Consider the following 144,179-nt stretch of genomic DNA (forward strand, 5'->3'; position numbering starts at 1 on the left):
GAAGTGTCACTAGAGTATTCTAGGTGAGTTTGGAAAATGAATGCTGTATGAATCCTAAATCCCATGTTTGAAGTTTAGTAGAGCTGGCAAAAGCACTATTATTATTAATTATTAACAGTATTTATATACCACTTTTCAGCTAAAAGTTCACAAAGCGGCTTACAGAGAAAATTCAAATAACTAATGGCTCCCTGTCCCAAAAGGGCTCACAATCTAAAAAGATGCAAAAAGAACACCTGCAAACAGCCATTAGAAAAGACACTGCTGGGGTGAGGTGGGCCAGTTACTCTCCCCCTGCTAAAAAGAGGAGCACCCACTTGAAAAAAGTGCCTCTTACCCAATTAGCAGGGGTAAAGTCCCTACAAAGTCCCCAGTTCAACCTCCCATTCCTATGAACTCACTGGGTAGTGTCAAGCAACCCTCCACTACAGGTCCCATTCTCATAATTCTGGCCTGATTTTCAGGTTGTCGTACAGATTACTTGGGCTGGAACGACACATACAACAAAATGACAGGCACCAAATGTGTACACCTCTTGGCCAGGCAAAAATGGGTTAAGTGCTATTAGCAATGCATAGTGCTAGAGCTATGGACTCAAGGAATGGAATTACTACAGTTTAGATCTGTAATAACTCCTTCTGTTCAGATGCATGTCTCTCTCAAAGCACTAGAAATGTGATACTTCCCTGCATGGTAATGGCCTTGCTTTACCATTAGGAATCCCTGCACAAGTGTTAATAAAAATGGGAAAATAGAATGCAAATAGAGATGCATTCAGCTACCTGGACAAATCTGGCATGATGTGTACAGGTTGAGCCTCATTATTCACGCTGTAAAGGTAGCGTTCTCTGAAGTGCTACCTGTTCCATGCATAGGGCCAGCTAGGCAGGTGGAGATCAGGGGTCTCAATGCATGGATGAGACGGTGGTGTAGGGAGGAGGGGTTTAGATTCATTAGGCACTGGGGAACATTCTGGGACAAGCGGGGCCTGTACAAGAGGGAGGGGCTTCACTTGAATCAGAATGTAACCAGACTACAGGTGCATTACATTAAAAAGGTGGCAGAGCAGCTTTTATACTGATCCCTGGGGGAAAGCCGACAGGAGCCGAGGGGCATCTGGTTCAGGACTCCTCATCCCTATGGGATGAGGATGGGGAGGTTAGAGAACAACAAGACAAAGGCAGAGTAGGAGAAGAAATTGGGAATGGTAGTGTGATGGGATGTGATAGATGGTTTGGCACATTGAGAGGATGCCGGGACAAAGGAGCTAATAAAGCAGCCCATCCTGGAGCATTCCATGTACAAATGCTTTCATGCAAATGCCTGAAGTCTCTGAGCAAAGATGGGAGAACTGGAATGTCTGGTGACTAGGGAAAACATTGACATAGTGGGCATAATGGAAACCTGGTGGAATGCAGAGAATCAGTGGGATACCACAATCCCGGGCTATAAAGTCTACAGGAGGGACAGGGAGGGGCGTGTTGGAGGTGGGGCGTGGCTGTTTATGTTAAGGAAGGGATAGAATCCAGCAAAGTAGAGATTGAAGGCAGGTCCGACTCCACCATAGAATCTCTGTGGGTTAAATTACCAGGTCTGAGGAGCGATGTAATACTGGGGGCGTACTATCGTTCTCCAGACCAGAAACCAGAAGGGGACCTTGAAATGAGGAAACAGATCAGGGAGGTGACAAGGAGGGACAGGGCTGTAATCACGGGGGACTTCAATTATTCTCACATCGACTGGGTCAATTTGTGTTCTGGTCACGAAATGGAGACCAGATTCCTTGACATGCTAAATGACTGTGCCTTAGAGCAGGGCTGCCTAAACCCCGGCCCCCGGGCCACTTGTGGCCCATGGAGGGCCCCAATCTGGCCCCACAGGGAGCCCCCCATCTCCAAAGGGCACTTGGCCCACTAGAGACCCGCTGGAGCCCTCGCTGCCCTGATGCGACTGCTCTTCACAGCGACAGGGAGGAAAAGGCTAAGCACTCACAGGAGAGCAGGAGCCCTGCTCATCCGCAACCCTCCCATTAGGTTGGGGAGGCTTCAGCTGAGTGGAGGCGTCAGATGGGGGTGAGAAGTCCTGGGTCTGATTGTCCTGCTTGAGTTTGGATTGGGGGGGCAGGCACTGAGGAGGAAGGGAAAACTGTGAGTCTATTTGTGCTGCTTGTGTGTGCTGGGGGGGCAGGCGCTGCAAGGGAGAAATCACGGGATGTTTGAATTCAGTTGGAGAGCATGTCTACTCAGCAGTAAATCCCATCAGACTCAGTGATTAGACTGTGAGTATATTTGTAATGTAATCCTATCTGATTAGACTGTGAGTGTATTTGGGGTCAGGGGCTGGCACTGCAGGGGAGAAGTCTAGGGGATGTTTGAATGCAGCTGGAGAGCATGTCTACTCGGCAGTAAGTCCCATAGAGTCAGTGGGACTTACGCCCAGGACAGTGTGGATCCGATTGGGCTGTGAGTGCTTGTTGTTGGAGATGGACGCTGCAGGGAAGAACTCATGGGATGTTTGAATGGGGAGGAAACCTACTGCTTTTGCTTGTTGGGGTTGCTGACATTTGAGAAATGGGCTATGTCAGAAGGCCAGATGCAAGGGAGGGCACCAGGATGAGGTCTCTTGTTATCTGGTATGCTCCCTGGGGCATTTGGTGGGCCGCTGTGAGATACAGGAAGCTGGACTAGATGGGCCTATGGCCTGATCCAGTGGGGCTGTTCTTATGGGTTCTGTTCCAAGCACTCATGTGGATGGCAAAAAACAGACTATAGCAAATCAATTAAAAAAACAAAGTTTCTTTGATTTAAAAATAGCCTTGCTGATCTTTGTGATGTAAGATAAGAGTCATTAAGACAATCCAACAATCAGTCATCCTGCAAGCACTTACAAAGGCACTTCACTCAGTCCCTCCCTTCACCAAAGCAAAGTGATCACTTTTCTTTCACATGTTCAGGAGAAGGGAGGGGTCACCTGTAGAGAGAAGGACTGATGGATTGTCAGCCAGCTGCCCCCCCCCTCTCTCATTAAGGAGGCTGTTGTTAAAAGACTGTTCAGTTTTTTAAACTGATTTTAAAGGGATGCACTTTCCCCCTTCTCCAGGGATTAGCACAGTCCTTCTCGCATGCAGTGGCCATTTGTGTTGAGTCAAATCCGTGTATAATAAGGCTGAACCTGTACATGCCTGTTCAATACTATGACAGGCAGACAATGCATGCAGTGTTTGAATAAACTATTGTGCTGCCACTCTCCCTCCTACCTCCACTTGGTACCAGTGGAGTCTGAAGTTGCAGACTGAGCTGTCAATTTTCCATTGAACAGTGCTTATGAATCCAATACCACTTTCATTTTTAAACTCAAAACACACTTGATAGCACTTCCCCATTTTTCTCCACAGGTCATATTTGTTGTAAAAAAAATACTGTACATATTTTTTGCAATGCTGAACAATGCTTGTACAACTCTTGCTCCCTTTTCATATATTTTGAAATCAGTCCACCCTTGTTTGGTCATAGGTTTAATACTGGCGTACATTTTGGTATGTAAAACTAGAACTTTATTTGTCCTTAGGTACACAAGTTGTGATTGTACCTTATACAAGAAATGGTCGGGACATGATGGTAGATTTTGCTGTATCCCCACCATCTTGCTCTGATAGTGCTCGAAAACCAATGGCTCCAGTTTTCCCTTTATAGCAGTGCATGAAACCAGAGGCCTTTCAACAAGTAGGTCTCAACCCAATCAGGTGGATTGCTGCAGTGTTTGAACAATAGCCAGTCCTAGAGCTCTTAAATAGGTAAATCCCACCAAACACTTAAGCAGGGTTGCTTTGGGCAAGCAGTGCCAGTCTTCAGCAGGCCCTCTTGGCCTCCCAGCTACCTGCCTACTCTCCCCTCACTTGAGTTTCTCTACCTCTCCTTACATCTTCGAAAGCTGAGTGCATGCTGTCACCATGCCACTCCTTAACCCTCCTCTACTTCCACTTAAAGGAAATAATGGTTAGACTGACACAGTAACAGAACATGATGATTGGGCACCACCAGGCAGGACAAATGGAAGAAGCCTCATATCGTGCATGATTGGACTGCTTGGTGGCTGGGAACAAGTATAGTATATACATGGAATAGTGGTAGATTTTAGACTTTAAGACTCCGCCACTTTGCCAATGAGTACATGGGCTCTCCAAGGTAGTCCTCATGTTGCGGTTTGGAGTTTGTGGTGGGTCTCACCTCTCAACAAGCTGAAGACCACTGCAGGTTCATCATGTGTGGTACACCAATTCCTTTTTTCTCAGCCTACCTAGTGGCTTGCTCTCTCCCTCCCTGCCACCCTCATGTGTTTTTATGGTCCTTCTGGGAGAAAAGTGTGGGGACCTATGTTTCCTCTTGACATGCATCACTGAATAAAATAAAGCCATATTCAAGGGACAAGTTAGCCCGTTGGTCTAAGGCAGGTAGACCAACTTGCGGCCCTCGGGAGCTCCCAACCTGGCCCTCTGGGAGCCCCCAGTCTCCAGTGAGCCTCTGGCCCTCCAGAGACTTGCTGGAGCCTGTGCTGGCCCAACTCAACTGCTCTCAGCATGAGGACAACTGTTCGACCTCTCACCTGAGCTGTGGGATGAGGGCTCCCTCCAGTACTTGCTGTTTCATGTGTGTGATGCAGCAGTGGCAGCTAACAAAAGGCTGGTCTTGCTTTGTGCAAGGCCTTTTATAAGCCTTGAGCTACTGGAAGACCTTCATTCATTCATATAAGTTCCATCTCTAATAAATTCATTTATGTAAATTTATTCAAATTTTAAATGTAAATTACTTCTTTTTTTCCTTCCCCCAACAGTGTCAGAGAGATGATGTGGCTCTCCTGCCAAAATGTTTGGACACCCCTGGTCTAAGGCATCCACTATGAAATGCACTTTGGAAGGAACGAAGAAGCCCTGAGATGATCAGCAATTTTTTTTTAAGTTGATGCATTATGGTATTTACTTACTCTAGCCAACCAAAAATAATTTTTAAAAAATCAAGAGACACTATTTTCTTTCTCAACCATATTTTAATTTAATAAAACATGGCTTTGTTTCTATTTTACAGCAAAAATAAAAAAGTCACACGAACCAAACTTTTTTGGTCATTGTCACAAACAAATAAGCTCTTGTGACAGGTGGGTATTAACAAAATGTTTTAGTTTTCCTTGAAATAACAGAGATCAACAAATACATCTTATGAAAATTTGGAGACTTGTGTCTCTTAAATAGTTTGCATGTTGTGAGTATATTAAAAAAACTTCTGAGGGAGAAAAAAAAAATCCCATTACTGAAGTTTTTTAAAAAATCATGACAGTAGATAATTCATCCATTTTCTGAATTTTCCTAAGCAACTAATGGGGGATGAAGTGCAAAGAGGGAACACCAAGGCTGGAAATTGGTTAAAATAATATTACTTTCTCCTGTTGACTCACCTTACATCAAGAAGGCACAACTTGAGCAGTGGTAAAGTCAGTAAACAAAAAATTTTACTGAAATAATTCAATAACACAGATACGGGATTCTGTTAAGTGTAAAGCTAATGTCATACACAAGAAGGAAGGACAGATCCTCCCTCACCCAAGACTAATATGGATACAATAAATATGGAGTTTACATACTCAGTCTGTACACACAAACTTTGCCCCACAGCCATAAAAATTTACATTTAACAGTGCAACATATAATTTAATCATTTATTTCATCCAACATAAGATTTTTTTGTTTTACTTACGAAACACAACTACTTGGATTTAATATACATATAATATATATAATTTTGACAATCTGTACAGTTTTCTAAACATAAAACTCCAAAAAAAGGCACAATTGTCTATACAACATGTACAAAAAATGGCCGGAGCTGACAAGAAACAACAATTGTTGGTCAAGAGTTCATGATTGCACAAAGATTAGTAATGAGTTTGTGTCAGAAAAAATGTGCTTTAAGTAAAAGGGAGGTTTGCAAAGAAACCTAGTAAGTGTTACTTTAAAAAAAACAACCAAAAACACACACGTACGGGCACACACATACAATCAAACATAAAACCAGAAACTCCTAGGTTGCTATTACAAGTCTGTCCTCATCATCACTGCTGCCATCACTAAACTCCACAGTATTTTGCCTCTCAGGCAACCCTTTTCGTCTATGTACTTGTCTATCAGGAGAGACAGTCTGATGGCTGGGGGAACGGGATAAAAGAGAATTCACCTTCATGGGAGGCTCTGATGCAGAAGCCTGTTCAACCTGAACAGAATTGATATTGCACTTTGGTTTCATACGACTCTCTGAGTCAGGCTTTTCAGTGTCCAGTTTATCTGGGCTATCACGTTGTTGGGACTCGCTTGAAGGAGCCAGGTCAGACAGATTTTCAACTTTGTACCGCTGGTTGGCAGGTGCCACCTGAGGAGATAGAGCACTGGTGTTCCGACCAGGATCCTCGGCAAAACTCGCAGGACCCTGTTCTTGATGAGTTTCGCTGGCCTTGTTACTGGAAGCTGGTGTTTCTGGACAGCCCTGACAATCCGCAGTCACAGGGCTGACTGAGGGAATCAAAGTCGGCAGTGCAATGTTCAATATTTGCAGACCTGGAATGTGTGTCTGAGGGCTGCCACTGCTTTGAGGAGAAGGGTTTGCAGTCAAAACCTGCAGCCCTACAGCGTTTAGAGTCAACCCTGAAGGGTGTATTTGTGGAGCAATGTTGGTGTTGGTCAGGCCTAAGATGTTGACAGTCTCCATACTGAGGGATGGAAGAGGCTGCAGGGTTGGTGCACTAAGACTCTGGATGCCTGGCACATTAATCTGGCCTATTGGGATACAGGGCACAACACTGTTCACTTCAGCAACACCAAGATGATTGGCAGTGCCAGAGACTGCACAGGCTGGATCGCCAAGAGCACTTGTAGTTCGGTGGATCACACTCACAGCAGGAAAAGTGAGTTGTACTGGACCAGCCTGAATGGGTACAAATGCCGAGTATGTGGCTAAGCCAGCAGGTACCACATGGATCCCCCCCACTGGAATCATCCCATAAGGGGTCTTGGCTTGCTTCTGTGAGTGCAAAGGGAGGTGACTGAACAGGTGGGTCTGGGGAGGTGCTGATTTCATGGTCTGATCTAGATGCTTCTGCTCTTGGATCTCTGGGTAAGGTGAGGCCACTGAAGGAGCAACCATTGTGGTTTGTGTACTCTGGTCCATGGGTGGAGAGGAAAGTCTTGCAGAAGTTGTATTCTAGCATGAAACAGAAACACACAAAAGCAGTAAGATGATGGGTTCAAAATTTTCTAATTTTCTAAAAATGTCAGCAAAGCATACCAAAGGAGAGCTGGGCATCTGCTAAGCAAACAACATGACAGGAATAACTCAGGTTTGTAAGCCAAATTTGTTTGACTAATTGTGGTGGGAAAATTCCATGTTTTAATGGAACTTCTGCTTTGAACGTTGCAAAATTATTTGGAAGGAAAGGGGGGGATAGAATTCATTTAAATAACTAGATAAATAAAATGTTCAATGATACTGTAAGCCCAGACTACTCTCTTTGAATGAGAAGTGAACGCACAAAGTTAACTGCTGATCCTTTGTTTTATTTTAGTTAAATTTGAGAAGACCAAAATATTCTCTCCTTTTCTCCATGCCAACACTATTTTCTTCTCTAAAGAAGATAGTTGGTTAACATTCCATCTTCTTACTTAAAAAAACAAAACTACAAATCATCCAGGATGTGCTTTTTCAGCACAACTGATCTTGAAACTACCTTATGGATTATGTGGATGGATGTACAGTAGTGCTTATAATATTTTCACATGGTATAGTGCCCTACTCATAGACTGTTATGGTCTAGTTGTGGCAAATATCAGAAATTCTTTTCTGTTTTGCTGCTGACAATATTGAAGTCTGGCTTGTATGCATGTGGCAACTGGGTTGTATTGTGGCTTTTTTGTGTATTTACATAACAAATACATACTATGCATCTACTTCTACAAAGCTGCATGCCAGTCAAACTTACAGGTTGAGCCTACTCATCTGCATATTTTCTATCCTCAAATTTGACTCAACCTGAACCCTCTCTGAAGGCAACCACAGCTCTGCTCGGGGGGCCTTTCTGAAGTCCACAGAGGCCATGAGCATCTGCCCACGGCCTCTGTGAGCTTCGGAATGTCTCCTAGAAGCAAATAAAGTGACTTCTGGTTCTCAAATGAAAACCAAAAGTGACTTTTCTTTTCTTTACTTTTTTCCCCTCTAGAAGGCATTCTGAAGCCTGCAGAGGCCACAGGTGGATGCACATGGCCACTGCAAGCTTCAGAAAGCCCTCCAGAGTGACTGGAGCAGAGTGGTTTGGACTATTTAAAGGGGCTGAAACCGTGGATTTAGTTATCCATGATTTTTGATGGGACCCACCAATCTATGGGGGTCCAAGAACAGAACCATCACAGATAATGAAGCCACACCTATATTTGAAAAGTAAAATTAATTTCTTCGTGCTGATGGCTTGTGTCTAATGCAAAAATAACATAAAATCTAATAATTAAATTTTAACTCATTTTCAAGTATTGGAAGTTACACTGAAATCTTTCCAACAACTGCTTAACAAATGTAGCCAAGGATACCTATGCAACAAAAAATTCTGTCTGCTTACCTTGGAAGCTGCAGTAGTAACAGCAGGAGCAGAACTTCCTAATGTTTCTTCTGCATCTGGGTAGTCCACATACATCTGATGGCATGGAGACTTAGGAAGAGTCTCAAAGGGCACCACAGACTCTGTGCTGGTTGCTCTGTTCTGCATGCTTCCTTCATTTGCTTCTCTGGGGACAGCAGCTACTAGTGGCCCTGAGCTTCTGCAGTCTGACTGCACTGTACTAAGTACTGTCATCTTTGTGAGAAGTGCTTTTGGCAGGCCATCCATTGAATCTGTGTGAACCCCAGCAAAACAATCTGCAATTCTGATTTCTTCATCAGCGCTTGAGACCTCCTGAGAAATGTTTCTAGATGGATGATGCTGTGGACTGGCTGAAACTGAGGGGGCGGCAGATAAAACTGACTCAGCTTGGCTGTCATCGTCATCATCTTCATTGTCATTGTCATCATCATCTGGACCATCTGAATCTTCTGCATCAAATCCAGACCGATCATAACCCAGTCGCTGCTTTTCACCTACAAGGGAACACGCTAAATTAAAATATGCATAAAAGAGCATCCTGGGTCAGAGTATTCTATGCCAGTGGTACTCAAACTTTTCCGGCCAGTGGCTCCCTTGACTCCCGTGTCTGTTGGCCATGACTCCCCATAATGTTCCTGAGGGCTGGAAGTCACATCATTAAACAGGAAGTGGCCAGAAATATTAACTATATTAAATATATTAAATATAATATTATAATATTATATTTACTGTAATATAATATTAAATATATTAACTATATTAATATTAATTATATTAATCATATCATTAATTAAATGCAGATCTTAAAAACATATTATTAATACACAGCAATATAAATGCTTTATAAATAAATGATCAGCTGCTGATCACTGTTGGAGACAGGATGCTGGAGTAGGTAGATTTTGTGTGGTCCAGGAGGACTCATTTTTTTAAACTTTGTAAGCATACCAATAGAATTGTTTTATCAAATGAACTTTGTGAACAACCAGTCTGATCAACATTACACACACACACACCCCTGCGGACCCCAATCCAACTAGTCATTTCTTCCATTCTCCTTGGATAGGATTGAACCCTTTATTATTTTAATGAAATTAAATTTTTCCAGCACCTGGTGGGGAAAACAAAAATAGACCATGAAAATATATCAGAGCTGATAAGGGTTTGGTTAGGAAGCTGATTTATCTCCTATACTAAGAGATGCACAGCTCAAGCCTATGCATGTCTACTCAGAAGTAAGTCCAATTAGAGGCAATGGGGTTTACTCCCAGGAAAGTGTGGATAGGATTGGGCTGGCAATCACTTCATCAATGGCTGATGAGTATTCCCTTCAAATAGCAAGATTCATCACTTTAAAAATGCAGCCTTTCCTCTTCAGTCAAACAACAAGATAATAAATCACTTTAAAAACAGTACCCCTTTTCTGCTCCTGGCCAAGTAAAGTGTGTGCTTGTCTCTCCCCTCCCCCTCCGCCAACTGCATGGAAGCAACAAAGAGTCCTGATGACTTGTAGAATAGGAAGCGTTTTATTTGGAGAGGGGGAGGAAAGTGGGAAGGCTTAGAGATCGAAAGGGGGGACTGGAAGAGGGAGGGGGTTGAAAAGAGAGATTTCACTTTGATAGAAGCCATCCCAGGCTGGGAACTAGGAACCAACCAGACAAGGATCAGGGAGGATCTTAAGGATCAGGGAGGGTTAAGGACTGCAAGCTAAGCATGTTCGGTACTTGCCAGATGGGGGTTGGAGTGGAAGAGCTTTGCAAACAACATGCAGCGAACACAGAAGGCGGCAGCCTCAGAGTGGAGGGAGAAGAGGGCGGGGCGGCAGCAGCCACTCTTGAAGCTGAGCAACTCCCGTTTCTTCTGCTTTAAAAAAAAGCGCAGACAACGGGCAGAAGACGGGCTCGTATTCTGCCCAGGGGTGTGACTGTATTGCTGCGAGAGGACATCCCGTGCCTCCCCTTTGAGTTCCTGGCACCTCCCTAAAGAGCTGCACCTCACAGTTTGAATAACACTGTTCTATGCAATTATGCTGTTATTATAAAAAAAAAAAATAAAGCAATATTATGTTGCTTTGTAGAGAAAGACAGGATACAAATTTTATTATAAATGAATAAAAAAAAAATATTCCCCTCAAATACTTCACACCAGTACTTTCTAGGGGGAATGCATGTTCAAATGCTTCGTCACATGGGAAGAACAAGCATTTCAGGGAAAAGAGCCAATGCAGTAGTTGTCTACTAGTACTAATTGTCAGGGATGGAAGGTCCAGTGTGGCTTGACTTGAGTCAAGTCTAGAGTCACCACTTCCCTAAGACTCGACTTGAAAAAAGAGTCCTAATGGGGGCACTTTCTGATCACTGAGTCGCCCCTTCACAACTCTAAATGACTCGAGTCAAGTCACCCCCCCTTTAAAAACCCAGCCATGGAAAAACAGGGTGCTGCCTAGGGGTGTGTGTTGGATCTCTCTTTGAACACTCCCCTGATGTCCCTTCCCATCTGTAAACAGGGTGGAAGGGACTCCCAGAAAGCTGGGTGAGAAGCGGCAAGAGGGAGGAGGGTCACACACAGAAGCTGCAAGGCTTACCAGGACGACCCAATCCGTGGCACCTCTACTCAGAAGTAGCCCCACCTCAGTCGGTCATTCCCCTCCCCCAGGTAACAATTGAGCCATGTCATACAGTGGAAAGCATGATCACTATGAACTGCCTTCCCTGCCTCCTTCCCCTCACTGGCCATTTGTAATGCAAGAACCCTCTTGGCCGTCTTTCTGCCCTCTCAGTCAAAGAAAAACCTAACCTCCCATCCTGCATCCAATGATCATGGTTTCCTCCCTTCCTATCAGAGATGAGCAAAAGAGCTGTCTCTCACCTCCCTGCTCCTGCTTGGATACATTAACCCTTCCTTGCCTCATGGCTGGAACCTCCCTGCTGCTTGCCCAGTCTGAATGATGGCCCCACAAAGTTTTCCATGCTGCAAAAACAGTAAACAAGCACACCCAGACATAGACAGACTTGAGTCTGCACACATGGGGACGAGTGCCAAATCAGGTGGCCTTTGACTCAAGTATTTTTCCTGAGACTTCCACACACGTGACTAATAGCACACCATGCTGCTGGCACTAATTAATATCATCAATAGTAGCAATATCAGAAGATGCATCTTCTGATTAGGTATACCTACGTTAGGTATACATTTGACCAGCAGGTAAGCAGAAGTCAGATTAATAGCCCAACCCTATTCCGGACTGGGCTGTTGGGGGCATGGCAGTACAACTGCGGAAGAGCATTCCCCATTTCAAATTGGCTGCTGACAAAGCACATAGCGTTCTGTTGATGGCCACAAGAGCTGCAAGAGGTGGCAGCACTTCTTGACTATTGCTGGACCTGCCGAAGAAGGTAAGGCAATGACAGGGTGGGGGAGAAACAGTGCAGGAAGGTTGCAGCAGAGGGTGGATCTGGCAGCAATGGGACATGCCGAATCTTGTCTCCTCTTTTCAGAGCCTCCATGCCCTTTTCTTCTCAGACTTGCACTAGCTGTAGAGCAGGAGCAGGTCCAAGACCAATTGCGGAGTGGTAGGCTTATAGAGGAATAAGGGGGAAATAACTCCCCTTCCCTGAAGCCTCCCAATCTGCCTGCCCCTGCTGGACACAGTGCAGTCCTTTTCGGCATAGTGGGGCGGGGGAGGATATGATTGGGCGCTACAGTTCATTCCAATAATAATTCTTTCTTTGAACATTAGAATATACCACTACCCATTTGTTTTATGTGTGATTGTCAGTAGCGCACAATAAGATCCAAAACTGTATAATAATGTTTATTGTACAAGCCTACCTAAACAATAGAAGACAACAATAGTAAAGGCCAAAAGCTAGTCTAGTCACAGTTATCTTCTAGTTGACACTTAAACCAACAACTGAGAGCTGGCAATGAAAATCCAGTGGATTTTAAGAAATGTTAACTTTTTAGAAAGAAGTTGCATGCTCCTCCACTTGTGAATGTAATTTTATGAATTTTCTACAGCTCTTTGCCTGGTGGAGGGAGGGGCTCCCACTACGCCTTCACCTCACAATTTCAGCACCTCCCCAGTTTTATGTATGAAAGCTACTAAGACATATGACTGAGCTGATTTTTTTTTTTTTACATTCACCTTTATGTGAATGTTCAATATTCTTCCTGAACATTTTCTAGAATTCAGGCAAGTGAAAAAGTTCAGGAAGAGCAGAAGAGAAAATTCTCTTCTCTTTGCCTGTTGTAGCCTGTCTGATCTAGATCCAGGGCAGTAAGAAAACTGAGGTGGCTCCTGAGTAGGAAAAGGAGAAGGAGTGTGCGAGAAGGAAAGCATATGCACATACTCATGGGAGGGGTACACATTTCCCAAAAGCAGTGGGCAGCAACAACACACAAAATAAAAGTTTTTAAACCTTAACACACTACTACCCAAACACAGGCAAGGAGGTATGGGATAGGTTGTGTATACTGTTTATAAACTGACTTTTTAAAAGCCTTGCGAGTTACAAGATGAAAATACTATTCTGTTTTATTCTAAGACTGCTTGTAATCCCCAACATGATAAGCTATATTCAGTAGGTGATGAATATACAAGCACTGCAACAATCCATACAACTTTCACCATAACAATCAGTATGCTAATTTGGGAACAATTAGGAAAGATGTTTAGAAAGTAAGGGGTAATTCTCTAAAAATGCATTACCAAGGGGCAGCAATATGAGAAGCTCTCTTCTTGATGCAGGTGTTTCCACTAATGTCTATAATAAGCTGCTAATAATGGTGTTAGAGGAATTATAAGACTTCCCTTCTCTGCCAAAATATGTCTTAAACAGAGTGCTTTTTAGCTCAGCTGTAACACCATCAACAAAACATTAACCACTTTGGTTAGACTTGGTAGGAAAGTGACAAATGCAGTCGTGTTCTGGAAATATTAAGCAAGAGCTTAAAGTAAGTAGTATTTCAGTATATATTTGCAGGTTTTCATGGCCAGCAGTAATCCAACAATTTAATATACATTTATTCAGGTGAGAAGATCATGGCTGTGTCAAAGAATTAACAACATGGATTCTAATTCATTGACACAATGAATTATCTTTCAAACATTAAGTTTGTTACATGGCTCCTTTATAAAACACTTGGTTAACCCAAGAAATTGTGCCTTACTTCTATTTTAAACACTACTAAAGGAGAAATAAAACTGTTAAAATGCAGCTAACTACCTTCTGTAAGGGTAAGTCTTGTCTTACAAACCGTTTAGAATTCATCAGGCATGTGGATGTGGGAGAACCTGTGGATATTATATATCTGGACTTTCAGAAGGTGTTTGATACGGTCCCTCACCAAAGGCTGCTGAGGAAACTCCAGTAAGGGAATTAGAGGGTAGGTTCCCTCATGGATTAAAAACTGGTAGAAGTCCAGGAAGCAGAGAGTGGGTGTCAATGGACAATTTTCACAACGGAGAAAGGTGAAAAGCGGTGTGCCCCCAAGGATCTGTCCTGGGACTGGTGCTTTTCAACCTGTTCATAAATGACCTGGAGACAGGGTTGAGCAGCAAGGTGGCCAAGTTTGTGGAGGACATCAAACTTTTCTGAGTAGTAAGAACCAGAAGAGATTGTGAAGAGCTCCAGCAAAATCTCTCCAAACTGGGAGAATGGGCAGCAAAATGGCAGATGCATTTCAATGTAAGTAAATGTAAAGTCATGCACTGTTGTAATTAGTGCACAGGCGCTGGGCTTAGCTTTAGTATTTGGTAACAATGACAGCGGGCACGCCTGCGTCAGCGCGCAGAGGACACTCTGCCAGCCTTGAAATATGCTGAGTCTGAGCCCAGTTCTGTGAATTAACAGGATGTTGAGTGGTCATTATCTAGGAATGTATTTTGGGGTTAGCTAGAGCCCCAGCTAGTTGTAACTAGTAGCTTATCAGTATTGCTTCATGTGTTTTGAGAGTCTATAAAAGCTTGAGAAAGCTGGCCGGAGAGGGACTCTCTCTCGATCTCACTCTGTTCCTCTTCCGGCTTCTCCCCCGGCATCTACATTTGAAACCAGTCTGTCCTCTGATTCATTTGCTCTGACTTCTTGCTACTTCAGTTCCTTCTCCCAAAGTCCCTTCAGTGCTTCTGCTTTCTACACTCCCTCAAGCAACAAGGCCTAAGCCTTGGGTGCTTCCCAAAGCAGCATTGCACTGCTACAATGCACACTGGGGCAAAGAATCAAAACTACATATGGGCTAATGGATTCTGAGCTTTCTGTGACAGATCAGGAGAGAGATCTTGGGGAGCTGGTGGACAGCTCAATGAAGGTGATGACTCAATGTGCAGCAGCGAAGAACGCCAATTCCATGCTTGGGATTATTAGAAGAGGTATTGAAAATAAGATGGCTAATGTTATAATGCCGTCGTACAAATCGGTGGAAAGGCCACACCTGGGGTATTGCGTCCTGTTCTGGTCGCCACATCTCAAAAAGGACATAGTGGAAATGGAAAAGGTGCAAAAGAGAGCAACTAAAATGATTACTGGGCTGGGGCACCTATAATGAGGAAAGGCTACAGCGTTTGGGCCTCTTCAGTCTAAGTAAGAGGCACAAGAGGGGGGACATGATTGAGACATACAAAATTTTACACGGGAATAATAGAGCGAATAGAGAGGTGCTCTTTTCCCTCTCACACAACACCAGAACCAGAGGACACCCACTAAAATTGAGTGTTGGGTGAGTTAGGACAGACAAAAGAAAATATTTCTTTACTCAGCATGTAGTTACTCTGTGGAACTCCTTGCCTACACTACAGGATGTAGTGATGGCATCTTGCCTAGATTGGACAAATTTCTGCAGGAAAAGGTCATCACAAGTTACAAGCCATGATGCGTATTTGCAACTTCCTGATTTTCGAGGTGAACCTCAGAATGCCAGATGCAGGGGAGGGCACCAGGACGCAGGTTGTATCTTGCTGTCTTGTGTGCTCCCTGAAGCATTTGGTGGGCTGCTGTGAGATACAGGAAGCTGGACTAGATGGGCCTATGGTCTGATCCAGCAGGGCCCTTCTTATGTTCCAATGTACAGTTATTACAACCCCAAACGGGTCATGAAATACTGAATACAGCAGACAGTGTATGCATCAAAATTTAGCTGGATGTAAAAAAATGCTATTTTCATAATATAGTATTGACTTCATAACCAGAAGTATGTACTCAAAGACAGGAAGAGTTGTTCTTACAACCACAGCTAAATATGCTTGCCTACTTAAGATTGCTGTTACAAAAAGCTATTAATCAAATTTACTTTTCACATATTTCCACAATGCCTCTGTGCTTTAATGCCTCAGAGACTAACAGTAACATCTCTTGGAAGAGCCTGAAAGCCATAGAAATGAAAAAAGTTTTGATGTTTGCCCTGAAATAATAGGAAGCAAAGGACTGGCTAACAATCAAACTCCTTTTCATAAAAAGGAGTTGCTGAAATAACTTGCAAACACAGCAGCCAGCTGGGAGTGAAGACCCTCCTTCCCCTCAGCTACTGATTGGGAAAACAAGCTGGAAGGAATGCAAGGGGACCTCCCCACATGGGACTACTCTGCAAGGAACTACAGTGCATCTCACATCACTTGGTAATGCTTCTGGAGTTGCAATTGTTCAGGATGTACTTCACTAAGGCTCAAGTATATATTTTTGTAAAAACTATTACCTTGATAAAGGAGTTGAGCATTCATATGAATGTTTCAGAAGCAGGTCTAGCTTATTTGAATTCAATTTCATCAAAAGACTGTTTAGGAATTTTCAGAACTAAACAAACATTTACCAAAATTCTTTTACCAAAATCAATCACAACTATTGCCTCCATTAGCCTGTCCCCTCTCCCAGCCCAAGAACCCCTGACAGCTCTCATAATATGACCTTGCTTTTCATCTGCGGCTGCTTGTCTCCAGATCCTCTTGCATGCCAAGAGCGCTGCCCCACTATTCTACTACCCAATAAGTCTGCATCACTGAAGTCTCCATGTTTATTTGTCACAGTTCTATCCCCCCATTCCTTGTCATGTCTACTTGAAATTGTCTCCTTGACAATTTCCCCACTCTTCCTCATCTAAACTGTTGGTTTCAAAGGGGCAGGAGAAGCTGATGTTGCCACCAGTTCTTGGGAAAATCGGGTCCTTTACACTCCTAAGGGGATTGCTTCAAAGGCTTGAAAAAGGTTCAGTAATTTGTGTGGAGTAAAGATTCCATTAGAGATCCCCAAAAGGCCTTTCTTCTTGAAAGGCTTGCCCTAAACATATTTACTAGGAAACAAGTTTCACTGGTGTGACCTTAGGCTGTGATCTTAAACACTTAAGCGTTTCATTGAAATCAGCATGACTTTCTTCCAAATAAAAGTAGGACCAGGGCATTAATTACCTAATTAGGAGGAATGCACAATGAAAACTTGGGCTAACACAGAGAAAAACGATATCCTCAAGTTGCAGTACATCACACTGAATGGTTCACCTGGTCTGACAGCTTAGTTTAGAAGCCAGCATTCCAGACATAGTAGCCCTGTACTTTAGGTGGAAAGGGCATTCTCTGGATAAGGAGATGAAAGATGCAAGGGTGATTTGGAACACAAAAGGTGAAACTAAATGATATTCACTAACACCCCAAAGGTAATAATTCCAACAAAGAAGACTGTCTCACCACCAAGTTCTGCTGCTGTAAACTTTCTAAGCCACATTCTGAGCTAGAATACTCCCTATATTCTAGCCATATTCCCTACATGGGGAATGTGCAGCTGCTCTGTTAGAAGCATCACACAGTCTTAACAGATCAAAAATAACTCTTCCCATGAATGCAGTCATACTCTCTGCTTGCTCCCCCACCTAAAACTCAAACATTGTGCAATCTACAAGCTTAGGACTAAATTATTATCTTGCCTTCAGGTATATGAAAATAAAAACATTTTCATTCTGACTTTATTGGCAAGGAATCTATACAGCTGTTTTAATTTCATTCTGGCATTAACTGAAGACATCGTAAGCTTGATAATGGGCTAGGATTAGGGAAAGGAGCTCCTCAAGAATTTCATGAATTGGTGGATTTTAATATGGAGTACACAAATGCATTATTTGTGCCAGTGAAGGACTGCAGGAGGTCTAAAAGCATGCAGGGTATTTTAAGCCACAGTAAAAAGGTATGGCTGTAATCCAGATAATTGCCTATGCAGCTGGATTGGACTGCTGCCTGTGAACAACAAAAACCCACAAGCACAAAAAAAACCATTCTAGAGCTTACAATGGGAAAGGCTCTAGCAGTAATTGAGATCCTCTCTTGCCAGTGTACAATCCTTGTCTTCAGCAAAGCTACACCTAGCAATCTTGTTAGACTAAATTAAACAGAAAGCTCACTCGCTCACACAGCCAATCCATCTGAAGGGCTTCTGAAATTCACCTGGGCCAAGAAATTAAGTTAGAATAAAAAAATCCTGAACATATTGTATGCTGAATGCCCTTCAAAATTTGATAGTAAAACCAGGATGGAAGCTTACCCTTTTTTCTTTAAATCCTAATAAGCAAGAATGTCCCCTGATTGGTTGTTTTGACTACTAGAAGGAACCATGGTGTCCAATCCAAATGAAAGCAAAGTTCAGCATTCCCCCCCCACACTCCCCTTTTTTCTCAGTTACCTTATTTGTGTGGGACATCATAAATGAAAGGTCCATAAAATAAGAATGCTGTTGTTCAATAACAAAGATTACAGTTACCCCTTTCCTTCTATCAATAGGAAAATTAAATATGCACTGTAAAAAGAGCTTAGGGTGTTATGGAGTCATACCAACTGAGATAACCACGTCACCTTTTTCACATCTCTTAAGAACTGAATTCAGGTTGATTCATTTACTCTGCTATTGACTGCCAAGTATGAGACAGTACATTAATCTTTCACCCTTTCTGCCTCTTTCAGTAAAATTCACCACTTTGTCTTTCCAATCCCACCACAATCCAATAAACTATTTAACACATCAGAAACACACACTCTGAAGGAATGAACAATGTCCCTCTAGGGCACTGGACAACAAAACACCACACCGATTATGTCTTAAAACAATATTGGGTGAAAATGCAAGTCTAATTTTAATTCATATCATATTTTGTTTAATTCAGCTGTCCTGTAATTGTGCTTCAAACACATTTATGTTCAGTATCACTTTTTGAGATGCTTGAGTCAATTAGAAATGTAGGACTAGGCACCTTCTACTCATGTTTCTTGTATCCAATATTCACATAAAACATGGATCTATGTGAATTTTTTAGGCCCAGTAATTCAGTACTCAGCACCAGATAAAAACACCGATAAAGAATTGATACCCTGATTCTACAGTAGCTAGCCAGATCAGTTTTCTTTGTAGCAAGATTTGTTAAATGATCACTAACTCTTATTCTTCCGATAGGTGTTCCTTTCAATTCAAATGACTGAGTTAAAACTGAAAATGTTCTACAACTCTTCTTCTATAGGTGAAAGTCTTGACAATGCAGATTCCACATATGGCAACTAAGCAGTTTATTTAGGTTCCAAAATAAAACTGTGCAACACAAAAAAGTTCAGCCATGTGTGTACCGTACTCATCTTGTGGCACTTCACCTTTTCCAGTCTGATGGCTATACTCCAGGGTATATTTCAGTATGACTGAAATTCACAGAAATCAAGAGTGCCTGTATCACCTCATGACCTCATTCTGCAAGCCTGATTCTCTGCTGGATTGTGGACAACAGGTAAGAGTTTTAACATTTGAATAATTCATTCCTTTAACTCAGTGGTTCTCGAACTTTTCCGGCTCACAGCTCCTGATCCTTGTGGCCATTGGCCCCCATTACAACACTTCACCTCAGTTACCCCCCAAATGGGGATGAAGGTGTTATAATTATACACTAGAAACAAAAAAACAGCTGCCAGCACTCTGAGGCTGCAATCCTAACCACACTTACCTGAGAGTAAGCCTCATTGAACAAAATAGGACTTACTTCTGAGTAGACCTGGTTAGGCTTGTGCCCTCAGTTAGCTAGCAGCACACCTGGAGGGTTTTGGAAAGGGAGGAGGGAAGTGATGAATTTGCTGGGGGAGGGGAAGACTTTGTTTTGTGTATATCTGCTAATTGCAAACTGATGCAAACTGAGACCTAAAGACTGTTTGGCTGCAATCCTAACCTCACTTTCCTGGGAGTAAGTCCCATTGAACACAACAGGACTTACTTCTGAGTAGACCTAGCTAGGATTGTTTGGCTATGTTCAGTATCACTTTTATGATTGATAATCACTTTTATGATTGCAGCCAAAGACTGTTTGGCTGCAATCCTAACCTCACTTTCCAGGGAGCAAGTCCCATTGAACACAATAGGACTTACTTCTGAGTAGACCTAGCTAGGATTGTGCCTTTTGTCTTACAATAGCAGCCAACATGGGAAGTACCCCCCGCCCCCGGAGGCAGGAAGAAAAAGGGGGATGACTGAAAAGGAATGGGTATTTTTATTTTTTAATCAATTTTCGGAGACAAAGCCATCAAGAGTGGCTTTTTTTCTTTTTTGAAGGGGGAGAAAAAGAGAAAGGTGAAGATCCTTGGTTAAGATGACAAGGACCCCAAGCCTATGTAGGTCTACTCAGAAGTAAGTCCCATTTGAGTCAATGGGGCTTACTCCCAGGAAAGTGTGGATTGTATTGCAGCCACACCAAGTAAGATTACAACTCACCCCCAAAGTAGATGGGAGCATGCTCACATCTACTTTGGGGGTGAGTTGTAATCTTACTCGGTATGCTCACACACATACACACCAGCATGCAGATGCCACCCCTATTCCCCCCAGGCAAGACGGAGGAATGCAGGCTGGGGCACCTCCCCCCCCCACACTAAGAGTAGGCTGGGCTCCTTTCTTCCCAAGCAGAGGAAAGCGCTGCACACCTCCCAGACTCTCCCAGTCAGCCTTCTCTCCTCACCTCCCAGTCAGCCTTCTCTGCTCTGCGCACCTCCCAGCCAGCCTTCTCTCTGTTTGGTGGGGAGGCTCCCCCAGCTCCCCCCACCATCTTTCACAGCCCTCCCCACCTCACACTGCCCCATCCACCTTGTTCACAGTCGAAGAAAAGCAGCAAGTAGGGAGGCAGCACGTGGTGCAGCTGAGCTGAGCAATTATGGTCACCTCTCTCCCTGAGATGCCTCACGATGCCCCTGGACGCTAGCCATGCCTCCCCAGAGAGGCCCAACGCACAGACTGAATACCTCAGCTTTAAGAATGTAAATCAGGCCTACTGCCTTTAAGGGCCAAGAACCAACAAAGCAAGCACTTGAGATCCAAAGTGTATCACATATATGTGCAATGGCCAAACCTGGATCTGTTCTAATGACTATAATGGAAAGACATTTGGTATTTTCATATGATAATCCCCTCTCCCTCCCGCACTGTATTCCTGCAGTGAGGACAGGTGTTGGTCTTGGGTTCATGTGTGCTCTCCCATCCCTCTGGGTGGGAAACAGAACACCTGAATTAAGAGACTGAACATGGAACCTCCATTGTCCTGTTATTCAGAGAGATCTCACTTTCAAACATATGTGGCATCTTCCTGGATCAGACACTACATTCAAATGCCCAGCAGTCAAGGGGTGCAAGTTATTCAGATTCATTTCCAATCCAGTGTACGCCCTCCCACCCCATGAAAGTAGTTTAAGAGAAAGGTTCGCATAGGGAAAAGTAAATGTGTATGAGAGAAAACAAACACAAAAAGCACTAAAAAGAAAGCATTTTTAAAACTTTTACCGTATTCTTCTACATCTTGATCATCTATTAATCCCACTGAGACTCCCAGATCCATACACTTCTTGCTATGCGCCTTGGACTTCATATGTTTTGTCAGGTTTCCTTAAGAAAACAAACAATGTGTTGCATTATGATTAGACATACTACAGGTATAACCTAATTATTCACGGATTTTTCACCAAAGTTTTATCTCAACGCGATGAGAAGGGTCCTTTAAATTAAAGGAAAAAAGTCATTTAACAATAGCCTTGTTAATGCATGAGAAGGCAGCCAGCTGCCGATCCATCAATCATTCTCCAGGCACTTAGAACAGCTTCACTCCAAGGCAAGCGACCCCTCCCTTACCCCTGAGCATCACTTTGCATTCTTTCCCAGCACTGCACTCTGGGTGAAGGGAGGGGTTTGTGCCTCAGAGTGAAGCCTTTCTAAGCACCTGGAGAGAGCCTGATTGATGAACTGTTTGTCTAATGACTCTGTCTTACATCACAAAGGTCAGCAAAGCTGGCCTTTAATCTGCCTAGCAAAGGGACATTATTTTTTAAATGGAATTGCTTTAATGCGATTTTTGCATTCCGTGTTAGTTCTGGTAAGGGAACCCTTGTGAATAATGAGACTTAATCTGTACCTTGGGTATTTGGTGGGCCACTGTGAGATACAGGAAGCTGGACTAGATGTGCCCTTGGCCTGATCCAGCGGGCCCTTCTTATGCAGCTACACTGAGAAAATAAGGTGTTCAGCATTTCAAACTCTGTAGACAACTACACATGGAACTTCATTTGGTGCTTGACTGTTAAGAGGCCCATTCTCTCCAACATACCGTTTTCTAATGGACACATACTAGAATGGTTGGAGAAAGATGTGCAAAGAACTGATACACTAGAGAAATGAGAGTTCTCATTTCTCTTGTGAATACAAATAGTTGCTGTAAAAGATTTTATATAGTTGATACCTTGCCTGGTAGCGTAACAATGTTATTACAATATGGTCCACCTAGTCAGTAAATATCTTCTGTTCCCTAGGAATCCAACATTAATTTTATTAGTGTACAGAAATAAGCAAAGCAAGGTTGGGCTTGGCCAAAATTCAGAATTAGTAACAAATGATAGTCAAGGCTACCTTCTGAGTATTTTCCTACTTTATACAAACCATTTTTGCAGCATTGTCTCTTCACAGAACATATTTTCATTACAGCACTCTGTGAACTACAACAGAGCACCTTAATTATAAGAACAAATACTACAGTAATTTACATGTTTACCCACAGCCATGTAAATATGCAGTTTATTATATTTACATTTGTCTATTGAAAGAAGCAAATAAAAATGAATGTTTCTGTTGAAGTGAGAAGTGTAATTAAGTTAAAACTTGGTATAATGACATCTCATCAAATTACTGCACAAAGTTAATATTCATTTTTTAAGTATTTAAATGGTAGAATTTACACGAGCATGCTTCAGTCCTTGTTCACATGCTGAACTCACAAAGAGTTCCCAACCAGAGAATGTTTTAATATAGTTCTTCCAGTGTGCAAAGCATTACACACTCATTTCATTTTCCTTAGAGTCATCTTAATAATATAGGTTTAAAACATCGTAGGTTTTGTTTTAGTCTAATTATACTATGTAGTGACTCATCTGCCAAAATGAAAACATAACAAATCTGGGATCTGAAATCAGGGCCAGCGGATATGAGGCAAAAGTAGAATAAACTCATTTTAAAGGTAAATCTGTGTGGCAGCTGCCTGCACTCCCAACAGAGAATAATATGCTTTTTTGAAAAAGGCAAGCACCTTTTCTCTAGAGACACTGCTCCCAATAATGATAAACTGGCACAGTCTCTGCTGGCCTCACTGTTTGGGTGTTATGCCAGAAATGTCCATGGGATCCTATGATGCAATGAGGTCAGTGAATTCACCAAGTAGGGAGCTCAAAGAGGTAACTAAAACACACTCCAGAGACCTCTCTTCTTTTCACAGGCAGGTCAAGACCCTTCTTTTAAAACTGCTTTTGTCTGTTGCTGATTATGTACTTTGCATTTTATTTGTTTTATATACATTTTATAAATTATTTCATTGTACATTGCTTTGAATTTTTGAAAACCAGAATAAAAATTTTTAATTTAAAAAACCTACCCTAGGATATATAAAATTGAATGCTAATGCACATATTTGACATTTCACTTTGTAAGTATTTTAAAAATCTGGATGGCAGGTATTTATTATATTTTTATTGTACCTTTCTGCCTGGTACAACCCAAGATAGCTTGGTTGGCAACCTTCAGTCTCGAAAGACTATGGTATAAGCCTACAGCACCTGGTATTCTCAGGCGGTCTCCCATCCAAATACTAACCAGGCCTAACCCTGCTTAGCTTCTAAGATCAGACAGCAACAAGAAGAGCCCAAAATTTAGATTGATTAAAAAGGCAACAACAGTATAGCAAAATCCACAAAACAATACCACCCACCCACCCACCACCACTCATAGCCAGACATCATTCCCACCAACAGAGGAACTAGATTATCATGTGTTTCCTAAAGGAGTGCAAGTTAGGTGCCACCTGAACCTCTTTAGGGAGGCTTAGTGCCCCAATCCTATTCTTTCGGATGCGTGCTATGCCTCAGAAAGTAAAACACCAAGGACATAGCCTCAGTTGATGATTAACATACATAAGAAGGCACATATGAGACAAGATGATCCTTAAGGTGTCCAGGCCCCAAGAGCAGCCTTCCCAAACTCTCCCTGAGAGTTTACTGTCTACAGCAGTTTGGAGGTGCAGAGAGACCTGCAGAGAGGGTCATGGCCTTCCCGGACCCTCCAAAGAGCCATAACAACCCTCTGTAAGTAAAAAAAAACCTTTTGTCCCCAGGGGTGGTGCAATGGTGGCAATCACACCAGAGTCACCCTGCCCCTTTAAGGGGGCAGCAACAGAGGGTCCCTGGCTGGGGAGGTGCAATGCCTCAGTTTGGAAACCTTTGATTTACGGCCTTGAAGTTTAACAAGCAACTTGAATCCAGGAATAAACTGTTAGTCAATGAAAGTCACAAAAAATCTACAGTTATGTGATTCCACCTAGCACACCTGGTTAAAAGCTGGCTGCCACATTTTTCACCAATTGGAGTTTCCAAACACTTTTCATGGGCATCCCCATGAACAACGCACTATAGTAGAAGTTCAAAATGAAGGTGAGAGAGCATGACTGACTGTAAGTAGATTGGACCTCTGCAAGAAAGGCTGCAGCTGGCAAATCCGCTGAAATGGATAAAGGATTCTCATCACTGACACCAACTAGGCACTTAGGGAAAGCACTGAATCAACAACAACAACAACAACAACAACAGTATTTATATACTGCTTTTCAACAAAAAGTTCACAAAGCGGTTTACAGAGAAAATCAAATATCTAATGGCTCCCTGTCCCAAAAGGGCTCACAATCTAAAAAGATGCAACACCAGCAGACAGCCACTAGAAAAGACACTGCTGGGGTGAGGTGGGCCAGTTACTCTCCCCCTGCTAAATAAAAGAGGAGCACCCACTTGAAAAAGTGCCTCTTAACCAGTTAGCAGGGGAAATCAGCAGAATCAAAGAGCACCTCCTGCCCATGAACCTGCTCTTTAAGGGGGAATGCTATCCCATCAAACATAGGTGTAACACCATCTCCAAGATTGGTCCAGCATGCAGCTAGCAGCACTTCAGTCTTATCTGGACTGAGTTGCAGCTTGCTCTTCCCATCCAGTCCCACACAGCTGCCAGACATCAGTTCAAAGTCTCTATTGTCTCCTTCAGGGTCAGATGAAAAGAGGGAGACAGAAATGGGTATCATTAATGTAATGAGGATTCTGTAATCTAAAACTCCAGAAGACTTCACTCACAGTTGCGTGTAGACATTAAATAGCAAGGGGCAGTGCCATCGCGGGTGGTGCGGGCTGCACCAGTTAACGTGCACAGGGGGGTGACACACTAAAATCGCGGTGGTTAGGAGTTCATGTTATATACCGTTGGATGTGGAATTTCCAGTAGAATGCAATGCAAAAAGCCAGAGTGAAATATCTCATTTCTATCAAATGTTATGGTCAAAAACCAGGGAACAAAAAATGCATGGAGCCCTAAGGAAAGTGAAACCAAGCTGTATCGTGTGCTTACTCGTGAGTAGGTGACCCTGCCTTAGTCCATCGGAAAGGGCAGGCTGAGAGGAATCCAACGACATCTAAATGGTCCTGATCCAATGAATGTAGCCCCCAAGAACACCTGAGAAGGAAGTCCCTCTCCCCAAGCAGACCAATGTATTGAGCCCTATGGAAAGCGAAACTAAGCCTCACGGTCGCGTTTACTTGCAAGTAAGCAAAGGTGCCTTGACTGGTGGTCAGGTCAGGCAAAGGGGAATTGAAGCCACCAGAATGGTCCTGATCTGATGGAACTGGAGCTCAACAAATGCTCCAGAAGGCAGCCCCCCCCCCCCCACTAAAAGGGATCAAAACAGAGGCTTCAGTTAATAAGATGAACTTTTTGGAGACTTGCAAAGCCAGGTGGATCCTGACAGTGATCTGGTTTAAACAGAAGTTCTTAAATTGAACTGGACACTGGGTAGGACTGAAAACTTTACTGATTTTGGAGGGGGGTTTTATTGCAGGCAGGTTACAGAGGAAATTCACTTGCTGGACCAAGGTTGCCTTCTGCTTATTTAATTATTTGTTTTACTTTTAATTATTTAAACTTATTTTAATTTGCTTGATGATGTCACTTCCACCACGACATCACTTCTAGTGGGTCTTGGACAGATTGTCATTCTAAAAAGTGGGTCCCAGTGCTAAAAGTTTGAGAACTGCTGCAATAAGGCGTTAGTAAGTTGACACCACTAGTGACCAAAATCACTAAAATCACAGTTTGGAAGAATAATACCATCATGTTATATATCAATCAATGCGTAATTCATGCAGAATGTGTTCTATCTTTGTTCTATCAAAAGGTACAGCCAAAAAACCAGTGGGGGTGGAGTGATGGTACATCACCACACCCACCACCTGGGAGATTGTCCCGCCCACTGCATGGGGGTGACGTGCTGGCATCCTGCACCGGGTGACGCGAACCCTAGTGACGCCACTGGCAAGGGGAACAAGCAGCAGACATCCTATAGCGCTACCAAGAATCACAACCTGGTCATTGAGAAATGATTCTATTCTTTATTCTATTCTATCCACACCTGATAAGAATTGGCATGCAAACAATTCATTTACTTTGCCTTGCATCTTTGCCTTTCCTATTTATGCTTATCAAAAAAGCAGTTAACAAGTTGGAAAAAAGAACCCAAGAGGTTAGTCTTGACAAGCTCTCTTACCTTTAGTCTTGAAGGAGAAATTGCAATAGTTGCAATGATAAGGACGGACATCTGTATGCGTGCGAATATGCTTCTTCAACATGCTGGGCTTCTTACAGCGTATTCCACATTCTTCACATATGTATTTTCCTCTTCCCCTTCCACGAACATAGACATATTCTTCATTTGACTTGTACCTAATTAAAAACATGGTATAGCAACAACTTCTGTTGTAAATGATGTAGTTCTTGGTAATGTCTTTTGCTAGTTGTTAGAATCCTCATTAGTACTTTAGTTCTGTTTTGTCTATATAATATGATAAATTAACAAACAGGCACATCTAATAAGATCCATACTTTAAATCAGTTTAATTTACTTCCCAGGGATTGTGCTAAGAATCAGATACTTTACAGCTGCTGCATACAGCTAATTTGGTGTCAGGGATTAAGGGAGTAGGATTGTGTACTCCTGTCCCTAAGATTCCTCACTTTGCAGATGACTTTGCAGATGTCATACCAATCTTTAAAAAGGGAAAGAGGGGGGACCCGGAAAACTATAGGCCGGTCAGCCTAACATCTATACCGGGTAAGATGGTGGAATGCCTCATCAAAGATAGAATCTCAAAGCACATAGACGAACAAGCCTTGCTGAGGGAGAATCAGCATGGCTTCTGTAAGGGTAAGTCTTGCCTCAAAAACCTTATAGAATTCTTTGAAAAGGTCAACAGGCATGTGGATGCGGGAGAACCCGTGGACATTATATATCTGGACTTTCAGAAGGCGTTTGACACGGTCCCTCACCAAAGGCTACTGAAAAAACTCCACAGTCAGGGAATTAGAGGGCAGGTCCTCTCATAGATTGAGACCTGGTTGAAGACCAGGAAACAGAGTGGGTGTCAATGGGCAATTTTCACAATGGAGAGAGGTGAAAAGCGGTGTGCCCCAAGGATCTGTCCTGAAACCGGTGCTTTTCAACCTCTTCATAAATGACCTGGAGACAGGGGTGAGCAGTGAGGTAGCTAAGTTTGCAGACGACACCAAACTTTTCCGAGTGGTGAAGACCAGAAGTGATTGACCAGTGGTGAAGACCAGAGGAGCTCCAGAAGGATCATTCCAAACTGGCAGAATGGGCAGCAAAATCGCAGATGCGTTCCAATGTAAGTAAGAGTAAAGTCATGCACGCTGGGGCAAAAAAATCAACACATACAGGCTAATGCAGTGGTTCTCACCCCTTTTAGCCCGGGACCCACTTCTGAGAATGACAATCTGTCTGGGGCCCACCAGAAGTGATGTCAGCAACCTGGAAGTGATGTCATAGCCAGAAATGACATCGTCAAACAGGAAGTTACATCACTGTAGTGTGAGAGCCGGAAGTGATGTCATCAAGCAGGAAGTTCTTGCCTAGAAACTCAAACTGTAAATGACATGAGACAGTATTCCAGCTCAGAAGTTTCTTCCAGTTCTCCCTGCCCTCGCTACCATTGCTATCAAGCAAAAAATAAAACTACATCTGGAACAAAATATTTGTGTATTTATTTACTACTGCTTTTATTTACAACATCTCAAGCTACTTCTTGTATTGCGCTTGAAACTAACAAACATTTATGTGGTTATTGATGTTGCTATTGATGTGGCTATGCTCAGCACTAGCCAGAAACAAATGCACCCTACTCATGCACCTCAATACAAGAAATAGCTGGAGCTTTTGTAAATAAAGGAAATAAAAACAGTAGTGTCCCCCTCAGAAGGAAGATAAGCAGGGACGCTTCCCCTCATCTCCCCCAAGCCTAAGCATGTCTACTCAGAATTGACTCCCATTATTGGCAATGGGGCTTACTCCCAGGAAATAGTAGACAGAATTGCAGCCTAAGAGAGAAGTAAGAAGAGGAGAAGGGTGCACATCTGAGAAGCGACTGGGGGAGCAGCACTCTCCTTGGGTGCTTCCCCCCCCCCCACATGCCAGGCTTGCCCTCCCTCCTCCTCCTCCTCCTGGGTGCTCTCTTGGCAGCCAGGGATCCCCCCTCACCCCAGCAAAGATATAAAGAGAGACCATACTAGCCAGGGCAGGAAAGGATCGTGGCTTCCAGGCGATTTCAGAGAGGGAGAGAGGTTGTGATGCAGAGGACGAGAACGGCAGTGGGGTGGTGGCGGTGGCGATGCTGCTTTCAAGGCAGGCTCACAAGAGGGGAGATCACGCGGGTCTGCCTCTACTCACCCAAGCCCTGTGTTCAGGTATCCGCCTACACTCTCCAGCCCAGTCCAGCTGCGGGGGGGGGGGGAGCTGCTCTGTTTTGCAACCCCGAGGCAGCCCATCCCATCAAGGCAGCCAAGTTGACAAAGGTTGGTGGGGAGAAACCTGGCTGGCTTGTCCACGTCTCTCCCAGTCCTTCTTTGCCTGCAATCCAAGCCTGCACTCCGTGATTGGCCCCCTAAGGGAAGCCTGCAAGTGCCGAGGGAGGTCCAGCTGGAAGGCAGCAGCACGCTTTCTGGGGAAAATCGGCACGCTGCTTTCTTTGCACATGTGCAAGTCGCTCTTAGTTGTGTCTCAATGCCAGGAAGCTTAAAATGGCAACACCCAGGCTTTGCCCACTTCCAAAATGGCGCCACCTAGGTCTTTTGCCATCTTCTTACAACCCAACCAGAAATTGGATCGCGACCCACCAAGTGGGTCCCGACCCACAGTTTGAGAACCACTGGGCTAATGGGTTCTGAGCTGTATGTGACAAATCAGGAGAGAGATCTTGGGGTGGTGGTGGACAGCTCGATGAAAGTGTCGACCCAATGTGCGGCGGCAGTAAAGAAGGCCAATTCTGTTCTTGGGATCATGAGAAAAGGTATTGAGAACAAAACGGCTAATATTAAATCGATGGTAAGGCCACACCTGGAGTATTGTGTTCAGTTCTGATAGCCGCATCTCAAAAAGGACATAGTGGAAATGGAAAAGGTGCAAAAGAGAACGACTAAGATGATTACTGGGTTGGGGCACCTTCCTTGCGAGGAAAAGCTATGGCGTTTGGACCTCTTCAGCCTAGAAAAGAGACGCCTGAGGGGGGACACGATTGAGACATACAAAATTATGCATGGGAAGGATAAAGTGGATAGAGAGATGCTCTTTACACTCTCACATAATACCAGAACCAGGGGACATCCACTAAAATTGAGTGTTGGGAGGGTTAGGACAGACAAAAGAAAATATTTCTTTACTCAGCATGTGGGCGGTCTGTGGAACTCCTTGCTGCAGGATGTGGTGATGGCATTTGGCCTGGATGCCTTTGAAAGGGGATTGGACAAGTTTCTGGAGGAAAAATCCATTATGGGTTACAAGCCATGATGTGTATGTGCAACCTCCTGATTTTAGAAATGGGTTATGTCAAAATGCCAGATCCAAGGGAGGGCACCAGGATGAGGTCTCTAGTTATCTGGTGTGCTCCCTGGGGCATTTGGTGGGCCGCTGTGAGATACAGGAAGCTGGACTAGATGGGCCTATGGCCCTATCCAGTGGGGCTGTTCTTATGTTCTTATCCCTTCTTTTTAAGTGCTGCAAATCCAGCTTTGGGTACCAGAGGATGACAAGATAGTATTATAGCTCTACTGATTCTCTGAATAAATTTGCACTCACACCAGGTGAACCAATTAAGTTTTGTTTTTAATGGAAAAATCACACTTTATTTCCTACAAGAAGCTGAAGTTGTAAGGCAGATTTCACATTTCTAATGCTTCCCTGGAGTTCCTTACAAACCTATACTGACCACTTGACCTTGTACATTGGAAACAACCCCAGAGTTTGGTCTTGGGTTTGTGAACAAGAATTAGTGCCAGTGTGTTATTCAGTCCTAGTCAGAGTGTGATCATGAATGGAAACAACCATTCACTTCATACGTGGTTGCCATTTCAAGATGTCCCAACATGGCAATTTTTATACCATGAGGAACTGGCCATAATGTGATCTGAGCTGAGCTTTACAATCCTTTCATAATTGCTCAAAGATCAGGGAAGTGAAAAAATGGTAGTACTCAGGATACTGCGTGGTTTAGCTAACGCTCAGAACAGATACTTGTGTCACATGAGCACCCAATGGCACCATTTTAAGTTCCTTCCGTGAAATAAATTATCATTGTCTTATTTTCATATGTAGAAATATATGTAGGAAAGATGATTGTTTGGAATCAAAACTTATGGAACTTTGGTTCCATTTTGAACTTGAAAAAATAAGCAATAAAATACTGTTACAGAAAACAGCTGAGATATTAAGAGATTTGAGTTCACAAATTATTTTGCCTACTTGAGTTAAAAAGACTATTAGCATATAATTTTGAGCAACAGGTGATCTGGATCTACAGAATGATTTTGGCTAGTGTTGGGAACTCACAGCCCAATCCTCAGCTACCTGGTATGCGGGGCTGCAGTAGTGCTGAAAATGGCTGCCACTGCATCCTGCATGCTCCAGGCAGCTTTTGCCTCCTCCTTGGGAGAAGGGGACTTTTGTTCCCTTCCCCCGGGTAAAGTGAGTACCCCTGCGATGGGGCTACTCGATTCTATGTGATCCAAAGGTCGGCACAGAAACAAGAGCCTCCATGTCAGGCAGCCAGCCCTCCCTCCCGCCCTGCTCCCTTCCCCCCAAAACGCCTCCTCCCCCTATGCACCCACCTACCTCTCCACTGCTTGGCAGTCCACATGACCGCTGAGCGGTGGAGCTCCGGTGCTAGCCCAGCACCGGCCATTGCCGGGCTAGCACTGGCAGAGCACTGGTGCTAGGGCCCACAAATGTGCCTTATGGCACGTTTGCAACAGTGCGTGCTGGTGGTAAGCCAGCGTGAACTTCTGAGGATTGGGCCCTCGGTCTAACCACATTTCTCAGAGTTCACACAAAGTTATTTTTCCCCTTGACAGTTACAAATCCATTGGTTAAAAAAAAAGAAAGAAGAAGCAACTTCTTTATACTGTGCAACATAAATTATAACACTATGGGAAAATATATACTTACCCTCCATCAAATATTTTAACTCGCCTTGGCTCACTTTTGGTTAAGGAGTTCTCACTCTCTTGATCAGTGCTTATTTCAGAGTTTTCTTTATTGCTGAATTCCCTTGCTGGCTTTTGTTTAACTAATGCCCTCTGAAAGAAACATAAAATTCTGTGATATATTATATACTGGATTACTATTGCTAGTGAATATCCAACAAAATTAGTCCAAGGTTTCTATTTATACATAATTTTTTCTAGTGTAGGGCAGAACAACAAACAACAAGTTTCATTTTTGCAGCAATTGTTGCATCCAATTCAGAACGTTTGTGTGCTGATACTTGATATTATCAGACGGCAACCCCCTTTTCTTCATAAATACATTAAAGTTACTGGTGGGTTCAATCATTTACAGATATTAGGTCACCTTCACATGGACAACACTAATCTTTTTGTCTAATTCAAAAACCAACCACTTTCAATAAAACAAACACTTATAGAATATGGGATATAAGAATTTTGAGAGGACCAAGGATGGGTATAAAAATTTATTTGCTCCTTCCCAACTGGAAAAGTCAGAATAAAATCATGCTAAATATAAAGTTGCATAATTTGTACCTATAGCAGAATCTTGATATACAGAAATGCAGAGTATCCACAGATATGGATGCTATTAAGACCGTATAAAAGTTCTATGCTATAAAGGTTTCTTGAAGCATCTCACATAAGGATAAAGAATCTCTTTTGAGCCACATAAAGCTGTTCCACAGACTATCCACATCTTCCTATGGTTTATACAGGATATAAAATGGCTTAATGTAAGTAAGTGAAGTAGGGCACCCCATGTATGTTGGCGAGTACGACAAGTTTTTTTCCCCCCTTGTCCCCTAACAAGACCATCATTTGGAATCTGAAGCAAAATCTTTCCATTTAGTCTCTCCAAAAAAGCACTGTCTTGTTCCTCAAATAACAGTCACTTGGCCAACACCACCCAGATGCAGCTGTGGGAATCCTTGGTACTGTCAGATCCGAGATTTTGGATGGGGAATGGGAAGAGTTGCAACTTCAAAAGGGCCCAGTAGAGGTGTCCGTTTAATACAAAATTGTCCTCCATATTCAGCCTTAAATTTGTCTTCTCCTGTGAGAGACAAACTAAAGTAGCATATTGATAAGCATTCCATGGGTAAGACTTTTTTTAAAATCTACCCAGGCCTTTTAAACTATGGCTGAGAACTCTGATTTTATCTCACAAGCATAAGTACTGTATACATTTTGTAATGCAGCATTTTTAACCATTTTGTATGTTTTTTAAATTTTATTGTTAATATTTTTAAATTGCTTATTTACTGCCGTGGGAGCAGCAATACTGAAATGACGACTGTATTTAGCTGTAATAAATATATGTTGGCCCATCCTGAAATGCTTTGCTTTGGATTATAAATGATGTCTCAAAAGACTCTACATAATGTATGTAATTTCCTTTCAATATATCAAAAAGCAGTTGAGCAGAGTAGACAGGGAACACAGAAAGAAGGTTGTTAAAAGATGCCTATTTGGTTATGTGTTGAAAGAACATACTAGATTTACATTTTTGCACAGAAGTAGATGCATGTGCTTGATTTAGTAGCTGTAGAAAATAGAGCCATAAAGCAGATTTTCAGTTTCTATTTACTGTCTGAGAAAATTAGCACACAGTTGTCTGAAAGGGCAAACTCTGTTTTCACATTCCCTTTATTATTATTTTTTTATTATTTCCCTTTGTGTAGGCTGAACTCTACATTTACCAACATTTATCAATTGAAAGCTAATCTTGTAATCCTTCCAAGACTATAAAATGGCCAAAAAAACTGTTCCAAATTAATAGATGGCTATCATAGCCATATGCATAAAATTGTTCACAAGCATCTGGCAAATAAGTAAAAACTCTCGGGGGGGGGGGGAATGGCATAAAGAACACTAAGCTTTTATTATTGCAAGGCCCTGCTCACTACAGCACTGAACAAAAAATCATAGTATCTGCATGAAACTATTATGGTTGAAAAAGGTATAAACACAATTAGGAAAGTCTCTTAGACAAGTCCACTGAAAGAAATGGAAGTAGCACAACTACATGGAACAACCCCTTGAGTGACTCCCATTCCTGCCAATAGGAATGGAAGACTACTTTTCATATGCAAACACCGATTCTGTACTTTGTATGGGAATTTGTGCTCCCATTTTTTTCTTTTTACAGTGCATTTGTCCTGACAGACCCCCTTTGAGAAATGATTCAGATTTTGGAAACAGGGAATTGGAGTGACATGGTCAGGCACAGGCTGTAAGTGGGTACTCAAACCCAGGGTCTCCAAGTAAAGTCACTGGTTCAGGGGCTGGAGCATGAAATATAACTGATTAAAGGTTTTGCTATGCTCACCAGACAGGGTAGGAGGCCAGAATCCATATCTATATATGTCCTGGCCAACAGGAGACTTCATTGCCTGTCAGTCAGAGCAAATGATTTGTTCATCCTTATTTACTCCTGGTCACAAAGGTGGCTCAAAAGGCCTGAAGACAGACAATTCCAGGCGCCTCCAGCCTCAAGTCCTGGAGTTCCTAGTGCCAAGAATTATTTTATGATTTACATCATATAGCAGAAAAAGCAAGGCATGCACAAGCAGAGCATCTGCTATTCAACTGTGTGCTATTACTTTTGAAACTGCCTGGACAGAGGAAAGTGTTGTAAACAATGGGCCTATGTAAAAGACTAGAACCCTACTAGCTTTCAAGTCATCGGTCCCATGGAAAAAAAATACTGCGTTGATCTATCTTCAGTTCAGATCACAATGCTGTGGAAAACCTTAGCTTATGGCCAACACACATCCAACAGGTACAGGAGACAAGTGCAGTAAATCAAAATAATTGGCTCATCAAGAGTAAAAAAAATAGATCTGACAATGCCTGCAAAAATAGTCTTGCTGCCCCATCAATATTCATGTTTAATCTCAGTAAAACTGTAATGTAGACATCGATGATTAGCTACTCATAATGTCATGTCATTGCTAATTGACCACATGAACCCAATTGGCTGTAGTCACACAAATGACTGACTAATCCAGAAAAAGAAAGCAGCAGAGAGGAAAATGCTGTAGTAAGAAATGGGACAAACAATGAAAGCAAGTAAGATGCTATTAAGTAAGTGAATATTCTCACAATAAATGATTTTGCAGGAAGATGTTGCCCTTCCCCAATTCACTTTGTGATCCAAAAATCAAAATAGGGGAATATTTGCCACAGCTGTAAATTATATACTCTTGTAATCAGAACAACTAGAAACCAGCCTTCTGTCTGGCTGTATGTACTGCACACTAAAAAAAAATCAAAGACATGCACCAACAAAATCTAAGTTCTGTGCCCAGAACAGCTAAGTTTCTGCAAATTGGACAGATTACTGGAGATCTTCAAAAAGAGGCTCATCTGCTGGAGATGGTCTAAGAGAATTTCCAGCAAAAGGCAGGAGGTTGGACTAGATGACCTTGTAGGTACCTTCCAACTCTATGATGGTTACGTAAATGAAGCCAAGGCATAAATGATTGTATTTTGCAGAATTTATCTGAGCAGCAAGAAGCTACACTTGTGCTGAAGTCCAAATCTCTAGCCCAGTGGTGCCCAAATTGTGAGTCGGAACCTGATTTTTGGTGGGTATCATAGCAGCCAAGCAGAGCCTCCAATGAAATATGGGTGATGGAAAAATCAGATAATTAATTGCCCTTGGGCTATTCAAAAATCATATAGCTGCTAATTGCCCTGCAAAGACATCAGTTCCTTGCAAACTGAGTACCTGCAGCTTGCAGGCATATATACAGTATAGGGAGATAAATGTTTGATAATCTTTTGGGGGATTATTACTACTTGTAAATAAATAATTTTTTCCTATACCTATAATTTCTTCCTAAAATAGATAAAAATATTTAGTAATAATGAATAATAGAGTCCTCTGCCCTCAAAGCTGCTAGAGACAATGAATATAGTATGCATTTGTAGACATTTGCTAGACTCCCCCTAAAGATGGAGTTCAAACCTTTATAGTCATTCCAGGGTGCTCAGAAGACTGAACTGGAGAACAAGATGTGTAAGTTAGGGACCCACATCAGATAAAAGGCTGAAGCTGGGTTCACAACTAAATAGCTGGGTCCACACATGATGTACAGCATTTTCTCAATTACTAGAGAAAATTGGAAAATGTGACATTTTAATTTGGAGGAATGAAGATGACCTCATACTACAGATTACCATTCCAACTAACCATTTTCTACTGCAAACTGGGCAAGGGTGCTTGCAAAGTTTTTTTGATGTTTCAAAGACTTCTCGCATCCCACTAAAAATTGCCTCGGAATCCACTGCTGGGTCCTGACCCACAGTTTGGGAAACTCTGACTTAGACTTTCAATCATAATGAAAAAGGAGAAAGGGAAGGGAATAGCAATCTCTTTAGAAACACACACAAATGCAGTTAATATTAATAAACAAATGAGATGATACCTTAATGATGATACCTTAAAGCAGGGGTTCCCAAACTGGTGGGTTGGGACCACCAGCCTGGGAAGCATTTGTCCCTGGCCCTTAAGGGACAGGGAGGGGGAAAGGCAGTGACACAATCCCCAGAATCATGCCACTGCTGAGGACAGAGCGGGGCTTTCCACTTGCCTCTGCCAGCCTTCAGGTACTGCAGGGAGCCCTGCAGGGAGCCTCTGCAGGGCTCCCTAAGCCTTAGAAAAGTTAAAAGCAGGAATCAGAAACTACTTCCGATTTTCAATTGTGAAACCAGAAGTGGTTTCCAATAATTATTTTTAACTTTTCTAATGCTTGGGGAGCGCTGCAGAGACACCTGCTGGGCTCCCTGCACTCCCTCAGAGGCTGGCACAGATGGAGGTAAGTGAAAAAACTCAACATAATCCTGAGAGTCTAATCACTGCTTTCTCCAACCCCTGCAAAGACTTAGTGGTTCCCAAACTTCCCAGGAGGACCACTGCCTTAAAGCATGTGATTAGGGTTAGCAGACCATGATTCAGATTATCATGAATGAGCAACGTAAGCCTCAAGGAAGGAAAGAAAATGAGCAACTTCCTTTCTTGGTTTTAGAACAATCTGCAATTTTTCATTACAGCTGAATTCTGAAGATCCTGGTTCTATACCCTGGTTTGTTAACCGTAGTTTGCAAAGTTTGGATGCAATGATAAACTGTGGCTTGTTCTAAACCAGAAGCAAATTTCCTTCCACCCCAGCCAACAGGGATGCAGGAGCACACGACCCCAAGCCTCACCATGTCTCAATTCAGGATAATCTCAACCATGGTTAAAATTATCACCTGAAGCTGGCCACTGTGATAAACTCCTCAGCCGTTTTGACATGGGTGGCTGTTATTTCAGTAAGATTTTTCTGCAACTGACAGAGGTTCTCAATTATGTGATCTCACCCTGTGGAAAAAGGTAGATGTGAAAGTGTTTGAGGCACCATAAGATTTCATCCCATGCTAGTGGAGCTTTGTGTTTCAAATTCAGGGGGGGATGGTGACCTTGAAATTCAAAAGGAATAATATTTGCTCTCCTGGGAATTTCAAATGTCTAAAGAATATTTAAAAGCTCTTTTCCAGAAACATCTGAAGTGCTGCATGAATATTTATCAGAAACTAGTTTTCATAACATGTGATAATCTTCTTATGTTAGATTTTCTAGTAGAAATATTCAAAAGCTATACAGTAACACATCAGAACACTATTAAATATATACCAGCACAAATGGTGTACATGCTATTTTTTTTTTAAATAAATAAGTTATTCAGATTTTTTTTCTAAACTCTTAAATTGCTGACTATAGACATCAATTTCCCAATTTCCCCCAGATACATATTAAGCACAGGTCAAGTACCTTAAGTAAGCTGTTCTTCCACTTCCTTGAGTAGACCAGTATATCGGATTTAAAGTTAGTACTTATTGCTTGAGCGTAAGATGATTTTCCAGCATTCTGTTTTGAATTCAGAAGGGAAAGAGCAATCTTTGTTGGCAAACCAAGTGGATTGGGATCGTTGGGACTGATCGACCAAGAAGAATAAGCTGAAGTCTTTTGGTCAGTTTGTAAGAGATGTACAGGTTTCCTTTTTAGCAGGTAACACCATGTAAAATTTGTTGCAGTCTTTAGGCTTGGAAAAGATAATTGCTGTATATCACCTGCACTGACGACAGACAAAGTGGCTCCAGGTTTTGCTTGGCTCTGGATACTCTGGATACTGCGTTGTCTACTCTCATTATGAACTCCCGGAGACTCTCTTTCTTGATTGTTATCTAAAGCCTTGAGAAGTGCAGTCTGAGTATTCAGCAGAGCAGGTTCAAGGAACTTTCTAACTGCAAACCTAACATTTTCGGAGGCTGGTAGGTTCTCATTTTCTAAAGGTTCTTTTATGAATGAAGAAATCCCAGACTGAACACATCCAGATGAACCAGGAGGCAGCACATCTGATGAATTACTGACTCCACTGCTTGTGTCTTGAGGTAACACATCTTGATCCAATGAGAAACTGTCAAGGGGTTCAATGGTACAGATCTGTCGCACTAACTGTGGTTTCTTCTGCTTACTAGGTTCACTGGCTTTTATGTTTAATGGATGCAACGATACAGCACCTGTTGTGCAAGCCTCTCCACTCTCATCTTTAACACGCTTCTGGTGCTTCTCCATGGCAATGTCTAAACTGTTGGCTGGGGAGAGCATGCGTTTACTTGAGGCTGTAGTTTCCTGTTGAGGAAAAAGTCCACCCACTGGCACTTTCTGAATCTTATTTAAGGACCCCAAAGAAGCTGAATTTTTGCTTCCTGTCTCATAAATTGCATTTTCAAACATAGGTGCTGGCTGTGAACTTGGCAAGCATCTCAGATGATCTTTGTGGGAGTTTGGCAGCTGAACTGGATCTTTGACTGTTGGCACGGATGCAGTATTTGTTTTACAAAGAGATTGGTTTGCCTGATCCCGAGTCACTAAAATTTGAGGAAGGGGTGAAACAGTAGCCAAACCATATGATGGAATATTACTATGAATGCGAACAGGAACAACAAAGGGTGCAGCTCGATGGACTTGACCACTACAGTTCTCAGGAGCAGTTCGTTGCAAGGGAGGCGTCACGTATGTATTGGATACTTTATCATTTAGCAAAGTTCCAGTCTGCTCCATGCAAGCTGCACCTGGAAGACCTACAGGGTATTGCTGTCCTATGTGCAATGCATTAACCTGAAGCTGGTATTTAGGAGCAAAACAATCCTCTTGCATACTATGCTGACCAGCAACCATGTTCATGTTTTTCAGAGTTCCAAGTGCTGTTCCTTTAAGGGACATTTGGGAATTCTGACTGAATGAAGGTTGTGGACTCTGATGATGCAAGCCAGGGTCTACAGACTGATCACTGGAAGAAGGCAGGTGAAGGGAGCTGTTGCTTTTAATTGACTGAGTCTCATACAAAGGCTTGGTATAAGTCTGAGGATGCTGAGAGCTTGAAGGAAGTTCCTCAGAAAGTTTCCCAGCAATCTGCAACCTCTGAAATGATGCTGTAGAAATATCTGCTGCAGGAGCCGCTGGGAAGGAAGTGCTAGATATTATTTCAGGCTGATTCTTTTCTGAAGGAATATTTAAAGATATTTGTCTTAAAAGGGGCCCCCTCCTTCTTTCTAACAGAGGTACATGTCCAACCCCACTATTGCCAGAAGACAACTTGGAAGTAGATATCTCTCGAAGTGAGGCAGGTTTGGATGGAATAATACTTCCACAGTCAAAGGACTTGCTCCTGTAATCTGCAACTTCCATGGATGGCTGGGTGCAGTTAATTTGTTCAGAAGCAGCACGCCGCATTTCTCTGTAATGGGGACTAGGTACGCCAAGCATATTTGAATTGGTAGGAATTTTAAGGAATTCTAGGGATTTATTACAAGGTTCCCCTTTGGAAGTGCTCTCAGTCTTAGAAACATCATCTTTATCAAAAGAAGCTGAGAAACTAGATGCACGTGATAAACTGCTCTCACGACTCAGACTTCTGGAAAGTGTAGATTCAAAGCTTGACTCTGCAGATGAATGCTCCATTTCAGCCAAGCGAATTCTTTTCTTTTTGGGAGGAAGTTTTTCTGTGGGTAGTTTTGACAGAGTTTCACTACGCTGGGGCCAATTAAATTTCTCCGTCTTCTCCTGATCACTGCATTGGCTTTCCAGGTCTCTGTCTGGTTCTTCTGTGACCAGTATTTCAGGAACCTGGATGTTATGTTGGCGAACAAGTCTTAGTGGTTGCCCTGGTGCATTCCTTTCACTAGGAGTGACTTGGCGTTCACAGAACATAACTCTTGATGCTTCTGCTACTTGAGGGCAGTGGGAGCTACTCAGAGGCAAACGTTTTTCCTCTTGAACTACAGTGGTGTTCAAAGAATGAATCTTTACAGACTTGCTCGCATCCTGAAAAGAAACTGGCGATACTCTTTCAAAAGAATCTGATTTTTCAAATGAACTGGGTCGGCTCAAGGAGTTAGTATGCTGTATCACTGAAATCCCAGCCCCCTGTCTTTTCAGTTCAGATTTCTCTTGTACAGCTGGAATAGTCTGCTTCTCTCCATGCAGTAACAACTTTGGCTCCATGGTCTGTTCTATGCTACAAGTCTCCAGTTCATTCTTTGTGAGTTTCTGAAGTGGAATGCTATGGGAACCTAGAATAGTGGCAGTATGTTTAGAGACACTGACTGTGTTTCCTGGTTTATTTTGACACTCTGATCCAGCTGCGCTCTTGGACAAACTACTTGCATCATTAGTCTGTGGGTCATCATCATCATCACCAACGCTTTTCATCTTTCGCCGTTTTCGTATCTGAGACGTCTGTTCCCAGACACCAGTTGAAGTTGCAACTCGATAGTGAAGGATTTGGGGTTGTGTACTGTTAGGGACCGTCTTGTGTTCAGAGTCTCGTATAGCTGCCTTGGTTTTTGGTCCATGCAACTCTGAACAATAGAACTTTTTATGATTTTCAAAGTTTTCCAGTTTTCTATATCTGTTTCTACAAGTCTCACATTCAAACATTGTCCCTCGACCTTGATGTGATTTTTTTATTTTATCCAAATTCGAACCTTGTACAAATGACTTGCTTCTTGCCAATAAAAATTCATTAGATGTATTGCATCCATAACTTTCATCTACAGATCGTGCTGGTCCAAAACTGTGGCCTTCACTAGCTGAAGAATCTTCTATTGCTGTTTGTCTCACAAGAGTGCGGGGATGTCCACCTTGAACCTGTGGAGTGGCAGGTCCTGGCACAAAGACATCATCATACAAGGATCCAATTTTATCATCAAATGACTGGCTGCCTCGTAGAGGGTGAGGGGGAGGTATTACATTTGTAGGTACAGCTGAATAACTGGTTGTAGGCATAGAATTACTTCTGGTTATAGGTAAACAATCAATAGTTGGTACAGACAGAAGTAAAACTTGCTTTGACTTTTCAGTAGGTGTAAAAGGAGACTTTGGTATATCAGAGCTTGAGCTAGTTCTTCTACCCATTGGTTTCAGGTCAAACTGGAAGGAGTCTTTAAAAATGTAGGATTTTGGAGAGTCAATACTGCCTCTTCTTGAAAGGGATGTTCTTCGCGGCTTCACACTGTCTAACTGTTTGTCATCCACTACCGCTTCGTTATCAGATATTAACTTTGAAATGCGTTCTTCAAGTGTCTTGGTGGCCAAAGGTGGTCTCATTTGGCCAGATGAAAGCAAATTCTTGTCAGCACAAACTGTTTGCACTACAGGTGTAACACTGGTGCACATTCGCGGTAAGAAACTTTTACTTGTGTCTTTTTCAGAAGCGGGAAGTCCCTTCATAAATGGAGTTGGTGGACTCATGGTCTGATCTGCACTTTCTGAACGTGAAAAATAGCCTGAATCAGTGCTGCCTAAACTTCTAGGACTCAAGAGGCACTTCCCTTGCTGATCCTGGGAACAATCTGTTGCCTGCTGTCTTTGTAGTTGTGCATGTACTACTGTCCCTAGGGGGGTCCCAAACTGCTCCTCAGAAATGCCCGTTTCCAGATGTTGCTTGGATATATCAGGCACCTTTACCAACTCGGTGTGTGTTACATTTGGTTTCACATTTGTGATTTTTATGTCCCCTTGCTGCAGTGTTGGAGGAAGAGTAGAAGTGGGGTCTGCTATTTTGGGGCTATCAGATTTTAAAGTGGAAACATTTACAGGATGAACAATAACTTTAGGCAAAGCAGTCCTTGCTTGCATGGTTGAGTCTTGCAATGAGGAGTCACCCAATATGTATTCTGGATTGCTTGGTGAGATGGTGCTACCTTTGTGCAATGATTCAGAATTGGAAAGGATTTTCACTACATGTGCAGGGTCCAGTTCTAATGATCCTTGGTCATCTTGTCTTTCATCAGCTGTGCCTTCATCATCACTATCACCACTTTCGTCCACATCAGAATGGATGCTAAGTGCTTTGTCTGATTCGTGGGAGAGAAACAAACCACTCGAATCTGGTTGGGGGACAAGGCCAAGTTTGATAGCGTGAGCATGGGACTTTTTGTGCTTGTACAGATTGCTTTTGGTCTTAAATGAAAACCCACAAGTCTCACAAGGATATGGCCGTTCTCCTGTGTGGGAGCGGATGTGCTTTAAGAGAACACTGGGCTTGGCACAAGCCCTGTTACAATACTCACAGACGTATTTCCCCAGTTTTTTAGGCTTCTGGTCTTTCAACAGACTACATATTTGTTCTACGCTGTGGCTGACAACTGAAGCGATTGGGGCTGAACTGTACAAGGGAGAAATGGGTAACTGAGTTGTGGAGCTAGATGGATGAACTGACAAAGGAGAAGTTTTCGCTACAAGCTGGTTTTGAGAAAAAACCTGAGTAACAGTAGAAGAAGATGGAGGGCTGATAATAGAAGAGGTTACTGCTATGCTGTATATATGCTGGAGCTTGAGATTTTCTTGACTCTGCTGCTGATGTACCAGTGAACTAGTGAAGCTGGGACATGCAGTGACCTGTTGGTTTTGTTGCCCAGCTTTAGCAAGAACGTGTTCTTGTGAGTGAGCAACTGAGTAGATCTGTGCTTGTTCACTCTTCCCTGATGTTGCTACATGCAGAGTCTGTGAAGTGCAAGGATAAAATTGAGATCCAGCTACAAATTCTTGCTGCAACAAAGCAGCATGACTTTGGACACTCAGTGTATTGGATGTGAGACAAGAAGAGGAGCTTATAGTTGTATTTGGTCTCAGTTTTTCTATTTGCATCCCACTAGAAGGGCACTCTTGTGCTAAGGTGTTTAGCTCAGGCTCCATAGCTTTCAGTAAGACATCGAATGCAGTATTTGTACATGAAGATGAATTAGTACAATCAAAAAAATTAATACATTCATCACTGTCAGCCTTGGCTGCACTTAACGAATTGCTAAGGAGTCCCTTCTTCACTGACAAATTCTGTTGGGATGAACTGTAGTCTTCTACTGGCCATTTATTCAAGTCCAAGGATTGAGGTAACAGAGACAACTTGGTGGGCAGTGAAGTCTCAGACATGGTTGGTTTAACAGCTACCTCACTGCTAAGCGCCCCCTCATTTTGTTTATTTTGTTTCCCATTTTGTGTAGTCAAAGTGTTCTCTTCTTTTAGGAGCTCTGAAGTATCAGGAAGAATATTAGAAGATGAAGGAAGTTCTTCTACTTTTTCCTTAGGTTTCGCTCGAGCTGGAGTTCTCAGAGGTGATTTTGGTATTTTTGTCAAATGATTTTCAGTTACAATCTTTTTACGCTTCACGCCTTTAACTGTATCTGTGCTCCCTCTTGTAACAGCTTCAGAGATTTCTGTCCAAATACAAAGAGATAAGAGTCACACAGTGACAGTGTAAAGTATATCAGTATTTACTGATATTTTCATCACTTTTAAGATGAAAAAGGTGATTTACAGCCCAATCCTATGGCTGTCTACTCAGAAGTAAATTCCTTTATAGCCAATAGCTCTTGCTCCCAGGAAAGTGTGGATAGGATTGGGCTCTTATTTAAAAAAATTTATATACCACTTTCCAGTGCTCAGCATGGTTCACATACAATAAAAATTAAATAAAATACAAAGTGGGTGCTCCATATCCATGGGGATTTGGTTTCAGGGTTTCTCGCGAATACAAAAAATCATGGATGCTACACTTATAAGTTGCCATAAAATTGCCGAGTAATGTACAGAAGAGCTGTGAAATGGGGGGGGGGTGATCTGTGATGTAGTTGGAGGCTACACAGCAGGGTATGCGGAAATTCCCCCCCCCCCAATACATTTTCAATCCACAGTTGACTGAATTTGCAGATATGGGACAGACCGCAAGAATGCTAGACTCTACTTCCTGTTAGCATTACCTGTCGCCTCTTCTAGCATTCCTCTAGCTGCTATGCATCTAGGTTGTCATATCTGTTTTGTTTTCCAAAGCATTCTAAATAAAGCAAAAGGAAGAAAACTGCCTTTTGCAAAGTATTTGCTAACAAAGATAAGTGAATCAGGAGTGTGACGGGGGAGAATTTGAGAACCATGGATAAGTGAAACTGCAAATATAGGGCCTGCAGATATATACTTTTCAATACAAGTGACACATTGTATATTTTACACATTTTACATATTGTTCGTGGGCTGAAAAAATCAGTTTTATGAATGAACAAGTTTTACTTAGGGTTTTTTGTAATTAGCATGATATGTAATCAGAACAAAAAAGAAAGGTGACAATTACAAATAATGCTTAAACGGAGAAATGGTATATAACGAGTATAAAGGTCAAACATTAGAAAATGATCTGACAAAAAATCAAGTTGCTATGGGCCAGATAAAATCTTGTGCTGGGCCAGATGTGGCCCCCAGCCATAGTTTGGAGATCCCCGAAATAGAATATTCCACATCCATGATAACTATTATAGAGAATAAACACACTGTAGGACAACCATATCTTAGTTTGCAAGCAAGAAAAATAAATATGCAAATAGGGTTTACATTTTTGGCCTCTAGGTCTATAATATTCACCAAAAAATGTGTGAATGAAATAAATCTCTTTTGGTGGGTGTCACTGAGGAATGTTGCGATACCTATTCATATTTTCCGTTTTCACATGCAAGACAGAATTGATGGAAAAGCTTTAAAAGTTGAAGTGCTAAATTCTGAAAAAAAGCACACATGAAGTCTGTTTTTCTCCTCTCAATTGTCAAAACAATTCCAGCTCTGCTGAGTCTGGCAGCCACAACTGATTTACTGAGTAGATTTCAGCAGCGAGAGATTTAAAGCATATGCACGTACAAATGCTACATTTCCCTCAACAATTGCCAGAAGAAATGAAATTCCCCATTCAGATAAGAAATTAAGAAGCAAGAATCTGAGTTCCCAGATCTTGTCTTCTACCATGTGGTTTGGGGACTTATCTGCACAGAGAGTTTAAAGGGTGAAAAGAAAGCTGGAGGTCCACAGGGGAGCTCCAAGCCAAAATGCCAACAAGATGCAGAAGAGAAAACCAGAAGTATCAAGTTTGCAAATACAACTGACTATTGTGATACTTTTGGAAAGACCATGTTGTTCCCCAAAAATATACAGTGTACAGAAATCCCTTAAAACAGAGCCAAACAGTCAAAAGAACAAGAGATAGAGAGAAGATAAGCGCACCAAGCTGAGAGGGGGCTATAACTGTCCACCCCAGATATTGAGGTAACTGGGGCTTAAAGCCCTTCTGCTTTTACAGATGTCACATTTCCTTTGTATGGGAATACAGCTGTGTGTCACTTAATGATAGAGATGCATTCCCACACACCCCTTGTCAAGTGATGCCGGATGTTAAATGACGTCATCTATTTTAAGCCTCTGATGCCAATGGAAGATGTGCTCCCCTAACCTCTGGAGGCTTTTCTAAGATGCTGTTTGCATCTGTGCACTTCCTTTGCAAGGCTCAGAATGGCCTTTTTGGCCAAAAAGATTGCAACTTCCAATTTCCTCAGTAAACTGGAAGTGACTTTTTTTGCCTTATAAGGCATTCTAGGCCTGGGGAAACCCCCTGGAGGAAACCGGGAAACAGGAAATTTTTCAGCCAAAAAGGCCATTCTGAACCTCACACACAGATGTGTGCTGCCTCTGCAGGGCTCAGAAAAGCCACCATAGGTCCCTGGTGCTCCCCTCGGCTTCAGAGGCTGGGGGGAGGGGGGAACAGTGATCAGCAACGGGCCGTATGGACTATTGCACATGTGGCCTGTCGCACGTCAGAATGTTGCGAAGTGCCTTTTGCCTGTAGTTGCAATTTATTAGACCCATTCTCAATAGATTTGTCTACCACTTCCCATTGACTATGATAATCTCAGTAAACCCTCAATTTCTGAGTCAGTATATCTTTAAATAGTAGTTGCTGAAGGTAAACAGCTGGGAGGGTAACTGTTCTCATGCCCTGCTGTAGACTTCCTGAAAGTTTTTTTTTTTTTTTTACACCACTGCAGGAAACAGCATGGATTTTTCATCTGATCCAGCGGGGCTCTTCTTATATTCCTACAAAATCTTATCACATTTATTCTTTGTTAATTCATGTTAGAGATGAACATGCACAGGCAATATTCCCCTTTTGTAGCCAGTGAAGTATATTTTAAAAAGTCGCAAAACACCTTCAATAACTCAAATCAGATGGTTATAGCTGGAGTCTACTGCTGCTGCCACCCCATCTGGCAAGTTCATCAGCTGGCCATCTGGCAGCCCATTCTTGAATTTCCAGCTGATTTTGCCTGTTTCAACTTGCAGGTTCTTGCCACAAAATTGCATTTTGCTGACTCACTCAAAATCACTCATTTTGAATAGCCCCTTATCTGATCCATCAGTGTCATGTAACCATATATAGGCATGCTCCAGTGTCTGTGAGGGTTCCATTCTGGATCTCCCGCATGCATCAGCGGCTACCAGAGACACCCTTTAAAAAGATAGGAAAAATGAAGTTAAAAATAGCTCTGTTTACCTTAGCGCAGCAAAACCGCTGTGTTTTCATAGCTCTAGGTGGTTTTCCAAGCTGTCTGCAGGCTCTTCCTGGTCACTTGGAGGATCTTCCCTTCTTCCAATATCGCCTTGGAATGCGTCATGATGCATTCTCTTCCTGGTCGTGATGCATTCTGAGGCAAGAGTGGAAGAAGGGAGGAGCCTCAGAGCATCCAGGAAGAGGGTACAGGCAGCTTGGAAGACTGCCTGCAGACAGGAAAAGTCAGCTACTTTGCTGTACTAAGGTAAACAGAGCTATTTTTAGCTTTCTCCTTCACATTCCCTATCTTTATAAAGAGCGTCCCCAGTATCCACAGACCTGCAGATAACTAGAACCGCAGATACCAGGGTACCCCAATATATGCATATCTATCTTCAACCACTTTAACCCAACAACATTTCAAAACAAAAGTGAAAGAGTACAAAAGTACACCTATAATTACAGAAAGCAGCTATAGCCTTCAACTAACACCCTTAATGCGTGCATTTTTCTACTTGAATTTGAGCACCAAAGTATGAATGAAAAGTGAAAATCAGCCCTAATTAATGGCTATGTAGTGAAATGAATGTTCTCTTGATATTAAGCAATATAACATTTTTTATAACACCAGAAGGCCTTGTTCATAGATAAATGTAAGCTGAGTCAATGGAGTTGAGGGGGAGGAGGAGAAAGAAGAGAAATAGTGGTGTGTTTTACCTTTCTGTGGGTCTTCAGTTTCATTAAGTTCTTTCTGTGCTTCTTCAATTTTGTCTAAGGAGAACAATAAAATATGCATCAAACCTAAACGCAAAAATTATGTTTGAAAATAAATGATTTTTCCATAACAACTGTTATGGAAAACAGTACCTTAATGTATAGCCTAGCTATACATTATAACAATAGAAATATAAATCAATTAGCACAACTCATTTTTAGATTTACTTCTGGCTACAATATTATATGGGATAAGCAGAAATAAAAGTAGAAGAGTAGAACCTGGGCTTGACAATGTCTCAAGAAAGTTGAGCAGAATGAATATTCACAAGAGTTTAGTGTTTTGGGATAGCCCCCAAGACTCCTGGCACTCAAAAACAGCATGTGGATTGTTTCCTACTAAAGGATAACAAAATAAGGAAAGAGGTGGTAGTCACCAAGATATGTAGGGTTCAAGTAGTTCAGGGCTTTAAGTTCTCAAACAACTGGAATAAAAGTCTCATATGCTTTAGGTACCAACTTTTTTTTAGGAGACAGTTCTTCCATCTTTGTCTTGCAAGAAAACATCAGTACATGGCAAAAACTGCTAATGGTGTGAACTGCGCAAGAGGGAAAGCTCTCCCTTTCACTCCTGTGAAAATTAAAGTGTACCTAGGGATCAGATTTAGTGCCTTTCCCTACTCCCAAACACAGATAAAATAATAACTTTTAAGAAACTGGAGAAAATAAGCTTGAAAAAGATATAATCAAGCTGTGAAAATAACAATCCCTATACTCTGTTCCTACTGCTTAAGTTTCTTCTCTCTCACACACACACCCAAAATGGGGCATACTACCAGGTAAGTGTGGATAGTGTTGCAGCCTAAGAGCCCAATCTTATCCAGCACAGAAGCAGCAGCTCCAAATGGCTACTGCCAGATCTGGATCTGAGCAGGCTGGAAGTTTCCTCAAGGGAAGGGGACATCATCTACCCTGACACTCCAAAACAGCTGTTTTTCTGTATGTCAATGAGTATACCCTAAACTCATTTCTCTCCCTGCAATTTGTATGTACTCTTGCTCTGGAATTCTCCTGACTGACCATGGCATAGTAACATGCTGGTACAATATCTCAATTAGCATATGGCACTGACTTGCTCTTTTTGGCATGACCTCATGAATAAGTGAAACTGTCATCTCAGTGAATCGTTTTCATGTGCCTTAGGATTCTGGCCCTAGACTGCAAGCCCTACAAGAAGTGCCAGACTTTCTTTGTATAGCATCATGCACGCTGATCATAACAAATTAATAGCCTTGATAAAACCTCAATATAACCCCTACCCATAGTATTTCAGTTGATAAAGTTTTGGGAGGTATCTTAATTGCCCTGTAATCACTTTTGAAAACTGGTACTATTTTAGTACTCCTTAAGATTTAAATTTGCCAAGTGTTTCACAGTCCCTGTTCTGAACTCATCTCCATGACAACCATGGAGACAGGTTGCTATCATTTTCATATCATCTTACTGAGACCAAGGCTGGCTTGCTCAAGGCCATCCAACAAATCCCTGTCTGAGCTGGGATTTCATTCATTTTCATTCTCTGTGTAATACTTTTAGAAACAAATGCTAACAACGTTCTACTTAACAGAAAACACACATCTTCACATACAGGCATGCCCCCTTATCCATGGGGGATCCATTCCAGAAGTCCAGTGGATACCTGAAACTACGGATACCGGTGAAAGGGGTGCTCTACTCCCCTTGCCACCAGAGCAGAGTCTGAGCTCACCAGAGGCCGAAGATATCCATCCCGAACCTCTGCCGAGCTCAGGTTGAGTTGTATAACTCAAAACACATGACTTCAGGTTTCATAATTAGAAGTCACAAGTTTTGAGCTATAAATTTGAGCCAGGCAGAGCTCCCCTTGCCTTTGGAGGAGTGTGCATGGGCTGCGCATGCTAGAGGGGCCTGGATCTGAACCTTGGATACCAGAATTCGTGGATACGGGATCTGCGGGTCCCCCGTATGTTAAGGTTACAGTTGTTTAGGGTGGTCATTCAAATAACAATGGAAAGTGTATCCACCACTGTGGTCTAGAACAGGGGTGTCACTCATTTCAAACCAAGGGCCAAATAGCATTTATGATGCCTGCTGAGGGCCAGAAGTGATGTCATTAGGCAGGAAATGATGTCATTAAACAAGTCATAACCAAAAATAAGCACTTTCTCACTTACAACCTCATTAGCTGCAAAGGACAGAAGAGAAAATATGCAAATCTTGATCATATTTCAAGATATGGCCCAATTTTCCTGTGGGCTGCCCTTTCAGAAGTAACACCTCAGCACCGCTCAGCAGATGAGAGCCTGAGGACCTCATCTGGTCCCCGGGCCTTATGTTTGACATCCCTGGTCTCAACGCTAGACATCTCAAGTCAGGCAGGCAGGAGCAAGACAGTGATCCAAGTGGTTGGTTTTGCTACAATCCTGTTCCAATCTATTCTTACCCACTTCTTCCACTGCTGCTGGAAAGAGCTTTAGCTCCCACCATTCCTGAAACATCCTTCCCAAGTGTTCTCAACGAACCAGGAACAAACATATCTTTTGTCTAGTGGTGTAGCACCAAATCAACCATGATAGATAGTACAGACAGCTGAAGGTACATAAAATGGGCAAGGAGGCACTTCACTCAAATCAGAGACTCAGGAATAAGTCTTATGAGACAAGGGCTTACAATCCAAATGGTAGACAAGACAAGGAGGAGGCAAAAAAGGAAGATGAAAGGGGTGGGGCAAGGTGACAGGATGAATTAATGTCTCTTAGGGAAGAGCTTGAGTGTAGTCAGTGGTGTAGCAAGCAGGGGGCAGGTCAGTCCACCCTGGACACCAGGCTGGGAAGGTATGCACTCCATACGTATGCACTCCACACGTATGCACTCCAGCAACTTTCTGAGTTAGTACAGTGGATGGAGCAAGCACACATTCACAGCGGCAACTGCAGCAATATCTAAAAATCACTATGCTGCTTCTATGAGTGCATACAAGTACACTCCACCATACAAGTGCATACAAGTACACTCCACATTTGGACTTAGGAGAACCAGAAATGACATCACAACATAGCGGGCTGTCACAACATTGCTTGCCATCGTGACTTCACCGGATTGGGCATCATGGCCCTTGGTGATGTCATTGAGTATGGGAACAAAGCCAAGCGTCAGCTGGAAAGGAAAAGGGTGACAGGTGGTGGGTAGAGAGGGAAATAAAAGCCACTGAAATGCAACTCCTCCCCACACTGCTGGGATAATGCAAGAAACTGGAATTGTGGCTCTAGTTTCAGAGAAATGGAAACACCAGTGGCAGGCAGACTGCATGATCCTAGATTTCTCATTTTACCCAGTGGTACAGGAAGCAGCACCACCGTGGCAGTTTCCATGCCACCATTTCAACAGAACCTCCCAGCTTGAATCAGGTCCTGGCTGGGGTTATGCATGCTACATCTGTTATCTAGAGTGACAGGATGTGCCCTCGAGGGCACTGGAGGTCACTGACTAAAGACAGGAATATTGCAGCCTGAAACACAGAGAGCACTGTTGCAATGATGAGGCAAGGGCAGGAAAGTCACATACAGAGTGAGTGAGGAAGGAACTGCATTTTGCTCTTCAATTAACATTTGAAGGCCTTTTAAAAATAAGCAAGAGCTGCTGCGCGCCCCTCCCCCAATGTCTCAAGCTGATGTAGTGAGTAGTGGGACTGATGCTCTAACACAGCCATTTTCAACCACTGTGCCGTGGCACATTGGTGTGCCACAAGTGGTTCATAGGTGTGCCACAGGAACTTGGGAGAAGGTTATTTATTAGTAGGTCCAGTTGGGGATGAGAGCCCCCACTGGCAGCACACTTGGCTTGTCAATTGTCAAAAATGTGATTGTGTTCCTTGACAATTTTAGCGCCTTGTCACTGTGCGCCTTTTTCCTGAGATGAAAAATCACTGCTCTAACATAATGGGCATTCTTACTTTACCAACAAACCTATAGTTAAAGGAGCATACAGAGATACAGTTAAAGGAGCATATAGTGATATTCAGGGCACATGCAAAACTTATTGACTTCGTATCAGATCTTCCCTGATGTTTAATAGTATGGGTTGGAAACAGTATGAACATAATACTTAAAAGAACACTTACTTTCACCTGGGGTCAAACAAATACCAGATTATGTTCCAGTATTTTAGGTTTTGGCTGTGTAATAAGATATATTATTGGTTGCTAAATGTGCCACTAAAGTTAGTTAAGAGTGACCTCTTGCATGTTCTATCCCTGACAGAAGTGAGGGGGGTGGCACAAGAAGGGGGTGGCAGCTAGGAGAAGGGCCTTCTCAGCTATGGCACCACAGTTAAGGAACTTGCACCCCTATGAATTATGAACTGCTCTTTCCCTTGAAGCACTCCAATGGAGGCTAGAATACAGACTGGCATTTATGTAGAGTTGGGTTATGGGGAGGATTTTTGTATTGTTTATTTTTTTCATGTTTTACATCTGCTTTTATTGCAACCTTTGGTGGCTGTTGTATTTATTGCTGCTTTTATTTTTCTGCAGTTGCTACATTTTATATTTGTTACCTTCTGTTATTCATTTATTTATACAGGTATTTATATACCACCTTTCTTTGATCGTCAGATTTCTCCTCAGACTTTAATCCTAGGTGGTTTACATAGGCAGGCTGTTCTAAACCCCCGGCAAGGATTTTTACAATTGAATAGTTCTAGTCATTCATAGAACACACACACAGTGTTATAACATTGGGCTTATGCTACCAATATTAGCATATGTTGTGTCATTCAATGAATCACCATTGACATCAATGAATGTCAGTAATGGAATTACCCCAACCTGTCTGGGGTATATATTTTTAGGATCATACACTGATGACATAGGCCAGAAGCATAAAACAACTAATCATTTAGTTACCACTTGCTTTACCTCCTATCAGAGAGCATTTCACAATCAGTGTTATCAGATTAATTATTGGTGAAATAAGTGTTAGCATAAGAAAGGAGATGTTAATAATAACCCCTGCTAATTGGGTAAGAGGCACTTTTTCAAGTGGGTGCTCCTTTTTTTAGCAGGGGGGAGAGTAACTGGCCCACCTCACCCCAGCAGTGTCTGTTCTAGTGGCTGTCTGCTGGTATTCATTTGCATCTTTTTAGAATGTGAGCCCTTTTGGGACAGGGAGCCATTTAGTTATTTGATTTTTCTCTGTAAACCGCTTTGTGAACTTTTAGTTGAAAAGCGGTATATAAATACTGTTAATAATTAATAATAACAACAGTATTTATATATCATTTTTCAACAAAAAGTTCAGAAAGCGGTTTACAGAGAAAATCAAATAACTAATGGCTCGTGTTCATGTTATCAGGACACTGAAAGTATCTATATCACAGTTTTTACTTTATTAACTAATTCAAACCTGCTTCCAAAAGTCATGAACATTGATGCTAGTATTTGTCTTTTCTTTTTTTAAAGCATGTAAAGTGGTTGTATAAGCATTTATCACAAACATAAATGCTTATACAACCACTTTACATGCTTTAAAAAAAGAAAAGACAAATACTAGCATCAATCTTCTGCTAAGCGTAACAAATTGACCTTGAGCTACCCAGCTGCTTAAGGCTTTGTGGAAGTGTAGTCAGCACATCATAATTTACTGATTGTCAATATCAGCTACATCATCTGGCAAAGTTTATGATCGGATTGTTAAAATGCTATTGAATAAAACTGTTCCTTCTAATTGCTTTATAAGAGAAGACTTACGTTTCTCTTCAAAATAATTGGTGGCGTACATGTTTTTAAACCTAAATGGCAAGCAGCCATTAGGCAAACCACTTAACAGCAAAGAAGGTGAAAAGTCACCAGCTGAATCATGGGATTAAGGCATCCATTTACAATGCACAAGTAGCATTACATAACAGCTTTACTTCTTATTACAAACAACCACTATCTCATCTGTTTCCCAAAATAGGGCTTATAACTATGCTGACACATTTTGTAGCGATTGGTATTTATAGATTCTTTCAATGAAGAAAGGCAGATATGACATAAAAGCTGATACGGCAAAAACTTTAAAATATGATGTATCAACATATGCTTCTAGTCAACAAATATTCAAGAATTATGGTACCTGAATTATATTAGGTATAATTATTATTAACATTATTAACAGTATTTATATACCGCTTTTCAACTAGAAGTTCACAAAGCGGTTTACAGAGAAAAATCAAATAACTAAATGGCTCCCTGTCCCAAAAGGGCTCACAATCTAAAAAGATGCAAATGAATACCAACAGACAGCCATTAGAACAGACAGTGCTGGGGTGAGGTGGGCCAGTTACTCTCCCCCTGCTAAAAAAAGGAGCACCCACTTGAAAAGTGCCTCTTACCCAATTATCAGGGGTAATATAATAGGCATAAAACAATCCTGATTCTATCAAAATCAACATGAGGCCTAGCACTGATATTTGAAGGAGTTGGCAGTGATTCTTTTACATTTAAAAATTTCATTATATTTTTATAAAGTCAAGATATGACAGAGATGCATATATCTCTACAGAGTACCTATATCTCATTATTTATGTTTTATAATGGGGCTCCCAAACTTTGAGGAACTAGACATAATATTCCCTGCATTTACATCCTTTACCTCCATCAGTCATTGCCCTGAAAGCTTTTCTTTCTCGATTCAACTATTTAAGGAACATCTCTAGACAGTTAGATTTTGCCTTTGCTGACTGTAAGCGCTTCTTTATCATCCCCCCCACTCTCTGAGCTCTTAAAGGAGCATCACTGTTTATGTGAGGGTCATTAAAACATTACCTGTTCAAAATGGGTGTAGGCACTGTGTTCTGGGATGTTACAAATGGATATGGTGGGGGAAGAGGTGGCTTGTGTCAAACCACTGCCTGAATCCTCTGTCAGTACTGCTGCCCCAATCCCCAATTCTGCTGTCCACACTCCCTAACAGTGGTGCACACTTGCCCACCTGTGAAGGAAGCTTAAGCTCTCCTCGATGTCCAACACTATTGTCTCTGTCACTTTTAATGGCCATGGAGCAAACTGGGCTGCCAGTTTCCTTCCACTGATTACTAGAGGAAGCAGTGACACTGGATGCAGAGGGATGGCCTTTCACTTACCTCTCTCCCTTAGCATCCAGCACTACTGCCACTTTCTCTAACAGCCATGGATAGACTGCCAGGTTCTCAGCATTCCATCTGTCAGCCATGAAAGCAGTCATGGAGCTGAAAGTCAAGGAAGAGAGATATGACTTTCCCATCCTACTCTCTCAAACACATGCGTGTACTACTGTACAAGAAAAAGATGGAGACCAGACTCCATGGAGGTGAGGAATGGGCACAGGGTACCCCCCACCCCAACAACTCACTGCAACCACCAAATTTGCTGCTTGACACAAAGTTTTCAAATTGTGTGATGGACAGGCCATACACACAGGGAGAGGGATGCATATATATTTATACATGTTCAGGACTGTATGTCACTCTCAGCAGTCCCAATCCCTACCTTGTTCCATTGCTTTTTATTGGAGACAATTCCTTTCTAAGTCCAACGTAGGTCATGGATGTATGTATGACTCCATTTACCCTTGTTTACATAATTTCTTATAGGGGAAGTCATTTTAAGACCAAGCTTTCTGGTGCCTAACACAGACTTACACAGGGAATTTCCTGTATTAGAATCTATTAGTGAAGCACCTGTTAGGGTGAAATTTTCTGCAACAGAAATCAGTATCATCTATTGACTTGTACAGAAGATATAGTGGAAGGACAAATCAAGCCCTGTGCACAATAAACAGGTAAATGAAGTATCACAATATAGGGGCAACATTTACTGCCTCTGCAGTGGCTTTTGCAACTGCAAGCCCATTGCTTTGTTCACCAAGTCATTAAGGCCCAAATCCTAACCAACTTTCCAACAATGACAAAGATGTGCCAGTGGGGCATGTGCTGCATCCTGAAGAGGGGTGGCATTCACAGAGACCTCCTCAACATAAGGGAATGTTTGTTCCCTTACCTCGGAGCTGCATTGTTCCAGCCCGGGGGCCAAATGCAGCCTGCGACAAGCCTCTATCCCGCCCACAGCAAGCCTCTGATCCCCTGCAAGCCTCTGGCCCACTCAACTAAATGTGACCAGAGCTGTGCTCCAGTTGCGTCTGGAGAGTGTTCTAAGGGCCAGGGAGGCCATGCGCCTCTCCTCAGAATGCCTTCTAAAAGGCCTAAAGACATCACTTCCTGGTTTTCCTGAAAAACTAGAAGTGCCTTTTTGGGCCACCTGAAGGCCTTAGGCTTTCTGAGGTATTTATTTAAATTTTATATTTAAAACTATATAAAAATTTTATATTTAAAACTTATATTTAAAACTCGTATTTATTTTTCTGGCCCTCGACACCATGCCAGATATTTGATGTGGCACTCTGGCCTAAAGATTTAGAGACCCTGTACTAGGATATAACCAAACTTAGCCACACTCCCTTTCATAAAGGGAGTGAGATGTTGAAGAAATAGAAACTTGATAACGTGCTGAAAATGCTACCCATTCACCATACCCTGTTATTGAAAACTTTCTAAAAGGAGTCACTCATCAGCACTACAGCCTTCCTTATATTAAAAGTACAAGCCCCCTTGCATCAACTGGGAAAATCCATCATTCAGAGACAAAGCACATGTTTTACTCTTGTAACATTATTGGTTAACACCACTGGCATCCCTGTTAGAATCAATCACTGGTACCAGTACAAGGAAGGACCTCTGCCTGAGCTACTGATCAGGGCAGACATTACTTATGTGAAGCTTTGGAATGACTCCCTACAAGCCAGCTTTGAACTAAGCACAACAAGCAAGAATAGTGAATGTTGTCTCCCTCTTGAGAATATTCAAAAGAACATGCACTTCTCCAGAGCTGAAAATGCCATGTAACACATCAGTATTTTATTATTTATTTAAAATATTTATACCCCCTCTAACAGAGGGGTGCAAGACAACTAGTAACTAAATATAAATTAAAAATACAACGCTCATATGTTAGTATAATACAAATCCAGAAGCAAAGAATAATTAGAAAATATTGGGGGGTGGGGGGAAACAGCACCAAATAAGCAATTCTTCCAGCACTGCATGAAGATCTACAGGGAGGAGGGAGTTCCACAGGTGTGGTACAACCAAAGGTCCTTTCCTGTGCTGACACCAACCAAGCATCAGATGGTGGCAGCTTTCACAAAAGGGACCCTTCCACTGATATGCGATGGGACAAGCCATCTCATATTAGAACTCTAAACACACACCTTAAAGCAGGGGTAACAAATGTAAGGTCTGTTGGCTGGATGAGGCCCATGGAAGCTGTTTATCTGGTCCATGTGATAATTGGGCTCCCCAGCACTGCTTCTGTTGAGGCACTGGAAGGGAGAAATAGAAGGAGAACCCAGAAGGCAATGCTATGGGGGGGAAGGGGCAGACGAAGAGGGGCAAAAGACCGAGATGCTGCTGTGGTGGTCGGAAAGCACAACTATCAGATGGGCCACCCTTTCAGCAGCACCACTACTGCCAAGGCATCACTTTGCAGCTTGACAGCTGAGAGGTTATCTGCAAAGTGATGCCTTGGCAGATGTGGGGTACCTGAAAGGGTAGTCCACATGACAATTGGGCTGCCCCATATTTTGAAAATATTACCAAGATTTAGATATTTTCTCATCATTTGAAGCTGATGAATTCCCATAAGACAAGAAAATGCTTATTTCTGGCCATTATCTGCTTAATGATGTCACTTCTAACTTAAAGATGTCACATTCAGCCTTGAGCAGGTGCTATGAATGTTGTTCGGCCTGCTGTATGAAATGAGTTTGACACCTCTGCCTTAAAGCATTCACACATATCTGCTTCAGCAGAAGCATTACTGCTGAAAAGGTGGTCATGCATTCCCATGCCTTGAAAATATGATCAAGATTTGATATTTTTCTTCTGTCATTTGTTCTCTATTAGGAATTTGACAGTGGTAAAGTGCTTATTCTGGTCATCATCTGCATAATTATTTCACTTCCTGCTTAATGATATCACTTCAGCCCTCAGCAGGTGCCATAAATGCTATTTGGCCCACTGTATGAAACAAGTTTAACACCCACGTTCTAACCTGTGTGGTTGAGCTTTGCCTTTCTCAAAAGCCTCCAGATAAAAGGTTAGCAATGGTCTTCACAAAGGTTTGTGTGCTTTTATTCAGGGAGGAAATATCCTAAGACAGTGTTTCTCAACCAGTGGTATGGGTACCACCAGTGGTACTTGTAGTGGTATCTGGTGGTACTAGCAGGACCCCTGAACATCTGCTGCCTGGCAGCAAGCCCAGGAACACAACACAACAAGCTGTACTAGGAGGCTTGGCTCAGTGGACAGAGCTCCAAAGCAGGCTTTTAAGTGCTCCAAAAAGCACTCCTGACCACCCTGATCCTCTTACAGGTGTTTGCAGTGTCACATCTGGCCTCCCAACCAAGAAGTAACTGGCGATGATGTCATCACCAGTTACTTCCAGTGGTACTTCTAATAGATGGACCATGTGAAGTGGTACAGCAGAGGACAACCTTGAGAAACACTGTCCTAAGAGGAAGGGAATTTATGTTGAATGTTTAGCTTAATTGCTAATCTAACTGGATGCTTAATGACTTTTACAAAGCTGCAAGAAAAATTCAGTACCTATAGGACTGCCTGGGAATCTGTTACAACTAGCCAGAATTGTAGATTGATGATGCCACAGATCTCATTTTAGTTGGTTCTTTGTTTTACATTAAAGGCAGTCTCTATTGGGCTGCCTTACAGATGAATTCATTTTCACATACTGACACACAAAATTAGCAAGATGCACAGTTTGTTTTCCAAACTGTCCTTGGCATTCAATATGGAAGCCAGTATACATCATAAGGTAAATAGCACAGGTATGTCTTATTTTCCTTTGAATACACATTAGAAGTGGTACCAAGCCATGAAATGCAATTCTCTTCTCATACTTTTAAGAAAAACAAGGGCAAACAGTATAATCTGACCCCATTTGATTTCTCAAACCTGATCAGTCAGGCAGTTATTTTTAGTATATTTCCTCTGAGAAATGTAGGAGGATAACTGGGGGGGGGAGGGGGCTCAGCTGTAAATGAGCTACATATCACTGCAGGTCATGGCATGGTCAGCACAATCCATAAGCAGAAAGTGGGAACTAAAAATGTGTGCCAGCAGATAGTTCTGGATAGCAGTACAGATTATCCAGCAAGTCAAATATACAATCTATGGACTACATCTCATTTCTAGGAAATTGAGATTTGTCAAACTTGAAGAAATTTACTGATGAGGAAAATTGAGGCATAACAAGTGGATTGCCCTAGATTAGTCTGACTCCATGGCAGAGAATTCCTGAAGAGAACCGTTAAAGAGAATGCCTCTGAGTATATGCAATGGCTTTTTCTCTCTAACGAACAACTGCAGCCTCCCCACAAACTCCGGAATCAGAAGCAGAATTTAGAGAGTGATAGCATCTCTTTCGCATGCATTAGAGCCTCAGCAGGGAAAGCCTGTAGCTCAGCAGTGGAGCACTGGGCTCCTCAGACAGGAGGTCCCAGGTTCAGCTCCTGGTAGAGAGCCACTTCTGAATTTTGTGTGGGCTCAGCACAATGCAGGAAGCCTGCAGGGATTTTTCGCACACCTGGTCTTAGCAGGATGCTTTATGGGGCACTACTCAGCATGAAACCAGCAGAGGAATTCAGCAGCACTGTGACCCTGGGGGTGCAGAAGGCAACACAGAGTGAAGCCTAGGGGCAGCACATTGCAGACTGCAAAAGGAGTGCTTGATTTCTGAAGTGTTTTTCTGAGTGTGTTTTCTGAAGTGTGAACAGGCTTGGGGTCACATCCCCAAGAAATCTCATTATATTCATGTAAATAAAGAATACCATATACAGCAATTGCAATGGTACAGTGCACTATTTTTCCACATTCTGAATGAGTGATCAATGGGGTTTTTCAACTCCACATAGACATGGTCTTGTAGTTTTGAAGCATCAATTCCTTATACACATATTCAAAAACCAAAATTTTACTGTCCTAGGAAAAATCATCATGGGGAAAATTTATCACAACCCAGAGCGACTAAAAAGCCAAGCAGGACAGCCGCAACTCATGAACCGTTCAGATGTCAAACATTTTCCTGCAGGAACTCTATTAAAAAGCTGCTAGCTATTCCAAATGTAGCCTACATAGAGTAGCAGTCATTTCAGAGCCATTTGGGGGAAAAGGCTCTACATTGCTTTCTCCCTTTCACTTTTCCAAGTATAAAATGATAAATATTCGGATAAGTTTCCAAAAGCCTTCCAGAGGAAGTCTGTCTAAACAGACAGCTGTACATAAAAGAAAACAAAAGGTATGTCTATTAATGGTCTCTTCTACATTTGTAGCTTCTACTTCAAAATCATTGGACATGGCCACCAGGGCACAGAGTGGTAGCAAGGGCTTCATCAACCACCGAAGCTTTGAATTAGACTGGATGTGTTTCCCAGTCTTGCAGTATGCATATATGAAGGTGTTGGAACTATACTGGTCATCCTTCCAATCCTGGCAATCTATACCACTGAAATAAACTTAATCTGTGGCAGTTGCACAGTCTGCCCAACCAACATTCTCATTTCAGCTGGAGAAATGGATACCTTCTTTATTCTAAATCAGTGTTCCTGAACTCCTCCAAGGGAGATGGGAACGCTGCGAGCTGTTGCAGGGGCAGGAACTGGGGTGGCTTCAACAGCGCTGCAGCAATTGGGGTGCCCTAGAGGCATTTTACTGTACCAGAGATTGTCCTGAAGCCTCCTGGAGGCTTGCAATCCCATCTGCGACCCCCTGCATGGCTGCACTGAGCTCTGAATGAATTCTGTGTGAATTGTCACAGAGAGACTGCGAGCCTCCAGGTGGCTTCAGGTTGACCCCAGGTACAATAAAATGCCCCTGGGTCTCCACTGTGTCACCACTGCTGCAGTGACTTCAGGGCACCATAAGCGGTAATGGTCAATTTCCAGTTCCCCTGGTGGGTTGTGATCCACCAGTTTGGGAACCGCTGTTCTAAATCAGAAGGATCTACAAGATAGCCTATGGCTATGGGAATATACCACAGCCAAAATTATAATACTATAATTTCCGTACTTCAGTCAAATATGCAGGGATTGCACATCACTGACCACATTATATAAATTTTCCATATACTTGGTAATTGCAACCTAAACAGTGTATTTAATATTGCACTTCTAGTGATTTGCCACAGGATGTGAAGAAACAGTTGGAACAAAGCAGATGGTGTTTCAAGAATATCTTAAAATTCTCAGACTGTCAAGATACATGGGTTCTTTATTTTCAGCAACTGCTTCCCCATTCAGGGCCAAGAAAATACATAACCATAGTAACAGGCTGAATGATCAGGTATAACCCAAAGCCTGTATATTCAGGAGTCAGATGAAAAGTCGTATCTTCTCTCTTCTTAAGAATCCCAATTCTTGCACAATAAGCCTTGCCATCTTCCCATTCATTGTAACAACTGCATAGAGTAGTCTCCAACATATAACCAAAATGACCAACCAGCTGCTCAAAAGAGACCACACTGAAATGATTGGTCATATGAAAACCCATTTCTCCCAACTCGCAGGTATATATATTTGATCCCTTTTGCGTATATGCAATGTTGGGCAGAAATGGCTTAACAACCAGCTAATAAAGCTTCCGCAATACCGTACCTAGTTCTTTGGATTAAGGACCTCTATGTCAGCACACATGTCAACTTTAAAAGATGACCATCAAGTTCTGCACTTTAATATTTAGTGTTTCCTTCAGTTTGCTTTAGTTCTGCTTCTGCAATTAGGTTTTCTTCCTCCTAATATTTTAGAAAATTAACTTCTAATCATATCTAAAACACTAAAAAACATACTTCTCATTAAAGCGGAAGCAGGAGATGATTCTACGTTAAATTGAATGCCAGAATAAAATTTCAAATCCAGCAATCCTAGAGTTCTTAGAAGTTAGATGGCTCCTACTTCTATTTAATCATTTGAAGAGCTTGTAATGTTACAGCTTTGCACGCCTTATTTAAAGCCAAGAAGTCATAATTTCACACAATGCAGACATTGGTACAAGATGGTACCAAAAGCTGATTTGACAAAAAGAAACAAAGACCTGCACCATCTGAGACTTACCACTAGGAGTCAGCTTTGTACAGGTCAGCACCAGGCATTACCCAGTGTACAAGGAATACTGAACAAAAAGCAAATATTGAGAATATGTACTGGCTGCATGAATATACACCCCTGCGCTTCCGGTACATGCAGGATGGGGGGGGGAGGAATAAAGAGAATCTTCCTAGTACGTGGATCTGTGTCAAAGAGAACTCCTGTAAATAAACAACACTTCAAGGCTCTGCCCAGCAGAATTCACTTCTAGAGGAAGTAGTCACATGGCCATTCAGGTTCACAACTTGCCTTAAGGTAATTGAGGAAGAAAGACTTGTGCAAAATGCCACCTACTGTTTAACTCTTCCCCTGCCAAAAGTTCTCCCCTCCCCACAACACCCATCAGCTGTTTTTCCCTTCCTTGCCCAAAAATCAGTGTTACAAGTTCTGTGCGCATGTGGCTTTTAAACTGTGTTGACATAAACATATGTATGGAATCCCATTAAAAAAATATATGGGGAGGAGGAAAAGCAGGCAGGGAGGCTTTAGCACCTCTTTTCCATCATAAAGCACTCTTGCTGCAACTAAGAAGGGACTGTCAAAATTAAAGTATTACATGCAGTTGCAGTATAATGCGCAATTTAGTCCTCACTGCGGTCAAACAATGGAATACTGACAATGGAGCTGTAGCATTTGACAGCTCATACTGACATGATGGCCAGCTCTCAGTGTCATGTGGATCTCACTGAAAGCTGAAAGGCAAAAGGTGGCTTAGAACTGGGAGAAGGATTTGTTGTGTGCAAGAACATCAAGACGTCTATATAAATAAACAGTTCCAGCACAGCCATGGGTTGAGCACATTAACCAGACGTTGGTGTAGAAACAAACATCCTCCCATCCAGTCACTGAAAGACTGCAGAGGATCTTACCCACAGTGACACATGCACCACATTACCTCTGGAGCACTACACACCAGTATTAGAAGTGCCACACACTCAGTTGCTGCTCTACCCACACTTCTCTTTGAAGAACTGGGTATACCCACGAACAATGAAAGAGAACCCAAAGAACTCCGATACACATAAGCAGCCTCCAATATTTCAATTGTGCAGACACAGTGCTTGAAAACTTCTTTATAGGTGGATGAGCTTGCTGGGTTTTCTCTTACAAGCTTCTGCAGGACAGAGTGCCTCAACCTGCTCCTGATCAGACAGGATGCAAACAAGCTGAACAATTTATACAAACAAAACCTTTCAAGAGGTATTGCACCACTTGGCAATTTATTTTTTTTCAAGTTGATGATATTAAGTGTACCTGACTCCTTCATTGCTCCTTTGTTTGGGACCTAGAAATCTTTCCTTGAGAAAAATTGCTTCATCTTATTTTCCCAGCGTTCAGCTGATGCAATATCATTGCTGAGAAAAGTATCGTTCTTCCTTTAGCTTTGAGGCTGTGGAAATTTGAGTGCTCTGCGTAATACTGCTGCATAGATCCTGTGGACAACTACTGGCCAATGCATGCAATGTCACTGATGAACAGCAACACAATGAGTTCAAAGTGCTGGTTTTAATTCAGAGTTATAAAAAGTTGACAAGAGTCATTAGCTCTTTCACATAAAAGTACCAGTCTGTCCATAGTCTTCTGCTTCCAACACAACAGTCTTAGTGGCCTGAATACATCCAATACATCTCTTCCTAAACTGGAGAAAGATAACTTGATGGCATTACACAAACTTCTGAAAACCAAATTTTGCCTACCTCCTTTCATCTACTGTTCTGGGTGATAGTGAAAAAGCAAACAAGACAGACAAGATTAAGACACTGACACCATCTAGGCAGTGCTATTTAGGAAATCCACCTATTCAGATGGAGGTGTGCAACTAGTTCTGGATAGGGTAACACTTCTCTCTAAAAGCTCAGGTCCACAGTCTGAAAAGTACTCCTGGATCTGGCACTATCTGTAGCCAGTGGTGAAACATTAAAAAGGATGGCTCACACCAATATCATATTACTGACTAGAAATGTGGCAAGTCTGACAAAATGTCCCTTTCTGACCAGTGAAAAGAATTCTACAAAACAGACTTTAGAATGCATCATCACTAGGAAGAAAGTTCTCAGCTCTTTATTTTTACTTGTCTGGAATTAACCCCCTAACATACTTTGTAAGTAGGGGGCTCTCTTACACAGGGAAAGATTTAGTCTTCCACCCCACCACATTCTAAAAGGAAACAAGTCTCAGTATGTACTATATTATTGATCTGAATGTACAGATTGGCACTGTTAGCAAAAACATAATGTACAATGTTGACCCTTCCCCAGTTTAGGACACAGGAGATGGGAAGGGAAAACACACAAATTCTGCCACAGTTGTCACTGAAACTATACTTCTGTGAGATTGAGATCCAGTTTTCTAAGACCTCCCAGGCTGATGCCTGACTGCCTACTCACAAGCATAAATTTGTCATAAACATTTTCATATTCTACAAACAGAAATTTTTGTATACATATTAACAATGTATACTCTTACCCAGAAACTCTAGACTTCACTACTTATTCTAAGGCAGGGGTGTCCAAACTTTTTGGCAGGAGGGCCGCATCATCTCTCTGACACTAAGTCAGGGGCCAAAAAAAAGAGAATGAATTTACATTTCAAATTTGAATAAATTTACATAAATGAATATATTAGAGATGAAATTTATATGAATGAATGAAGATCTTGCAACAGCTCAAGGCCTTACACAAAGAAAGGCCAGGCTTTCCTTTGCTGCCAATGCTGTATCACAGACATGAAGCAGCAAGCAGTGGAGAAGCCCTCATCCCACAGCTCATGCGAGGGGCCGAACTGTTGGCCATCACGCTGAGAGCTGTTGTGTCAGACCAACGGGGGTTCCAGCAATCTCTGTAGAGCCAGAGACTCATTGGAGACTGGGGGCTCCCCAGGGGCCGAATTGGGAGTCCTCGAGGGCCATAAGTGGCCCCAGGGCCGGGGTTTAGGCACCCCTGTTCTAAGGTGACATGGTCTAACATGCAGCCTGCATGGCCTATTCTGGTGGCCCTCGCGTGGTGTGCAGCCCCTTCTCCCCCCCCCCCAGTCCTCCCTGGCATGCTGGCAGCTTTCTGGCCTTCCTGCCACACTGTTCCAGCTTCTCCTTTGGAGAGCAGAAGCTAGAACAGTGCAGCAAGAAGATCAAAATGCCCCACTGCCCCCACCTCCACTTTGAGCCTGCCAAATGACTCCAACTCAGAACCTGGAAGTAATTGGCAGTAATACCATCAAGTCATCACATCACTGCCAATTACTTCGGAGTTGGTCCAGACTGGGTTCAGGCAAGGGTCATCCCTCCTCTGGCTGCCCAAAGTTGTTCTGTTTGCCCAAAGTTTGTTCAAACTTTGCAAAATTTTTCATACCTGTAGTGTATCCTTAGTACACTACAGGTATGAAAAATTTTGCAAAGTTTGAACAAGGGATGTAATAACTTCATTTCCAGCATTTGGGGGAGGGGGAGCAATTGAATGCATGCAATACATGCAACTGAAGATGAGAACAGCAAGTGCACTTGTCAGAGGGCAAGTGGCATACAGAAGTCCATCCTACATCTAACAGTCGAAGAAGCACTGCCCAGTTTAAGCCTTTAGCAAAGCATGCCTAGAAAAACTCAGGCACGCAGGCAACTGTGTACATAGAAAAACTAATCTGAAGTTTTGACATATTCCACTTGTATGCTGGTGTTCTCAATTCATTGGACAATCCTAGTCAGATCTACAGGGTTACTCAATTCTTCACTTTCCTCAAATGTGCAATACAATATAGATGGAGGGACTTCCAAAAATCTATTAAGCTTCAGAGGAACTCTGGAACTAAAACAGGAGATGTGTCATGCATTGCTTCCTTTCCACAGGAAGTATTTACTGAAATCTTACACTGTTAAAGGTCACTGTCAAACAAACAATTCATTCTTTGCTTTCAGCTGCATATGCTCAAGGCAGCCAAAAATAATTTTAAGGTCAAGTAACACAATCTTGATTTTGATCCGTTTGCCAAATAACTCTCATTACCCTAGTTAATATTCAAGTCCAAATACTTGACAAGAGATGCATTCCAAGAAAAGCTAATATTATAGATCCTTGTGTTCATTACAAGCATTCAATCCAGAAAAGTGTGCAATTCGGCTGTGGAAAATTGTAACGTTGGAACATTCAGTATAAATACAAACAACACTGGTTAAAACATAGTTGCCACCTTGGAGAAAGAATAGTGGGATATAAAGCAAGCCAGTCAAAAATAAAATGTTATTGTTCATAGATCCATAGCATAATATCTCTATTCCCTGCTCATCATCATTGCAAAACACTGGAAGTAAACCTGTAGCTAGCTAAAGAAAGTTGCACAAACAAGACCTGGTAAATACTATTCAAAGTAGTACTGCCCCTAAAGTGAGCTTACTTAGTAAGGGTACCTGTAAAATAATACCTAATTCACACACACATAAATCATGTATTGCTTAGACTTGTAAAACAGTCCTGATAACAAATAGAAGCATAGTTTTGGCTACAAATATTGTGAACTCAATACTTTAGCACATATCATAGCCAAATTATTTCTCCTCCTTCTGTCTCTACTACCAAGATTATGAACTATTACATAACACTGCTGCAATAAATCTGAGGGTATGTACCACTGTACTGCTTATACTCATGTCTACCAAGTTATTCAATATAATCGAGAGTACCAAAGCTGAGAGAGACGTAACGCTAATTTTTTTTAAACCCTGAAATGATGGAAGTTTGAGGTTTTTTAAAAAAAAGCTCATCAGCACTTACTTCTAGCCATAAAAAGCAGTACCTATTTTGGTGAAGGCATTTCACACATCTGTACTTGTTACTCTAGCCTATGTATTAAATACTCATTACACAAACTCAAAAATTTATTTTCACATGTACCATAGGAAGGTTTCTGCAACAAGCAGCATGGTAACTAGTTATTTCACAGAACAGTTTTGGTATAATGAAGAGTAGTTACTTTGAGTTTATATAATAGTGAATTAATCTCCATCCTACATTCCCCAAATTCATATCCACAGTATACAGTGTCTTAATGAGTCATAAGGAAAGCAAGAAATTTCTGTGTTCAAAATACTCCATGTTACAAAACAAAGTATGCTTAACTAAGTTTCTATTCCACAGAAAAAATATCAGTCCATTATTTCCACCAATAGCATAACTACAGTAAAATTCTCTGTGAGTACCATCCGAGCTTGTTTCCCACTAATTCTTTCCTCATATATAATTTCTCACCTGACTGAAACAAAAATTTTAAGTGTTTAGCATTCGTTTATACTTTCCCATATTCTTCACATCTTAGCAGAATACAACTTGAGCTGCATGATATGAGCTGGCAAGTTCTGGTTAAAGCAAGACAAATTTAAACATTCTCTCAACTAATTTTAGACACACAATGTATCAGGAGGTGCTGCTGCTTTTTTTTTTTTTTAATTCTTCCTTCTCTTAATTTGTCACCACTGAAGAACCAGATTACAAGGAAAGGAATTGCACTGCTCAAGACTCATGACAATTTTAAAGACAGGGAAATTACTCATGACTGGAGATCCTAGAGCTTTAAAAAGACGCGATTAGCCACAGCTATTCTTGTTCTGATGCCTGGCCAGGGTTGGAGTAAACGACTGAGGAATTTTAAAAATGACCAAAAGAACTTACCAAAGCAGACAACAATGCATTCTTCTGTTACTTCTTCCATTCATGCTAAAAACCTCTGAATGACTGACTCTTGGGTTGGTACAATGCTTAGTGCACTGAGATACTGTTTACTAACAGTTGCCACAGACAGATTTCTTTCCAGGTACATGCAATTATACCACACCACAACACTTCCACAATAGGCAATTACTAAACCACAGCCTCTTGCAAGATGGAAGAAAATTAAATTATTGCAATCAAAGCTACAGATTAAGAGTTTGATTACATAACAGCCAGATCTATAACAGGTGCTAGATATAGATACATACATGAATGCCCCGCTTTCACTATGTCTAGTTATAATATTGTGAACTTCTCCCTTTTTGTAAGGAAATGCAACACTGTTTTAAACACAGCACAACACAAGCAAAACATAATTCTCTTTTTTCTCCTAGAAACTAACTCATATGCACTACTTTATTCCTCTTACTTTAATCTACAATAAATTAGAGAGCATTTTAACAGTCACATTACCAGACAGCTCCCAGGTCATTCCCCATTATCAGTGCCATAATACACCTGAATTGTCCTGCCAGATCATGCTATATTCAGAGAGCAATTCTAAGACGTAATCTCTCACAGGCTTAGGGATCCTAGGAATCCTCCCCCGCTATCTCTCCATGGCAACAGTAGCTACAGTAAAGACAGTCCACCTCTTACGCAAGCAGAAGGAATATGAAACACTGCCAAGAGGCCACAAATGCCAGCAGTCAAAACATCACCTTCACCCCTCCCTGTATAATTGTTCCTTTAAAGAAACAGTAATCTATTTTTTTCCCCGTTTTCTTCAAACTAGAACACGCACACAGGCAAATCTGCATGTGGTCAGATGGGAGAAGAACACGTCCCCAATAGGCTTGCAAATTAGAGCTGCAAGCTCTAAGTGCATGAGGCATGTAGAGAAGGGAAGAACCACCCTCCTAAGCGTTTCCAGAAACACACTCTTGGCTACTTTCAAGCAGAATATAATTCTTGCCCTGGCATATGGATGCAATTTTGAACTAAAATACACACTCTTAATCTGCTGCCTGACTGTTTAAAAGATTTCACGTCACAAAAACAGGCAAAATTTAATATTTTCCTTGACCGAAAAGATGACAAAAATTACTCTAGTCAGTTGTTTTCATTCATTTCTGTGGTGCCTTAAAATCAAATTTTAATACCTAGTTTAAAAACAATTTTAAAAAACCTAAGACTTCTGAAAGGCAACTGCAACCCATTCCTGGCTCAGAAAGACCCAACAATGATTACCCATGATTCAATTTTCTCACATATAGACTACTGAAACATGTTCTATGTGGGGCTGTTCCTGAAACTTCAACTGGTCCTGAATGGAACCGCCTGGATACACTAGCTCCCCAAGTTGTGAGTATCCAAGTTACAGGGGTTGCATCGATGCTTTCCTGCAGGTGAGTTTGGTGTGTTTTTCCACAGATGAGAGAGTGCTGGGCTGGCAAGAACTGGTCTACATACTTCTGCATTTGCATACAGACCCTACATGAATCTGTTACATCTATTAGCTTTTCAGGTATGTTGCCTTAAGGGCATCACTGCCTTCTGAAGAACAGGTGATGGCTACCTGTGACAGCATCTTCTTGGTGCTTGGCCCTATCCTGAGGAACTCCCTGTTTTACCAGGTTTAGTGGGGATCCCTGTGACGCTTTTCTGATGCCAATTGAAGACCTGTATTTTCTGGCAGGCTTTCACATCATTACTATGAAGAATGATTGGCTCTGGTCCTTCCATTTTTCTGACCTTGGATTTCTGTCTCTGATCTTGTTTTGCTGCCAATTTTATTGATTGCATTGTTCTTATGTTTTGCATGCAAGCCTCCAAAAATCTGCAGAAAAGGTGCAAGATTAAAAATCTTTTAAATAAACCGAATCTGCTTCAATAAAAGAAAAGTCTAATTCACAGTCTGATGATACCCTCATATTAAGCTTCAGCATCAAGGTGTAGTGACTAGTTCAATAGATGTTCTGTTGAAAACATATAAAACTGAACAAATGTGCACAAAGTTATGCAGATGTCGATCCTTGGCAAATTGCCTGGGTCCCAATCAGGAAAGCCCTCAAGTACAACATAAAGTTTGCTTGGAACACTTAAAGCAAAGTCTATTTCCTCATTATCTCAAGAGAGTGTGGCGATAAATAATCCATATTGGATCTGTCGACTGATCAAATATAGATGTGGTCCAATATATGCAGGACACTCAAAAAGATAAGGTTAAAACAGTGCTACAAGCTCTTCTTTCATCTCTTAATTTTTTTTAAATTTCATTCTGACTCCAGATATTTGTCTCTCCTTCCTGCTTTTAAGATGGATAAGAACATTACCACAGCTGTAGAATGCATGGCCAGGAAGCTTCCAGGAAATATTTTTGCAGTGCCAGCACTTAACAAGAGAAACTATAATACATAGAGATGCTGTCAGGTGTGCTATATGGACTGCATGAAAAACCTACACACCAGAGACTCACCCACCACCAGGAAAGTGCAGCACTTACATGGAGATGTCATGCACTTCGAAAATGCACTTCGTGTAGTCACTGGAGGTAGGCGGTTTGACTCTGTCAGTCCGCTTCTCCAGCGGCTGCACTGGCTGCCCATTCGTTTCCGGGTCCAATTCAAGGTGCTGCTTTTGACCTTTAAAGCCCTATACTGCTCTGGGCCAGGGTATCTCAGAGACCGCCTACTCCCGTACAATCCAGCCCGTCCTCTTAGGTCATCAGAGAAGGCCTTTTTACAAGTGCCGCAGCCTAGGGAGGTACGTGGGGCAGCAGCAAGAAAGGGTCTTCTCAGTAGTGGCACCAACACTATGGAATTCCCTTCCCCTTGACTTAAGAACTGCTCCCCCTCTTGAAACTTTTCGGCGAGGCCTGAAGACCCTTCTGTTTAGACAAGCCTTCTGAGTTCCTGGCCTTTTTAACATCTCTTAATATTTTTTAACATCTGTTTACAGGCCTGATCCTTTTTTAATTTGCTGCGCTATGCTCTTATCTGACTAGTTCTTCTCTGACTACTGTTTTTACAATATGTTACAATATGTTATTTTTTATCTGTTTTAAACTATGTTTTTAATGTGTTTTAACCTTGTTTTGTAAGCCGCCTTGAGTCCCTTTGGGGAGAGAGGTGGGGTAAAAATAAAGTATAATAATAATAATAATAATAATAATAATAATAATAATAATAATAATAATAATATGCCATCAATAAATATGTTACATTGGCTACATGGAGACCAGTATGAATTGTTTCTGTGTGTTCCATTTATATCTTGCTCTTTCTCAAAGGGAGCATTGTTCTTGCTCCCTTTTATCCTCACGACAGCCTTGTGAGGTACGTTAGGACAGTGACTGACTCAAAGTTACACACAGAGCTTCAAAGTTAAGTGAAGAACTGCCTTTGCAGTTGGCACCTGGCCTAGATACCTTTAAAAAGGGATTGGATAGATTTCTGGAAGGAAAGTCCATCACAGGTTACAAGCCATGATGGGGTACCTATAGGCTATCTCAGAAGGCCAGATGCAAGGGAGTAGCAACAAGATATAGGTTTCATGTTGTCTTGACTGTTCCTTGAGCCATCAGGTTGGCCACTGTGAGATATAGGAAGTTGGATGGGCCTGATCCAAAAATGCTCTTCTTATGCCACTTTGTGCATTTTTGTTGAAAAGCAATATATTCATCATCATCATCATCATCATCATCATCATCAGGGTGTTCCAGGCCCTAGAGCTCTCATTCCCCATGTGGCCCTTTCTTATGCCATGTCACATTATTGAGGCAGCATGGAATGAGCAGCAATCATGTCACTTTCAGAATGCAAGAAACACACTCTCTGCTTCCTAATTGTTCCCAACCATCCATCCCTCTCTCCAAGTTGAACTAGATCCAAGCTCAGCACCACAGAAACTATAAGATTATAAAAAAAGTTCAACAAAAGTATTTGTTCAACAAAAAGTATTTTTGATTTAACACAAGCTATCATATTCTGGCAGAGATTAAAACTCAGTGGCACAAAGACACAAACAATAACAGAGGGGAGCATTGGCAATATCAATACATGGGGGAATACCGAACTACCATACATGTTTGAAAATAAGTAGATGCACAGCCCTCCCATAAGATGGCAACAACTGTAGTATCTGACAGCTGCCATGAGAGTTAGAAAGCTTCTTTGCTTTGAGCAACCAACTTTATGCATTTTGTTGAAAATGGAAATTTACCATCAAACAATTAGTACAACCACCACCACCCAGCTTGCGCTGCTGTAGAATCTCATGCTGTCTAGAATAAGTTTTTTCCACTTATTCATTAGAACTTGTTAGTGGGGAAATCCCAGTATTATTACTCTAGACAGGGGTCTCTAAACTTTTTGGCATGAGGGCTGCATCATATATCTGATACAGTGTCAAGGGCTAGAAAATAAATATATTAAATAAATATTAACTACTTTAGAGATGGAAGAGGGGGAAATGGATTTTGAAAAGGGAAATTTTGAGAGAATGAATTTGTGAAAGGAAGACTATGGTACAAAATCAATATTTTAAGAAAAACATTTTTTGAAGAGGAAATTATTTTGGAGGTATTGGGGAGAGAATTCATGTGTTGCAGAGATAAAGAGTTGAGGAACAATTGAGAAATACATTGGAAGAAATTAATAAATTTGTAAAGAGAACATGCTTTTAGAAAGTGTTGAATAGATGGGACTGACAGGTCATCAGTCTGACCAGGGTATTGAATGTATCTGGAACTCGTCTCAGATTTCCAAAGGGTGTGTTATAATTTGGGGAATTGAGAATCAGATAGAAGTCATTCTCAGTGTTTGCCTCTCTCTCTCTCTCTCTCTCTCCACACATACCCACTCACCGGAGGAGCTCTCTTTCCAAAGGAATCCTCACAGGTGCAGAGCCTTCTGAAGCAATCTTCAGGGAAGTCTCTTCAGTGAAAGTATCTCTCCACACAACTGGAGAGATACACACACGATCTCTCTATATAACTGGCCTGCCAGCTTCCCCACCACAAGCCGCAGACTGAATCAAATTCTCTGCAGGGCCACACGTGGCTCTCGGGTTGGGGTTTGGAGACCTCTGCTCTATAAAGCTACACTCCAAAGGAAACAGCTTGTTGTCCTAAAAAAACAACTCCACCAAGAACCTCAAAGATGCTACATCAGAAGTGAGTGCAAGCAGAAAGGTGGATATGAGGGAACTATTTTCTTGGGCTGTCAGACTTTTGCTATCCCATTAAATCTGGAAAGACTTGTCCCTAGCAAAGAGTCAAGAAAAAATCAGCAGCCAATTCCATGTAACCTAAGTTGAATGGGCCTAAGTAAATGTGAAGAATAAAAGATATGGTAATCTGACAGAATTTGCTAACGTTTGTATATGAAGACTGAAGCAGACACTGCAACATCTTAAATGTGCATAGCAGCATAATTTTTAATTTAAAAAGACAAATTCTCTTTATCAAGCTTATATCTGATCACAGGCATACAAACAGGAGTTGAAATCTGAAGCAGCGGTGGACATGAAATTGCTTGGACATGCCTTAAGAAATGTGCCCCTTACATTCATATCACCGTGACATTTGTATTATCAAAATCAAAACTGTTCTGTGTTATTTATCTATTTACTGAGTTGGTAACCTTTGTACAGGAGGGTCATATCTGCAGTTTCCAGTATCTGCAGGGGGCCAGGAACCTACCCCCTGTGGATACTGGGGCAAGCCTGTATATGTAAAGAAACTTTACACTAAAAATAGCAGGCTAATCATCCATAAGACACTTAATACAAGACTGGCTGATGTTGGGTCAATAACTATTTCTCATACTAGCCTATCACAAACTGGCTGGATACACTGCCTCCCTACCACACAGCGGGTTGTTGTGAGGAAAAAGGAGGTGGAAGGTCCATGTACCTGAAGCCCTTGAAGAAAAGGTGGCATATAGATGTGGGGGGAAAAAATCCAAGTGCTGATCAACTCTATAGTCTAACTGTAGAACAAGACTGAAATTCCTTAGCTACCTAAAAGTTGTTAATAGGTGGGAAAAGTTTCAACAAGGTGTTCTGGAACATTTACAAAGTACATCGCTTATTTGTATTCTGTCCTTAGTCTACGATGAAGGCTAACATGCTTTTAGGAGATTTTGTCCTTTTAACAGGGGAAAGGTCCAGACCTCCACAAGAGTGAAAAATCTATATGAAAGGTCTGCGTAACCCCCACCCCCCCCCCAAGACTCATGGGACCAAATTGTTTCTAGATGACTCTGGGGGATTTTCCTGCCAAGACAGCCAAAGATTCTGTTGAGGCCCTAGTCAATCACTGGAATGGAGAAATGATATGATTGCTCCTATGCATCCTCTGCCCTTTTGTGTGCTGGATAAAATCTTGTGGCTGGCCCCCGCCCTAGTGAATGAACTACAATAGGAAGGCAACAAAGTGAGTGCATCCCTGTTGATTCTGCTGGATCTCTCAGTGGCTTTTGATACCATTAATCAAGGTATCCTTCTGGAAAATCTTGTGAAGATGAGACCTGGAGGCATTGTTTTCCAAAGAGTTCAGGCATTCCTGAAGGCAGACTCCAGAAGAAGGGGATTACTAGGGAACTCTTGTTGAACACCATAGAAGAATGGTCCAGGTATTGCTCAGTGTTCTATTCAGCTCCTATGCTTTTTGACATCTAAATGAAACCACTGAGGTGGTCTTCTAGGTGTATGGGATGTCATTATGTAGATAATCTCAGCTCCGCCTTTAAAATGCTCAGTATTAATTACTTGTGTCTGGGTGCTTATCTATAGTGCTAGAAACCTTTTAAAAAATTGTGCAATTTAATTCAGGGGTTTCCAAACTTTTCAGCCAGAGGGCCGCATCAAATATCTGGCATGGTGTGGAGAGCCAGAAAAAAAAATTAAATATAAAATTTAAATAACTAAATTAGAGGTAACTAAATAATAATAACAACAACAGTATTTATATACCGCTTTTCAACAAAAAGTTCACAAAGCGGTTTACAGAAAAATCAAACAACTGGCTCCCTTAGATAACTTAGATAACTAATAATAACTAAATAGATGAGTGAATAAATGAATGAATGGGCTCCTTCAACTAACCTCTCTGGCCCTCAGAACACCCTCCAGACACAATCAGAGCATAGTTCTGGTCATGTTCAGTTGAGTGGGCCAGAGTCTTTCAGGGGACAAGAGGTTGGCCACGGGCCGGAAAGAGGCTTGCTGGGGGTCGCATCTGGCCCCCGGGCCAGGGTTTGGAGACCCCTGATTTAGTTGATAAATTCCTTGTTGATTTGTAGTTATATTTTTCATGTTTATGTCTTTTTTTTTAAATTGATGTAAGCCACCTTGGGTTTGCCACTGGAAAATAAAAGTGGGGTATAAATATTTTCAAACAAACAAAAATGGATAGCAACACGTTGCTGCAGGGTGGAGCATAATGTCCAACAGGTGATCAATTTAGCTGCCAGCTCAAACCACACTAACCTCGTCTTGGGTGTGGGACTGATTGCAACTCCACTTCCACAAAACAGGCTGTACTATCACAATAGGCAGCTTCAGTCATCTAGAAGTTTCAGCTGCTGCTAGAAATAGAGTCTTATAGCACCTTAAGGACTCACACATATAATGTGACATGAGCTTACCAAGACAAGAATTCATTCTTTATTGCCCTCAATTGTTTGAATACAGTTACAGACATAGAATCTTGCCACAACATGCTCTTGTTTTCACTCCTGTTCAAAACAGAAACATACAGCCTGCTGATGCACCTCAGGATTTCTAGATTGTGACCACCAGCTTGGGTTCTGTTCCATCAACAGAACAGATGTGATAGAATAGAACTGTCACACCTCTCCCTTCTCTTTGCAATTCAGTACCTCCCAGATTAAGTCCTGAGGATTAGCAGATCAAGCAGAACAAAATGATGGGCAGCATAGAAGCTACAACAGGAAGAAGGGTGGAAAGGACTAGCAAAATTTACCCCCTCCCCGCGTTGTATGAATTGCTTAGGATCCAAGCAGACAGCAAAAATATAGATGGATACACAGTAGCTGGAACCATTCATTCCAATGGACAAATGTGTGACGATAGGGTTAGTGAATCTGAACCAAATTCAGCTGAACTCAATCCTTGGAAAATAGCTAACTCTCAAATGCAGTTTCCAGCAACTTGGAAGAATTAGGACTATACAAAGGAAGAGTTTATGCTCACAAACCACACACAAAGTAAAACCTACACTCAAACAACAGCTTGTCTGTGGCAAGTTGCATTCAACCACAAGTAATTACATAAATATATATATGAAACCCACTTGGGGGAAAAATGCAAATTTGAAGCCAATTATGATTAGCTTTATATACAAACATTGCCACATTTAAAACAGAACCTGAAAAACCACAGCAGTTGTGGTCTTCATTATATGCTAGAGTACTCTCTTTACAATCCTCTCACTTCCACAAAAATCAGTACAGTATATGTTGACCATTTAGATCATTTCTTCCAAAATATAGTAAGCATCAGTTTCTCTTTCAATGCACTTTTGATTTTAGAAGCAACAAAAAAAGTTAATAATGAGCAATCAAGTTCACATTCTTCCACCTACATCTGACCTCCTATAGTAATTCGCCTGAATTCATTCCTACCCAAACATTGAAGCAAATGATTCCATTCCTGAACAGACCATGAATCTTTTAAAATTAAATCTTTGTAGAGGTAATATGAACTTAGCCTTGCGAAAGAAGTATAGGGAATAACCGCTCAGCCTCTTCTCCACATATCCATCTAAATGCTTGGCCTCTTCCCCCGTTGCTGCAGCACAATGGCCTTAAGTGAGAAGATGCAAGGAAAGCATACAGCTGGGGCTGTATGGTATTGCACTGAAGTTTCCTAACTAGGAAATGCAATACTTTGGACACTATCCGTCTTCTTCTTCTCTAGCTTTCAGGGTTGAACTTCATGCTCTGTTGATTCAGAGGGCCACTACTTTTTCCTAGCACAAAAAGCAGAGTGCACTGCGATGGCAAGATTAGTCATGGCTCTTTCCATTGCCTGATCTCAAAAGTTTAAAAGCCAGAGACAGCAAGAAGAGTGTCACCTCCACTCCAGTGCAGTAGAAACACAGAACACAGTATAGCGATTGCATTAAGAGTAGACAGGTGTCATTTTATTACCATGCTTGCTAGCCCAGGATCAGTTGCTGTTCATCCAAAGGGAGTGGCAAATTGGCATGATTAGCTTAACTGTTCACATGTCACAGTTCAATCTGTTTGAATTCTTCAGACATTTTTACTGAAAATCATCATTGTAAGACCTATAATTCTCATTTAGGTATTTAATAACACAAGAAAATTGGTAAAAAACTATTCCCGTAACCTCAAATAACTGTTTCTGAAATTAGAGATAAAAGAACTGTTAATCAGATACCACAAGACAACCCTAAGGTTTACATGATGTGAGGGCATTCAAGAGCCCCTGGGTTTGTTAGGGCCATGGTGATTTTTAAAGCTAACCTTAACCCTTGGCAGAATAAACAAATCTGGGGCTGATGCGAAGCTGGAGGTGACTCTCTCCAGCCAATGCGAACAAATCTTGAGAACAGGGAAGAAAAACCCCCAAACTTCTCTTAGTTCCTCTTCAAAAGAATGTTGTTAAGCTTGCCTGCCTGATCACCTCCTATTTTCTCTCACATTTTGTCAGGTAAACTTTGTGTCCCCTCAAGTATCTAACTATGCAGCTAGAAAATGAAATATTTGTATGTCTTCTCCCCACCACTACAGCCAGATATTTACTAATATCACTGCTTAAGACTTTTATATACACTGGAGAAGTTAAAGTGTTGTCAACTGCACATGATTTACTAATTAACAAATATTGTTGTGACACAGAATCAGTGAAGTAGTATTTTTACTGGCCAGGTCCCATGGTTAAAAAAAAGATTTGCACCATTTTAGATACATAAAACTAAGGGCGTAATCCTAGAATGCACTTCGGCCGGCACAAAGGGGGGGGGGTCACAAACCTGCCGTAAAGTATGTTTCAGCCTTGTCAGGAGGAAGCCAGGGCAGCGCTCAAAGAAATGCCGGCCTGCGGAGGCCGATGCAAGCCTCTGTGCCGGCTTCCTCCTTGGAAGTTGCGTTGGCTCGGCTGGGCCAACGCAAGGAAAAATGGTAGGCAGGGGGAGGTGAGGAGGAGGTGGAGGAGGCATTCCTGGGTGGGCGGCCCCGGGGCGAATGGACAACAAGTGGGAGTTGGGGCTGGGATCCGGTTCCCAGGGAGAACAGAGCAGCTTCAAATCGCTCCACTCTCCTTGGACTTGTGCCACCTCAAGAGGTGATGTAAGTCCCAGGAGACCCATTGGGGCCAGCAGCCCTTACCCGGAGGTAAGAGGAAATGTTCCCCTTGCCTCTGGCTGAGCTGTCTATGGCCACTATCCTGAGCTGGATACAGCACAAGCCTCCTGGCTTGTCTGTTCCAGTACAGGATAGGATTGCGCCCTAAATTAGCATTTTAAATCATCAAATTTAAAAATGTTTTAAGCTCTTGTGTTGGACAGAATTCTGCAAAAATGGGTGATTTTAGAGCATAAAAATCTGTTGCAAGTGTCTTTTTTAAGTTACTGGTAGGCCCAATTAAAAGTATAAAATCATATTACCAATTCCATACAAGAAGCACATTCAGGTCAAAGAAGAAAAAGGCAGAACATAAGGACTGCGTATTAAGAAAGAAAAAGACAGACATCTGTTGATGCCAATGCAAGCCCCAGATTCATAAAACACAAGAGAAGGGGATACTTCTAAAAATTCATAAAGGGCTGGGTCAGTGTGTTGGATTTCTGAAACTCACAGCCCAATCCTATCATGAAGATAGGACTGCAGAATTGACATTCCACTGTTCCACATTCATGGTATTGCTTTAAGATAGGCTCCTCTCACCATTATCTGATGAAATGGACAAGTACTGCACAGGACAGGGCACATGACAGAGAAGAAGAGGAGGAAAGGTAACTTGTTTGTTGGTGTTCAAGCCAGAAACCTTTTGGCAATGCCAGACAGTCTATAATTCAGAATGACATGAACATTAGGCCCTACTCAGGCAGTTCCTCTGTGAATTGGTTGCTGCCATTCCTTGAAACACTTTATAACCAGGCAGAATCTGCAGTCTGCTCAATAGCTTATTTGGATCATAAAGGGCGCAATCCTGTCTTGCCCTTGGGCCAGCACAAGTCCCTTACACATGCCCAGGAGGGTTGCAAACGTGCCGTAAGTGAGTTGGCTGGGCCAGCGCACAGAGGCGTGCTGACCTGCAAAGGCTGGAGCAAGACTTGCATCGGCCGGGGCAGGTGGGGAGTGGGAGGTGTGGCTGGGGTCCTGCTGTTATGCTAGATTCTAGCACAGAGTGGCTTCAGGCTGCTCCGCTCTCCTTGAACTTGTGCCACCTCAGGAGGTGGCGCAAATCCAAGGAGACCCATAGGGGCTACAGTGGCTTACCCAGGGGTAAGGGGAAGAATTCCCCCTTACCTTCAGCTGACCCACTGTTGTGCCTTATCTCATGCTGGATAAAGCACAAGCCTCCTGGCATGCCTGTTCCAGTGCATGATAGGATTGTGCCCAAAGACTTCTAAATAAATAGCCTTCAACCTTTTCAGACTCGCACTCTTCTTTAACCTTTGTACTTGCAACAAGTAACTCAATTTTAAAAAAAATCTCTCCCCCCCTTTCTCTGAGAAAACAGTGTGATGGTGCTAGTGTGACTTACCTAATGTAGTAGCATGACCAAGTGGTGAGTTAGCACTCTAGACTGAGGAGCCCAAACCCCGGCCCGGGGTCCACCTGTAGCCCTCAGGGGCTCCCGATCCAGCCCGCGGGGAGAACCCAGACTCCAATTAGCCTCTGGCCCTCCTGAGACTTGCTGGAGCCCGTGCTGGCCCAACACGACTACTCTCAGCGTGAGGGTGACTGTTCAACCTCTCGCATGAGCTGTGGGATGAGGGCTCCCTCCGCTACTTACTGTTTCACATCTGTGAAGCAGCAACGGCAGCGAAGGAAAGGATGACCTTGCTTTGTGCAAGGTCTTTTATAGGCCTTGAGCTACTGCAAAACCTTCATTCATTCATATAAGTTCCATCTCTAATAAATTCATTTATGTAAATTTATTCAAATTTTAAATGTAAATTAATTCTTTTTTTCCCCCGGCCCTCCCCCGCCCCCCCCAACACAGTGTCAGAGAGATGATGTGGCCCACCTGCCAAAATGTTTGGACACCCCTGCTCTAGATGATCTTCACCTTTCTGGACATGGGGGTCTTTTTAAATGTGAAAAGTAAACAAAAAGAGTGGCTGAAGAGATAAGATATCAGGGACACTAACAGCAGATAGCACAAAGTATTCATACTGAAGTATCAGAGGTTTGTGCAGAGGAGGGGGGAAATGTTCTTGTCTCTAGTGTACATTGTGTACTCATTCTTTGGATAGAGTGGTGTTAAAACTTTGAACTTGTTGCCCCTTTTAATTTTACCTGCCTTTTCCCACATGCAACTATTTCTTTCAGAAAAGCATGCAAAGATCCTCAATTGTTACTTGCTTGCAGCAAGCTCCAGTCATGTGCTGTTTGAGGTTCTAATCATAACACTGGCATTAGAAGGGAAATCAATAACATTTCTCTAATCTTCCCCCTCCCCAGACCACGCACAGAAAGTCACTGGGAAGAAATATCTGCTTTTTTCCTTGTAGTTCCTGTCTTCCCATATCACACTGGGATGATGGGACAAGTAAAGGCACAGTTACACACATTTCTCATCAACAAGGGTCAAGACTCTTCAAGGGACACTCAATCCACCCAGGGCTCTGATGGAATAAGCCACCACCTGCTTCAGTAATCTACTCCTACATATGACTTCACATTTCCCACCATTTCCAGGTACGTCCCAGTTTGAGAACCGCCTGCAGAGGTAAAACAGATACTGTACATTAAACACAATAGCAGAAGACACCTTTGTGTTTAATCATGTTTGCCTTATTCATGTATAAAGCAGGATGTAGAAAGGTTAAGATTTTATCAGAAGTGTGGAGATCTGAACCTAACCTCCCACTGGTCTGTCCTCAAGCACTTTTCTCTCCGTTTGGCTCACTTCTGGAATCAGAACTGAGCTGGATGGAAGAGAAGAGTCCAGCAGAAAGTGCACAGGCAGCAGATAATCCATTTTCTCTTATTTTATGCACTTCCTCTGATGTCAGAACTAGACCCACGACCTAACTACTTTATTGGGGTAGACATAAGATGTAAACAAACATGGTGGCCACCATCACATCGAATTTTGCCCAGATTGAAAGGCTGCATTCAAATTATTCAGACACAAAATAAACCTTGTTTTAAAAAAATCTGGATCTTCAACTTTGAACATCCATGAGCAACTATATACAGAGAGAAGGTGAATTCCTACATTCAACTTTCATAATATTGACCCAGGAATAACTGAAGTTGCACACATTTTACACATCTGAAGAAGACATTATGAACAGTTTAACTATGCAGTATAAACATATTTGCAGCATCTTTCACTCAGCCAATGGATAGCACTTCCCCATTTTACATTCTTATCAATTCTAGTCTACCTCTTGAAACAGTATCTTATTTGCTAACATTTTGTTTATTTTCTTCCTCATAACTTTCCCTTTTTGAGAAGAGAAAAACCACTATGAGCAACACCACTGACACAGCACTGAATGCTAAAGGGCAAGATTTTCCACAAGCTCTGCAAAAATACTTGATTCTCAAAACTGGGGACTGTTTTGCAAACTTGGTGACAACATAGTTTTGTTCTGCAATTCTCACAATACCAAATGTCTAACAACTAGGCATTTGCTTCATTTAGCAATGGAGTTTCTGTTCCAAAATTAATATCAGACTTAAGGGTCTGATAATTTCTTTTGGAACCACAATGTGAAAGTAAAGGCTTTAACACTGAACACATAAATCTGCTATACAGGGGGCCCTCGATTTACTATACTAATCTATTCCAGGGACTCAATCGTATCATTAAAATATTGTAATGTGAACCCAATAATACACTGATCTTTGCTAATTCATTCAAAAAGCTTGGAAGCTCAAATGACCTACACCAAGCTGAAAATCTCAGCCCACCCCCTCACCATCAAGCATAGTTTTCATTTCTCAGGTCCCTCTCTCACAAACCCAGCCATCCTCATCCAGCCCAGATAGCACTGCTGCCTTTTATTGGAGAGCTACTAAGAGCTCTTTGGGGGTATTTGCTACACTACAAAATATGTGACAGAAGGAAATGAGAGGGGCTGCCTCACCTTTTCCTTCCGTTCTGCCTCGTCCCAGCAAGAAGGCAGAGCCACCAACTGCTCTGCCTTCTACTGTGAACACTTCAAAATACTAAATAGAGGTCAACAGGAAGTTAACTTCTGCTTCCTGTTAACTTTTTTAAACAAAGGTCTTTCCCATCGTCTTCTTGCAAAGCATATGTTCTTTCACCAAGCTATGGATCCTCCCACCAAACTGCAATCCTGATTTCCAAGGAGCATGAATCCAAGATTAAAGTTGAGCACCAGAGACAGCGGACACTTAATATGCATACCAAAGTTTCCCTAGTAATATTACTGCAGTTTTACGTGTTCTTAATGGTACAGCCTACATGCAATACAAAGTCATTGACTTGTTCATCATCATAAAGCTAATGCTCATCAGAGAAACCAACAAATTTGACTATAGCCAAAACATCATTAAATAGATCATTTACACATTTGCACCCAATATATGGTATGAGGGTCGCCCAGAAAGTATTGCACCACATTTTTTTTCTCAGCCTACAGTAATGGTATGAATGCGAAACTTTAGATATACATTATTTGAATTTTCAGGAGTGCACAAATTTTTGGTTTCTTTTGACAGATAGCGTAGCTGCAGCAGTGTTTCGAAATGGCGTCTGTAAGTGATGTACGTTACAAGCAGCGTGTCACTGAATTTCTCACTGGGGAGAAAGAAACTGTTGGGAACATTCACAAACGTTTGTGTACAGTTTATGGAGAATCTGCAGTCGACAGAAGTACGGTTAGTCGCTGGGCACAGAGGGTGAGGCCATTAGAAGGCGGTTCGGCAGAGCTCCAAGATTTGCAGCGTTCGGGGCGGCCATCCATGGCTGTCACACCTGACAAGACGCAGCTTGCTGATGTGCTCATTCGCGAGGACCGATGCATAACGACTAGGCAGTTGGCACTGAAGCTGTCAATCAGCAAAGGAAGTGTGGATGCAATCATCCGTGCTCTTGATTACTCAAAAGTGTGTGCACGATGGGTTCCGCGCTGTCTTACGGTGGACCACAAATCTCTCAGAAAAAACATTTCTTCTGAGTTGCTGAAACGTTTTGAAGATGAGGGGGAAGCGTTCTTGTCCAGGATTGTGACAGGTGATGAAACCTGGGTTCACCATTTTGAGCCCGAAACAAAACGACAGTCGATGGAATGGCAGCATCCTCAATCTCCACAGAAGAAAAAATTCAAAGCAACTGCTTCCGCCGGTAAGGTCATGATCACTGTGTTTTGGGACTGTGAGGGCGTCATACTCATTGATGTGATGCCAAGAGGCAGCACCATTAATTCTGAAGCTTATGTGAAGACATTAACCAAACTCAAGAAGCGCTTCCAGCGACTTCGGCGCCATAACAACCCAGGTGAATGTTTGATTCAACATGATAACGCTCGGCCTCACACAAGTTTGAGGACTTCGGAACACATCACTAAACAGGGTTGGACTGTGTTACCCCATTCACCCTACAGCCCTGACCTAGCTCCCTCAGACTTCCACTTGTTTGGGCCATTAAAGGATGCCATTCACGGAAGACATTTTGAGGATGACAAAGAGGTGATTCGCACAGTGCAGAAATGGCTTCGTGACCAGAACAAGGAGTGGTACCGACAGGGCATACATGCCCTTGTGTCTCGCTGGAGGAAGGCCATAGAACTGGACGGAGATTACGTGGAAAAATAGGGAGTGTAGAAGAAACATCATTCTTTCTTGTGTGTAAGTTTCATTGTGTTCAATAAATAATTGTTGAAGAAAAAAAATGTGGTGCATTATTTTCCCCCAAGGCTCACTGTCACATTCCCAAGTTATCCAAATTGTGCTAATACATTTAAAATGCCTTAGCAAGAGTGACGTATCAACTCTTTACGACTCTTCTGGACCCACCTTGCTGCGTAGCTTTTGTATCAATTTTACTTTCCACTGCAAACGGTACTATACTAAATTGAAATTTATGAAACATTTTGATAATCCATCAGTTACAAAGACTGTATACAAACTACTGTGATGTAAACAAGTTATTTTAATAAACGCATGCCTCAACCCTCTCAATTAATTGTGCTGATGTTAATATTTGGGTTATTCATTCTATATCACCTACTGCCTTTTATGAACTTTTTTTATTCAAAGCCTGTCATATTACCCAATCTCTAGTTACATCATCCCCTTGTTTCTATTCTATGCACTGCACTCCTCTACTGATGAAAACCTGGCATACAAAGTTACACACTGCACAACAGGCAAGGGACAGACATTGATCTCCTTTATATTTTCCTCTCTCTTTAGTTCAGTTCAATATTCTAATTTGCATTCTGTTAACCCACTGCAATGGAGACACCTCAAATCGCAGCAAAGTTATTTCTTTAGATTATATTTAATGAATGAAGAATCTAGCGTTGACTGAACTATATTAAATATTTGTATTAGCCCTTTTAAAAAAAATCAAATACAGGCCTATAAAATTGAGGGTTAGAAAAGTTTTTTCCAAACTTTACGGAGGTTTGATATTAATTTGGGGTGCCGATTCCAAAAATGGCATCCATTTTGCCCTATCACGTCTAGTTTTGGAGATATAGTATAACCTCATTAGTGAATGGTTCAAGCAGCTTCCTCATGAGGAAGCCATGGTGTAGGCTTCCTCATGAGGAAGCTGTTGAACCATTCACTACAGAGGCTATACTATATCTCCAAAACAAGATGTGATTTAGGGCAAAATGGATGCCATTTTTTGAATCAGCACCCCAAATATACCCAGGAATTGGTGTAACATTTAAGGAAGCAAAATGTGTGTTGGCCTGTGTAATCATAGATCTTAGGTCACCAGGTCCTCTGACAAATTGGGATTAGTAGCAGATCATCTATTAAGATGACTAATATAGTTAATCGTTAGCTGTTCTAGCCATATCTTTTCAACATGAAATTAACTCATCCATAAATCCATTACTTTACCAGTTATAATTATTCATGGCAGAACTACACAGCTTTCATCAACCACAAACATATTACCTCAGGACAGCTTCTTATAAGCTAGTAAAAATCTGATGATCTCCAACTGGTTCTACCCTACATCTATGGAGTTTTAGAGGCTGATCGAAGGCACAGACCCAGGCTGTTGCACTGAATATTGCCACAGACCCAGAAGTAGCCGTGAACTGGCTAATGGCAGTCCCATTCATCTCCTCTTTGCTACTCAGTAAAAGGGAGGGGACAAGATGCCCTCCACTGGCTGGCAACCTTCAGTCTCAAAAGACTATGGTATAAGCCTACAGCACCTGGTATTCCCAGGCGGTCTCCCATCCAAGTACTAACCAGGCCTGACCCTGCTTAGCTTCCAAGATCGGGCATGTGCATGTGAGAGGCAAATGGTACTGGTCCTCTGAGCAGCAGTCATAAAAAGTTACAGCTCCTAGCCTCCTTACATCAGTCATTAGACAATTATGGATTTCCAGTTCAGTCTTAGAGATGACTAAGAAATTGCTGCATTATGCCCAGCTGGTACTGCTACTGTTTCAGGTACTATGGGGAACACAGATCTTTTGTTCAATGAGTTCCCACAGTCTTCCACACTAATCATTGGTTGGATTTGAACAGGCTGAAAAATATAGTCTTGTATCGACGAGTTCTTTCACCTTGTCAAAGAGGGTAGTAAGCAAGAAAATGGATTGTACACCCAAATTCCCTAGAAGCAAATAGTAAGTCTACAAGTGAGGAAGTCTATCATATTACAGTTCCCAAAAACCTCAGGTACTTTCCACTAACTACAAAAATTAGTATGCATAATCTATACAATACATCCTCAAGATGATAGAAAAGGAGGAGAATTCAGCAAAACAAGCCGTGCTTTGTAAAACATGGGATGTGTCAGAAGAAAGAGAAGGTAAACACTCAAATTAAACAAGGTAATATCAAAGCAAATGCCTTCCATAGTGGAGCAGCTGTAATCTAGGACAAAAGTTATCTGCAGTGTTTCACAGAATCAGCTGACGAGAGAAGTAAACTCTACAAAGCTGAGCTGGTATGTCACATTCCTGCAGTGGAGGCATTTTTTCCTTCCTATGTTAATTTACATGAGGGATAAGCACTAAGATCTTTCTTTCATATTGCCTCCACAACGTCTTTTTGCTCAAGATGCTACACCTGGACCTTGTATATGGAACCAGTATAGCATGAGCACTTTTGATGAATTCAGATAAACATGTGATGTGATTACATATGACAAAGGTGCCACTGGACAGGTTTTTGGCATAGCTTTCACTCATTTCGAATCTCCTGATTGTTCACAGGCGTGAACAGCTTACTGATATGTATGATGCATTAGGAGAGAGGAAGCTGCAGTCATCCTAGTCATCCCAGGGCAATTCATCCTAGCCTTGAATGGTCACAGGAAGAGATTAACTCCACAGTGGCATCGCCATCACCACTGCTAAATACATACTTCTAACACAAGCCAAATCCTGGTCCCAGTCTACAGCTTCCCTGAAGACAAGTAGCTGAACACCAAACACAGCTTATGTACCTAAAACATCTCTGTTTAATACAGCTATACAGGTGGGGCCTCGGTATTCGCAGAGGATCTATTCTCAGATCCCCGCCCCATGTATACCAAAAACTGCAAATCCACAGTTTAGGGCCTTTAAACTCTCTGAAGGTGACCAGAGCTGTAATTGGGTCACTTTTAGAGGGTTTCAGAATTGCCATTATGGCAAAAAAAGCTACTTCCCGTTTCCCTTGGGAAACTAGCAATGACATTTTTATGCCAATGTTTTATGCCTCCCTGGGCCTCAGAACACCTTAAAAAGCATAAAAACATCACTTCTGGTTTTCATGGGGAAACTAGAAGTACCGGTGCTACCTATTTATCCATTAATTTTTTTTATCTTTGGACCTGTTTTCGAATCTGTCTGAATCGGGTTGGGGGGATTCAAAGTCGCACACACCTTTGCCTCCTTTGTCCTGCGCTGGTGTCTTGTTCTGTTTCAAGGCAGACCAAAATACTGCAAAAAAGTTCCACATGGCACAGGCAGGGAAATAGCCCTGGAGCCCTGGAAGAGGCTCCCCTTGCGAAGGAACAGTAACACTCCTGTAGCCCCTGAGCCAGCAAAGAGGCTGAAGAGGGAAAGGGGGGCAGAAAACCTCTGTAGCCAGAGCACAAGCAGCAAGGTGGAGCGTTCTCTCTCTCTCTCTCTCTCTAACACACGCACACATGCGTGCGAGCGGTAATAACAGAGGGGATTACTTTAAAAAACCCAGGGAGTGTTTGCTGAATTCCCCCCCTTCAGACTGAGATGGTGCAGGCTCTCCTTGCTCCAGCCTACACAAACGAAACAGCCCAGCAAGAAAGTCTTCCCAGCAAGCAAAGCATGAAATTTAGGCTACAATCCGATCCACACTTTCCTGGGAGTAAGCCCCATTGACTACAATGGAGCTTACTTCTGAGTAGAAATGCATAGGACTGGACTCTTAAAAGCTCAGCATCCCACCTGTGAAAGAAGCGGGGAGGGCTAAGTACGGAGCTGAGGAGGGGGAGGCGATTGAGAAACTCTGCCTTAGTTTCCTTCCATTCCCAAGTGTCAGGCTGCAGCGTATTTGCATAACTCTATGCAATTTAGCACAACGCATGTTTTCTTAATCATGGTGGGTCATTGAGCAGAACTCATGCACATAAATAGGCTCCAACTGTAGTGATTTTTGACTGTAACGGCTATTCTGAAGACCACAGAGGCCATGGGCAGATGCACATGGCCTTTGCAGACTTCAGAAAGCTCTGTTGAGGTGACCAGAGCACAGTTTCGGAGGGTTCAGACTGAGCCAAGTCTAGCTCAACATGAGTCTGGTGTACCAGGGCAGATAACCGGTGGATACGGAGGCCCCACCTGTACAGCAGTTCTGGAGAAAGTACCACTAATTTCAGTGAATTTAGCAGAGTAGCAGATGGCTGCAAATGGAATATAATTTGAGGCAAACAAACCTCAAACATGTCATAATCTTGCCTCTACCTTTCTGACATAAAAAAGTAAGCTCTTAAATTGAAAAAGAATTCACGATAAAAAAGTAAGCTGACAAAAGTGGTCTGAAGGTGTGCTCCAAATAAACTGCTCAAAATCTGAGGCATCTATTAAATACATTTTTATTTTTCATGTCAGACACATTTTTCAATTACAGATCTCATTTGACAAAATATTACAGTTTCCCTAGTTGCATGTTTCAGCACATATGAGAGACAAGTCGTCAGTTTCCCGTTCCAAGAAAAACAGACTTTGTGCCTACCAAAATAAAGATGTTAGGTAAGCTCCAAAACTTAATACAAAGTCAGTATACAGGAGCACAAGCTATACACACAATGAGTTGGGGAGGAATATTTGTTGGAAATGTATGTAGAAGCAACTTAATACATCACAATCATAATCAAAATAATTTGTCAGATGTCATTCCTGCCCAGTAGCATATACAAATTCATAATCAGAGGGCTAATTCCATGCTTAGGACCATCAGAAAAGGTACTGAGAATAAAAAGCTAATATTATAATGCCATTGTACAAATTGATGGTAAGAACACACCTGGAGTATTGCGTCTAGTTCTGGTCGCCGCATCTCAAGAAAGGATATGGTGGAAATGTAAAAGGTGCAGAAGAGAGCAACCAAAATAATTACTGGGCTGGGGTACCTTCCTTATGAGGAAAAGGCTACAGCGTTTGGGCTTCTTCAGTCTAGAAAAGTGGCGCAAGAATATGTACTATGTACACAGAATCTGGAGTTCAGTCACATCTTAGAGTTTATACAAGCTTGGAAAGGGAAGCTCAGGGCTTGCAAAACTTGCTTGCTTGCAAGGCTCAGAAGCATCCCTCTACTGTGCCCTGTGAACTAGCTCAGAAACTGCACATTTTCTTTTAGCATCTGTGGACCAAAAACAGGGGGCAGTATGAAGTGCACTTCAACAAAAATTGCAAGAATTGCTAAAGGAAAACTAAACTGGCTGTGCCTTCTAGCTGCCTGGGAAGACGAAAAACAAAGGTTAAGTATTAAAGTTGGAGATATTACAGAAATCCTAAAATACTATGAATTAAGCATGTACACAAAGTCAGAATTTAAAGAATTAAAACATTAATAGGATGAGAACCAAGAAAACTACAGAAGAGCAACAGCTCCGTACAACCAGAGAGAGAGAGCGCGCGCACTAGCTCTAAATAGTTTTATTTGCAGTTTCATTCACTGTCAGCTTCTCACATGTTTTATATGAAGACACCCACATATCAGACATACCACTAAAGGGAAGGAGGAAATGGCTGCATCAATTAACACAAAAAACAGAATCTGTACTTGGGTGTGCAGTTAGCCCCAACATGCTGCAATGCAGTTCTTTGGAGGAATTGCATATATAACAATGAAAATTAAATACAATTATCTAATTAAAACCTTAAGATTCCCCCCATACATGTAAGCCCCACTAGAAATGAACCCAAAAAGTAAATGCAGATCTGTATAACTTCTTCTTCTTGCCAGAATGATAACTGAGAGAAAGAAGGAAAATAGTAAGAAATTGAATAACTGAGAAAAAGCACACCAAATGCCACTCTTCCCAAGAAACTGCAATTAGGAAACACACAGCAAGGCTATTCAATTAAATAGGCCTAAGAGCCTTTATGACATCAGTATCGAGTAGACCAATACCTTTCCTCCTCTCACACAGAGAATAGCGTAGCTACAAGAGAGGTATAGCACCAAGTCTTGTAGAGTGCCTCAATGTGCCATACAAGCTGCTCGTCCCCCTCACCATCAGAGCCATTCCTGAGGGCAAGAGCCATGGGAGGCATCTCCTCTGCTTTGCTCTTGCCACCAGTGGCAAGGGGGAGAGGCAGCTTGCACAGCATTTCAAGGCTCCCTGCAAACTTAATGCTGTGGCCCACCGTAGCTATGCTACTGCACACAGGTTTTCATAATTACCACTGCCATTGAACTACTCCCAATACTTTTAAAGAAAAATAAAACATGTTGCATATGTGTATATACATCAGCCCCTTCAGCAGGATACTTGAAGTATCTGATGTAGTAGACTGCAGTCCCCAAAAGCTTGTGCTGAAATTAGTCTTTAAGAAGATACTGGTTGGGTCAGGTCATCATAGATGGAATTGGCTATACCACAGTTGCTCATGTGGGGAACAAGTCACCAATATGAGCAACACTGCTCAAGGAGCAACACCTGATAAAAATGAATATTCCATTCCTGCCAGTGTACGTATACATTTTAAAAATTAATTTCAAAATTTCATTTCTAATAAGCATTCACAAATACTAGAATATCAAAAAGATAGCAAGTAGCATCTTCATAAAATCCTCAGTGTGTCCAATCAGGTCTGACAGGGTCATTCTGAATCATTTACTTTGAACTTCATTCTATTGGTATGGACCCAGTCATCAAACTTGTCAAGGTAGTTTTGAATCCTGCTGCTTTCTTCCAGGGTGTTTCAATCATATTTCTATGGAGCTCTGTGCTCCACTGGCAGCCATTTTACAACAGCGGAAGACTCTTCCTCTGACATAAATCCTTTCCTCCAATAGCCCAATACTGATAGGACTGGGATGTAACTCTGAATGATCGACTACCTGAGAACCCCATGTACACTGTCTCAAGTTTCATGGTATCAGAAAGCTGGATATCAATGTAATATATAAAATTTCAGCCTTCAGAATGAAGACATCTGAACACATTACATGCAAGCAGACAGACATTTTCTTGATGTACTGTATGTAATTCGTTCTAGCTGCTGGCAAAGTGCTTTATATTTTTTAAATTCAATTTTGACACAGTCCTTCAATATAAACATTCTTAGAATGGCTCACAAAAAGAACAAAACCTGGCAAGCAGGAACAGCAGCAACTTCAAAAGTTAAAAAGATGGAAGCACTGTTAAAAGTTAAAACTTTTTAACAAAAGTTAAAACTGGAAGCACTAGAGCCATATTATTAACAGATAAAGCCTAGGGGGAAAAAAGTGGTGCATCCACTTATCACCAAGAAGATAGCACAGTAGGCACCAAGCAGGTTTCCCTGGGGAGAGAAGTCAACAAACAGGATGTTACAACTGAGAAGACTCTCTTCTTACGTGTCACCAGCCTCATCTCTGACAACAGGGGCACCCAGAGGAGGACACTTATTCATAATTTCAGCGCACATACAGACTGATGTGAAGGCAGTTTTCCCTTCTACATGTGCTATGCTTCCTTACCTAAAATGAACATTCTCTAAAAAGTTATATGAAATTAGGGCCTAGTGCTTCTTGAGGTGGTATAGCCTCGTCTGAGTTATACCACTTGAAACTGCTAGTAGGGGCTTATGCAGTTGTTATGCAGCATGATTCAGCCACATGAGGCTTCCACTTGCAGTCTCAAATGCGTGCATCAGATACACAGGTATAACACTGCAATAGTTAGGGCCCAAGACTCAGACATATGCAGGGATGCTTAAATTCTCTTTAGGAAGTGTGATGTTTGAACACTGGACAAATTTTACCTTGACAGCTTAGGGCAGGGGTGCTCAAACTTTCAACTTTAGGGATGCTGGACCTTTAACAAGTATATAGAAGAGAGAATTTCAGCAGGTGTAGCTTGTCATCTGTGGGATGACAAGTTGCACCTGCTGCAATTCTCACTTCTATACACTTGTTAAAGGTCCAGCATCCCTAAAGTTGAAAGTTTGAGCACCCCTGGCTTAGGGGAACTACCCAATCTTTTGTATATTCTTTCCACACCTTTAATTTTAGTATATACACTGTCAAAACAATAAAGGGAACACTTAAACAACACAATGTCACTCCAAGTCAATCACACTTCTGTGAAATCAAACTGTCCACCTAGGAAGCCACACCAATTGACAATCAAGTTCACATGCTGTTGCACAAATGAAGTAGACAACAGGTGGAAATCATAGGCAAGTAACAAGACAACCCCAATAAAGGAGTGGTTCTGCAGGTGGTGACCACTGCACTTCGCAGTCCCTATGCTTTCTGGCTGATGTTTGGGTGACCTTTGAATGCTGGCGGTGCTGTCACTCTAGTGGTAGCATGAGACGGAGTCTGCAACCCACACAAGTGGCTCAGGTAGTGCAGCTCATCCAGGATGGCACATCAATGTGAGCTGTGGCAAGAAGGTTTGCTGTGTCTGTCAGTGTGGTGTCCAGAGCATGGAGGCGCTACCAGAAGACAGGCCAGTACACCAGGAGACGTGGAGGAGGCCATAGGAGGGCAACAACCCAGCATCAGGACCTCTACCTCCGCCTTCTTGCCAGGAGGAACACTGCCAGAGCCCTGCAAAATGACCTCCAGCAGGCCACAAATGTGCATGTGTCTGCTCAAACGGTCAGAAACAGACTCCATGAGGGTGGTATGAGGGCCCGACGTCCACAGGTGGGGGTTGAGCTGACAGCCTGACACCGTACAGGACGTTTGGCATTTGCCAGAGAACACCAAGATTGGCAACCTCGCCACTGGCACCCTGTGCTCTTCACAGATGAAAGCAGGTTCACATTGAGCACAAGTGACAGACGTGACAGAGTCTGGAGACACCAGGGAAAACGTTCTGCTGCCTGCAACATCCTCCAGCATGACCGGTTTGGCAGTGGGTCAGTAATGGTGTGGGGTGGCATTTCTTTGGGGGGCCGCACAGCCCTCCATGTGCTTGCCAGAGGTAGCCTGACTGCCATTAGGTACCGAGATGAGATTCTCAGACCCCTTGTGAGACCATAGGCTGGCGCAGTTGGCCCTGGGTTCCTCCTAATGCAAGACAATGCTAGACCTCATGTGGCTGGAGTGTGTCAGCAGTTCCTGCAAGATGAAGGCATTGATGCTATGGACTGGCCCGCCCGTTCCCCAGACCTGAATCCAATTGAGCACATCTGGGACATCATGTCTCGCTCCATCCACCAGCGCCACGTTGCACCACAGACTGTCCAGGAGTTGGCGGATGCTTTAGTCCAGGTCTGGGAGGCGATCCCTCAGGAGACTATCCGCCACCTCATCAGGAGCATGCCCAGGCGTTGTAGGGAGGTCATACAGGCACGTGGAGGCCACACACACTACTGAGCCTCATTTTGACTTGCTGTATGGACATTACATCGAAGTTGGATCAGCCTGTAGTGTGTTTTTCCACTTCAATTTTGAGTACGACACCAAACCCAGACCTCCATGGGTTAATAAATGTGATTTCCATTGATGATTGTTGTGTGATTTTGTTGTCAGCACATTCAACTATGTCAGGAACAAAGCATTTAATAGGAATATTTCGTTCATTCAGATCTCAGATGTGTTGTTTAAGTGTTCCCTTTATTGTTTTGAGCAGCTTACTATTTATCTGCCCTTTTAAAAATAATGCTCCATGAAGTCACACTTCCTTTACAGTAAAAAAAAAAAAAAAAAAAATCAAGTATTTAATGTGAAAAGAAACTGTTTCAAGGCAAAACTTGGATAACTTTTCAAAAATGTCAAGAGCTTCCATTTAGAAAGGTCTGCTTCCCCTACCCCAAATTGTCTTCATTACCGCTGCTAAAGCTGTGCCTCTAAAGCCTGAGTGAGAGAAGACTGATTAGTTATATTAGTGGTTCAAGAGACACATTCATAGCCATGTTTACTAGAAATGCAAGATTCAAATGCAGGTACAAGTCCAGGACTGTATCTTAGTGGCCTGCTTCTTAAGTCTTAGGTGAGCCTCCCTAAGGAGGCACAGATAGTTGCTAAGAAAAGGTGGAGAAGACAGAAAAAGGCTGAAAGAAACAGATTCAGAGAAGAACAATTTTAAAGAGACAAGACAAAAAAGATCACTGCTAAAGGAACATACAGAGCAATCTGATGCATATCTACTTAGAAGCAAGTTTCAACAAATTCAGTTTTGCTTTTTCCTGAACATGCACAGGATTGTGGTCTCCATGTAGCACTGCTGTTGTTGAAGAGGATTTAGAACTAGGTCTGAGAGTTCTCTAAAATCAAATGCAGTACTAGGAAACTGCCAATTTTGGGATTTGCATACAATGGCTGAAAGCAAGAAAAAAATCAAGTATCCCTAATCTCATAGAATTAGAGGAAAGAATTGCTTTCATAGTACTTAAGAGAGGGGAGAGCAGCCTATAAGACTCTCCACCAATCAGCTGTCCAATGCCACATGGCTATTAAAGTCAGTCATTTGTTGACAGTGGTTAACTGGGAGATATTGGGGAGAGGGTCAAATTTACAAATAAAGGTCTAATAGTAACAGTTTCAGGAATCAGTTAACATTTTTCCTACAATGCATGCATACAAGATGGGTGTGGAAGAACGTAAATTCAATCAGACAAAAGCATTCTGTACATGTCTATTTTATATTTCAGACACTTGTTTGGATCCATATAAGATCCAAACCATGAATTATCTTGGATTGCATACAAAATGAATCAACAGGGGCGGACTGGCCAAAACTGATGCCCAGAGTTCAGCAGTATCTCTAGGCACAATGCCACCTTCAAGATACACAGTAGTAAGGATTTTTTTAAACAGTCCAGTAGGCAGAAGCTCCATGATTCTATCTCATTTTTCAATTCTGAAGCAGCATCTCAGTAGAAAACATCTGATAAAACCAAAGCCAACTCTTCGGAGCTGTTTGTTGAATGCTCTTCACACTTGTTGTAATAACTGGCATAACACATATTGAGACACTGTCACTCTAAATTTTGGAACAAATATCACTTTAATGCAAACATATATCCTTTCTTCCAAGCTGTAGATAAGATATTTAACTGGCATGTATTTCTGTACTGTCTCAAAAGTTTTCTCTTTTCAGTGTAAGCTGGGTTATATAATTAAATAATGGAATATAACTACAGTTGGTACCCAATTATCCACAGATTTTTCATTTGCTGATCTGATTCAACGCAGGACATGACCCAAACCAAGGTTGACCTGAACCTAAAGAACTGCAGTTTTCAGCCTTCCTAAGGCCCTAGAGGGGCCCCTAGCAGGCCTTCCAGACATGACCAGAACACAGTTCCAATTGTGTTCAGAGGGTTTAGTGTGGCCTGAATAGCGGATCCGATTATCCACGAGTTCCAGCATCTGCAGGAAATCCAGGAATGGAACTGAGGCACAACTCTATATCAACTAAATCCTTGAGTTAGATTCCAACATTAACTTTTGCTGGCAACTTTATCACCGCATGATTAAATTTTGTGTACATGTTGTCAAAATCAAGCATCCACTATAGAGGCCTAGAGAAGATGATATTGGCACATTACGCTGATGTGCAAGATTACCTGTATAAAGAGATTCTCTGATGGGAATGGTAACCATTTGCCCTAATCCAAGAAGTGTGGACTTTCTTTCAGTATATTAGAAACAGGTGTTAATGAGAACTATTATACAGATATTTGGCTTCTTGACCTTTTAAGTAGGTGAATAGACTACTCCTCAGGTTTAGAATATTAGAGGATATATTTATATAGTTACGTGTGGTACTGCATATTTGAGGTATTTGATACAGAGAACAATTTTTAAAGAATACATATGAAAGTTCAGAAAATTTCTAACCAGGTTTACTCAGAAGTACGTTTTATTGTATTCAATGGAATGGAATTTACTCCCAGGCTAGTGTGTTTAGGATTGCAGTCTTATTCTAGTTATTTTGGACTTCCATCAGATACCATCCTTCCCCCCCTTCTCTAATTTATATTAAATTCCCAAGTAAGGTGGGTGTTGCAATTCTTCAACCCTCCCCCATTGCAAGACATTTCACCAACACTGTGTACCACTTACAGTGTCCCAAGCACTAAACTTATAAAGTATTATCTGTACACAGTATATCTGCATAATCTACACGAAAACAAGTCAAAACTATTCCCACATTATAGAAAGAGGACTGAGCTTGAGTGAACAGTGGCTTGACCCAAGACTACTTAATAACTTGACATCTGGCAACATCAGAACACCAGAAACTAACTAGCAACACACCAGCTCTCACCAACTTTAACAGGACAACTCCAAAGGAAGGCAGCAACCCAATTAAAATTTGTAACTTTATGTGTTTTTGTCAATTAAATCTGCCTATGAGCAAGAACCAGTAGTTTGAAAGCAAACGTCATACTTCATATTTAAACGACACAGATAAGTCATCGCAGACATCTTAGAACAGACATTCCCTTCTTTAAGAAAAAAATACATTTTTTTCCAGAGGATGCTTGCAATTTACAGTTTTTATAAGCACTGACTTTTTAAAAAGTTTGCTACTCAATCAAAGGCATTTTTAGATTTGACTAAAACTAGGTTTTTAATTATTTAGTCCAAGCAATTATATTGACTAAACACTGCAGTCCAACTTCAAAGCAATTAGTTCGACAACCGCTGCTCTAGAGATTTTTTTCAGTGTCTTTCTCAGTTCATCCTCAGCTTCATGGCTGCTTACAGGCTCTCTCCAGCAACACGAGAGCTAGAAAAGACAAGAGGAACTTCTCTGAACCTTAGCAAAAAAGTTTTTGGATACCATATTTTCCAAGTTCTAAAAAGAAAACAAATCATTAAAACTTACTGGTCAGCAAGTTACTTAGGAAATTTAAATTTATTCTCAGAATGTACTTTTCCAATTCTCAAGGAAAGTGTTACTCATTTTTTCTACTCTGCTACCAACAAAGTCTTTACGATTCTCATGAGACATGAACCACAAAAAGAAACAACCCTGTTAAAATGTCCTGAATGTATTTTAACTCTTTCCCCAAGTGTTCCTGACTAATAAAAACCACTGACTAATATTATGCCTAGTTCTCATAACCAAATTTCTTAGGAAGATGGAAAAGGTCTTTGAAGCAAGCTACATCCAACTTTTCAAGATGTATGTACAGCACTCAAATACATACAGCCAGGTAGTTCCGGCCTTACAATTGTGTAGATTCGGTTTGTGTAGACAGACTTTTCAGCTAAGCTGTTGGTTTTCACATTCTTTGATGTATCATTCCCATGCATAATTTTATATATCTCAATCATGTCCCCTCTCAGGCGTCTCTTTTCTAAGCTGAAGAGACCCAAATGCCATAGCCTTTCCTCATAAGGAAGGTGCCCCAGCCCAGTAATCATCTTAGTCGCTCTCTTTTGCACTTTTTTCATTTCCACTATGTCCTTTTTGAGATGTGGCTAACAGAACTGAACACAATACTCCAGGTGTGGCCTTACCATTGATTTGTACAACGTCATTATATTAGCAGTTTTATTCTCAATACCTTTTCTAATGATCCCAAGCATAGAGTTGGCCTTCTTCACTGCCGCCGCACATTGGGTCGACACTTTCATCGACCTGTCCACTACCACACCAAGATCTCTCTCCTGATTTGTCACAGATAGCTCAGAACCCATTAGCCCAGTGGTTCTCAAACTCTGAGGGAGCTTTACTCCCTCAGTAAGTTCTTGCGAGGAAGGGGCTAGGGCAGTGATGCGATCCGCAGGATTGCGTCGCTAAGGGGGGCAAGGGGGTGCTTGTGACTTACTTTTTACTATGTAGAGCTGCAGCAGGCTGCAGGAGATGCAGGAAGCCCTGCACAGCCCTCCTTGGAAACTGCAATCAAAGCAGGCGCAAAGCACTTCTGTTTTGCAGGAGGTGCTTTGAGCCTGCTTTGATTGCAGATCGTGTCACTGTCTCCCTCCCCTTCCCCCGCCCCTTAAAGGGATGGGGGAAGTGTTACATGAACTGGTGGGTCGCGACCCAGCAGTTTGAGAACCACTGCATTAGCCTATATGTGAAGTTTTGATTTTTTGCCCCAATGTGCATTACTTTACACTTACCGACACTGAAATGCATCTGCCAATTTGCTGCCCATTTTCCCAGTTTAAAGAGATCCTTCTGGAGTGCCTCACAATTGCTTCTGATCTTCATCACTCTGAAAAGTTTGGTGTTGTCTGCATACTTGGCCACCTCGTTGCTCAACCCTGTCTCCAGGTCATTTCTGAACAGGTTGAAAAGCACCAGTCCCAGGACAGATCCTTGGGGCACACCACTTTTCATCTCTCTCCATTTGTGAAAATTGTCCATTGACACCCACTCTCTGTTTCCTGGTCTTAACCAGTTCCCAATCCATCAAGGACCTGCCCTCTAATTCCCTGACTGTGGAGTTTTCTCAGTAGCCTTTGGTGAGGGACCGTGTTGAACACCTTCTGAAAATTCAGATACATAATGTCCACAGGTTCTCCTGCATCCACATGCGTGTTGACCTTCTCAAAAAATTCTAAAAGGTTTATAAGGCAAGACTTAGTACAGAGAGAACGAGAAAGAGACCTAGCAGGGGTATTGGAGGGATGAAGAATATGAGCACCTTGTGACCCCCCCCCCGAGAGAGAGATAGGAAGTTCCCCTTTCCTTCCTTCTCCTGGCAACAGCTCCTCCTACATGTTCCCAGCTCAGCAGCTCTCACTGCTGCCGTTGCCATTGCCACCTCCTCCATTCCAGGTCACCCAGTTGAGGCTGCGGCTATGTACTATACAGCAATGCCTGTCCCTCAGCTGTGCGGTCACTTGAAAGCGCCATGATGAGGCAACTTTGAGGTGGCATGGCAACCTGAGGGTCACACTACAGAGTGTATTAAACATATCATTAGAGCCAATTTATCAGTTTTGTTTGTTGTGTGATTGGGAACACGGCAGGAGAAAGTGTTAAACCCCCTAAAGTGTTAAGTCTTCCCATGCTGCAATCCAAGCCCCCTCATACCCATTTAGAAAATTGGTCTTATTTAGAAAATGAAACAATAACAAAAGCCCAAGGATGTCAGGCCTAATGATGAATTGTATAATATAGTTTGGCTTTGAGGTAAGCCAGACTCTCAGCTGCAGCTTTTTCTTACCCCGGCCAGTAATGCACAGATGCACAATTGGTCTACATTTTCTCAGCAATATGTACAACTGTCCAGTAACATATGAAATATATTTGAAGCATTTTAAATAGAAATCCTACAATATCCAGGAATAAAAGCATCCAGAATTCACACTAGTATTATCAAGGGACTTGTGCATAAAACAATGTTGCTAAACAGGCTCTCAGGTCATACGGCTCTGTCCTGCCTTTCCTATTGTGATGTCTATTATTCAACCATAAAGGTGAAACACATGTCCTATTCACTCATGGTTTCCTTCTGCCTGTTCATCCTCATTTTTCTAGGTAGTCTGAAAAGACTTCATAAATGGAATGCACATGTCAATATCTGAAAGAAAAATATTGATCTTAATGGGGCTAAATATTTTTTCTCCAGACTGAAGCACAGATTTTGCAATACAGCCTAGACCTGATCCATTGCAAGCACAGATGGGGTTGCATCAAGATGTTCTGCAGTATGTTCACTACTAAAACCGAAACATGCTTATCAGTGGAATCAGACTGCCTCTACAGAACGGCTTTGCTATTAGATAAAAATGTTTTTAAGCACGCAAAGACAAAAAGATTGAGCAACATACCTATAATTAATAGTTTCATGCCTTCTTTCCTCCCTGCAGTATTAAAGAATATTCTTTTTAGCACAGACCACGCTAAATTAGTCTCTAAAAGGGAGGATGTGGTTGTTTCGCCACTCACACACAAAAAGTATGGTCAGTTTACTAATCAAACAACAGTCAAGCAGTTAATAGCCAAGTGGCAAGCCAAGGTCCATCCCTAGCCCTCCAAAGAATTACTGAAATTCCTGTAAGCTTTTCTATGGCATTCAGCAAGAGCCAGAAGCAGCACTGTATGCTAGGCAGGGATACTCCCACAAAAAATAAAGGGATGGTGACATTCTCTTATTTGGTTCAAAGAGCACAGCTGTTGACATTACAAGTGGTACACTAGTCCCTCGTGTTGCTTTTAGCATTGGCAGTGCTACTATACAAAACAAGTAGACCTCCTTAAGCAAAAACCTATACAAGGGAAGACTTGTGTGCTGCTGCCAGTGTGGCAGGCAATACTCAATGAATAGAGTAAGAGAATACCATAGATAGTTCTAGGACATGTTAACACTTAAGACCTAGGTAGACATTCACAAAATGCATACAAAAGCATACAGTCGCAGCAAAAGTGCACTGGCAAATCCTGCTGATGTAGTTAGAAGCTTCACCCTTAATCATAAGTACAGCACTATTTTGAAGCAATAAATGCTCGATGTGTGGAAAGATCCTCCCTGTGATAAGAAATGCCGGGTGACGGGGGGCGGAGCTAACTTTCAGCGAAGTTGCAGTGAACTTTGGGGGTTCCCGAAGAGACTGTGAAATAGATATGTTTTCATGTGCCTAAACAACTAAGGCACGCTTCGGTGCCAGAAAGACGGTACGAAGAGCTGAGAGCTTGAACGGGGGGTCCTTAGAAACAGGCAATTTCAAGGATTTCTCTCTGTTTTGCTCTGTGCTGAAGCATATCTATCCCGGGCGACATCTTTGAGAAGCTTGGAGAGCTGAAAACCCGTCCTCCCACGGCCTAGATACAACAACATTGCAGCGAAAAAAGCTATTAAGAGTGAGTGAACTTGGCTCGTTAAAAAGTTTTACTGAGAACTGTAAGTAAGAAGTCTGGAGGAGGAAGAGATAATTCAAGATTATTCACGCTGGCCATTAGCCACCCAGGGGGGGAATAGGTGAATTGGTATTTCCCCTGCTGGAGTAAGTACAAGATTATATTTTTTTTAATGGTATGTACCAAAGAGAAATAAATACCGTATTTATCGGCGTATAACACGCACTTTTTCCCCCTGAAAATAGGGGGCAAATGATGTATGCGTGTTATACGGCGATGTCTCTTTAAGGGATCCCGTTCCCAATAGTGCCTAGCGGCGGCACAGCGTCGTGACGTGATGTCAGCGCTGCGCCCGCCGCATATTATCACAGCCGCTGGCAGCTGATGAATATGGTAAGTGGAGACCCTTTCTTTGGGGAGGGGAGGGGGAGGGATTGAGGTGAGGTGGCATAAGTAATGCTTTGGATGGTGAAGAAGATGAGCTGATTTATGAAGATAGTAGCAGTGAAAGCAGCAGTGTTCATTGCGATTTTGAAGATAGCAGTGAAGATGAAGAGTTTCTTGGTTTCCCAGATAGTGATTTCTGAGTAAACTTTTGTAAAAACAAAATATCCAAGTTTCTTTTGTTAAAACAGTTGCTTTTACTGTCCTTTTACATTATTTACCTTATATGTGGTAATAATATTAATAAAAAAAAGTTCTGAGCTACCCTTATTTTTTTCCTGAAATTTCCCTCTTAAAATGAAGATGCGTGTTATACGCCTGTGCGTGTTATACGCCGATAAATACGGTAAGTAATCTTCGACGAAGGAAATAAAGTCTACCTTCATTTTCCCAGCAAAAAGCCTTTATTTAAGCCTGGACACTGCTGGTTTCGGTTTCGGTTTCTCAACAAGAGGCTTGAATTTTTTTTTTTTCTTTTGGTCATTTAAAGGCATACTAACTTAATTTGACTGTGGATTTGATTGACTTTTTTTGGATATAAAAATTTGGAAAGTAGCCCTGGATACAAAATTAGAAAGTAGCCCTGCAGGAAGTGGCTCGAGTTGGTGTTGATAAAAATGGCTTTTGAAAATCTAAAAGATGATCATGAAAGCCAGGCCTTGTTGGTGGACTTTCTGATGGATTTTAGAAGAGAAATGGAGCAACAAGTCAGAGAACTCTCTGAACAAATTGGGCAAATAAGCTCCTCCCTTGTAAACTTGCGGGAACAGATTATAAACAATAGAGAAGAAAAAAGAATGGATCAGATGTCAGGTGAAGTTAAAGAAGTGGAGTATTTTGAAATGGGACACAAGATGGAAGAAGCAATTGTTATAATAACTGGGAATCTTAAGGAAGAAAAAAGATGAAATGTTCAGAGAGCAAGCTGTCTCAAGAAGAGGAAGAATTTATAGATTGAATTCAAGAATAACAGAATGAAAAAGAAGAAAGAAAAAAAGAAGGGGGGACTTAAGAAGAAAAAGAAGAAAAAGAAGTGGAAGAACCAGTAGGAGGACTAAGAGGGAACACCAATAAGACAGAGTACAAAGTAAACAATAAGAAGAAGGGCGAAATGGTTGAATAATAAATAGAATTTTTTTTTTAAACATATTAAATTAAAATAGATGTAAATGAAAATTTGAAATATAAATATTGTGGAAATTAAGTGGTATTAAGATAAATATTTTATTAATTAGATTAAACTAAAGTGGATGAAAAGGGAATTTGGAATATAAGTATTGTGAAAATTAAAGTGGTAAATATATGAAATAAATTAGATGAAACTGCAATTTTGGAATATAAGTATTGTGTAAAATATAGTGGTATTAAGACAAATAAAAGGGTTATTTTATAAAAAAAGAAGGTAAATAAAATAAATTATAGATGTCAATTTATTTTGGAGAAAATATTAAACCTGTATTTTGGGTTAATAAATATGTGGTGGATAAGCGAAGTATAATATTATTGTAATTGGAGATATTTGTTTTTAGATGTGATATTAGAAATTAAGAATCAGATAAGAGATTGTATTTTAGAGGTTAGTTTAGTGGTAAGAAGAGTCTATAAGTAAAAATTTGAAGACTTTTTTGATTGGATAGTTATTGAAAATGATGTATAACATGTTATAAGAGATATTGAAGGAGGTAATACCATGGTAATCGGAGACTTCTTTTTTAGATGTCATATTAGAAATTAAGAATCAGATAAGAAAGATTTTATTTTAGAGACAAGTTTAGTGGTAATAAGAGTGTATAAGTAAAAGTTTGAAGTGTTTTTTTTATGATGGGATAGATAAGGTTAGAGGAAAAATATGGAATGTTAAAGTATTAACCAGTTGGGTTAAAGAATATGATAATTTTTGTATTGATTATTAATTTCGTTTGGATTAATGTTTGTTGTAATCGATGGCCACCACCCTCGTGTGTAACCTATGTAGTCCTAGCCCTAAGTCGATCCAATTTTCCTTACCTGTATCTGTAATAAATAAATAAAGCATTATATATATAAAAAAAAGAAATGCCGGGTGACCTTTTTCAACTCAGTAACTGCCCAGACCAAAAGCAGCATAAAAGGGACCACATCTGACCTGGATGGAGTACCACATAGCACAATACCAGGCTTGTCCTTCCATGCCAAGATGCTGATGTCATGGCTGAAGAGAACATGCCACTTCTACCCTCCTTCACCTCAAACAGTTTGGACTGAGTATCCAACCTCAAATAGTATTAATTGATTAGGACAGTATCTCCTGTCTTTTCATCTAAAATAAAAATAGCCGAAATAGTTAAGTCAATGGTAGCATCCCTAATTGGGTTAATAGCAACTGGGGGTACAATTTTAATTGAGACCATAACATGGTCAGAAAGGATTAAATGCCCCTTCTCTATACACCATGGTCCCAATTCCTGATAACACCCATAGCTGTTGCTGAAAAAAATACATAGGGTCAAATAATGCATTTAATGAAACATATAATTTGGCATACAGTACTAGAAAAACAAAAAAGTCAGGTTTGTTTTTTTTTAAATGCAATTAAAGAAATACTGCATGCCAGGGCAGGGATTGCTCCTAGACGAAGATCAGGGAACACTCCAAATTGCTGGTTCCCAGCCTGTGCTGTCAGACACAAATATCATGCAATTAAAAAGAAAGTCCACTACCTACATAGAGGTATGCATAGTTTTGTGGAATATTTTATCTTAATCTAATACGAAATAGTCCATTAACAATATTTGTTCAGTCTAAGGCCTACAGGGTTAACAAAACGCTGTACCTCAAGGACTAGAAACTACCTGAGGAGTTACATTTCCTTAGCTCAGCAGTTATCATTCGACCTGAGAAACAGCAAAACAAAAAATATTGCAAGTTTTGAAATAAGCTGTGGGAGCCAACAGCAAATGCACTTAGGTATCAATACAAACATCTTGTAATATTCTATAAAACACAAATGAAAAGTCTAAGGACAGATTACAGATATTAGTAGTAAATTTATTCTCCTTGAGCTGGGCCAGAATCTTCATATTAAAAGAAAAAAGCCTCCAAGTGGAAAAAAGGACTCCTACAGGAAAAAATGACAGCAAAAGTCCTTAACTCTTACTTCAAAGAAATATTATATGCACAGCTCTAATAAATCCTCAAGTAGATATTTCCACAATATTCTAAGGTAATTTAATCTTTAGTGTATTTGGACACTTACATAGTCTGGATGGCTAAATGTTATTCAAAAAGTTTTTTTTTTAGCATACTGAAGAAATATAAAATACACAGGTTTATTTTTTAAAAAACCTTGGTTATAACAGACTTCATGCCCAATCTGTGTCATGAGGCACAGAATCTATTAAAAGAAGGACATATGTAAGAATTTATCTTTTGTTAATTTTCATAGTATTAGTGGCAGGGAGAACAGTAATATCCCTATTTCATAATGGGGAATGGAGGCTAAGAGAGTAATTTGCATGTGACTACTCAGACAACCCCTACAGGCTGAAAAAACTATATGTTTCGGGCATCACCATGCTTTCCCTGGCAAATATGACTGCTGCCCAGAAAAGAAAAAAAGACCCTGGCGTACATGCAAATAAGCATTTTAAAAGGTTAGAAACTCACAGCCCAAATCCTACACGTCTACCTGGAAGTCCCACTGAATTCAATGGCAACTACTCTAAGGCAAATATGTATAGGATTACAATCTTAGTAAATTCTAAATTTTAACTCTGATCAGATTCTGGTTAAACCTATCCTATCGGCAAGAATGTGACTAAAAAGTTGCATCAGACAGTTTGTATTAAAGTATTCCAACAAGAACTAATTTGATAAGTAGCAAGAACAAACAAATGAACCATCAAGTATTTCTACCAAGCAAGGGTAGGAATAGGGAAAGTTGTAACTACTACAAAATTTACTTAAATTAAAAAAACACTTTCCATAAGATGTTATGAAGGCTTCTTACACTGAAATTTCAAGAATATTACTGATGATTATTGTGTGTGACCCTTTACGCTGAAGCCTTAATTGTCAAGCACTGAAAACCACAAAACTACCGGGGGGGGGGGGCCATGAAGAACCCTCGTTTAAGTTACTTAACAATGCTAGTTCAGAAAAACATCAACTCAAAACTTGGTGGAGATTTTTTCCCCTTAACTCTTATGAAAGTTAACTTTCATAAGCAACTGCTGCCTATGCTGAACTAGACAATATGTCTATTTTGCATGACTGGGACCTGTGCATTTACATTAAACACACACAATAGCGGCCACAAGAGGCCTCAACATAGATCAATAGCACATTTGGTATAACTGGTTATTAAAGCCTTCCTCTGATCCAGATCAGGGACCTGCATAGCAACTATTTACATAAAGAACACCACACATAAATGCAGGCCTCAATCATGTAATAGCCTTATCATTCCATTTGACCCTTGAAAACACTGCAACACAAGCACAAAACTCCACTGAAGTCAAATTAAGAATGAACCCAAGAGTTTTATAGAGCAGTGCCTTAATTTATCCACTGGTACTGTGATGCAGCACAAGTGCTAAAGCATGAAGAACACAGGTACAAACACACATCTTAAAAAAATGAGCAGTGTTATTTGTTAGTTATAATCCTTGAAGCCTGTACAATCTGCTTCTTAAATGCCCCGAAGTTAGTTATTGTCCCAGTATAATGTCTCAGCAAGGTGAATATAATCAGACTTTGAAAATCCTTGGGAAACATCTAAGAATTTCAGAATACTTATTCAACCCTATAAACACTGGCACTAAATACTTTATCCCCAATACCTCTCAACTGCAAATATATTTTTCCCAACCTGCTCACATGGTCATATTTTAGATGTTCCACTGAGAAAGATCACATCCTGTTTTCTGGTTGGTGATGATTCTGAGCCAAGACTGGGCAAAACACAGTATTTACATAACTGTGCAGACCACCAGTTGTTGTTAAAGCATCATTGATATCCAAGTTCCATTTTTGGGAGTGGAGAATACTGTAAACTTTCTAACCACATACCTGCAGATGTATCCGAAGACCAAGGAATTGCCTCAGTTCCTACAAAGAGTGTCTACACCCACAGACACAACTGGTAATACAATTATTCCTTCTCTAGACTCTGCTTCAGGTCTAAGGCCCATATTCCTAAAAATAATCAAAATAAAAGCTCAGTTTTACATCTTACCTCTCAGATTTCTAGGATTAATTTGTTTTGTTCGAGGCATTCTCATCCAGTCATGGGCGGTTTTCCAGAGATGGAGAACAGACCAAGAGCAGCTCCATAAACATGCCAGTGAAGTCAGTTAATCTATATATTGGGAGGGGGGAAAAGAGATCAAGTTAGATAAGATCATAAGCAACAGATGCAAAAGTATCATATCCATTTAATGAATGTAATACTTTAGAGCCACATGGGTCACTATTATCTGACATGCTAAATTAAATTAGGTTTTTGTATGCAAAAAGGTTATCACTCCATGTTCCCAAGTTCAGATAGAAAGTCTGTGGTTCACAAAAAAGCTTAAACAACAAAAATATAGCCATCTGTTTCTGTCTAGTAGTATATATGTCTTTAGTAAATGTTAGGCCAGGTTCAAACAATGAGCTATAACCCTCTCTTTCAGACTTATTATGTTCTCTATACAAAGCTAAAGTCACCTTCCTTCTGCACAAACCACAGTTCAAAAACCTCACAATTGCAACTCAGCAAGCACACCAACTCTGCTTAATGCATGTAACTATTTGAAAATATTTCTCACTGAGTCAACACTTAGTAATAACTGAAGCAGTTCTAATGCTGCAGCCAAAGTCTAATGAAACAATCAAGTTTCAGCCCCCTGTAATTTGAATAGTAGCTTATTTTACCTTATTTTACTCTGGCTAGGGGGAAAAAAATTTAACAGATATGACTAATTACAAATGTTTACACTAAGAATGTTAAAACTGTCACAATGAATCCAATCAAAGATTCGTCAAATCCAAAATTCTCTTTCCAACAGCTGTCAACTCGGGGTGGTCTAAAACAGGACATATAGAAAACGCCATGTTGTCTATAATCCCTTTAGTCATCTATTTACTATATTAATATAATGAGCTCCTGAATAAAGCTCTGCTCAAGTGTTTGAGTGCATATGTATTATCTTGACATAATCCTTACAACAACCCTGTTGTAAGTATCATCAACCCCATCTTGCTGCTGGGCAGCTGAGGCTGAGTGGTTTGCCCAAGGTCCTAATGCAGTGTTTCTCCAACTGTGGGTCAGGACCTACTAAGTGTGTCATGAGCTGATTTCAAGTGGGTCCCCATTCATGTCAATATTCTACTTTTAATATATCAGACTTGAGGCTACCATGAAATGTGACTGCATTTGGAGAAATGTTACAGATCTGTACTTTTAACAAGCTACTATGTATATGCTTTTAACAATGAAAGTAAATGGGACTTACTCCTGGGTAAGTGTGGGTAGGATTGCAGCCTAGGATTGTTAAAAATTTTCCTGCTTGATGATGTCACTTCTGGTCATGACATCACTTCTGGTGGGTCCTGACAGATTCTCATTCTAAAAAGTGGGTTCTGGTGCTAAAATTTTGAGAACCTAATGAGTTCTTGGATGAGGCAAAATTCAAACAGGAAAGCCTTATTTGCAATTTAGCCTCTCAGTCACATCACTACACCATTTTACACCAATCAAATCAAACAAACCAGAAACCCATCCAACCTAGTAACCTTTGGCTGCTGTTTCTCATGCAGATTTGCTATCCTTACTTAAAAGTACTGATGGCTCAACCCTGAGCCTCATAAATGCAAGTCATGTCCTCTTCTGTTGAACTACTGCCTTGTACTGCATATGACAAAGTGAACTAAAGGTATGCCTTTTTCTGCCAGGGTTCCTCTTGTACCTAACAGCTGCAGCAAGTGCTACTTTTCTTACTATGAATACAAGGGGAAAACTGCATCTGCAGAATTTCTGCCTATTGTGTATTTGTTGAAGACCCAGAAGTTACAAAAAAAAAGTACAAGAACATGCAGACTACTGAAACTACTAAAAAAAACTCAAGAAAACTATTTTTTTATTAAACTACATGAAAGCTTGCTTAGCAACACATTCATTTCTTGCTCAGTGTTTTGAAAGAGAACCTTCTCTCACTCATTCACCTGCCCTGCTTCAGCACATCCTATATATAACTGCAAGAAAGTCAAGTGGGACCTACTAGCAGATCAGAGGAGCTTTGTTTTGTGGGTTGCTAGGCTGCCTCCAAGGACTCTAAAGCAAAGTAAGTAAAGGAGACTTTCTGCCCAATCCTAACCAACTTTCCAGTGCTGATGCAGCTGTAATATGGCCCGAGGTAAGGTAACAAATGTTCCCTTACCTTGAGGGGACCTCCATGACTGATCGCTTACTTTGAGGAGACTGACATCACTGCTCTCCCAACACAGAATGTGGCACACACCCCATTGGCATGGCTGCATCAGCACTGGAAAGTTGATTAGGATTGGACTGTTTGTCTATGAATCCTAAGTTGAAGCTAATGGACCTCAAATACAAGAACTGAAAGAGGAAGGGAGGGAACATGAACCAGTGCTGCAAAGGTGGCAACCTGGACAATAAGCAGATTTTAGAAAGGTGTCAAGTGGGGCAGCTGTTACCTGAAGCCAACAGCAGGAGACTTTCCTTGGCTCTGCTAATCTTACTTCTCATCCATCCCTTGTGCAACATACCTCAGAAACAGCAAACACGCTACAGATATAAGACAGCAGTTTCTTTTAGGTGCCTTGCTTTTTAATGAGATAAACTGTTTCTATTGGTCTGTGAAATTTATATTGAAAATTAGGATTAAAACATGCGTTTTTTGATTGGTATCTAGACTGGTATCCTTGGGCAACAGAATGAGTAAGTTTAGGGTGCCCTTCTTCTCAGATGCAAGGGAGGGCACCAGGATGAGGTCTCTTGTTATCAGGAGTGCTCCCTGGGGCATTTGGTGGGCCGCTGTGAGATACAGGAAGCTGGACTAGATGGGCCTATGGCCTGATCCAGTGGGGCTGTTCTTATGTTCTGGAGAGCTCCAATTTGACTGATACAATACAGGGGAGTTTATGGTGTACCTCAACAGCAGAAGTACTGGGAAAGAAAGGGGATTAAGGGCTAGTTGCATAACTTCATGTCTGAGTGATACAATGGAGCAGAGATAAGTTCAGAAAGGGCTGTCAGAAAGCTCCTTTGTACTTCCTTGTAATGAGGTGGAAATGAAAATTTGCTGCAAGAGGGATAATTTCCTTCCTCCTCATCAATGTCTGTGTTGCGTTCATCAATGTCCTTTTTGAGGGTGATGCTGTACAGGCTGTGCCAAGAGCGGGGGGGGGGGGATAGATACTCTGTTGGTTTTTTTAAAAAAACATAGGAGTAGAGTAATATTTTTCTATATAGCTGAGTAATACCCCCAAATATGCAGAAACTGCTTCCTTGCCTGCATGTAGCTCTGTTTCACCATTCTACTGGTCTGCACATTTGCTTCCCAATTAACAGCATTCAGAGCCACTGGTTGATCAAGTCCATGCATTGGTTGCCTAAAAAGCTAGCAATTAAGCAGGTTTTCACTCTTGACACTAACATTAGAGACGTTTGGAAACATGCAAGAAGCACATTACATAATATTTACACTTTTTAAGTAGTACTTCCGTTGGCCACCAGTAGGATCACCCCCTCCCCCAGCCTCTAGGAAAACATAAAGCAGGAGTAGGGCGAACAGTCCTTCCCATTATAGGGAAATTAGGGATCCACCTTCCTTATTTCGTGGGTGGGGGAGAGAAGGGTGGAGAGAGGGGGCAGAGGAGACCCTGCCCTGGCAAACAAAACAGCCCTACACAAAAGACAGACATGAGCAGGAGAGATGCAGTAACGACGGGCAGCCCTGGGAGCAGTGCTGTTGCAAAGGGAAAAAACATGAATGAATAAAGAGGGAGGAGCCTGGGAAAACCCCTCCGCAACGCTGCACTGAACAAAGCACAGCACGCATGCCAGGAGGTGGAGAACTAGAGCAAACCGGGACCGACCCGAGGGAGGGAGGAGCGCGGAGGGGGAAGGGAAGGGGCCGCCGGGATGCCTCCTTGCAACAACACAACAGTCAAGCCCAGGCGCGAAAGCCTACCTTGCGGGAGCCAGGAGCACCGGGGAGGCCAGCGCGAGGCGCTGCTGCAGGGCAGGAGGAGGCAGGCGCTTGCACGCCAAGGCAAGCGAGCGCAACTCCGGCCAGCCAGAGGCTCCAGCTCCTTCCCGGCCCTCGCCACCCACCCCGCGGTCCTCCTCTGCCCCGCTGCATTCTTCACCGAGGAAGCTGCCCGCCAGCAAGGGCTCCAGGGCGCCTCTCGCTCTCCCGCCCGGGGATGTCTGCACAGCACGCGCGCGCGCCCAGCTCTCCCCCCTTCCCGGATCCCCCAGCAAACCTGCTCAGTAGGCAGCCCGAGCTGCTGCTGCTGCTGCTGATGGCGGCGGCGCTGGCGTGAAGGGGCAGCAGCCGCTGAGAAACACGGCGGGCGGCCCCTGCACGGCGGCGTCTGGATTCCTGCTCCACTTGACAACCTCCAACACAAACAAGACCTGGCGCGAAACCCCCTCCCCAGCATCCTCCTCTGCTTCGGCAGAGCCTCCCCCCACACCCCTCATTCTGCACACACACGCAAACACGCCAGCGCTCCCCCCATCCCCACGTGAATGCATCTACTCCCTCTCCACGCAACTCTCCCAGCCCAGACAATTCTGGCAGCCAGGGTGGCAATGCATGGCAGGGCTAGGCCAGGCCAGGCCAGCCACCAGCAACACCCCCCAGGTAGACTGCAGTGGGGAAATGGGAGGCATAAGTGGGGGGAGGGATAAAGTGCCCACCAAGCCTGCATCCATTGTTCAGCCCCACTAGCCATTTCTGATATGGGGTCAGGTGGCCACCTGACAGCCACTAAGCCAAGGCTGCACCTCCCACACACACTCTGTGGGAACCCAGGCTGCAATCCTATCCACACTTACCTGGGAGTAAGCCCCATTTACTATAATGGGACTTACTTCTGAGTAGACATGCATAGGATTGGGTTCCCAGTCTCTCCAAACATACTCTCCCAGGAACAGTGCAGCCAGCAGCCCTGGGGCCAAGTTCAATGCTTTCTCCCCTCCATGCTAAAACCCACATCGCCACATGTATTACTCAACCCGGGAGTTTCCTGTCCACGCATCACTCCTCTTCCCCCACCCCATCTATCCCTTCCATCCAACCACCACCAAGCAGCCCAACTTCCCTTACGCACATAGATCAAAGCAGGCATTCCTCCTCCTACTCACCACAAGTGTATACACTTCACCTCCCCCCCCATCAACATATGGACTCTTCCCATCTCCAAGGTTGCAACTCTGAAAACACACTTACTTGGGAGCGAGCCCCATTTAACTAAATGGGGCTTACTTCTGAGTAGACATGCCTAGGCTTGCACTGCAAAAGAAACAACATTCAGAACAGAGTAACCCCTGCTGGGGCACTTCATACCCAGAGATACTCAGCTTCCCACACAGCTTTCGTTGAGCCCACTTCTTCCCCCCCCCATTTCCCCCACTAACCCTACAAATGCCCTCACCAGTCAAGACAGCCATTTTCCTTGCAGACCCCTGAAGCCAAGTTCAGAGCCCCCCACCCACCAACCCTACAAATGCCCCCATCACTCAAGACAGCCACACTTGCATACCCCTGAAGCCCAGTTCGGAGCCCCCCACCCACCACCCCACTAACCCTCCAAATGCCCCCACCAGTCAAGAAAACCACACTGTCCTTGCAAACCCCTAAAGCCCAGTTCAGAGCCCCCCCCCAAGCCTCATTCAGGAGCCTCACACCCCACTTCTACACCCACATCGCCCCACATGACTGTTTCCTTGCTTCACAGCTGCCCCCCCCCATCTTGCCTGAGCTGGTGAAGGGGCGTGAGGGAGGAGCACATGGGCACTACTAGGTGGGCACACAGAAGAGAGAAGGGGGAGCCGTCGAGGGCCAGGACCCAGGGAGGGGGTGGAGCAGTGTGTGGGGCGTGTCACAGGCAGACACGGGGCAGGTGGGGGAGATCATGGGGGCTCTTAGAGAAAGAGAGGGAGGGGAGGTCGGTGGTTGTGGGGGAGGAAGAGTCTATGGGGTGAGGTTCCAAGAAGGGGTCAGTGGGCGGGGCCACGGGAGGAGACGAGGAAGGCAGGTCTCCCTCTGAGGCAGCCGCTGCGGCTGCTCCTGGCCCCCCCTTTCTTCCTTCCTCTGTGGGTCCTCCCCTCCGCCGTCCCAGGGGGAAGGGGGTCTCTCACGCGCAGGGGCTGCACCACCAGGCCCTGTGGGGAGGCGGGTGCGGCCAAGCGAGAAGATAATTGGAAGGGGGGTTGTTTTACCTTCTCTCACTTTCTATTGCAGGAAGCGGGCCGGGTGACGTCATCGGGTCTCCCGGGCCCCGCCCCCTTCCCCTGTGCCTGGGAGAGAGAAGGGGCGGGGCTTCGAGGAGGGAGGGGTCACTGAGGGGGTTTCCTTGTTTCCTCAGCCGCTGGGTGAGCGAGGGCAGAAGTGAAACTAAAAACTTCAGAGCAGCAGGAGAGGGAGGGGGAGGGGAATTCCCTTCCATTTCCGCTCTGCAGGAAGAGCTCCGAAGCTTCCAGCATTTTTACTGCAACCTCCCTTCTTTCAGGGAAGCCTGGTCAAAAGGGCAGCCTTCCAACCAGTGGTTCCCAAGCTGGGCGTACTTGTATACCCCCCCAGCGGTACTTGAGAAAGAATTGAATGGGGGGGGGGGAAAGGCGGGTCTGCCTTAGAATGCCCTGCGGGGTTCCGTTTATGGAAATGGGCTGCCAAGGGGCACCCAAGTGAAACCATGTTGGGAACCACTTGGGTTGGTGGTCTCCCTTTGGGAAGACAAGCAGGAAAAGTCTAGTCCCCAGAAGCATTCACGTCTTTTCTTCCTTTGAAGGGATTTTGCATGTGGACAGTTTTGCACTTCCCTCTGCCCACCCACCCCAATGATAGTTTGCCGATGTGTCTGACAGCCCAGTCCTGCCCAACTTTCCAGCTCCAGAGAACACATGTTCCCATACCTTGAGCAGGCCCCGGTGACCTGGCTGCCCCTCCACCACAGGATGCAACAGACACCCCACTGGCACAACTGCACTGGCACTGGAAAATTGGACCCCGAGACTTATGAAGCAAGAGCTGAGATTTCTGAGCAATCAAGGCTGCAATCCTATACGTGCACACTTTCCAAGGAGTAAGCCCCATTTAACACAATGGGAGTCACTTCCGAGTAAACATGTACAGGATTGTGCTCTAAGGCAGTGATTTTCGACTTCTTCATCTCACTGGCAAACTGAGAAAGTGCTAAAATTGTCAAGGCACAACATCAGTTTTGTTTTTTACAATTGAGAAGGCACTTTGCACTGTTGGCAGGGGGCTCACATCCTCCTATTGCCCTACTAATATATGATCCTCTCCCAAACTCCTGCGGCACACCTGCAGACCATCTGTGGCACACCAATGTGCCACAGCACACTAGTTGAAAATTGCTGAATTAAGTCATGAGGACAACCCTGTAGTCTTGCTCCAGAAAGTGTACAACTGGATCAGATCCAAGCTCTCCTAGTCCACTATTCTTTGCAAAATTAAGTTAACCCACCAACCAGCAAGCACCAGCTGGCATACAGTCTTTTTGCCTATTCCAAGATTAAGAACAGAACAAGCAAGATATTTCAGTGTCATCGTGAGACAACCTGACAAATGAGGCTTGGAAACATGATTGTTGGAAATGGGAGAAGTGGGGGCAAAATCAGACAGCAAAAAGGACAGCAAAATCCTAGGCATGTCTACTCAGAAGTAAGTCCCACTGTGTTCAGTGAAGGTCACTCCCAAAAACATGCATCTAATATTACAGCATGTTTGATAGCTTCTGCTGGAAATTTTAACTATCTAAAAATTAGAAATATTTTAACTTGAACCTTTAAGGCAAGAGAGGCATGTATGTGTCATTCAACACATGAGAAGGTAAAGGGCCATTGTAGCAACAGAAAGAAATGGACAGCAAGCCAACTGCACAACACTGTGTGATGCTTAGACTTACGTTAATGTCACCACAAACTGTCAACACAAACTGAAAGGAGGAAGTAAGGCTGCAATCCTCTGCACACTTTTCTGAGAACAAGCCCCACTGAATTTACTTCTATGTAAACGCACAAAGGCTGGTAATATAAATCTGTGAAAATATCAGGGTAGCTGACCTAGATACCATGTGTTGTGTTAGACTCTGACAGACAAAAGTGCAGAATAAGCGTAGATCATCAAAATAAGTGAGATAACATAAATAAACATGGATTTCTGGGATACATCTGTCTATAATTTATAGCCTGCTCTTCTTTATCAAAACTTTTATCTTCTTTATCAACATAAAACACAATCATATACAAGAAAAAAAGACTACCTCTTTCAGACTACTGTCTGCATAATTGGGGAAAGCAAACTTTTAACAGAAAACTGACTTCTTCCTGTTTTTATCGCCCTTCAATAGCAATTCAGCACCAACAGTCTTAAATATTGGGTGGGGTGTTTTTTTACACATGGGGTGAAATTCAGATATCAGAATTGCTCATCAGAGTAAAATCCGATTAGAGGTTATTTCTGCAGTGCTGGCAGGTTTTCAGGACAGCTCTTAGAATTCCTATTTTCTCTCCCTTCTGACAAAATGGTCCACCTGACCACCTTTCCGAAGGCTGAAGGAATGTCCCTGTCCAATCAATCTAGAACCAAGAGCACAAGGCTATGCATGACTACTCAGAAGTAAGTTCCACTGTGTGCAATGGGACACAGTCCCATTCCCAGGGACTTACTCCCACAGTCCCTTACTCCCAGGGAAGTGTGTTTAGGCTTGCAGCCTCACAGCCCAATCCTATCCACGCTTTCCTGAGAGTAAGCCCCACTGGCTCTCGTGGGACTTACTCCTGAGTAGGCATGCACAGGAGAATCGGTCACCCAAGTTTCCTCGCCGGGCGCCGGAGCGGCCCGTCGCACGCCCCCCTGCAGAGGCCCGTCCCTCCAACGCAGACACACACACACCCTCCCTCCCATGTATGCACATCGCTGGGGCTGCTGCTGACGCGGAGATCCCGGAGGTTCCTCCTTGCTGCTGCTGGCAGGTCATGCAGGCTGTGCTCGCCTCGCCTCCTGCTCCTCCCTCCGCTCTCGCTGGGTTTTCCCGTCCAGCAGCGGCCGCGCTTAACCCCCTCCCCCCTCCCCCGGTTGCAACAGAGCGAGCAGCAAGCCTCCCCTCCAGCCACGCACCCCCCACAAAGCAGCCCGGCGCCTCGTGCGCTCCCGCCTCTCCGACGGGGCGCCAAGAAACTTACCCGGCGCGCGGAGCTGCGCTCCCGCTGGCCAGCCGAGTCGGGGAGATGAAACGACAAAAGCCGACAGCGGCAGCGGCAGCCCCCCGCTCGCTTGCAAGTGGGCGTGAGAGGAAACACGAAGGGGAGGCGCCTAAGGCTCGCTCTCCTCCCGCCGCGGCTCCCCTTCTTTGGCCCTGGCCGGGGGCTTCGCTGTGCGCCTTTGATTGGCTTGCACCATCAGCTGTTGGGGTGGCTTTGGAGGAGGAGGGCGTCTGCCATGGAGACCTCCCCCACCAGGAGGGAGGCGGAGGGGAATGCCTGGCTCGGAAAGAAACTGCATGCAGCGCAGCGCAGCACTTTACACACGCGTGTGAAACTTGCTCCAGACGCAGACACGTGTGAGAGAGAGAACTTGCTCCAGACGCAGACACACAGACATGTGTGAGAGAGAGAACTTGCTCCAGACACAGACTCGTGTGAGAGAGAGAACTTGCTCCAGACGCAGACACACAGACACGTGTGAGAGAGAGAACTTGCTCCAGACACAGACTCGTGTGAGAGAGAGAACTTGCTCCACACACACACACACACTAGAGTACATGTATGGAATCTTATTCTATAACGTGACACTTTTAAAGGACATTTTTATCATATTCACAATGTATTGCAAGTGCAAAACATTAGACGCATAATGTAGAGCCAGTGCAAGTGACCTTTTTAATTTAAAAAAAAAATAAAATAAAATGCCTTTTATTTTTATTTTTTAATAAATGCAGATAGATTTCCATATTAAATCTCACAGTTATGGAGCAGAAAGATTTAAATTAATTTTTCAAATTAAATAATTTAATTAATTAAATAAATAAATAAATATAGGTCCATTCATGCTGCCCTTCCCCCACTTTGGCAATCCAGCCCTCCAAACATAAGAAGACCCCTCCCTCCCACTGGATCAGGCCACAGGATTGGATTTAGTCCAGCTTCTGGTATCTCACAGTGGCCCACCAAATGCTTATGGCTGCAATCCTAACCACACTTTCCTGAGTGTAAGCCCCGTTGAACAAAATAGGATTTACTTCTGAGTAGACCTGGTTAGGATTGTGCCCTCAGGGAGCACACAAGACAGCAAAACACAACCTGTGTCCTGGTGCCCTCCCTTGCATACACTCCACCCCCATTGCACCACACAGGACTTTCGCAGTCAGTCTGGTGCTAACCTGTGTGGTTTAATTTTGTGTGAGGTATTTATTTACATTTTTAGCCTATTGTCGCTTTGAAACGCAGGGCACACTGTGGTATTTTAAATGGGTAAAATAATTATAGTAACATCAATGTGCAATTCTTATAAATAGCTAAAAGACATAGCAGTTGAGATGTATCTAAAAATAGTTTGTGATCACTGGTTAATATATGCATGCCTGAATACAAATGCCTTGCATTACATCCCCAAGTCATGCATACTCTGATTCTGGAAGATCTTTGAGGTTTCTAATTGTTAACTTATGGTCCTCTTTTCTACACAGCACTAGACTCAGAACCAATTTATAATATATTTTCCCACTGCCTTTGTTACATCATATTTGTAATATAAAGGTTATTTCTTGATGTGTGGTGACCAAAACTGTACATAGCATGGCCCCTTTTTTTCTTCACTGCTGCCCCACAGTAGGTCAACGTTGTCATTGAGCTGTCCGCCACTGCCACAAGATCTCTTTCCTAGTTTGTCACCAACTGTTCAGACCTCATCAATGAACACATGATTTGTTGCCTCAGTGTGCATCACTTTCTACTTGACAATACTGAACCACATTTGCCATTTGGTTGCCCATTCACCCAGTCTGGAAAGATCCTTTTGGAGCTCTCCACAGTCTGCTTTAGTTTTAACCTGTTTGGTTAAATAGAATAGTTTGATGTCATCTTCAAGCTCAGCCACCTTGCTGTTTAACCCATTTATGAGCAACTTAGAAAACACCAGTCCCAAGGCAGTTACTTGACAGACCCAACTTCTTACCTCCAGTGTGAGCATTGCCCATTTATTCCTACTTTCTGCTTCCTGTTCCTAAGCCCATATTCTACCAAAGGCACATTTGCACAACCCTGCCAACAATACATTATTGCAACAGTTTCAAGGAGCCTCTGGAATGAGGTAGATGCCTGCAGAAAAAATTCAAGGTGTTTCCATATATCTGAAGCAGCAGTGTTGCATTACCGCATCGAATAATGTAAGCTAGATACAATGTTTTTTAGTACTGTCCTTGGTGCTAACCTATAGATCCTTATGTAAATCACACTCAGAAATTGGCCTCAATAAAATCCCCCCCAAAAAACACTTTTTACTGAGCACACAGGCCTAGCTCTTCCAGATCTTGGAAAGAGAGGATGCCTCTTTGAATACCCTGTACTTTAGCTCACCCTGTGGCTGGCTGGCCTCCTATTCCTTCAGTAACAGGAACCTCAAAAAGGAGGTACCTCTTTGACCTCTGAATACCCTATGAATGTTAGCTCACCCTGCGGTTAGCTGGTCACCTATTCCTTTATTAACACCAGCCTCAAAGAGGAGGTGCTTCTTTGACCTCTGAGTACTCTATGCACAGCTTCTTACTTCACACTGAGTTGCCTGCTGCAACAGGTACCTCATCTGCTTTGCAGCCTCAGAACAGAACAAGCAAAGAATCTATCATCACCATGTCACTTGCTGGAAAGTCAAGTCTTCAGTAAGACAAAGTTTGAGAGAATACCCTACTTTGAGAAACCTGTACATTGCTGTAAACATAAGTTTTCAATTTTAAAAAATGACTCAGGCTGGATTCTGATGCATACTTACATGGGAGTAAGTCCCAGTCAACTCAATGGGACTTACTTGTAGTAGGCATGCCTAGGATTGTACTGTCAGTTTAGCAATGTTGAGAAGGAAGGCTGCCTGAAACTTTGAATAGCTATTTTTTTCGATCTGAATGACAATAGAGGTGGTAATCTCCAACTGACTGACTCAAGCTGATGCCTGAAACTTCTGTGTTAGGATTATGTTCCACAGAGTGCAACCCAGCAGAATCCCCCCCATGTGAAGAAGTTTTGAAAAGTGACTGAGAGCGCAATCCTAAAATGGGCATGGACCAGCACAAGTTCCTTGCACCGGCCCAACTTTTGTGACTGGTGTCACAAAAGTGCCATCAAGCACTTTCACTCCATCAGGAGAGGAGGGAGGCCAGCCCAAGCCCTGTTGGACCTGCCCAGAAGGTAAGCCCATACTGGCTGAGTTAGGCGGGTTAGATGCGGGGCTGGGGGAGGGGGTAAGGATGGGAAGGAGGCGGTTCAGGATAGGGGAGGGTGGGTAGTGGGTGGACCCATGGGTTGGCAGCGGGTAAGTGGGAGGCAGGTCAGGATCTGATACTTATGCCAGATCCTATCTCCGTTCCTGGGGCAGCTCTGGGCTACTCTAATCCCCGCCACTTCCTGAGTAGCTTTACCTGGGGTAAGTTGGCATCCTTCAGTCTTGGAAGACTATGGTGTCACGCTCTGAATGGTGGTTCTGGAACAGAGTGTCCTCTCCAGTGCGCGAAGCCTGGGTAAAGTAGGTATGGAGGATAGGCTGTTACCCATGCAGCAAATCCCCACTCTCCACGTCGCTGAAATGGTCCAATGGAAAGGCAGAGGCCAATACGGTTGGTTCCAGCGGCGTTGCAGGAGTTGCCAGAACGTGAATGTGTTCAGCCATGAACTGTCTCAGGGACTCCGGCTCCAGATTTTGCCACAAGGTTGACTCCTGAAGCCTTTTCCATAACTGGATGTAGCCACAAGGCAGTGGAGGTTTGGGATCAGAGTTTTCCTTCTCTCAGATGAGCTGCCTTCCCAGGCTGACAAGTCCCATCTACCCGGTGGCTGTTTAGTCACCTCTTACGACAAGTACAGCCAAACTGAGGGCCTATTCTTATCCCCAGCCCCCAGGGGTTACCTGGGGTAAGGGGAAGGAATTGCCCTTGTCCTGGAGTGAGCCCCAACTGGCCCCAACCCTGCCTTGGATGTAGGGTAGCCTGCCTGCCTGCCTACTCCAGGGCAGGTTAGGATTGGGGTGTGAATTTCTCACTTTACAGAACTTTTGTTCATTTGCTACATTAGGTGTGTTAGTGCAATGTTGTGTTCCACAGCTTATTATGTAACTGAAGGGTTGCAAACCAAATGGTTTGAACAAACATAAACAATATGCCAAAGGGCGCAATCCTAACCAACTTTCCAGCACTGGCATAGCTGTGCCACTGGGGCATGTGCTGCATCCTGCAGTTGGGGGGCAGTCATGGAGGCCTCCTCAAGGTGGGGCAATGTTTGTTCCTTTACCTCGGAGTTGCTTTACCCTTAGGACAGTACTGGAAAGTTGGTTAGGATTGCAGCCAATGTTTCATTTCTTTATATCATTGTCAGGGGGGATACCCTGCAAACAACCCCAGTGCCTCAGTTTCCCTAAAACAGTGATCCTTGTCCTCTGGGGCATAAAACAGGGTGACCTAACACTCTGGAAACTGTGCAGAAAAATCCTTTCCACTTTCAATTGAAAAAATTTTCAGAAAAATTGGTGGAGCAGTTTTTTTTTGTATCCCACCTGTTGCCAATGTTGCGCTAATGCATCTACAATAGACTACCAGGTAAGCCATAAAAGGACATGTCCTCTATAAAAAAAACCTGTCATCTTATTCCATGACTGCTATGCTTATGCAAAAGCCTTTGTCGAAAGGAACTTTTGTCAAAAGTTTTTTGAAAGTTTAAGTATACAATGTCAACTGGATACACTGCTTTCATCCACATGCCTGTTGACATTCTCAAAGAACTATAGAAGGTTAGTAGGGCAGGGCTTACCTTTGCAGAAACCATGCTGATTTTCCTTCATTAAGGCTTGTTCTCCTGAAAGCTTCATGGTTTTACCTTTTTTAAAAATGGGATGTTTGACAACCCCACATGTGTTTTTCTTTCAGAAACTGCTCCATCTTTGTGCAATAAAATCTTTGACCCAATCACACTTGTTGTATCTTTGTTAGCAGATACTGTAGTATCCATTCTCCTAGTCCTAGTTGTTTCTTACCTCAGCGGGCCTAAGGGTGGAACTTTGCAGAGGAGTGGGAAGAAGGAGACTCTGCTAGCAAGTCTCAGAGTCTACAGCACCCTCACTCTCGGATTCCTTGGGTTCTGAGAAGCTCATTATTCATGAGTCACCTGTTCTATGCTACCATGGTATATAAGGCAGATAGTTGCAAGGAAATAGGGAAGGCAGCATAATGATAGCTACTTTGGGGCAGCTGCTGTGTGGCAGGTACTATTAAGGATGCCAATAGCCTAGGTGTGTGTGTGTCTAAAGGGGTAGACTGCTGCAGTGGGGCCCTGTGTCACATGCAACCCAATGATTGACCCATGTAGTGTTGCTTCTGATTTCATGTACTATAGTCTCCAAGCCAGATGTGCCTGTTTGTGGTGCTGCAGAGGGCTAAGAATTCCATGAGGTGCTCTTTGCCTGTCTCCTGCTGTGACTGATCAGAGAACAGCTTTATGGACTGGTCAGCATGGGTTCAACACCCCCCTCTTCTTTGGTCCCTTCCGTGGGTGTTTTGCAAAAGGTCATTGTAAGGTTGGTTATAACAAGCCCTTTGGTTAGAAGCAAACTTGCCTTTTCTGGCTCCCAGCATGAATGTCTGCTCAGTGGGATAGCCTGCCTTGCCTGAGTGCTGTTGGAAGTTCCCTTTTTGGTTAACCTCAGCCCCTCCCATGGCAAAAGGTCATTTCCAGCTGGGAGATTCCCCTACAGGCATGCAAAGCCTTGCCACAGAAGGACCTGTGTGTTTATTTCACATGGGGGCCCGCTCCCTAGGGAGCCATCTTCCTTTCCTCAGTCAGATGTAGTCAAAAAGGTATTTCTTGGAAGTGTGTATTTTTGTGAATGGCATAAGGAGACAACCTCTGGGTGCTGGGATTCCTAGCAGTTCTCTGCTTTTGGCCCCTTATGGTCTTTGCCACAGTAGTTCCTGTGGGGAAAGTGCTGGTGCTGTGGCACCCATGCATTGGGTGTATCATTGAGGCATCTTCCCGTGGTTAGCAGCAGCAGTTGTTACTCATGAATGTGTCACTCATTCCTGGGGGCTGCCAGACAGGCATTACCCTAGCAGCGGATGCTTATTGGATGTGCAGCTGCCACCACCACTTGCTTGGTTCATCCTGACAGAGTTTCACTGGCTGTTGGCCTTGGGTAGGTTGCAGTGATTGGCTCCTTGCATACTGGACCAACACCAGGCTGTTGGTGGACTGTGCTGGAGGACTGATTGACTGTGGTGGAGTTTCCATGAATGCTAGTGGAACTACTAGGAGGGCTGAGCCAGTCTAGAGTTGCCTGGGCTCTCTTTCTCCCCTCCCTCTTTGTGCTGAATGGGCCTGGGATATGAAAGACATTGTGCTGCCATAGCAGCAACATCAGTGCAACTTCAGTATAGAATTACACTCTTCATGTCATGTTTCAAAAAAGTAGCATAAGCTATTACTTCTCCAACATGCTTTGGGTTATTTTATCCAACCATTGAATATGTTGCGGTTCCTTAAAAGTCTGCATATATCAACATCTCATCATTGATTGGTTGATCCAGTTGATCATGTACCGTCCCCATGTGCAGAACTGCTCTACAAATGCCATAGCAAATTTGCACTTTTACATAGTTTGAGTATTTGTATCCTCCCCACAGTTTTAAGGTGGTTAATGAAAAACTGTGCACAGTGTTGTGCAAGAAGCTCACACCTGCACATGTTGGCTGAACTTCTCTAACTGACCACAGGCGAGGAGTGACATATGCAACGATTTGAAGTACCCACCACACGCCTGATAGTCATGACTTTGCTTGCACAAAGGGGACCTACCAAGGCCAGGGTCACTTTCTGCAGATCACAGTGGAGCATAAGGGGAGAAGCAAATCCTAAAGCAGTGGTCTTCAGTCTTTTCAGACTGGGTTCAGCACAACCTTGAGACAGGGATCTATCATTTATGTTTTTATTTATTGTTAAATTGTATGTCCTGCAGCCTGTGGCAGTTGGCTCCCCCCCCTTTTACCTTCACTATCACCTTCACTATCAGTGCAACACTATGCCTGGGGTCCAATGGGGTTTACTCCCAGGAAAATGTGTAGAGGATTTCAACTTTGATTTTTTTTTTTTAAGGAAAAAATCATGGTGGTACTGCTAATATATCTCACCTTTGGTTGGGATGCGAACCATTTGTGAAAGAATAATACCATAAAGTATGTAGGATCCAAGCATATTGAAAGACCCAGTCATGAAACATTCTCACCACTTTGATAAATTAAATTCTTGCCTTATTGTAAAGACTGCTTGATGTTCTGTTATTTATACATAGTTTTTCTTGACCTAGACGTGCACTTTCCTATTTTTTAAAAACATTTTTGAAACACTGATAATTTTAAATCTAAAATGCAAAGAATGATTTGAACTTATTTATTCAGGACAATTGAGGACTTTTTTTTTAAAGCCTTCAAATGGATAAAGTTGGTTCAAAATATTATAGCGCTAGTGTTTCTCAAACTGTGGTTCAGGATCCACTAGGTGGCTCACAAACCAATTTCAAGTGGGTCCCCATTCATTTCAATATTTTATTTTTAATATATTAGACTTGATGCTACCATGGTATGTGACTGCATTTGGGGAAATGTTAGAGATCTGTGCATTTAACTGGCTACTCTGTATATGCATTTAACGATAGTCAATGGGGCATACTCCTGGATAGGATTACAGCCTTGGATTGTTAAAAATTTTCCTGCTTGATGATGTCACTTCCAATCATGACATCCCTTCCAGTGGGTCTTGACAGATTCTCATTCTAAAAAGTGGGTCCCAGTGCTAAAGGTTTGAGAACCACGCACTACAGTGCTATTCTGCCAAGCTATGATTGCCACAAGTACATTTTGTCATAAGAGCCCAATCCTATTGATTTCCCCCTGCCGATGCAGTGGCACCAAAATAGCTACCACTGCATCTTGCAGTGAGAAGGGCAGTCTGGGACGTCACCCCTGGGTAAGGGAACAATTGCCACAGGATCTTGTGCCACAGGATTCATGTCACAGGATCAGGTCCAGGAAGGAGGTTAGGATTCTGCATCCTTTGCTGCCATCAAACCAGCTCCCTCCCTGCCCCAATTCGCCCATCCCCCACCACATCATTGCCCTGTTCCACCCTCCCCGCCGCATCAGCACCTTGTTTCACCCACCACCACTTCAACCTCCTGCCACCCCTCCTGCACCCCATACCATCTTACTTGGATTGGCAGGCAGCTCCAGATCCACCGGTGCAGCTGCTTGCATTTTGTAGCAGCAGCCAGGCTGTGCTCCATAGTGCGACACCATTTGCTACGACCATAAATTGGGCTGTGTCACTGTGTGCTGTGTCACTGGAACGCATGTTACAGCAGTGCAAAGGCCCAGTAGGATTGGGCCTTTAAAAGTTAAGTCCCACTGTGTTCAATGACCCTTGTAAGCATGTTTAGAACTGCAGCCATAGTACTGTTGATTGGTACTCTGTTGTAACCTCTGGACTTACCACTGGAAATACCCCTGTAATGTAAAAAAAAAAAAATAGCAACTGCAGGTAGCATGATCTAGCTCAGAGCTATGTTGAAGGGGGAGATGGCATTAATATTTTCCCCCATACTGTTTTCCCACTCCAAATTCCCTCCCCCCACCCAGTAGCTATGTGAAGATAGCTTTGGGGGCAAATTTACAGCAGAAAACGGTGCAGAAGGCATGCATTAGTCCCCACTCTCTGTGTGCCATGGTCACAAGCTAGATTGAGCCTTCTGTGACCTCTTTTCTTTTTTCTTTTTTTTGCTTCATAGGGCACTTCTATTAAGCTCATCACAAATTGTACATAATGTGTAGTTTAAGTATTCAAGGATAACATCCTTGAACAATTCACTGAAAAGCCCTAGAGAAGACCATGGATATCTAGTGACTTCTGGATTATGCCATGAGGATCTAATGGTAAAGATCAAACCTGTTCTTTATTTCAGTGTGTTTTGTTCTATGAACAACAGCAATAATTTAAAGGGGGGAAATGTGACTACGGTTTTCCACCAGAATTATAATTTTCATTAGTAGGGCACTTAACATAGTTGTGATAATGGAAAACTGAAGGCAATTTTCAAAAAAAGGCTCCTTACAAAATGCCAGACATGCAGAGAAAATACAAGTTTCCTGTTACAAAATTAAGTGTTAGAAATGAAAAGGTTTGCAGCATCTCTCTCTCTCTCCAAAGTGAAATGCAGGTCATGAAATAGGTGTCTTGCTGTGGTATGTCAGAAACTAGCAGTAAACCACTTTAGAAGCATTGAGTCTGAATGCTTGCACCATTTCCCACAGTTTTTGCTATAAACTTGCCAGTTGGTCTTCAATTAAAGAGAAAAGGAGGGGATTAGAGCCACCTTGAAAGTCTATGACTGGGTTTCAGGTCATCTTTGCAACCCTTGCTATGCAAAGTTTAATCAAAGTTAAATGGCTTGGTGGCAGGCAATTTTACTAAGACTAGTGTTTATATAATAGCAACAGTCTATGACACATTGCATTGGATGTAGAAGAGCTATAATTCCTGCCCTGTGGGCCTTTGAGTTTGATTCAGCACCTCACTGTGCACGTCTGTTGCTTAGTGCCACATCCTAAAAACAATTAGGATGTTTTGGATGTTAGGATGAACAGCCCTTTAATGCCAGAGTTATTTTTTGCACTTACAAAAGAATAAGTTACCGAAAAAGGCAGAAGTATATGTGGAATCTGGGGTTCTTAAATGACAAGAAGCAAAATTACTTGCAGTGGATTGGTGCACAAACCTCTGCATCATGACAGCTAACATTCAGAATAGGGTTGTCTGCAGTGATGGAAGAACTCTGTGCATTGTTCCCAGGAATGGGAATGAAAGTGCCTCACTGTGCACCAGACTACATTCTGAGCAGGAGTCCTTTCAGAAGTCCAGAGGGACCCAGGCCACTTCTACCTTTTGAGGCCCTTCATAAAAATAAAAAAATTGTCGTATTTTGGTTGGATAGGGGAGCAGAAAATGTTTAAATTAAAAATTTAAATTTGAACCCCACCTTTGAACTGGAGGCCCAAATGGCCTTCCTGCCCCACTCCCAACTGCCATCAAGTTAACATTATGCAGAATGTATAATCGACTGATAGTGGGCAGTAGACAGAAGTGGTAGAATTCTGGATCTCACCACTTCTAGTTGTCAGTGAGAGGGCACATTTTGGAATGTTTACCCTTATAAAATTCCCTGCATACCAGGGAGAAGACTATGCTAAAACCTTTAGCATTTGCTTGTTTAGCATATGCAGGGATTTAATAAAATAAAATGTGTGAGAATATTCAACAAATATTGCATCTGCCTGCAGCCCGAAGTTGTACATTCCAGAATTCTGCCACTTCAGTGTACTGCCTCTCAGACTGCATAGATAGGCCCTCAGAGTCCAATTCTGTGCACAGTTAGGCAGTTTAATAGCCCAATCCTATTCAGACCTTACAGTGCCAGAACGCTCTTAAGGCTCTTCATGGCTGTCGCAAAATGTGAGAAGTCATTCAGCATGAATTGGCTGCCAGCACAAGTGGCAAGTGGATGGGTCTATGCACCATTGGACCAGGAATGTCCACTGGCACCAGTATGTTAATGAAGGGGGTGGGAGGGAGGCAGGGAAGGGGTAGAATGGATAGGGGGATGAATGAGGCAGCAATGGGGGCGAGGAGGAGATCAGACCAGGGCTGGGAAGGGGATGGTATTGGCGGCAGCTGTGCATAGTAATATCCTACCCCCCTTTCCAGCCTCAGTTCTCCAAACCACATCCACATGGAGTTGCGCTAGTGATATAGCTGGTGCAGGTCTGAATAGACCCAGGAAGATGGTGCAGGCTTACCCCAAAGCAAGGGAACAGATGTTCCGTTATCATAAAGAGGTCATCAGATGCCCAAAAGCCCCCTGCAGGATAGTGGGCACCATGTTGGCACAGCTGCATTGCCATGTAGGGACTTGAGTAGGAATGGCAGCCGGCAGAACATGTGTTCTGCTAGCAGGGCATGCCCAGTTAAAATCCAATGCACATTTAAGTCTGGAGTAGGTCTGCCTGAACACAGTGTGATTTATTTCTGAGTAAACATGTAGGGACCAACAATTTACATACCTTGTATATTTATCTTTTTCATTTTTCATTTTTACATTTTTTTTTTAACTGTTGCACCACACCCAAGGAATTGGGACAAAATCTTTAAATGAAGTATAATAAGTTTCAATGCAAGAATAAATAGCAGGGGAAGAAAGAACTCTAGCAAAGAAATTTAGTTAATTTTTTGTCATTTTATATAGTCTTGGTGGGACGTGGCTTTGAGGGGGTGTTATAACAAGTTCCTGCATTTCAAAATGTACCACTGTACCTTTGGTTATTGCGAATTATTGAAATTTGGAGATACTTTTTTTTTTCTTGCACATTACCAGGCCTCTGTAATATAGCAGGAACAAAACTGATGAGGTCAAAAGCCTAAAACAGAAACATAAGCTAAAGCTCAATTCTCCCTTCAGTGGTACCAGCGTACATCTGGACTCAACTAACCACACTGATGTGAACCAAAAAACTGAAATAGGAGCAGAATCACTCCCATCATCAAAAGGGAGAAAGAAGAGCGCAGGCAGGAATCAAGCAGCATTCTCAGATCAGCTTTGCCTGAATGAAATATAATGCAAATATAATATATAATATTATATATTAAATCTATAAATATATAAGATTTATGAAATATACAAAGAGACAAAATTCTGCTGGCTAAAAATGTTAAAATGAAGTTTACATTTTCACACATTTGTGGAGAGTGACTGTGCACTCTGAATGGCCTGTGAAAAGGAGGAGACTATTTCCTCATCAATTCATGGCTCAGGGCCAGTGTTTGGCCTCATGTCATGCATTGTATGCATGCCTACAAAGTTCATCTATTTAGAGGGAACTTGTTTGGCTTTGGTTGAAATCCCTGGTGCCCATGATGTTTTACTTGTCTCATGCTCAGACCAATAAAATTTTTGACATTTTCAACTCTGCTGGTAATGACTGCTTGGAATCAACTCGCAGGCTTTTTATAGCATAAAACTAGCCTAAGGAATTTTATGGCATCACATTATGTCTATTTAATGCAGTAGATAGTTCCTCTGGAAAAGTTTCCTTTTTTCCTGTTTCAAAAGGAAAGCTGTGATGAGCAACAAGTCAGCTGAAATGCCATAGGTTGTGACTCATAACAACACTGCAGTTGCCCTACATTGCAACTAGTGTTACACAACTTTTCACTACTCAGATAGACTGCTCCTGTTCAGCAGTTGTTATGAAAAAAATTCTGCTGCTATCTCATCAGGGACAACCTGACAGAAAGCCCAATCCTATGCATGTCTACTCATAAGTAAGTCCCATTAGTGTCAATGGGGCTTACTCCCAGGAAAATGTGGATAGGATTGGGCTGAGAGTCACATGTTTCAAATTGTCTCCTCCCACACCAAGCACATTGGGTGGCTGACTGTGTTTTACTCTAATAAACTGCAGACACAGGATCAAAGGGAAGCTGCAGCAGTGCCACTCTGTTTGGCCCTCTCCCTTCACAAAGCCTCAAAGGGCCCAATCCTATCCAACTTTCCAGCACTGTTGCAGCTACAATGCAACCCCATGGTAAGGGACCAAACATTCCCTTACCTTGAGGAGGCCTTTGTGACTGCTCCCCCCCCCCCACACACACACAGACTATAGTGCATGCCCTATTGGCGTGGCTGCATCAGCATTGAAAAGTTGGTTAAGATTGGGCCCTAAGCAAGATGGTTTCCACTTCAGCAGGAGCAATCCTATGCTTAACTACTCTGAAGTAAGTCCCATTGTCTTTCCCATTGTCTTCAGGCATAGGATTTCAGCCTGCATCTATTACCACTTTGGAAACACTTGGGAAATTATTACTGATTGATTAGCTACTGAAAACAAAAGACAGTGAAAAGATTCATTTGTTAAATATATTAAATGACTTTGGCAGCCCATTTTATCTCCCTGTCTAGATCGTGCCCAGGACAGGGATCCTTGATTTACACTGCTGGTTAGCTTGCACTACTTGCCCTGTGGGGGCATGCTTAACCTGTTGCACCAGTGTGAATAATACAATATTGCACATATCTATGATGTTCTGTGGTGTACTAAATTTTCTTTTCTTTGAACGTCTGTTTTGGTGGGAATAGCTTGCAGTATGTTATTTGTAGTTACTTCATTCTCAACATTTATATGCTGCCCTGTTGGATCCAGCTAACTATAATTTAACTGGGGATTGGGTGACGGAGTGCTTGCTGTGAACACAACCTAGTCAAGGGCGTAAAAGGGTCTGGGTGACCCTTTTCATAAGGCCTGGGCCACAGCAGAATAAAGTATACATGAATTGGCAGAAACATGAGGTGGCAGAATGAACTGCTACATTTCACCCTAAAAGTGGGGGGGGGGGTCACGTTTTTGATGCCCCTTGCATAAAAGGGCTAACACACAAAGGGCAAGTTGGGACAGAGTCCTTGTCCTTGATGTGCAAGTTTTTATTTGCAAGAAATATATTATGTGGGGGAGCATTCAAAAATGACAGTACGTTTACCACTTTGCTTTGCAACATGCATAGCCAAAGTCCAGTACACTTTGGATGCAGCCCTGAGCACGTGCAATTGGAAGTAAGCTCCACTGAATATTGCGGGCCACATAATAGCATGCAGGCACTCAAGTGGTGGGGGACTGGACAGCCTGCAGGAGGTATTTTTGACGTAGGCTGCCCAATCGCCTGTGGGTCTTCTTGGACCAACACCAGCCATTTTGCTGGCATAAGTCTGAGGAGAGCTGGGGGGCATTCCAGAGTGATTTCAGGAAGAGGATATGGGCACAAGTTGCTGCCACCAGATCCACCCTTTCTCCCTTGATACGTTCCCAGTTCATCCCCCAACATGCCCTGTTAGCCCCCCCCACCACCCGTGGCCTGTTCCTGCCACCAACTTACTGGTACCTACGGAGCCTCTTGGAGCTGCTGCTGTGTGCGCTGTGTATCTCCCCATTGGTGACAGCACTCCAGCAGCTTGCAACAGCAGCCCAACTTCTGCACAGCCATAAAGTGACTTGTGCTGCCGCAACATTAGTTCTGGCAGTGCAAGTTCTGATAGGATTGGGGCCTTGGATTTGTAACCTTACACAGGCTGTTTGGCTCTGAAAGAGGCCCTGTGCTTGAGTGGTCAAGAAAATCTAGTTTTAAGTGGCTTAAAGTACAGTGATAAAAGTGGTTATGACTCTCTATTCTCCTAGTTCTGTGTTCTTCTGTAGTGTTTCCCAACATCCATTGTTGAGTTGATCCTTGCCCCATCAATGGTGCCCCAGAAAGGCCTGCAAACTACACATCTTTGTTGTCCTGTAAAACATACTACCTATTATCATAAATGACAAATCCTATACTTCAAATCAAAGCAAAATGCATCCCCTCACATGTACTAGGAAAGATGTATATATATAATTGGTTATGTTACTGAAGTGGTTCTCACACATTTAGCACTGGGACCCATTTTTTAGAATGAGAATGTCAGGCCCCACCGGAAGTGATGTCATGACCAGAAGTGACATAATCAAGCAGGAAAATTTTTTAACAATCTTAGCCTGCAATCCTACACACACCTACCTAGGAGTAATTCCCATTTACTGTCATTGTTAAAAGAATTTACTGTCATTGTTAAAAGAAAAGAACATAGTAGTTTGTTAAAGGTACAGGTCTGTAACATTTCCCCAAATGCAGTCACATGCTATGGTAGCATCAAGTCTAATATATTAAAAATATAATATTGAAATGAATAGGGACCCACCTGAAATTGGCTTGCGACCCACCTAATTGGTCCCAACCCACAGTTTGAGAAACACTGGTCTAGTTTGTAATGCTTAGGGCCCAATGCTACCCAAGTTTCCAGCACTGATGCAGCCATGCAAATGGGGCATGTGCTGCATCCTGCAATCAGAGGGCAGTCATACAGGCCTCCTCAAGATAAGGAAATATTTGTTCCCTTAAGTCAGGGTTTCATTGCAGCTGCATTGATGCTGGAAAGTCAGATAGGACTGGGGCCTTAGTTGTATTATGAATTAAGAATATCCATTTCCTTTGGGTCAGAATATAAAATGAGAGGCTGTGCATGTGTGTACCGGGCACCATTCAACATACCAGATGTCCAAAGCTGGCTACTTTGTAGGGGCATGCAAAAAGTTAAGCAATGTTTAATGTTACTCTTGCACCTGAAATTTCAATTACTGATTAGGAACCCACTAAAATTTAAACCATGATTGAGAATCGAAATCCGGAAGAAAAAAAAAGATCAATATAGAGGCACCTTATTTTATTGTGTTATTAGCTTATGACAAAGTTAAACATGCATACACCCCTAATTAAGTAGACTCAACCCGCCTTTTTTGTTTTGTTTTTTGCAAATCAAATTGCTCCTGAAGGAATGTGTATATATGTGTATATATGTGTATATAAATTACCCCTAAATATATATCAATATATATCAATTACCCCTAAAACATGAATTTGAAATAGAGCAAGTAAGAAATATTTATGATTTGCAGGAGATAACACACTGATCCAGGTTTGGAAAGTGCTGTAGGGTAGGATTACAACTTTTCCTTGAATATGAATATTAGAGAAGACAACTTTAAAACAACAAGGTGGGAATATGTATACAATTATCATAAATAAGATAAATAATACCTAATGGGCTGCATCCTAAATGCTTCTTCAATTTGCAGATACAGCCCCATTCGCACAAGAGGGGGAAGGGAACTACAAGCCAGTTAATTGGGGGGCTGCAGTGAGCAAAAGGAAAGGTTATTGGGGAGGGGGGTCCTTGCTTTTTCCATGCTTCTCTTGCTACCTGTCCACACCTGCCTCTTTTCCAAATCCATAGCTTTGACATTATGTGACATCCTTGTGCTAAAAGTTTTCCCATCCCCAGTTCAGTTTTTGGTGGCCCCTACTGAGAATAGGGGAGCTTGGAGCGCATGTAGTGATTTGCTTCACTACATGTTCCTGGGGGAAGAGAGGCCAGATGGAGGGCTACTGCTGTCTAGTTCCACCCTCAGAATCGCTGCATTCACGAAATGTACAAATGCACCCTGTGAAAGGTATACAACAGCAATCTATTTCAATCCCATCCACAAGAATGATGTCAGAGCAAAAAGCATTAATTAAGTTTGGGAATATGCAGAGTGGATGCAAGTGTTCACCAAACTCCCAAGGATGTAGATCATTTACATTCAAAACCTTTGCTGCATAATAAATACTCCAATTCAAATCTCTTTAGACTGTGGCTCTCAATAGATTTCTAAAAATGAACACTTATGGAGCAAACAGAATACCTAATGGCTTCCAGTGGCATATCAGATTTGTTACACTTATGGGAGGTTTGGTTATCAAATATTTATGCCTACATAGCTCTTATGCAACATGAGCAACTTTTAAACTTGTGGAATAAACAAAAAGTTCACCAGAAATACAAGATCCAGGGATTGTTTTATCTGACATGGATGACCAAGCTTTTCCATGGATTATTAATGCCAAGAAAACTCAGAGGGTATGAACCACAGAACACTGCTCTTCTGAACCTGAGGGATCTTTAGTGACAATGGTGTACTCCTGTGCTCAGGGCCGGTCTTAGAAGCTGCAGGGCCCAATTAATTTTGTGTAGGGCCTCAGGTTCACAGCCAAGGACTGTAGAATCTTAGAGATCAGTGGCATTATTATGGTTTGTGGCTACAATCCTATGCACAATTTCCTGGGAGTAGGCCCCATTGAAAACAATGGGACTTACTCCTGAGTAAACCTGCATAGGATTGGGCTGTGTGTCACCTGGTGCAAGAGGTCATTGCATCACCCCCATGATGGACATCCTCCCATACCAGACCAGACCAGACCAAATAAATGACAATATCATACACACAACCTAAATGCAATGGTATCTCTAGGGCTGGTGTCACACCCCTTCAACTTTATTTATTTAATTATTTTAATATATAACAATACAGGTCACCTAACTTATCAGTAATCAACAAAAAACCAGTGGCCAACTTATTGACATTCAGACAACTAAATAAGAGTTCTAGTATTAGCTCTGATACATGGAAATGAGAGCTGACTTATACCAACACCTTGTATGATGGAATGTACAAGTTCCATATGGTATCATAACAACACCTCATTCCCTCTCGAAACAGTATCATTCATCAGTTTTGAGTTACAGAAATTCACGTTTTGATATATAAGGCAGTTGTGTTTTCCTTTTGGATATTTTGGCTATAACATTTGATAGAATAGAGATATTTCAACGCAGTTTGTTTCATTGCTGTTTCTACTGAAATTACGCATTAAATCATATATAACATGATAGTATTATTCAAACATACCAAAATTTTCACAGTTTTGACCAGTAGTGGTGTCACACACACACACCCTGAATGCGTCACCCAGTGCAGTTCGCACCCCCCGCACTCCCCTAGCGATGCCAGAGACATAAATAAAAGTTATTATAGACTTTATAACTCTATGGAAGAATGAAAAGCAATCAAAATGTGTGCTTAAAAAGTGCATGTGAGTGAATTGACCAAATGAATCTAAGCACATTTTAAAATAAAAATTGCATACAGCTAAGACCACAAGTAAACAAACAAAATGTGTTGATTAAATTTGAAAAGTAAATAGAAAACCACTAGTTTTAGTGACTGTGAAATGATTTTATTTTTTGTTTTTTTCCTTAGCCCAGGGGTGTCCAAACTTTTTGGCAGGAGGGCCACATCATCTCTCTGACACTGTGTTGGGGGCTGGGGAAAAAATAATTAATTTACATTTAAAATTTGAATAAATTTACATAAATGAAAATATTAGAGATGGAACTTATATGAATGAATGAAGGTCTCACAATAGCTCAAGGCCTATAAAAGACCTTCTGCATAGCAAGGCCGGCCTCTCCTTTGCTACCACTGCTGCTTCACAGATATGAAACAGAAAGGAGTGGAGAGAGCTGTTGGCCCACAGCTCACATGAGAGGTCAAAAAGTTGGCCCTTGCGCTGAGAGTACTCACATTGGGCCAGTGCAGGCTCCAGCAAGTTTCTGGAGGGCCAGAGTCTCATTGGAGACCAGGGGCTCCCCACAGGCCAGACTGGGGATCTCTGAGGGCCGAGAATAGCCCTTGGGCCGGGGTTTGGGCACCCTTGCCCTAGCTGAACCTCCCTTAGGTGTGGGTAGCAATTGGTCTAATTGTCTTAAAGTCAGCCCTGTCTACGCTACAGACTTCAGTTGGCTTAATAATCATTCTTACTACCCAGGACCCCCTAGAAATGTAGCTGAAATTAATGTGCTGACCACCCTCCCCCCTAATTTCTCCGCTAATGTTGATGGCAAATGTTCTCTGTCTGTATGTGCACATATTATTCAAATATTCGGTGAATAATTGCTGTTCAACATCAGGACTTGACATCCACTGATTATGCAGTAGTATCAACATTTGGCAATATCCCACAGTAAAAATAACAGAGGAAAATTCCTTCCTAGAGTTGGGTAAAAGCATACACGTTTTAGCAAATTTATCAGACAGCTAGACACCATTTGATTACAATGTGCTTGTCTCAAAGCATTTCTGTACCATTTTTGAGATTTTTTTCTGGGGCAACAATCTGCTGGTGTAAAGGCCTATTCAGATGTAATTTGCAGAGCAATTGCATATTTTGGAGCCTGTATACTCAGGAAATACAATTCCATTGGGGAGTTTTGCATTCTACAACATCAGCAAGTCAGAAGAACCCTGTGCATTTCCCCATGGAATATTATCTGCAGAAAGGCAGAGCCTGAGTTGCTCTCCAGACAGTTTCATGGAAGTATGAGAAGAATTTAAACTAAAGCATCAGAGTTTAAACCAAACCCAGACAAAATGGCATCTTAATTTTAAACACATTGTTTCAGATTTATTTGGTGCATACATATTGGAAAAGATAAGGGTATTACTTGGTTTATAAGAATGATTTTGACAAAACATTATTCCACCTTGTTGCTCCAATACTGCTGCTACTGATGAGTTAGTTCTCCCATCTGTTGGGGTTTTCATTCACTTTACTGAATTGAAAGGGACAGCAGAGGAACAAGCATCTGGAACTGGCTTCTCCAATGAATTGAATGCAGAAATCTGCTCACATAGCAGCTATGTCTGCATACTGGGATTCACCTCTTTTGTTTTACTTGTTTATAGAGCCTATTTCCACCACGAATAATGAGTATACAGACAACTGCCCATGCATTTTGTCCCCCAACCTTCCCTACTTTCCCCCTTTGAGTTGAAAGGGACCATGCAAAGGAAGGAGCAAGATGAATGGGCAGGGGAGTGAATAGATCTAGGTCTATCCAAGGAGGCCTGGAGGGAGCTCGTAGCAAGTTCAAGGTGAAGGCATCCTGAGCCTGCCTTTCCCCTCACTATCCATTGCTTGATGTGAAAGTGCAGGTCATGCTGGAAGTTCCCAGCACACCTATTCCCTTTCAAAAGGAAATAAAATAAATGGGGGAAACAAATATGAATAGTAAAAGTATAAGCAGGCTGATAGAAAATTCTTGAGCTTGGCTGGAATTCACAAAGGAAAACTTTCAGCAAATTAATGCAATAACCATTAGATTATTGGCAGATGGAGTTAGGGTGATACTCTAAACCAGAGGTTCCCAAACTTACCTGGGTCACAACACACCCACAGCTGCTTCTTTTCAGCTCAGCCGAGTATCGCCATATTGCATTTCATGAAATCTTGCAAGAATCAAGATGGTGTGCCCAAATTACGTGAGATTTCATGAGATCCAAGATGGTGATGCCCAAATCATGTGAGATTTGGGATGCCACCATCTTGGATCTCACAAGTTTTAATGAGATCCAAGATGGCAGTGCCCAGGGGAACAAGTAGGAGGTTGTGACCAGAGATCCCGTGGTGCCCCTGTGAGTGTGCTGCAATGCTGCAAGGCACACTTAGAATCCCTGCTCTAAATGTTCAGCACACAGCCCTGCTCATATGTTCCTGTATTAAACCTGGGAAGTTTATTAAACCTGGGAAGTTTGCCTGCTGTCTGGAGTCACTTAGCAGACAAAGCAAAAATGCATTCCTTAATGCAATATAGCTAGATGGTCCCTAATTTAAGCTACTTACATTGCTCAATGAAACTCCAGTCCTTACGAGTGAGCAAGTGGGTACTCTTCTCTGAGCTCCCAATGAATGGGCCACTCAGGTTACTGGCAAAGAACGCCTGCTGTGGGCTGGGAAAATATATAACTTTGCTTTGGTGTTGTAACTGTTTCCCAGTTGGAGGAGTGGAACCCACTTGTGTCACTTCATCCTACACCCCCGACCTAGATGGACAGGTCTGTCTACCCAATATCTAAGCACATGTCTGGAAGGATGGTAGTTATTCCACACAGGAAGAGAAGCCCAACCTACAAACCCAGGTGCTTTCCCACTTAGAAACTCTTATAGTAGAGTTTCACACAAATGACAAAGGCTGCCTGAAAAATTATGCCTCAGCAGCTTTTAGCTACTTTATAAGAAGAACCTTCAGGGTTCTACTGAAGGATGGTTTTCCCAGCTGCTTTTAGCTGCTAAACTTACATAGGGGCTTCTGAGAGGTCTAAGTGTCTAACGATACAGGAAAATGGGCAAAAAGTAGAGGGGACTGGACATTCATCACAGTAGTTTTTATTTATTTCTCAGTGGGGGTAGGGTGTCATCAGGCACTGAAGACACCTGGTGGTGTCTTCACCACCAGGTGAAGGATTTCTCTTTGGCCATCCTTGGTGTCAACCCATCCATGAGGCTAACTGAGGCACTCACCTCAGGAAGATGACTGGCAGGGGGTACCTCTTTTGCACTCTTCCTCCTCCATCAAAAGAGGAGCTGAATGAAAGCGGAAGTGGTGTGTATTCTAATCCACCACTTTCCTCTCCTTGACCCTCTTCCATTGTTTCCCTTTTTGGGGGGGGGGGGGAACTGGAGGCCCAACCATTGTAACAGCTATTTGTGCACTGTTAGGTTGGGGGGTGGCCTTTGATGTGCCTCCTCAAGGAATAAGAGGTCATGGGCCAGCCCTGGTTCAAGTGCCCAGTTCCAGCAATGGATGGCAGGAACACTGGATTGGACAATCACCATTGCAGGTCTGAACTTAAGTACTGTACAAAGCTCCAGTCTGGCTTGACTTTGCTTTGACCTTTGAGTTTCTCTGATTCTTGATGTCTTGTGTTTGAATTTCTCATTTCTTTCACAACGTTTACTAGCCTGACTTTTGAGTTGCTGGTCTTGACCCTGCAACTAACCCTGTAACTTGGCCTTCATTTTATAAAGAACTAAGTTTGTCCTGAGTTGCAGTTTCTGATTGCCTTTCCATTGGTCAAATAGGCAGAAATTCAACACACAACAGCTTCTCTTCCTGCCTTTAAAGACAAGAGGATGCTTGTCAGAAAAAAAAGAAGTGGTAAAGCAGCCCCCCACAGAATCAGTTATGTGAGGGCCATGAAGGGGAACAGAATCTTGGCAAAATGTTTAATACTGCAGATCAGTACTCTGAAATGCCAGTCTTGGTTCTGTGCCAACACTGCTCCTTTTTGCACCTCAGAGGACATTATAGCCTCTAAGTGGGTGGAAAACTAAGAACCATTCCCCCCCCTTTTAATGAGTGAAATATCAGGCATTACACACAAAGCAAACTAATCACCGAGAAGCAAAGGCAAAATATGCAAATGAACCTTTCTGCATGGCTGGACAGATCTATTTAGGGTGCAGGATTGAGGAACATAAGTGTAAAGAAGTTTATTTTTGCAAAATATATAATTGTATTCTCTCAAATGTTTCACAAGTAATTTAACTTCTGTAATTGCAATTTGCACAAAAAGTCTCAAAAATGTCAAAAGTAGTTTTAAAAAACCAGGTTATAGAAATTTTTTTTTTTTCAATTGTTAAAATTACTTTCCGACATAAGAAAACTGATGATTTGATTTGGATTTTTCAAACCAAATATTCAAAAGTTACAAGTAAGTCACTGCTTAAAAATGAAGGTTCTTAGAAGTTTTTAGCCTTCAGATGAAATCTGCACTTTGCCACCAGTGTGCAGTGGAGATCCTGAAGTATGACGTGTGGTCCCTTGCTCCTGTTCAAGTGAATAAGCCTGTTCAGCGAAGGCAGCAGCATCCACTTACATTTGAGCTGACCCTTCCATTGAAGAAAACAGAAGATGATATTGTTGCCAGTGGGGACACTTTCATACTGGATCAATTGTATGAGATGGCAGTAGGTAGGATGAACTAAGGGGAAATTAAGGACTCCGTGGAGTAAGGACAGGGTAAAAATGTAACAACTAAACTTAAAATGAATTAAATTAGCAATGATTTGAATTTTACTGGCATTTTATAGGCTGAAATCATCACAATCTGTGGAAGCCAGTGGAGTCTTACAGCCCATTCCTAAAGCTGGCAGGTCTACCAGGTGCAGGAGCACCAAAACGGCGACTGCTGCATCCAGTGGCATTGCCAAGGCCACCGAAGGTCTCCTGGGAGGAAGCCCCAAGCTCCGCAGTGGGAATTCTCAAGTCTGTGCCAGTTATTTTGCTGGTGCAGTTGTGAGAGGCCCAACACATAGTTCAGGGTCCAGCGGAGCTCAGGGTCCCACAGCCCTCCTGCCCACCCTCCCCACACCAGAATGCTTCCCCTGCCCCAAGTCCTTCACCATCACCCAGAGCTCTTACCTACCTCTGAGCAGCATCGAACCAGTGCTGGCTCAGCACCGACTGGCGCTGGGCCGGTGCTGACTCCTCACAGGGTGTCACAGTCATGTCTTATGGCACATTTATGACACCCAGTTCTGGCGCTGGAGGTCAGCACCAGTGCTGGCCCTACTTAGAATTGGGCCCTTAAAATCTCAGCTAAAACTAAATAAAGAGGTAGCATGAATTGAGGCTGATGTCAGTCTTGTTCAGGGTTTACAATTTTCCCACTTTCCTGAAACTCCAGAACCAGCCTTACAATGCTAAATACGACTATTGGCCTCCTTTGGTTTCCAACTGTATCCTGGAGAATGAACATTGTTGCCTGCCTTCCACCATTTTCGATTTTCATTTATGTCTGAGAAGAGAGCAGTTGGACATAGGGAAACAGGGCCATATAGGAGTTTCCCCCATCTGTATTTGACATATCATGTACTTACATACACAATCACATGAGAACATTTGCATCTGATTCCTGCAACTGTTTTTTCATCCTGTCTGTGTGTTTAGTAATACTGGCAATGACTTGACAGTGTTATCATATTGCTTTCTGAATAAGGACTTTCTTTTGTTCTCATCAAGAAAGGGTTTTTTAAACATATGTTATGGGAATGCCCCACTATTCAGGTGTTCAAGACAAAAATTAAGAAATTAGCAGAGTGACAAATTGCTATATATATATATATATATAGCAAAAGAGGCACATATATATATGTGAATATGTGAATATGTGATATAATATATGTGATATTAATCACATATATATATAATGATGATGATGATAAATCAGTGAGTTGTATTTTTGGTATTTTGAACAAAGCTGGACCAAAAGTGCAATACATTATAACTGCCAAACCTCCTAATACTGCCAAATACTGTAAAACCGAAAAGGGGGGGGGGACAGACTACAATTATTTCTGTGTAAGGAATGGATTAGTAGAATATTGCAAACACCACAATTATCCAAATGAAATGTAATTTTAAAACTAAGGGGTGGAAGAAAATAAAAAAACATTTTCTTAAAAAAAAAAACCAGTTACCTTTTTGGAAGTGAAAGTATAATACATGTTGGTTGTGATTAAAATTTTGAATGGAAATGAATTTCAAAAAGAACAGAAGATATTTCAGGGATGGTCCAAACTCCATTTTTATCTCTTTATAGAGTCAAAAGGAGCTGCAATCCCATTTCCCTACTCACTCACCTTGCTCCTTTCTCACATGGTGACTTTAAATTTATGGGAATGGGAGAGTAAGACGAATGAGAAAAAAGTAAAATGAGGGAGTAAGAAAGGTAGTTCACTGCTACCCATGGCCAAAAACACTGTGTGAGTAGTAGCAATCCACTTCACTCCTTCCTCATGTGGTCCCTTTACATAAAATAAAAGTGCAGGACACTCTGGGAGTTCCCTGTACAACCTGCACTTCCTCTTTTGCTGAAAAGGATCAAACTGGAGTAATGTAAATGGCTGTATTTTTTCTTTCTTTGTGATTGGGAGGGCAACGGGGAATGGGCAGTAGCTGCATTGGATGGCATCATAGAAGATCCAGTTGAGCCATCCCTAGGGCTTACTTTTGAGGATCACAGCTGAGTTTGCAGGGAAGGCCAGTGGCTCAAGAGGTACTGCTATGGAGTGCTTCAGTTTGAGACCTTCCACTATGCCCTACATAGAAAGCATGCTCCTGTCCTACATAGAAAGCATGCTCCTGTCTTATACGTGTTTTTTTTTACTCTGCCTTTTGCTGAAATATGTGTCAGTGAAATATGCAGGAAAAAGGAAAAAAATGTCCTTTTTCATGCAAAATTATATAATGAATTGCAGAGAAAATAAATGTTGTACACATTCCAGACGAGGGCTGTAATATTCCGGTGTGAGCCACACATAATTTTGAATGGCTCCTTCATTTCAGCACCATGTTCTTTAGTACTGCTGTGACCATTGTTCAGCTTGCTGCCATTGTGCTTGGTTCTGTAAAAAAAATAAAAATAAAAAAGTAGCTACAATTCAATATTTCCTATTCAGCAAGAATATGAGAAATGGTTTTGTCATGACGACTCAGCAGGCCATTCCAGCTGGCATTCTTTATTCATTATTCTTTGATTTGCTGATTTGACATTCAGTATGAGGAAAAAATAATAGAAACCTTACATGCATGTGTAAATCTCTTATTCTGCAAGTTGGGCAGCCTATTTTATACCTCTGATAAGACAAAGCACTTGGATTTGAACCAAGTTTGGCTGCATAGATCTCAAGTACTTAGGATTTCCTCATTGCTGGGTCAAATAATTTGTTCTTTATATATATAGATTTACTGTGAGTGTTTTGTCTGAGCATGAGAGGGAAACGTAGGAAGCTGTCTTAGACCCTTGACTCATCAAGTTCATTTAGCAACACAGACTGGCTGCAGCTCCCCTGTGCTCATCAAGATAATTTATTTTTATTGCTTTTGTTATGGTTACAGTTCGTTTTCATCGTGCAGTGCCTGGGGAGCGATGATGGCTGAAAGGCGGACCGTAGAAATAGTAGATAGAATAACATGCCTGCAAATGCACATACTATATATGAAAGTGAGGACAAGGAATTTGTGTAGGCTACAAAAGTGGAGGCCAGTAAGAAGATCTAAGGAAGGGCATCACATGGTCTGCAAATGCTAAGAGGAAAGAGAGGAGTACCATTCATTCTGACTTAATGAAATTTGTAATTCTGTTGTATCAGCTTTAGTATTTACATTTTCCAAAGAAAATATTAAGCACTGATTTAAAAATAATCTCAATAAAATGACAGCAGCACCAACTACAGGTTGTGCTTGTTATCCACTGTAGTTCCATTCTAGACCCCCCAGTGGTTAAAAAAAATCAGTGGATACCAAATCGGTGTAAAAATGACCCACTTCCAGGTTTCTTGCTCTTCCATTGTTGCCCCAGAAAACATTGGTATAGACCAGTGATTTTCAATCTTTTTCATCTCACGGCACACTGGCAAGGCACTAAAATGGTCAAGGCACACCATCAGCTTTTTGACAACTGACAAGGCACACTGTGCTGTCAATAGGGGCTCACATCCCCCAATGGTCCTATTGATAAATGACCCTCTCCCAAATTCCCATGGCACACCTGTGGACCATTCACGGCACACCAGTGTGCCATGGCACAGTGGTTGAAAATGGCTGGTATAGACACTATACTGCATTCAGCCACTAGATGGGGTGAATAATAGATGCGGAATCTAATGAAATTATAATTATTTAACAGCTCTGAAGTAAATTTTTTTCTGTGAAGTTTTGCTCAAGGAAACCATTGACTCACAACTTGTCTCATTTCTAGAAATGACTTTACTTGTGAGTCGAAAGACTTGACATTTTGCTTATGTCAAGGCACGACAGCCATACTCTATGACTCACAAGTCAAGTTGAGTTGCAGGGTTGCTGACCTGCAACTTGACTTACAACTCAGGCTCAGTGACTAAAACACATCCTTGGTAACAGGTTTACTGGGGAAACTGAGATAAACCAGGAGTGGAATTTAGATAATCCTACAATATACACTAGCTCAGGAACTGAGCCTATATCCCCAAGTATACAGAAGATCATGATTAAGTTCTTCCTCCATACTTATCTTTTACCTTTTTGCCTGGCCCACAGGTGTACATATTTGGTCCCTGTTACATATATGCAACATTGGGCTGAAATGGCTTATTTCACAATCTGGGATTGATTTGCAGCATAATCCTATGTGTGTCTACTCAGAAGTAAGTTTCACTACATTTAATGGGATTTACTTCCAAGTAAGTGTATATAGAACTGGAGCCTGAGTTTATTCTGCCAGTGGATCCCTTTCTGGAGATTCAGGGGTAGCTTCGACTATACCTGTATTTAAAAAAATGTTTCACAGGAAGGTGAATGAGCAGGGCCCCACTGGCGGTGCCTCATTGCCAATTGCTGTATGTGTTTCTTTGCCCTCTAGCATGCTGAGGGCTGGTTGAACGAGCTTGTCAGAATCCAAGCTTTGAAGGCTGGTTCAGTTTTCAGCACTGCTTGAAAACCAGACCAGACCACTTTTCACTGTTCAACTCCTTTCAGCAACAAAAAGGACTTTGAGGAAAAAAATAGATCCAAATCAAAGCCTTTTTCCTAAAGGCTTTCTAAGCAGCAAAACAAAAGTGTGACAGCATCCCCGTTATCTTCCCTTCCTCAGACAAAATGATCAGGCTCAAGTAATCTGGGATGTGTGTATGTGTGTGTGTGTGAGAGAGAGAGAGAGAGAAAAAAAAAATTGAGTATTCACAACCGGCACACTAGCTGTAAGAAAATATGCCATTATCTCAAATGGTCAAAACCAAATACACAGAAGACCTAGAATATTATGCAAGTTATAATGATTATTGATTAATCAGACACTTGTTACAAATGATCACCAGAGTACAATGCATTCATCCCTATTAGCTGGTTCTCAATCAGTATAGATACAGCATGAGAGACAGCAGAAAAACCTGAGATCCAAAAAAGATACAGAATACATGACAGACATGACAGACAGACATGACAGACAGATGTATGGTTAGCACTAACAGCCCAACCCCATTAGCACCGTAGGCCACGAGAATGAGCGTTCTGGCGGCTCTAGGAGCTTACTGGCTGCCACAAAAGGAGACATGCTGGAGTGGTCTGGCCACTGCTGCAAGTGGCGAGTGCCTGGCTCTGTGCACCAGCAAATGCCTGCAGGCACAGGTAGGGGGTGGGAAGGAGGCAGGGGTGGGTGGAATGGGGCAGTTACAAGGGTGGGAAGGAGAGCATATTGGGACTGGGAAGGGGCAACTTCAGCAGCGGTGGTGTTCACCATATCCTTACCCCCTTCCCAGCCTCAGTTCCCCAACCTGGGCCCATGCAGACATGCACCAGGTATAGAGCTGACGCAGGTCTGAATAAATCCAGCAGCCCAGCACAGGCTTACCTTGGGGTAAGGGAATAAATGTTCCCTCACCTCAAGGAGGCCTCTGAAGACTGAGACTCCCCGTGGGAGACAGGGGCACCATGTCGGCATTGCTGCATCACCAAACAGGGAGTTGATTTGGCTGTAAATCACTACAGAATGCAGTTTATCAGTACATGTTGACTTTGGTGCAGTGCTGGCACCAGTTTCTTAGAGGTCCTCATGCAACACCCATTTGCTAGATTTCCCCCTGCTTGGCATTTTGTGTGCACACTTGTAAGCAAATACAATCACTGTCCCTAAGTATTTGGGATGCTCCTCTCCCAGTGCCACTGAGGTGTTCAGAGGGGCAGTCCAGAGATTGCTTCTTCCTCCTTTCCTGATTCAGACCTCAGGGAAGGAAAGTAGAGCAATTTATTTTTCACATTTTTATACCACCCTTTCTCAGGGTGATCAGGAGGTCAGAGTGGTGTACATAATTCCTTACCTCTTTGACTCCTCACAAGAATCCTGTGAGGGGAATCAAGTTAAGGCGCAGACCAATCCTGAGCTACCCAGCACCCAGAAGAACAGTGGTGTCAAAATGGCGGCTGCTACATTCAATGCATGCCGGGCAGCCACCAGTATCTCCTCAGGGGAAGGGGACATTCGTCTCCTTCACCTGGGTAAGGGCTCAGATCCTGCAATGTGGCTAGTCAAGTCTGTGCCTTTTATTTTATGCAAGTCCTTGCTGGTTATTTGTCAGGAAGGCCCAACATGGGGTTCAGGGTATCCAATACTGCCCCCTCTTGCCCCAGTTTCTGTAAGGCACATTTCTGATGACTCAGGAGTAAGCAGTACCAGTGGGGAAACCTGTGCCACGCCGCTGACACTGCATCCACAGGTGCAGCGGCTGAGAGAGGTAAAAGATACACCAGATGGTGTGAGGGTGGTGGAAAGGTGGACTGGAGGCAGGGAGGGGGGATTTCTGGGTGGGGGGAAGGTGGAACAAGGAGTGGATCGGGCTCAGCGGGGGGGGGGCAGGACTGGTAGAGAAGACCTCCAAGACATCCTAACCCCTGTCTTGGGCCTCTCAGCTTTACATTGGGCTATTCGGACTTCTACCTGCTGTTTAGCAGGTGCAGATTTGAGTAGCCCTAAAGGCTTGCTGGGGTGTTAGGCTAAGGGGAAAACTATCCCTGTACCCCGAAGAGACCTCCAACCTGTTCTAAAGCCACGTTGGATACAGTGGAGGTCATAAGACTCCGCTGCACCAGTGTAGCTTATTGGGTTGCCCATGTGTGTTTAAGGGTGCAATCCAAAGGTGCCCTTGTGCCAGCTCAGGAGGATCGCAAATGTGCTGTAATGCATGTTTGA

The 144,179-nt window shown here is 42.5% G+C and overlaps 1 protein-coding gene across 2 annotated transcripts; it reads right to left on the minus strand.

Moving 5' to 3' along the window:
• Positions 1-5,068: 5,068 nt before the first annotated feature.
• On the minus strand, positions 5,069-115,113 carry HIVEP1 (HIVEP zinc finger 1). Of its 2 annotated transcripts, XM_066623941.1 has the most exons (10): positions 112,063-112,090; positions 111,071-111,133; positions 105,844-105,966; positions 47,429-47,482; positions 37,618-43,565; positions 31,738-31,868; positions 26,776-26,951; positions 21,444-21,545; positions 8,650-9,164; positions 5,069-7,244 (listed from the first exon to the last, which is right to left on the minus strand). In XM_066623941.1, exons 3-10 carry the CDS (start codon positions 105,887-105,889, stop codon positions 6,072-6,074), a joined length of 8,145 nt encoding a protein of 2,714 aa, XP_066480038.1. In that variant the 5' UTR covers positions 105,890-105,966; positions 111,071-111,133; positions 112,063-112,090; the 3' UTR covers positions 5,069-6,071. The 2 variants fall into 2 exon arrangements, with proteins under 2 accessions (XP_066480038.1, XP_066480039.1); XM_066623942.1 differs by lacking the exons at positions 111,071-111,133; positions 112,063-112,090 and adding an exon at positions 115,051-115,113.
• Positions 115,114-144,179: the final 29,066 nt, after the last annotated feature.

The sequence above is a fragment of the Tiliqua scincoides genome, chromosome 4, assembly GCF_035046505.1.
Source record: "Tiliqua scincoides isolate rTilSci1 chromosome 4, rTilSci1.hap2, whole genome shotgun sequence".
NCBI lineage: Eukaryota > Metazoa > Chordata > Lepidosauria > Squamata > Scincidae > Tiliqua > Tiliqua scincoides.

Coding starts and splice junctions, on each gene's coding strand:
- HIVEP1 (XM_066623942.1), bottom strand. CDS start 105,889: ATGAGAATGCCTCGAACAAAACAAATTAATCCTAGAAATCTGAGAG. Junction 31,869..37,617: donor GGAAGAACAGCTTACTTAAG/GTACTTGACCTG, acceptor TGTTTCTTTCAG/AGGGCATTAGTTAAACAAAA. Junction 21,546..26,775: donor TTTCTCCTTCAAGACTAAAG/GTAAGAGAGCTT, acceptor TGTTTTCTTAAG/GAAACCTGACAAAACATATG.